The sequence below is a fragment of the Puma concolor genome, chromosome A1, assembly GCF_028749965.1.
Source record: "Puma concolor isolate L17-30 chromosome A1, mPumCon1.1.hap2, whole genome shotgun sequence".
Classification (NCBI taxonomy): domain Eukaryota; kingdom Metazoa; phylum Chordata; class Mammalia; order Carnivora; family Felidae; genus Puma; species Puma concolor.
In genome coordinates this window covers 152,884,178-153,028,356 of record NC_141667.1, presented here as the reverse complement: position 1 = coordinate 153,028,356, position 144,179 = coordinate 152,884,178, and the positions used below count along the sequence as shown (strand labels likewise).

At 49.1% G+C, this 144,179-nt stretch overlaps 2 protein-coding genes and 1 long non-coding RNA gene across 5 annotated transcripts; 1 reads left to right on the top strand and 2 right to left on the bottom strand.

The window, feature by feature from the left end:
- Positions 1-36,400: 36,400 nt before the first annotated feature.
- LOC147584565 (uncharacterized) lies at positions 36,401-40,367 on the bottom strand. The gene is made up of 2 exons (XR_015251248.1): positions 37,848-40,367; positions 36,401-37,740 (listed from the first exon to the last, which is right to left on the bottom strand). It is a non-coding gene; the product is annotated as an uncharacterized LOC147584565 (long non-coding RNA).
- Positions 40,368-40,718: 351 nt separating this feature from the next.
- On the bottom strand, positions 40,719-90,827 carry SNAP47 (synaptosome associated protein 47). Of its 2 annotated transcripts, XR_015251247.1 has the most exons (6): positions 90,734-90,827; positions 82,865-83,391; positions 62,482-62,972; positions 51,793-51,917; positions 47,909-48,548; positions 40,719-40,889 (listed from the first exon to the last, which is right to left on the bottom strand). XR_015251247.1 is itself a non-coding variant. In XM_025920223.2 (5 exons), the coding sequence occupies exons 2-5, from the start codon at positions 83,347-83,349 to the stop codon at positions 40,743-40,745; spliced, it is 1,248 nt and encodes a 415-aa protein (XP_025776008.1). In that variant the 5' UTR covers positions 83,350-83,391; positions 90,734-90,827; the 3' UTR covers positions 40,719-40,742. The 2 variants fall into 2 exon arrangements, 1 of the variants encoding a protein (XP_025776008.1); XM_025920223.2 differs by lacking the exon at positions 47,909-48,548.
- A 269-nt stretch (positions 90,828-91,096) lies between these two features.
- Positions 91,097-99,801, top strand: JMJD4 (jumonji domain containing 4). 2 transcript variants are annotated; one of them, XM_086706925.1, is made up of 7 exons: positions 91,097-91,493; positions 91,594-91,759; positions 93,755-93,880; positions 94,089-94,356; positions 94,746-94,892; positions 95,348-95,675; positions 98,239-99,801. In XM_086706925.1, exons 1-6 carry the CDS (start codon positions 91,229-91,231, stop codon positions 95,654-95,656), a joined length of 1,281 nt encoding a protein of 426 aa, XP_086563051.1. In that variant the 5' UTR covers positions 91,097-91,228; the 3' UTR covers positions 95,657-95,675; positions 98,239-99,801. The 2 variants fall into 2 exon arrangements, with proteins under 2 accessions (XP_086563051.1, XP_025776011.1); XM_025920226.2 differs by having other exon boundaries at positions 91,098-91,493; positions 95,348-99,801.
- The last annotated feature ends 44,378 nt before the right edge of the window (positions 99,802-144,179 follow it).

Sequence of the window (144,179 nt, the reverse complement as noted above, 5' to 3'; positions counted from 1 at the left end):
AGGATGCGGAAGTGGCCTGGGAGGGAGATCTTGAGGAAGGGGATGAGCCTTTCACCTCATGGTGAAAGGAAGAGCATGGTCGTCAGCTGTGGGATGTGCCCACAGAGCCGAGGCCTGAATTCCTGTTGGGTTGGCTGCAAGAAGTGGGTGGGCGATGGCTCCCGAGAGGCATACTGACCCATTCTGTGTGGCTGGCAACACCAGTGAAACATTCTGACACAGCACGTTTTCATTTATCCTGGAGCAAATCAGGCCAGATCATCATTCCAACTTCTAGCAATTTTCTGTAAGTACAGCACTCTGGCAAGAAATAAGGAGTTTGCTCTGAGCTGGGAAAGAGTTGGGCTTGCCTGTCTCCTGCAGACACAACTTGCCCCCCACGTGTGTGTGGGGTGGCTACGCTAGACCAACCAAGGTCTGGGTCCGGCCAACCCTGCAGGTGTGGCAAGAAGCTCTGCTTGCCGTTCTCAGGCCCTCTGCCCCAGGGTACACAGAATGCTCACAGTCCAGAGGCCCCTCTGCTGCAGAGGTCACCAACACTGCCCTGCAGAGGCAGAAGCTCCAAATGACAAAGGACAGCTGATAAGAGAGGACACATAGGATCCCACTTGCCCACAGCCTAGCAGGCCAGGGGTGCCCATGGCCACATTCCCTCTTCTTTACACCTTTCTTCTCTAACAAACTTGTGGCCATGGGATGGTCTCAGTAGCTGGGGGGTGGGGCCACCTTTTCTGCCTGCCCTTCTCTGCTCCAGGTGAGTCTCTGCAGGTGTGTCCTCATCATCCAGGGCAGAGTGTGGAATGTTCCATACCTGCAATTTCCTGTTGGAGAAAGCAGCCCCTTAGAAACTCAAGGATTTCAGAGCCATTAACTTCCACCTCTCATTTCTGCCACAACACCCACACTCAGGGTGGCACTGGTTCACAAGAAGGCTTTGTTCTGCCATCTTGGCACATGGCATGTCATCTTTCACTCTTCCAGGGGAGGACTATAAAATGTGCTTTAGTGAGCACCACGACACATGCACTTCAGTCTCCTATAGAAACTCTGACTTTAAGCCTGGTGGAAGAAGGGCTTAGGGCTATTGGCTACAAGAATAGCTCTCTTCTTTCATCAAGACCCAAGGAAACTATGGGGTTTGAACAATGAGCCAGGAAAATGCATTATGGACAAGATGTAAAGCATGCTTTGGGAGCATGTAGTCTAGACCAGGGCTTCATCATGTACACCCTATTCATGGAGACACCCAAGAAGCTGAACTTCTCACTTCTGCATATGAGGGACCAGCATGCATGGAACTGGTCAAGGTTGAGATAGACAGGAAACAGTGCTCACCCAGAGAGCTAGAAACACATATTAATAGAACAGTGTTAATAAAAACGATGAAGCCACCTTTTCTAGTTCTGATTGTACAGTGATGTTCCTAGGCTCTTCCCAGTGTCATTGAGAATGGTGATAGCACCTATCCTAGTCCTGATTGTATAGTGAGGGTCCCTAGGTTGTCTTCATTTATGGTGATGTTTTCTGTAGCTTTGTTGTCAGGTTTTTTTTGTTTTGTTTTTTTTAGCATATATTCGTCAAGTCAGGGATTTTTTGTCTTCTTTTAACCTTGGTAAGGTTTTTAGCCCTGTATTTTTTGTTATTTTTTAAATGTTTCTTTATTTTTGAGAGAGAGACACAGACAGAACATGAGTGGGGGAGGGGCAGAGAGAGAGGGAGACACAGAATCTGAAGCAAGCTCCATGCTCTGAGCTGTCAGCACAGAGCCCGATGTAGGGCTCAAATCCATGAACCACAAGATTGTGACCTAAGCCAAGGTTGGACTGAGCCACCTAGGTGCCCCTTAATCATGTATTTTTTTTTTTTTAATTTTTTTTTCAACGTTTATTTATTTTTGGGACAGAGAGAGACAGAGCATGAACGGGGAAGGGGCAGAGAGAGAGGGAGACACAGAATCGGAAACAGGCTCCAGGCTCCGAGCCATCAGCCCAGAGCCTGACGCGGGGCTCGAACTCACGGACCGTGAGATCGTGACCTGGCTGAAGTCGGACGCTTAACCGACTGCGCCACCCAGGCGCCCCAATCATGTATTTTTAATGGTCATTATTAAATTCCTTCATGCTCTATTGAAATGAGCTTGTATTTTTATTATATTAATGTAAATTATATATAAACTATATATTCATTAATATTTCCTTATTACATCCCTACAATTATGAAACTGAGAAAATCAAATACAAAAGAGTGGAAGAGTGGAAATGAGTATGTAATAAAAATGACCTGTCTGTCTATGTGAATAATTTAGAAGAATTTACAAATTATTCTAGTAGTAGAATTCAGCAAGTTTCCTAGAATGAAGATAAAATATAAACAATCATATGTGTATACATAAGCAACAAAATCTGAGATACACATTTAAAGATACATGACATTTACTATACAACAAAATGTTTAAGTATTTAGGATTACCTAAGGATCAGAAAAATTATAAAAGTTTATTGAGATGTTAGAGACAAATGAATGGTGAGATATCCAATGTTCATGGATATAAAGGCTTAATGTCGTAAATGTACCTGTCTCTAAATCAATCTATAGGCCAATGAGAATCCGGTAAAAATATGATATAGCAATTACTTGAGTGGTATGGCAGACAGACTAATGGTTCCCCAAAGCTGTCCACATCCTAATCCCCATGTCCTGTGAAAATGTACCCCTCCTGGTAAAAGGGACTTTGCAGGTGTGATTAAGGTAAGCATTTGAGATGGGAAGATTTTCCTATATTATCCAGATTGGCCCAGTGTGAAAACCCATGGGTCCTTATACAAGATAGGCAGGAGGGTTCATGTTAAGAGAAAGCAAAGTAACCACAGAAGTAGAGATTGAGTGATGTTGTCACAAGCCGGGGTATCTGGCAGCGTCTAGAAGTTGGAGTCAGCAAGGAATTGGTTCTTTTCCACAAGGAACCAGCCCTGCAGATGCAATTGTTGATTGTAGCCCCATCAGACTCAGTTCAGACCCTTGACCTTCAGAACTATGAAAGAATATGTGTTGTTTTAAGCCCCCCCCCCAAACACACACATCTGAGATAGTTTTTAAATGTACAGAAAAGACTGGTTTTAAAAGTTATAATTCATGTGGAAGGGTGATAGATAAATTTTCCTTTTAAATACCAAATCTTATTATGACACCCTAGTAGTTAAAACACACTGGTGCCTATGCAGGCACAGAAGCTGGTTGGAATTGGACAACCGATAGTGGAATCAAGTGCAAGATTAGATCCTTCCATGTGTGGAAGTTTGACACATAACTCAGGTGGTGTTGGAGACCAATGGGAGAGGAGGAGATATTCGGCAAATGTTCTTGGTAAAGTGGCTACTACATGGGAGAAATTAACTAAGAACGTAACCTCACACTATACAAAAATAAACAAAGAGAACACTTTCAAATGTTGAGTTTAATATATGGACAAGTTTCCAATAATGGCAAACAGTTTAATAGGGGCTTTCCCATGAAGACAACACATAGGCGTCATCTTCACAGAGGCAGGAAACATCTAAATCATCTAAATCGTGGTAATGAATCACCAAACCCGGGGGAGCAAGGAGGTGGAGAGGTGAGTCAAGCAGTCAAGGCTGCTCCTGCTTTTTCAGAAATGGCAGCCTTGTGGCTGTATTACTTTTGGCAGTCTTTGGGGTTAGGGAAACAACAGTAGGAGGCCATGGTTCGCCAGGGGTGTGGACCATGGTAAACCACACCTGCCCTGGACTGCAGACAAGATGGGATGCCCCCTAGGAGGGAGCGGGCAGTGAGCCAGCTCTCCCATGGACTGCAGTCCAGCCTTGAATCTCACGGAAGCTCAGAAAATCCCAAACCCAAGCTTGGTGTAAGGGAGCTCCAGATTGCCCCTGGAGAAGCAAGCAGAAATCCTCTTAGGATAGTGGTCACATCACCCTGGGCCTGAGATTATTCTGAAAAATGACATTTAAATATCTGTTCAGCACACAAAGATGACCAGAAACATGAGATAATTTGCCATGACAGAACTGGTGGAAAAACAGACATGAAGAAACCCAGATACTTGAGTTATAAGCCAGAAACTGTAAAACAAATGTGCTTACTATGTTCAAGGAGATAAAACCAGGCCTGTAAACTTCTGAAACAACTGGAAACTATAAATTTGACACAGGAGATTTGAAAAGGAACCAAACAGGACTTCCAGAAATGAAAAATACAAAAATCAAGTTCAGAACTCATTGAATGACATTTATAATTACCTTGACTCAGGTGAAGAGAGACTCTGTGGACCAGAATATGAGTCAGAAGAAATTACCCAGAATGGGAAGGTAAAAGGGAAATTCAAAAAAGAAGCATGAATATGCTTTCATGCTATTGATGTGTATATTTTTTAAAAGAAAAAGTGCTGTTTTGTTTTCATGTGGGTTTGAATAAAATAATGAGAAACATTTCTGCTTTTGGCCAATATAGAGTAACAGAGACCAAATTTACCTTTCATCTGAAACCACCATGAAGTACTAAAAGGATAGATATAGGAAACCTGTTTTCAGTAGTTGGATATCAACTAGTACATAATTGTAATCCCTGAGAGGCAGGAAATAAGTGGAAGTAGCTTTAGCATTGTCTCAGCTTCTGGGACACAGCACAGGAGGAAGGATCCTGGATGGGGCCTGGAAAAGCACTTGCCTGAGTCATGGGACACCAAGGTGGCTCAGCCTGTCCACACAGAGAACCAGAGCTGTGAGGGCTGCACAGAGGTGAACCCTGGGGGATTGAAGAAGACCCCCTCTTGGTGTTCTGCTGAGCACAGATCAGCACAAACACATGTAAAAACTGTCCGAAGCTGAGCAAAGGATCTCCCAGAAGAATGAGAGGGAACAGTACCCAGTGCTTATACAGGACTGGGAATAGTGGTCCCACCAGCCAGCCATGAAGAAGTCATAATTCATGGAGCACTGGATAGAGTGCTCATCAAGTTCTCACTGCAGAAGTGTGGAATAATTAGCCCCAGACTGAGCCCTGCACAGACCCACCTAACAATCCCAAAAGCAAGACCTAAAAGGCCTGTCTATTCAAGTAACTTCAATGCATCCCGGGTCAGAGCTCAGCAAGATGTGTAGAAATACAAAAACATCCTGCACCAACAGGGTAAAACTCAATGTCTGGCATCCACTCATAGGTCACTGGGCATGCAAAGAAGTGAGAAAACACAACTACAATGAGGAGAATTAAAAAAACAAAACATGGGCGCGTGGGTGGCTCAGTAAGTTGGGCTTCTGACTTCAGCTCAGGTCATGATCTCATGGTTTATGGGTTTGAGCCCCACGCCAGGCTCTGTGCTGACAGCTCAGAGCCTGGAGCCTGCTTCAGATTCTGTGTCTCCCTCTCTATCTGCCTCTCCCTGGCTTACACTCTCTCCCTCCCTCTCAAAAATAAATAAACATTAAAAAAAACCCCAGAAACTAACAATAATTGGCAAGGATGTGGAGATTGGAACCCTCATGCACTGTCAGTTGGGGTGTAAAATGGTGCACCCATTGTGGAAGACAGTACAGCCATTCTCAAAAAAAAAAAATTACACATAGGATTACCACATGGCCCAGCAATTCCACTGGCACATACCCCAAAGAATTGAAAGCAGGATTTTGAAGAGATATTTGTGCATCCATATTCATAGCAGCATTATTCACAGTAGATAAAACATGGAAACAAGCCATGTGTCCATCAGTGGATGCATGGACTACCAAAGCATGTTCTATACATACAATGGAATATTGTTCTTCCTTTAAAATAGAATGGAATATTAGTTTGCTTTAAAAAGGAAGGAAAGATATAAATGGCGCCGAAACAGGACCCGAAGCCCAAATTCCAGGAGGGTGAGCGAGTGCTGTGCTTTCATGGGCCTCTTCTCTATGAAGCAAAGCGTGTAAAGTTTGCCATAAAGGACAAACAAGTGAAATACTTTATATATTACAGTGGTTGGAATAAAAATTGGGGGGCGCCTGGGTGGCGCAGTCGGTTAAGCGTCCGACTTCAGCCAGGTCACGATCTCGCGGTCCGTGAGTTCGAGCCCCGCGTCGGGCTCTGGGCTGATGGTTCAGAGCCTGGAGCCTGTTTCCGATTCTGTGTCTCCCTCTCTCTCTGCCCCTCCCCCGTTCATGCTCTGTCTCTCTCTGTCCCAAAAATAAATAAACGTTGAAAAAAAATTAAAAAAAAATAAAATAAAATGGTTAGGATGGTATATGTGTATTTTACCACAGTAAAATAATTAGGATCAGCCCACGAAGTCTGTCCTTGGACCCACCACTACAGCAGTGAAGCAGACAGGTAAACAAAGCCTCACACTAAAGGCCCTTAGTCATACATCATGTCAGCTTTGACAACAGTTACAAGGCATACTTAAGGACCAAACACAGTTTGAAGACACAGAGCAGCACCAGAACCAGACCCGGGTGTGGCAAAGATGTTGGAATTACCGGACAGGTAACATAAACTATGACTCATATGCTAAGGGCTCTGATGGATACAGTAGACAGCATGAGGAGCAGATGGGCCATGTGAGCAGAGAGATAGAAGTGCTAAGGGAGGTGGGGTTAAAGGGAAATGTTAGAAATCAAAACACTGTCACAGAAATGAAGACCCCCTTTGCTGGACTCATCAGCAAAGTGGACATGGCCAAGGGGACAGTCATGAATCCTGAAGATATGTCCAAACCCTGACAGACAAAGAGAAAAAAAGTGAAAAAATAACACAACGCCCCAGAATGGTGGGACAATCACAAGAAGTGTCACATACACATAGTGGGAATATCAGAAGGAGAGGAAAAAGAGAAAGGGATAGAAGAAATATTTGAAGCCATAAGGAGTAATGACTAATGACTAATGGTAGACACCAAACCACAGATCCAGGAACCTTAGATAACATCATCAAATAAGATATATGGAGAGACATATCATATTCAGTGCAGCAAAAAATTAGACAGAGGAAATCTTGAAAGACATCAGAGGAAAAATCCTTGCCTATAGAGGAGCAATGTCATCAGACTTCTCCTCATAAAGCATGAGTTCAAGAAGAGACTGCAATGAGGTTTTTTAAATGTTTTAAGTGGGGTGCCTGGGTGGTTCAGTTGGTTAAGCGTGCAACTTCAGTTCAGGTCATTATCTGTTTCATAAGTTTGAGCCCCAAGTCAGGCTCTGTGCACTGACTGGTGAGGCCTGCTTGGGATTCTCTCTCTCTCCTTCTCTCTCTGCCCCCCCCCCCCGTGATCTCTCTCTCTCTCTCTCTCTCTCTCTGTCAAAATAAATAAATATTTTACAAAATGAAATAAAATCTTTAAAAAAAAAAGAATTAAAGACTGCTTCAGTCAAAAACAATATATTTTAAACAGTATTCACAATAGCCAACAATGATAGCCAGAAAGCAGTGAATAACATACTCAAAGTGCTGGGGGTGGGGGAAGGAAATACCAACCAAGAATTTTATATCCAGCAAAATTATCTCTAAAAAAATGAAGGCATAATAAAAACATTACCATATAAACTAGAGCTGAGAGAATCTGGTGCTAGCAAATCTGCTTCCTAAGTTTTATTTGGGAAAATTCTTTGGGTTGAAAGCAAGGACAATGGATGGTAATTAGGATGCACATGAACAAATGAAGTTCTCTGGGACTGGTACTTATGCAGATCATTGTAAGAGACTGCATAATGTATATACCCTCTCTTTCATCCCCCTAACTTGTTTAAAAAGCTGTTGCATAAGGCTATATATATATATATATATATATATATATATATATACTACAAGTATACAAATGTATACAATCATACACACACACACACACACACATATTTGGGTATGTGTATACAAATAAACATAATATTTCTGATGATAATAGCACAGAAGCCATGGGTGGGTAAAGAAATCACATAGGAAGATGTGCACACTGAGGTAACTAAATGCTATTGTACGGTTGTACAGTGGCTACTGCTGAGGAAACAGCAGCATGGAGGGGAATTTCCAAAATCATCACTCCCTAGTGTCTTTTTGTTCAACAGTTCTTTCCTCTGCTTATGTTTCCTCTTTCATTTTCCCCATAAGGGCAAGAAGAAACCCAGCGTCCCCTTGAAACAAACTTTGCCAAGCCTTATTCCACTACACGAGGAGACTCCTCCCCCCAGATCCCAATAGCACTGCACTTATAGCATCCCCAGCATCCATATTCCCACTGTCACCCCCATCAACCCTGTCTAGGCTTTTCCTATCATGTCCCTAGAGTCCTTCCAGCCACCACCCTCTCTGCCTGATTCCAAAGCCACCGCACACTTAAGTATATGGTAAGGCAACAGCTCACACTTAATACCAAAATCCATATTCGTTTCCTATTGGTGCATAACAAATGATCAGAAACCTATCATTTTACCTAAAAATACTATTTATCATCTCACAGATCTGTAGGTCAGAATTCTAGAATGATATGGCTAGATTGTCTGCTCAGGGCATCACAAGGACTTTAAAACAAAATACATTACTAGAGGTAAAAAAAAAAAAAGACATTTAAAAAGTGTAAAAGGATCAATTCATCATGAATTGTGTCGTGTATCATGAAGATGCAATAATTATAAAGACAGAAACATCTAACAACAGTCCCCAAATTCATGCTGCCAGAACTGACAGGATTGAATGGAGAAACAGACATTAAACAATAACAAGCTGAATATGTTAACAACTCACTTTCAGTAGTGGATAAAAAGCTAAGCTGAAGATCACCAATGATGAGCAAGCCTGGAACAACACCAGACCTCAAGAACCGTAGAACGCCTAACCAGGCAACAGCACACACATTCTCCAGAACTCATGGAATAGTCTCCAGAATAGACCATTTGCTAGATCAAAAAATAAACCTCAAATAAATTTAAGGGACTGAAATTTAAGGGACATACAAATTATGTCCTCTCACCAAAATGGAATGAAATCTGAAAAGAATAATAATAAAATCTGGGAAATTCACAAATATGAGTAAATTAAACAACATACTCCTCAGTAACCAGTGGGTCAAAGACAGTATCACAGGATAAGTTAGAAAATACTTGGAAATAGATTAAAATGAAAGCACAAGAGCGAGCGAGAGAGGCGAGAGAGGGGAGAGAGATCCCCCCATCACATATAAAAACATAAGACATGTACGGGGCACCTGGGGGCTCAGTTGGTTAGGCGTCTGACATCAGCTCAGGTCATGATCACATAGTCTGTGATTTCGAGCCCCTCATTGGGTTCTGTGCTGACAGCTCAGAGATTGGAGCCTGCTTCAGAATCTGTGTCTCCCTTTCTCTCTCCCCTCCCCTGGTTGTGCTCTGTCTGTCTGTCTCTCTCTCTCAAAAATAAACATTAAAAAAACATAAGAGATCTAGCTCAAGCAGGTCTTAAAAGTATGTATAGCTTTAAATTCCTGCATGAAAAACAAGAGAGTTCTCAAATGAATACCTAACCTTCCACCTTAAGTAACAGAAAGAAGCAAAAACTAAACCCAAAGCAAACAAAAGGAAGGGGGTAATAGAGATGAGAGTGGATCAATGGCATACAAAATAAAATAGAGAAAACCGAAGTTCTTTGACAAGATCAACAGAACTGATAAACCTTTAGCTAGACAATGAAAAAAAGAAAGGCTCACATTAATAAAGTTAGTGATAATTACCAAAAAAAAAAGTTAGTGAAGGAATATTTTTAACAACTGTTTGCCAACTACTGAGAAATTTATATGAAATGGGCAGGTTCTTAGAAAGGCACGAGCTATCTAAACTGACCTCAGTAGAAATAAAATGTCTGAATAGACCTATTCCAAGAGACTGAGTTAGAACTTTTAAGATGTGCCAGAAAGAAAAACCCCAGAGCAGAGGCTTTCAAGGGTAAATTCTACCAAACACTTAAAGAAGAAGTAATACTCATTCACAAGCTCATCCAAAGAGAAATAAGCAATGGAAGGGAGAAATAGAAGGGAAGGGAGCCCTTCTCAGTTCAGTCCTGAAGGCTAGTATTTCCCAGACCCAACAAAGACACCACAAGAACAGAAAACTGCAAACCACTATCTATTATGATGCAGAAACAAAAGTCCTCAATAAAATACTATCCAACTGAATCCAGTAACAAATTAAAAGCATTATACACCATGACCAAGTGGTATTTGTGCTAGGGATGTAAGGTTGGATTAACATGCAAAAACAATGTGATAAACTCTATTAATAAACTAAGGACAAAATCCACATGCTCATCTCAATAGATGCAAAAAAAAAAAAAAACCAAAAAAACAAAAAAAACCACCTGACAAAAATCAATACCATTTCATGATAAAATGATCAACAGACTTGGAGTACCAGGGACTTCATGGACTTGATAAAGAGCATCTACAAAACTCCCACAGCTAACATCATACTTAACGGTGAAAGACTGGGTGTGTTTTCCATAAGATGAGGAACAAGACAAGGATGTCTGACCTCACCACTTCCATTCTAGTCAACATTGTTCTGGAGGCTCCAGCCAGAGAAATTAGATAAGAAATGAAAAGAAGGCATCCAGATTGGAAAGTAAGAATTCAAATTATCTCTATCTGCAGATGACATGATCTTGTGCATAGGAACTCCACTAAAAATGGTTAGAATTTATAATAGTTGCAGGATACAACATCAATATGCAGAAATGAATCAATTTCTGTACACTAGCAATGAACAATTTGAAAATGAAATTAACAAAACAGTTCCATTTCAATAATATCAAAAAGAATAAGATACTTAGGAATACATTAAACAAAAGACGTGGAAACTTTTTTAAACTTATTTTTAAATCTAAATTGCAGTTATTTAACTTAAGTGCAATATTGGTTTCAGGGGTAGAACTCAGTGATCCATCACTTACATACAATACCCAATGCCTATCACAGCGTCCTCCTTAATGCCCATCACCCATCTAGCCCATCTCCCACCCACCTCACTCCATCAACCGTCAGTTTGTTCTCTATAGTTAAGAGTCTCTTGTGGTTTGTTTCCCTCTTCTCTCTCCTTCCCTTCCCCTATGTTCATATGTTTTGTTTCTTAAATTCCACATATGAGTGAAATCATATGGTATTTGTCTTTGTCTAATCAACTTATTTCGTTTAGCATAATACATTCGGCTCCATTCACATCATTACAAATGGCAAGATTTTATTCTTTTCCATCACCAAGTAGTATTATACCAAATCTTTTTTTCAAGTTTATTTATTTATTTTGAGAAAGAGATTATAAGCAGGGGAGGGGCAGGAAGAGAGGGAGAGAGAGAATCCCAAACATGCTCCTTGCTGTCAGCACAGAGCCCAACATGGGGCTTGACCCCATGAACCATAAGATCATGACCTGAGCTGAAACCAAGACTCAGACACTTAACTGATTGGACCACCCAGGCACCCCCACATCTTCTTTATCCATTCATTAATCATTGGACAGTGACTAATTGAGACCTAGGGACAAGGACATCTAGGACTAACTTGGGGGACAGGGATGTGTGGGACAGACCTGGAGCACAGGGACATCCAGGACAGACCTAGGGGACAAGTAAATCTAGGAGATACCTGGGGACAGGGACATCTAGGACAGAACTGGGGCCCAGGGACATCCAGGATGGACCTACGGGACAGGGACATCCAGGACAGACCTGGAGACATGACAGGAGGACAGACCTGGGGATAGGGACACCTAGGACACATGTGAAGGACAGGGACATCCAGGACAGACCTGGGGGATAGGGATATCTAGGACAGTCCTGAGGGACATGGAAAGATCTAAGACAGACCTGGGGGACAGGGACATCCAGGACAGATGTGGGGGACCTGACATGTAGGAGAGACCTGGGGACAGGGACATCTGGGTGAGACCTGGGGAACAGGGACATCCAGGACAGACCTGGGGGACAGGGACATCTAGGACAGACCTAGGGACCTGACATATAGGACAGACCTGGGGACAGGGACATCCAGGACAGACCTGAGGAACATGGAGATCTAGGACAGACCTGGAGACAGGAACATACAGGACAGACCTGGGGGACAGGGACATCTGGGTGAGACCTGGGGGACGGGGCATCCAGGACAGGTCTGATTTCCTCCAGGCAGCAGGAGGTCCAGCTGACATGCAGGAGACCCAGAGCCCCGGTCAGCCAGAAGCCTTGTCTGCACAGACTTGCATGTCCTGGCATCCAGCTGAGCCAGATCCACTCTGAGCATCCTGGCCCCTACATCAGGTCTGGTGCTGAGGCCCCATGACAGCAGGAGCTGGACAAGAGTCCCTGGGTGGAGGGCTTGTGTGGCACCCCGTTTCCGGGTCAGGACCAGGAGCCAGAAGCAGCTGGGGACACACAAGCCCTTTGAACTGGGTAATCAGGAGGCAGATTCCTGTGGTGCCAAGTGTCCGCTGGTGGGGGCTGGCCAGGCCCCCTGCTGGCAAAGTCACCTCCATCACACCTGAGGGGTCGGACCTGGGCACCGCAGAACACACTCCACAGCACGGTGTGATTGCAAAGGGACCTCTGCTTCGGGGGGCTGGCAGAGGGACCGAGAAGCTGTCCCACATGCCTGTAATCCTGCCCACTGTGCTCCACCTCACCCAAGGCACCTTCCAGCTGCTTGGGGAGCAGTCCGCCACCACTGTCCCCTGGGGGCCACACAGCCACGCTGTCCTGCCACCTAGGCTGGGGGCTCTGCTGGGCAGGGTCTTGCTTTCCTCCCTGGAGCCCTGAAGGCAGTGGACTCCCCAAGTAAGGAGGGCAGCAGCATCCAAGGAATGTCCTCCTAATCCAGCCCCCACCCCAGCCAGGGTGCCCACGGTCAGCCCTGACCCCAACCCCAGCCATGGTGCCCGACTGTGGGGGGGTCTGCCACTGGCCAGGCCCCCTCCCCTCTGCCATTCCAGCAACACTGCCTGGTATGTAAGACTGTCCCTGCTCCTCCTCAGGCATGGTCCCACCTCTTGCCCAGAGCTCTGCAGTTATGTGCAGACACCAGTGGAAATGGCTGAGGCCCGCTGAGCATGCACAGGTGTGCTCAGCATCCTCTTCACAGATGCTGATGAACTCAGTAACCTCAATACAATCATCAACATCCTCGTTTAAAGATAATGCCCCTTTCTGCAGAAACAACTCCTATTCCTGTGGCTTAACTGTCCCTGCCCACCTGCTCCTCACTCCCACATCCCCTCCTGTGCCCCCTGGACTGTCCCCGCCCACCTGCTTCTCACCCCCACATCCCCTCCCGACCACACCCCAGTCTGTGTCCCTGCCCTGGAGACCCAGTCCACCCACATCTTGGGACTTGCTCTGGTGCCCCCTACCCGAGTTTTGCCAGGGCCAGGCCACATCAGCAGAACAGGAATAGGGGTCCTGGCCCTGACAGGATCCTAGGGTGTCAGCAGTAGGCCGTGGGGTCCTGAGTGCAGGGTCAGCCCAGGTATGGTCATCACTGTGCCTCATGCCTGAGCTGGGTCTGACCCGTGCCCATCCCCTGCCTCCTGTTCAAAGCCCTCTCCCAGGCCCACGCCATCCCTCCAGCCCCGGGCAGCCTCCCTGTGATTTGTACCCCCTGAGCCACCAGTTCCCAGCCCTCTCCAGGAAGGCTCAGCCACAGTCAAAGCCCCAACCCCACCTTCAACTGCAGCTCCATGCTGACCTGGCACCAAGGTCACCAGACCTAGGCCCTGCAGGCAGACGGATGAGACCTCCTTGTGGTTCACCCATGAGTCGAGGGTGGTCTGTCATGCAGCAAACGCTGACCGATACGCAGCTAGCCGGCAGTAGCAGGAGCTGGGGGGCTGGGGCGGACCACGGTGTGCCCTGGTTCTCTGCCCACACCACAACTGCTGTTTCTCCCAGATCAGCCCTCTGCTGATGGCCTGAGAATCACCCCCCAGCCACAGAGCCTGTGTCCCTGTGAGCCCAGCATGGGGAGCAGAGCATGTGCCCGGGGAGGCAGAGGTGCCCCATAGGGGCTGGCCCAGCCTGCTGGAGGGTCTGCCTGGTCTGAGCACAGGGAACAGCCGGCTGGACGCTGAGGGTGCCCAGCTGCAGTCTGGAGGGGTCCTGGACATGGGCCTTCTCTGGGCCTCAGTTTCCCCAGCTGTAAAAGGCGGGGCTCATCAGATCTTCCCTGGGAGCACGGAGTACGTGGCCTGTTCTTCCAGACACGGCCTCCCCCTCCCACAGCTGGTTCCCATTAGAGCAGGGCTGGCTCCCCCAACTTAGGGAGCTCCTCAGGCAAATGAGGAAATCTGATCTGACCATGGCTCATCCCACATTCCAGCCCTGGGAGCCCCAGAGCAACTCCTCCTGCCTCCTCAGCCCCTATGGGACCTCACCCTCAAGCGGCTCCAGAAGGCAGACAGGGGCTCCTGGGAAGAGGACCTGGGAGGAGGCTCGTTCTGCTGGGGGAACCATTTGCAGAGCCCCCCTTGTGCGGCCTAGCTCCCAGGCTGCTGGGGCCCTGACAAGGGCCAGCCGCTGCACGCCTTTGCAGGGCCAAACACCAGCCCTGGTGTGCGGAGGGGGAGAGTTCCAAGAATGGCACCAGGTCCCCACCAACCCATCCCTGATCCCTGCATGATGGGGGTGGGGGGGGTGGTTCTGGGGATGCGACAAGGTCCCCACCAGCCCGTCCCTGATCCATGCATGACAAGAGGGTGGTTCTGGGGATGGGACAAGGTCGCCACCATTCTGTCCTGGATCCCAGCATGGCAAGCAGGAGGGGATTTCTGAGGATGCCACAAGGTCCCCAATCCTCACCCATCAAGGACCCGCCCAGTGAGAAGGAAGGGCAGAAGCTGCCCCAGGACCCCCAGCAGCCCACCCTGCTTGTGAGCATGGGGCCAGCTGGGAGTGCTGGGACTCCACATGTCCACCTGCCCCAGCCTGTCTCCTCCCCCAACCTGGCCACCTGGCCTGTGTCTGTCCAGTCTCTTGACCAGGAGGGTTACTTGGCATCACACAGACAAAGGTTATAGGGACAGAGGACTGAGCAGGCAGGCGGTCCTGGGGGGCATGTGTGCGCATGTGCATGTTTGTGGGCTGTGTGTGTGCGTGAACTGCGTGTGTGCACGTGTGTGCATGTGTGTGAGCTGCATGTGTGTGTGCATGTGTGTGAACTGCATTGCGCACGTGTGAGCTGCATGTACGCATGTGTGTGAGCTGCATGTGTCCATCTGTGTGCTGCATGTGTGCGTGTGTGTGAGCTGCATGTGTGTGTGCATGTGTGTGTGAACTGCATTGCGCATGTGTGAGCTGCATGTACACATGTGTGTGAGCTGCATGTGTGCATCTGTGTGCTGCACATGTGCATGTGTATGTGAGCTGCATGTGCGCGTGTGTGCTGTGTGTGCACATGTGTGTGAGCTGCATGTGTGTGCATGTGTGTGAGCTGCATGTGTGTGCGCGTGTGTGTGCTGTGTGTGCGCATGTGTGTGAGCTGCAGGTATGCATGTGTGTGAGCTGCATGTGTGTACATGTGTGTGAGCTGCATGTGTGTGTGCATGTGTGTGAGCTACCTGTGCACATGTGTGTGAGCTGTCTGTGCACATGTGTGTGAGCTGCACGTGTGTGCATGTGTGTGAGCTGCACATGCGTGTATGTGTGTGAGCTGCATTTGTGCATGTGTGTGTGAGCTGCATGTGTGTGAGCTGCCTGTGCGCATGTGTGTGTGAGCTGCATGTGTGCATGTGTGAGTGAGCTGCATGTGGGTGCTCTGCGTGGGTGAAGCAGCCATGTGTCTTCACTCTCTAGGACAGGAAATGAAGCCCATGCACCCAGCCGGACGTGCTGCCTGCCCCAGTGGACCCAGCCTGGCTCCTGACTCTGGATCCCCTTGGTGGGGTCTGCTGGGCAAAGGGCTGGGGAGGGGATGTACACTCAGGGGCTTCTGGCCCTGGCGGGGGGGCCTGTTGGGGTGGCAATGCCGGGCTGGTGAGGAAGCTGGTGGCCAGAACAGGTGCTGGAGACCCTCCTTATCTGGGTCCTTTGGCTCTCCCAAGACACCAGAGGCAGGCACTGGTGGGCCTGGGACCAGTGCCAGCCAGGCGGGGCTGGAAGAGCCACCCAGCACCAGCCAAGACCAACAGGGATCCTGGAGGCTGCTTGGGCTTTGGCACCCCCCCCCCCCCCGCCACCCCAGTCCAGCCTCTGGGAGCAGCCAGGACCTGTTGAGCGGGACTGTCCTGCCCAGGTCTAGCCCAGCCCTGGAGTTCTGTGATTCCAGAATACCTGGAACCTGGCAGGCTTACCTCTCGACCCCCACCATCCTGGGATTCTGCCCAAACACTCATCTCTCCCCAGGTGCCCACCCCTCTGTCCATTCCCTCTGTACTCTGGGCTTGTCCCCACCACTGCCAGGACCACAGCCCTCCACCCAGCAGCAGGGTCTGCAGGCCCTGGGAAGCCTCACTGCCTATAGGACACCCAGCTCCAGGGCGTTGCTGGAGCCGTTGCCCTTTGTCAATCACCCAGAGTGTGGTCCACGCTGGACATGCAGGCAGGTTCTGGGGAACACACATGCACACACATACATGTGCAAATATGCAATCTCACACCAACAGTTGTGCACATGCAGACATATGCACACAAGATGCTCACACACACAGCTGCACACACAGGGCCATCACTTTCTCTCTCTGGACTTTGAGCCACAGCTGCCTCCACACCCATCCCCCTCTTGGTCTGCTGATGCTAGGCCCTGAGTCCAGTCACACAGGCTTCCTCTGTGCAATGTCCAGCCCTCAGGTGAATTCCTATCCCCATAGAGAGAGCAAGACTGTCCCGCACGCATCACCCCACCCAACAAATGCCAGCCAAGCTTAATTGGCACCTACGCACTCTCGCTCCAGTCTTTGGGGGCTCTGGGGGCCTGGGCCTGGGGTCAAGAAGCAGGAAAGGTAGGGCTCATCCCTGTGAGGGCAACCAGCCCAGGTCACACCACAGAAGCATTTGAGACGGGATCTGAGCCCAGGGGAGTGGGTGTCAAAGCTGGGCCTTCACACTTGTGTGCACACAAGTTCACCATCAAGTGCTGCATCTCTGGAGTTAGGACTGCCTCATGGCCCCAGATACTCCTGATTGGGTGGCCCACGGATGAGGGTGTGGAGCAGGAGCCCAGGTCCAGCCTCTCAGGAAAGGACTGGCTGCAAGGAGCTGGGTGGAGGTCAGGAGGAGGAGGGTCCAGCACTCTGTGTTAGTGGGGACACCACCCAGGACGCACACATCCTGCACGTGGGGGACTGAGGCCTGAGCAGGGATGGTAAATGAGAAGCAGGGACCCTTGGCGGGGAATAGGAGTGGAGGTGAGGCCAAGCCACCAGGGGTGGTTGAAATGCATGGGCAGGACCAGCCGGGTAGAGCTGGAGCCCAGGGACACACCCAGGCAGGTGGACCTTTGGGGGGAGGGTACAGTCTCACCAACAAACAATGCAGGGATGACTGCATAGACCCCTTCCTCAATTTAACTCCCTAAACACACCAGAACGAATCAGACACAAAACCATGAAGCTCTTAGAGTAAAACGCAGGGGCAAATCTTTATGACCTGGAATTTGTCATGGATTCTTGGATATGACACCAAAATCACAAGCCATACAAGAAAAATACCCCAGTTGGACTTCATGCTGACCCCAAAGTCAGTCTAGGAGCTGGAGAAGAGACAGACAGGGCCAAGGCAGACGGCCATTGGAGTCACCCTGGGCTGTTGGCTTCCCCTGATGCATGCCAGGCTGCTGCCTGATGGTGGGGCCCAGGACTTGGCAGGACCTGTGTGCAGGTCAGTGTCCTAGGCCACCCCTGGCCTGCCCAGCCCCATCCCCCACCCCAGGTGTGCCCCATCCATCAGCCTGGGTGTGCCCCACCCCCACCCCAGGTGTGCCCCACCCCCACCCCAGGTGTGCCCTATCCCCACCCTAGGTATGCCCTACCCCCCACCCCAGGTGTGCCCCATCCATCAGCCTGGGTGTGCCCACCCCCACCCCAGAGGTGCCCCATCCATCAGCCTAGGTGTGCCCCAACCCCCACCCCAGGGGTGCCCCATTCCCCACCCAGGTGTGCCCCACCCCCACTCCAGGCCCATGTAAGCTCAATGATGCCATCTCAGTGCCTCTGGCCACCCCTCAAGCCTCAGCACATGAGGTCCCCTCCAGTTCCAGGCCTGTACACAATGCGGTATTCTCTTTTATCTTCCTTGACCCCTCCCCCACACCCCTGTCCCTCACTGTGCCCTCCAGACCCATAGGAGAGTCCTAGGCACAGAGCTGTGACAGGAAGCCACTTCCTGGCTGTGGGTCACATGGAGCAAGGAGAACTCTGGTTTCAGAATGGGGGGGTTGGGTCTCAGTAGCCACGTGCTCTTCTGGAGAAGGACTCACATGTGCACAGGTTTCAGGGTCAGCAGCCTAAAATGTGGAGCCCTGGGGTGGCTGGGGTTCTGGTCGCAGACTGCTCTGGGGCCCAGGAATCTGTGTCTGTACCTCACAGCCCAGGTGAGGCAGGAGCCCTCAGAGTTGGGGGTGTTACTTTGGTCTGGGGGGACCCCCTCCCTCTGCACCCCCACACCCCCTGCTGACCTGCTGGCGCAGATGAGGCTCTTGAATGGAGGGTGCCCAGAGGACCATCCCTTATCCGGAGACACACACGGGAGCCCTCCTGGACCAGGCAGACCCTCTGTGGGGAGTCCTCGGGGCACAGGTGTTTGCTGGGAAAATCTTTTGCAAAAGGAGTTGTCTCTGTTTGCTTTTAAATCAGTACTTTCCACTTACTTTCTGTGTTCAGAGGCCATTATATACCTTTGAGGGTCTCAAGCATCCTGGCACGTCCTGGGAAAAGTTGTAGGTCCCCTCACTGTGGGGCAGGGTCTAACCTGTCAAGTCCTGCTGGGAAATGATGTACCTCTGACATCCAAGGAGCTTTGCAAGTGGGCTGGGAAACACATTCAGATGCAGACACAGGCTTGTACACGTGGATCCGAAAGCACTGCATATGTGGGTCCGTGCACACAGAGAGATGCATGTAGATGCATGTACAGAGAGGTACATATGCCCATGCACACATAGGTAGACAGGCATGCACATGTAAGTCTACACACACACATCCATGCACACACAGAGACACACACCTGTACACACAGATATCCACACGCTTCTGGGGGGTCTCTTTCCTCCTTCCTGAGCTGGACTGGGCTGGGCTGGGAGAAGAGCACTAGGAACCTGTCCTCAGGAAGCCCACACTCTGGATGCTAAAACGGGATTACCCCTGAGAAGGGCTTAAGGAGACCACCTCCCCAGATGCTCGACCTCCTGAGGCTGCTCCAACTCCCTCCCCAGGTGCTCCACCTGCCTCCCTAGGTGCTCCACCTCACTCCCAAAGTGCTCCACCTCCCTCCTCAAGTCCTCCACCTGCCAACCTAGGTGCTCCACCTCCCGTCCCAGGTGCTCCACCTCCCTCCCCTGATGCTCCATCTCCCTCCCCAGGTGCTTCACCTCCCTCCCCAGATCCTCCACCTGCCACCTCAGGTGCTCCACCTCCATTCCCAGGTGCTCCACTTCCCTCCCCTGATGCTCCACCTCCTTCCCCAGGTGCTGTACCTGCCTCCCCAGGTGATCCACCTCCTGAGGCTGCTCCACCTCCCTCCCCGGATGCCCAACCTCCCTCCCCGGGTGCCCCACCTCCCTCCCCAGGTGCTCCACCTCCCTCCCCGGGTGCTCCACCTGAGGCTGCTCCACCTCCCTCCCCGGGTGCTCCACCTCCCTCTCCGGGTGCCCCACCTCCCTCCCTGGGTGCTCTACCTCCCTCCCCAGGTGCTTTACCTCCCTCCCCAGGTGCTCCACCTCCCCAGGTACCCCACCTCCCCAGGCAGCCAGCGTGGACCTACGTGAACCTGAGGCAGACTGTCCAGCTTCACTCATTAAATACTTTTGCATAAAGTCCTGGAGCATATGGGTTTGCATTCCATTTGTTGGGTGGGGAAGACAGGATGTAGACAAACAGATGATGTGAGTTCCGTAAAGACTCTGGGAGGATCCGGATCGCATGATGACAGGAACCTGCCCCAGGAGCATCCTGGTCACCGGGTGGGGTTCTCACCCCAGTCAGTGCCTCTCTTCCTCTTCAGCTTCTCCTGGCTGCCGGTGGCATCTGTGGGTCAGGCACTTGTACTTGCCCTGGTCTGAGGCCCCAGCTGTAGTTGCCCTCCTGCAGTGTGAGTGCAGGGGCCGGCCTGACCAGAACAACACACCCACTCACAAGAGCTTCCCCTCACTGAACAGATGGCCAAGCTGGAAAGCACCCGGAGAGGCCAGGAAATGCCTGCGATCACATGTCCACACAGCTGTGACCGTGTCTGGGCTGCCAACCCTTCTTCCATCCCAGCAAAGGGATGAGATGGAGACACAAGGGGGTGTCCAAACATGAGCCCCCCACCCCTTCTCAACATACGCTCTTTGATCTCCCAGCCATATTTGGCCCCCCAAACAACAGCCCCCACTGGCCCAGCGATGGCCCTTGTAAATGCCAAAGTCACCGCATCCACCTGGGGCATGAGACACACCAGGCACAGGCTGTGTGAGCCATAGAGGCCTCAGGAGGGAAGCCCGTTCTGTCACCCAGAGCACCGCTGTGGGACAGGGCTTGTCCTGTGCCACTCATAAATGTGGCTCAGAGGGGGGTCCTACTGGTGGCTTCTGTCCTTCACATGGTGATGCTGTGAAAAGATGCCAGATGGGAGCCTGGCACCTGCCCACCTCGGAAATGAGGGGTGACCACACATCCTTCGGTCCAGGCACATAGTGAGCGACTTAGGAGCACTGCTGTTGTTTATATTATCGTCATTGGTTTTCTCTCAGCCTTTCTTCCTGCTGTCTGATGTTGCTCTCCTTTTCTCCGATTTTCTGTCTTGTAGTTAATTTTCAGAGATATCTCACGCATTCTTTACAGGCTGTTTTAAAAACTTGGGACAAGGTGCACTGAGTGCTGTGTGTTCATGCCTGTCTGCATGTTTCTGTGCCTATGCGTGCTTCTGCACCGTCTGCAGGCCGCGTCATGTCTGTGTGTTTCCAGGTGTCCGCACCTTTCCGTGGAATCCACAGGCCTCTGTGTGCATGCGCACACACATGAATAAATAACTTCATAAGTACATCTGGGTCGGTGGGAGATGGAGAAGCCCCAGGCAACTCTCTCACATTGTTTTTAATGGGTTGGCCTGTGTCCCAGGAGCCCATGTGACGGAAGGCCATGCTTGCATGGAGTGGCCACCAGAGGACATTGGGACACGACACCTTCTCCTGCCCAGCTCCATGGGCAGGGGTCTGTGTGGCAAAATGCTGAATACACAGACACATCGCACGTTACAAATGCACCTAACATCATAGTAAGACAAAACAGTGGCCTGCAACCCATGGCAGGCATTGGTAGCCCAGGGCATACATGGCTCCTGGCATGTGGATATCTAGATTCACACTTGCCATGTCTGCAAGCCACAGTTTTGCCTGAAAACAACCTCCCTTTCCTGATGTAGGTGAAAAAGCAACTAGAGAAGAAAACTACTTTCCAACATGAATTCCCCCTTCCTCCTTCTCACAAGGAATGTCGACTGTCGTAGTCTTGGGAATGTCACCCCACCCTCAGGGCCCCCAGGCAGAATGTGTCTGCACAGGAACTGCTAAAGTGGCTCTTCAGTTATCCCTTGAAGAAATCACTGCAATTGAATTGTCCACACATCAATACAATAAAAATGAACAACCCCAGAGAGATCTGGGTTTCAAGTCAGTCTGTGTACTGAGACACTTACTATTGTGTTTAAACTTTAACCTTTACCCAGATGTGGAGAAAGAGGCTGATTCACCAGCAAGTCCCCGCTACAATGTTCCTCATTGGTCACAGCGAATTAAGTATTTCGGCTCTTAAACTCCCCTTGCGATATCAAGACACATTTTAATTAAACTCATCCAGAAGCTCCAGAGGACAGGAAGCTTGTGTTGCAAAGCTCTGCACAGCTGCTCTCATTGTTAATTACAGATGCTACAAGCCAGCTGGGAGAATCCAGCACAGGCAGGCACCCCGGAGCCATCTCTAATCTACCCAGACACTGGGCTCCAACACGTGTGGGTCACAGAAGTACCAGGCCGGTGCCAGGACAGCAGCCCGCAGTGCCACCTGCCCTGTCCCCACCTCAAAGAGGGACCCAAACAGCCCCATGTGTAAAAGTCTGTTTCTCCCACCAACTCTTCAGCTTACTCACGTCCATCCAGAGATGGGACAGGTGCACATTTCCACGCCTGTTTGGAGTCACGCCTCAGCCTCCCAAGGTTCTTTTGCCCCAGTTCCTGGCCTGCTCTGCCTCCAAAACACCATTTAGGTTCCCTGACCTTTATTCCAGTTTTCAGTGTTTGGTACACATGCTTTTATTTTAAGACAGATACACTGTTAATTAGCTGGTTGGCACATTCATTTATTACCTGGGATCCTCATTATTTGCAGATTCTGTATTTGTTAATTTTTCTGCTTTTTTATTCAGATTTCCTTCAATGTCTGGCAACTTGCTTGGCCCCTTTCAGTGAAGACCTGGAAACAGGAGTGGAGTTGGGGAGAAGTACCCACCCCCTGGGCAGACGGCTCTGTGCACAGGGCCTGCCCCTCCGTGTCACTCCGTGTTTTGGCTCTCAGCCTGCAGTCCTGGGTGGCCTCAGCAGGTGACTCTCCTTCTGGCCTCAGCTTCCCTCCCTTCTGTCAGGGGATGGGGATTGAACCAGGGGTCTCTCCTCTTTCTAAAACTTCTGTAGCCCTTCTCTCCTTCAGCTCTGTGCAGACATCAGCCCCCCTGTCCTCAGAGGGAAGCTGGTCCTGATCCTGCCTGTGGCTGTGACAGAGCACCGTGTTTCCTGCTTTGGGGAAGAACCAGCAGCACTAGGGGAGGATGGGGCTGAGACCGGAGGCCATGCGGGTCCTGCACCCCCCCAGAGCAGGGCTGAGGAGAGGGCCCCATCGGGAGGACTGCTGTGGCTGCCACATTCTCCATCTTCCTCCCATCCTCAGCAGGATGTCCAGGCCTGGCCACCGGAGTGACATGCTGCCCTCGTGGGTTCACAGAGAAATCCTGGGAGGCAATGTGGCCATGATGGACTCCCGCCGGCCACAGAGAGTGAGGGGCTGCAACTCCTGTCCTTCCAGAAGAGATTCTCTGGGGGGTTCCTTGGGGCCGTGGGTACCTAGACAGGTCAGAGGGACGTGTCACATGTCTGGCCTGGTGTCCCCAGCCCTCTCCACCTTTCCAGAGCTTACCTGGGAAGCTTACCTGGGAAGGGTCACGTGCGGGCCCTGGGCTGAACCTGGGAGTGGCCTAGTGAGTACAAAGTCCCTGTACTGTGGAGGGAGAACACAGGAAGCTAGTGCGGGTCTTGCTACCAAGGACATGTGCACCCTTGTTTGACAATCCGGGTGAAGGATCCAGCCACTGGGAAGGCACTTTGGCTGATGCATTGGGACCCTGCTTCCACTAGATGTCCTTGGGTCCAAGAGTTGGGCATTGGGTGGGGCACAGATTGCTGGCCTGCCACCGGCACTGGCCACCTGGCCTGTGGCTCACACTGGTGAGTGGTCTGGAAGGTGCAATGCCACCCGCAGATTCAGGCATAAGGCTGCTCAGAGGATGGCCAGGGTGCCACCAGGGGCCAGACCAGCTGCTCGCCCACAGGAGGAACCAGAGCCAATGAGCATCTACACCACATGCCAGTCCTGGCTCCAGGGAAGCATGGGGGGTGACAAAACTGAAGTTCTGCCAACTTCTATCTCCCGAACTGACACCAGTGTACTCCATGGGTAGGGCACACCACCCAGACACGCCCACACAGGTATATACTCTGATGCACACCCCCGAGCCTGCTGGGGCACACCACCCAGACACGCCCACACACGTATATACTCTGATGCACACCCCCGAGCCTGCTGGGGCACACCACCCAGACACGCCCACACACGTACATACTCTGATGCACACCTCCAAGCCTTCACACACCCATGCACACACTCACATACACCCCCACACCCTAAACCTTCACATACCTGTGTACACACTCATCCACATATATACCCCACACCCTCAACCCCTCCCACACCCGTGCATACCCACACACACGCCCCACACCCCAAACCTTCACACACACATGCACAAACTCACACTCACATACCCCCACACGCCCAAAGTCACACACATCCAAACCTACAGACACCCAAATCTACACATGGAGTCATAAATCCATGCACATGTATACACACACACCCAAGCTCTCATATACAACTGTGCACACACACATACACACCCAAACCCACACACGCACACATGAAAACACATACTCTCACAGACCCAAACCCATGCATACACACCCATACTCTCTTATTCATGTGCCCAAATTCATGCACACACACATACACACACACACACACACACACACACACACACACACACACACATGCGATGCACACACACCACGTGCCCTGTGAGGTGTCTCCACCCAGGACCAGGAACACTGCCAGCAATGCACTGAGAGAGCCTGGTGAGCTACAGGGCAGTACCCTCTCCCACAGTCCCTGAGTCAGGTTCGCCCTCCCCTTCCCACCCATGCTGCTGTCCCACTGCACCCACACAGTACCAAGCATGTGTCCCCTGACCAAACCCAGCTCTGGAGTCAGGAGGGAAAGAGGCCAGTCCTGGGCAGGGCTCCTGGTATGTCTCCTGTGCAAACACTGGTGACCACGGCCCAAGGAGCAGAGGTTAGGGACAGAGGAGGCCATAGGTCTGGTTAGAAGGTGGGACTCTCTGTGAGGAGCCGGAAGCCTGCAGCGGTGAGCTGGTGCCCACCTGGGCACAGCCTGTGTGCAGATGTGCTTGTGTGGAGGGCTCAACAGTGTTGGCGCACCTCTGTCACCTCCGTTTCTGTGTCCAGATCACCCCTTGGGACTTGACCCTGTCTTCCTGCTGAGGCTTGCAGCCTGGAGGGTGTAGGGAAGATCTCCCTCCTGAAGACAGTTCAGCACCCACCCATTTCCCACCTTCCACACGTGCAGTGTTCCAGCTGCCAGGAGACTCCCCCACTCCATCCCCTGTCTGTCCTCCTGGATGCCCTCTGTCCACCCAGGTCCAAATCCCTGCTGTCTGCCCACTTCTCGGGCCTCGCCACAATGCCCCTTCTGCTATTGGCTCAGTCCTGCACCTTCCCAGGGCTCTGGAGGGCAGGGTCCAGGTGTGCCACTCACAGAGGTCTGTGCTCCACAAATGAACGAGTGAATCACTTCCTCCAGCACAGAACTTATCCTGACCCTTTCAGCCCCATGCAGACAGCAAGCAGGGCTGTGTCAGCATGGGCCTCATTCTGCCTCTCACTTTTATCAGACTCAGAACATAAGGAAAGAATCAAGCTTTGAAGGAGGTATCATTTCCAAAGCTAAGCAAAGATTTTTGTTTTGGAAACTTCTCCTTTGAAAATCACGGAAAGCCGGTGCTGACAGGCATGCTCTCCTCTGAATCCAGAGTGATTTGTTTATTCAGGCCGCACGCTCTCTGGGATGGCATCTGGAGATAGACGTCTGCTTTTGGTGAGAGTGTGTGACTTCAGTGGTGCCTGGCATGCAGCAACGTCAGCCTCGCGAGCGCCAGCCGCCTTTCTAAAACAGGAGGCTGGTCGGGGGTGGGCGCCCAGGGTGGAGCCCTTCCACGGAGACTGGGGACTGTGCTTGTCTCCTCACAGTCCTCTTCTCTACAGGAGGGGGACGCAGGCACGCCCACCCCTCCTCCCCCCAGATCCCCCTCAAGGCTTCTGACTTTCTGCCTCCTGCCCCCACCCCGGGAGACACTCCTGGGCTTGGAGGTACACACGAACTGGGGCTTCAAGGGTTAGGACAGTAAAGGTGCACCTGGGGGGCTCAGTCAGTTAAGTGTCAGACTCGGGCTCAGGTCGTGATCTCAGAGTTCGTGGGTTTGAACCCCACGTCTGGCTCTGTGCTGACAGCTCAGAGCCTGGAACCTGCTTTGGATTCTGTGTCTCCCTCTCTCTGCCCCTTCCCCACCCCTGCTCACTCTCTGTCTCCCTCTCTCTCAAAAACAAACAAACAAACAAACAAACATTAAAAAAAAAAAAAAAAAAAGATTTAGGGCAGTAAAAAGCAGCTTCTCCAGAGGCACAGCCCTCAGGAGCCAGGCCTCATGCAGCCACAGCCCTAAGCAGGGTTTGGCACCAACTGTGTGCCGCCCACTTTAACCTGGGCAGTTCCCTGTAGGGTGGCAGAGGAATCCAGCTGCAGTGGGTTTTCCTGATGTACTCACACACTAATCGGGACTTCCAGTGTCCCCTGTGGGCCTGCCTGGGCCTCGCCCCGGACACTGATGTGCCATAGCCACCTGTCCTGCTTCGCTGTCTCCCGCCTGCTCTTTTTAAAAATTTTTTTAAGGGGCGCCTGGGTGGCGCAGTCGGTTAAGCGTCCGACTTCAGCCAGGTCACGATCTCGCGGTCCGTGAGTTCGAGCCCCGCGTCGGGCTCTGGGCTGATGGCTCAGAGCCTGGAGCCTGTTTCCGATTCTGTGTCTCCCTCTCTCTCTGCCCCTCCCCCGTTCATGCTGTGTCTCTCTCTGTCCTAAAAAAAAATAAATAAATAAATAAATAAATAAATAAATAAAAATAATAATAAAAATTTTTTTAAAACATTTATTCATTTTTGAGAGACAGAGAGAGACAGAGCATGAGCAGGGGAGGGGCAGAGAGAGAGAGGGGGACACAGAATCTGAAGCAGGTTCCAGGCTCAGAGCTGTCAGCACAGAGCCAACGCAGGGCTCGAACTCACGAACTGCTAGATCATGACCTGAGCTGAAGTCAGATGCTCAACTGACTGAGCCACCCAGGCGCCCCTATCTCCCGCCTGTTCTTGCCCACAGAGAACCCAGGCAGTGGGCAAGCCCAGAGGCTGGGGTGCTCAGGACTTGGTCTCCATCAGACACTGCAGCCTGCAGTAGCGGGTGCCTGCCTCTCTCGCCCATGCATCTGCAGGGCTGAGGGACCCTGTGGAGCAGAGTAAGCTCCAGAGAGGCCTGGCCCCTCAGGCCTCTGTCTCTTCCCAGCCCCACCCCTCACTGCACTGCTGTGCCCACAAACAGTGATGTCCCCTCTTGGACCCCACTCACTCCTGGGCCCACCATGACTTCCCATCTGTCCGGGCTTCATTGCTATAAACACCATGCACCACAACAGAAACCACCCCATTGAAAACATGCCAGACACGTGGAACACATCGGCAGGTTTCCATGGATGGGACCGGTGTCCACCGGCCCATCGCTGTGAGCCCCCAGCTGCACCTCCCTGGCCTGCTGCAGGTCCTGGTCTGCCTGTCAGCCTGTGGTCAGCCTGCCCGGAGTGACAGGAGGGAGTTCCTGCTGAGCTGATGGAGGCACCGGGACCCCTCACCCGCCAGGCCGCTGCCCCCACAGTGGGCTCCATTGTGCTCTTGCTGTCTCTTCGGCCATGTGGGGGAAAGAAGGGGGCTTCTTCAGGGTTGTAGCTCTAAGGGTCCTGGAACAGGACAAGGAGCAGAGAGGCAGTGGTGACCTGGGCCAGGGGCTCTGCTGGTTGAGACATGGGTTCTGTAGGGCCTGCACATTGTAGATGCAGAGGCGGGAAGTGACTTTCCCCAACAGTGAGAAGGGTCACTGAAGGTGGAGGTGTCCACTCCCTGTGGGTACATGAGGAGTGAGGGCTGGACCACAGCTCTCCTGGAAACAGAACGGCAGATCCCAAGATTCCCCCGGTATCCCAGCTCTGGTGCACACACAGCTGTTCCCAGTAACTCGGTCCAACAATAATGAGACGATGCTGTGACGAGATTCTGCAGATGGAATCAAGGTCCCAGATCAGGGCACTGTCCAGGTGGGCCTGCCCTCATCACATGAGGTCCTTTATAAGCAGACTTTTCAACTGCTGGTCACAGAAGGGGAGTCTGAGATTCCCAGCATGAAAAGGATGCTGGCATGACAATGGAGGGGGTCATGGGGCGAGGAATGCAGGTGACCTCTAGGAGCTCAGAGCGGCCCAGCCAACAACCAGAGAGGAAAGGGGGGCCTCAGTGCCACTGCTGCAAGGAGCTTGATTCTGCTCGAAGGAGCCCAGATGATGCAGCTCGGCCAACAGCCTGCTTGCAGACTTCTGGCCTCCAGACCCAGGAGACAGCACATTCCTCTTGTGTCCACCCACCCAGTTTAAGTGCTTTGCTATGGCAGCCACAGGAAACTGACACAGATCCTCTTACCAGGACGTGGGGCACCACTGTCATAACACCTAAAAACGTGGAAGTGGCTTGGGAATTGGGCAGCGGCTTGAGATTCTTGAGACACATAAGAGAAAATCCCAGGCTGCTGTGAACAGACTGTTGGTGGAAATGTGCTGTCAGAGCACCAGTGGGCACTCTGAGATGGGGGGAGGGGCACTTGTCACAGCAGCAGAGTGAACTGTGTCCTCCTGAACTGTGTCCGGCTGAACTGTGTCCTCCTGTTGGACGCAGGGCAGAACTTGAGAGCCGTGACCCTGGGAGATTCCTGGGCCAGGGGAGAAAGGTGCATCTGGTTTGTAGTGAGGTGGAGAGAGATGGGGGAAGACAGCAGCTCCTGAAACATTGGGACGTCCTCAGCCGGTCCAGGTGGCACCCACTCGGGGGTGGGAATGCATGTCCCTGAGAGACCCTCCATGTGGCTCACAGGTGTCCAGGCCTCTCCGCACAGGCCAGGAGCAGAGGCAGTCCAGCCAGGACCGCGTTCTGATGGTGTGGCCCACCGGGTCTCAGAGAACGTAGTATCAGTAGAAATACTGCGTGCTTAGACTGGAAGGGACCAAGGGAAATGAGCTGTTGCATTTCCAGAGTTGCACAGGAGGAAAACAGGCTGTGGACCCGCGCTGCCCTTCAGGAAAAGGCTGAATGACTCCAAGAGCACAGAGCACAGCCTTGATTCACAGAGGATTGCTCTCATGCCTTGAAACCCACTGGAGCTCACCCTGCTGGATTCTGATATTTCTTGGGACTCTTTTCCAACCCCCACCCCCGACTCACTGCCTTTCTAAGTAGACTTTCTTTTTTAGAGCAGTTGTAGGTTCATAGCAAAATTGAGTGGAAGGTACAGAGATTTCCCAGACATGCCCTGACCCCACACCAGAGATGTGCCTTTATTCAGAAAGGAACCCATGCTGACACATCATTGTCACCCAAAGTGCACCGTTTCCAGTAGGGTTCAGTCTTGCTGCTGCGCATTCTGTGTGACAAGTGTATCCACCACTGCAGCCGTATCTCACACAGTGTGTGACGTCACCGCCTTGACAGCCCAGCCCTCCTGCACCCTGAGTCATCGCTGGCCCCCCTTAATCCCCTGGATTGGCTCCTTTCACTTAGTGATACGTGGTTAAGGTTCCCCATGTCCTTTAACGGCTGGGTGGTGCGTTTCTTTTTAGCACTGAGTGCTGTAGGGTTGTCTGGATGGACCACTGTTCACATATCCATTCAGTCCTTTGGATAATAGTCCTTTATCAGGTGTGCCTTTTACATTTTCTCCCAGGCGGTGGCTTGTTTTCTCACTCTCTTGACAGTGTTTTCCACAGAACAGAAAATTTTAATGGTAATGAACTCCAGCTTATACATTCTCTTTCATGGACTGTGCCTTCATTGTTGGGTTTTAAAGGCCTCACCACACCCAAAGCCTTTTGGGTTTTCCCCCATGTTATCCTCTAGGAGTTTCATGGTTGCATGTTTTATATTTGGGCCCATGATCCATTTTTGAGTTAATTTTTGTGTAGGATATAAGGACTCTGCCTAGATTTTTTTTTTTTCTTGGCATGTAGATGCCCAGCACCACTTCTTGAAAAGATTATCTCTGTTCCATTGTATTGCCTTTGCTTTTTCGTTCAGAATCTTTTGGCTGCATGTTTCTGGGTCTATGTCTGGGCGCTCTGTTCTGTTCCAGTGACCCACTTGTCTATTCTTCCACCAACAGCACACTGTCTTGATTGCAGTCGCTTTGTAGTGAGTCATGAAGTCAGGTAGTGTCAGTCCTCAGTTCTCATTCAATACTGAGTTGCCTTTTCTGAGTCTTTCACCTCTGAAAAGACACTTCAGAATCAGTTTGTTGACATCTGGGATTTTAATTGGGATTGCACTGAATCTATAAATCAAGTTTGGAAATACTGACATCTTGACAGTATTGAATTTTACATGCAGACAAAGACAGTTTTCCCTCCTTTCCAATCAGTATACTTTTCTTATCTTATTGCATTAGCTAGGACTTCCAGTGCGACATTGAAAAGGAATGGCGAGAGGGAACACCTTGCCTCGTTCATGACCTGAGCAGGAAATTTTCTAGTTTCTCACCATTAACTATGATGTTAGCCATAGATCATAGATTTTTTGGTAGCTGTTCTGTATGAAGTTGATGAAATTTCCCTCTGTACCTAGTTTACTGGAAGTGTTTTTTTTTTTTTTAATCATGAATGGGTGTTCGATTTTGTCAAATGCTTTCTCTACATCTATTGATATGATCATGTGGTTTTTCTGTAGTATGTTGATGTGATGAATTCTATTAATTGATTTTTGAATGGTGAACCAGCCTTGCATACCACTTGGTCATGGTGTATAATTATTTTATGCATTGTTGGATTTGGTTTGCTAACATTTTGTCAAGGATTTTTGCATCGATGGTCATGAGAGATATTTGTCTGTAGTTTCCTTGTAATGTTTTTGCCAGATTTGTGTTAGGGTAATGCTGCTTCATAGAATGAGTTAGGAAGTATTCTCTCTGCTTCTATCCTCTGCAAAGAGACTGTAGATAATAAGGTAAATTTCTCCTTATATATTTAGTAGAATTCACCAGTGAACCCATTGGGGCCTGGAGCTTTCTGTTTGGGGAGGCTATGAAATCACTGATTCATTTTCTCTAATAGAAACGGGTCCATTCAAGTTGTTTATCTTTTTTAATGGGCATTTGGCAGATTTTTCCTTCAAGGAATTGGTCCATTTCATCTAGCTTATTAAATTTGTGGCCACAGTTGTTCATAATATTTCTTTAGTATCATTTTAATGTTCATGGGATCTGCTTCTCTACAGGTAAGGTGATTTTCTCCCTTTGGCTTTTTTCAAGATTTTTTCTTTATCTTTGATTTTCTAAAGTTTGATTATGATATGCCTAGGTTTAGGGTTTTTTGTTGTTATTTTGTTTTTGCGTTAATCCTGTTTGGTATACTCTGAACTTCCTGAATCTGTGGTTTGGTGCCTAGCATGAATTTGGAGGGAAATTCTCACTCAGTGTTGCTTCAAATGTTTCTTCTGTCCCTCTTCCTCTTGGTTCTCTGTCTGGTCTTTCCCTTCCATATGTACACTTTGCCTTTTGTTGTCCCACAGTCCTTGGATAATCTGGGTTCTCTGTTTTGCAGCCTTGTTTATCTTCGCTTTCATCTTGGAAATTTTTATTGACACATCCCCAGGCTCACAGATTCTTCGGCTGTGTCCCCTCTACGGATAAGCCTGCCAAAAGCATTCCTCATTTCCACTATAGTGTTTTTGACCTCTAGCATTTCTTTTTTATTCTTTCTTAGCATTTCTATCCCTCAGTATACATTACCTACCTGTTCTTGCGTGCTCTCTACTTTATCCAGTAGAGTCCTTAGCATATTAATCACAGCTGTTTTAAATTCCTGCTCTGATAATTCCAACACAACTGCCTTGTCTGGTTCTGATGCTGCTCTGTGTCCTCAAATTGTGTTTCTTATCTTTCAGTGTGCCTTGTGTTTTTTTCTTGATGGTGACAGACATGATGTACCAGGTGAAAGAAACCACTGTAAACAGGACTTTAGTGATGTGGTGAGCAGGTCAGGCTCTGGTAGACTCATTTCTCCGGAAGATGGGCCAGTGCTCTGGTGTTTCGTGGTGACTACTTTCCCCTCCCTGTCAGGAGCATGAGGGGACGTCTCCTCCAGTCTTTGCTGTGATAGCCTGCTGGAGTCCTCACTCTCAGACTTGTCCATGCTGAGCCTCCAGCAACCTGTCCCGTACAGTGTAGTTTTTCACGCCTGGGCACTGGTTCCCAAGGGGGTTTCTGGTTTAGTAGGTTGTGATTCCCTGGGCTCACCTGTCTCCAGATTTGGGGGCAGTGGTTTGCCCTGTGACCTCATTTCTCTGAGGGACTAAAGGAGAGTTGTGTTTTCAGCTTGTTCAGCTTTTGTCTGGATGTGAGGATGGGGTAGCAACTTCCCAGCTCCATGAGTATGAGATCAGAACAGGAACTCTGGCAACCTTTCTAACTTCTGTGTTTTTCTCTTGGGCTAGGGACAGTCTGCTACTCTTGCCCTATGCCTGTCCCACCAAGTAGTTTGGAGATGATGGAGAGGAATTTTGCCCCAGGGGGGACCATACTGAGTCTCTCCCCCACCAGATTGAGGAGATTCACATAACGAGCCAATGATATTTAGATGACACTGAACAAAGATGATGGGTAAAAAGATGAGACTTTTGAGGATGTTGGGATGGAGTGAATATATTTTGTAGGTGGGCCGAGTGTGAGTTCAGGAGGAACCGAGGGCAGCCTATAATGGTCTGACTTATTGCTCTCAAAAAGATATGTCCCAGTCCTGATTCCAGGAACCTGCAAATGTGACCTTACTTGGAAAAAAATGTCTCTGCAGATGCAGTTAAGGATGTTGAGATCACGTGGGGTCATTTGCTGGGCACTAAATCCACTGACAAGTGTTGATAGACACACAGTGGATGAGGCAGCGATGCCACAATGTTGGGGGGATGGGCACATGCAGCTTCAGGCCACCATGAGGTGCACAGGCCAGAAGCAGTCTCCTCTGGGACCTTTGGGGGGAGCAGTACCCTGACCACACCTTGGCTTCAGATTCAGGCCTCCACACCTACATGAGCATAAGCTCTATGGTTTCCCCCGACCTATTTGTAGTAGTTCCTTACGGAAGCCCCAGGAAAATCACACACCTCTATTTGCTTTTTGTTCAGTTTGCAGTCAGGCCACATGACAGGAGGAGACCCCACCCCAGGCTGTGAGGTCTGTGCACAGTGAGGGGTGGGTGGGTGGGGACTCTCCTCAGTCTGTGAGGTTTGCGCACAGTGAGGCGTGGGCGTTGGGGAGACCCTGCCCCAGGCTGTGAGGTCTGTGCACAGTGAGGGGTGGGTGAGGGGGAGATCCTGCTCAGGCTGTGAGGTCTGTGCACAGTGAGGGGTGGGTTTTGGGGAGACCCCACCCCAGGCTGTGAGGTCTGTGCACAGTGAGGCGTGGGTGAGGGGGAGATCCTTCCCAGGCTGTGAGGTCTGTGCACAGTGAGGGGTGGGTGGGTGAGGGGGAGACCCTCCCCAGGCTGTGAGGTCTGTGCACAGTGAGGGATGGGTGTTGGGTAGACCCTCCCCAGGCTATGAGGTCTGTGCACAGTGAAGGGTGGGTGTTGGGGAGACCCCGCCCCAGGCTGTGAGGTCTGTGCGCAGTAAGGGGTGGGTGGGTGAGGGGGAGGCCCTGCCCCAGGCTGTGAGGTCTGTGCACAGTAAGGGGTGGGTGGGTGAGGGGGAGGCCCTGCCCCAGGCTGTGAGGTCTGTGCACAGTGAGGGGTGGGTTTTGGGAGACCCTCCCCAGGCTATGAGGTCTGTGCACAGTGAGGGGTGGGTGAGGGGGGGATCCTGGATCCTGTCCAGGCTGTTATGTCTGCCCGCCCCCCCCCCACCCCCGCCCCACTAGGCAGTGTAAGAAGGGAGGCCTGACAGTGTTACCGGCAGCAGGGCTTGGACTGTGGGGCCTCCTGGGGTCAAGGTTTGAATATAGGACGGCAGGGTACCTACTTCCCCAGACCCAGAGCTCAGAGTGAGCTTGGACAAGATGCCATGATCTTCTTCCTCAGGACCTGAACACCCCTGCAAGCCCAGAAAGCCAGTGAGGCTGCAGGTTCAGGCACCTCCTGATTTGGGTTAGTCTCGAGGGATCACTGTTGCTACCCAGGGCATCTTGCTCTTCTTCCCCAGCTAATGCTCCAGCCCCTCTCTGTGACACCCTCTGTCAGGGCCAGGTCCTGTGTGGTCAAGCCAACTGGGAAGAAAGGTGGTCTGTGAGTTTAGCAGGAAGCCACCGACTACAGAAGGAAGCTCATTTTCTGAGATGGGGCATAAATGGTGGGTTTGGAGCTGCACGCTGAGCAGCCTGCTGGTCTGGATCCTGCCCTGAGGGCTGAGACCCCTTCCCTTCTCTCCACACTGTCCTCCCAGAGTCTTCGGTCCCACTGGTCAGCTGGGAGGGATCTCATGCTCCAGAGGCCTCAGCGCTGTTCTGGGGTGCCTCTGTGAGCCCTCGGGGCAAGACCGCACGCGGGGCAGACCTGAGTGTCCGAATCATAGAAGTGCTTCCTCAGCACTTGGGGGTGGCTCCTGGGCTTGTCCTCTGACCCGTCTGCATCATCTTCCCCAGCTGTGATCTTAGCGCCTTGGCCACATTCAGAACCAGAGCCTCAGTTCACTGGACATTGTGGCCTGAGGTCCCACAGCAACAGCCAAGGGATGGCAGGAGGCTGTGCATTGCCTGACTGTCCTTGTTCACCTCAAAAATAAATAGATATTTTATCAGCAAAAATGGGTTTATTCAGGGATAACAGAGAGTTGCAGTTTAGGACATTCTAACGGTTTCTCATTGGCTGGGTTACAGAGGTGGTCTTCTTGTAGGAGATGCAACCCACACCTCTTCCTTTGGGGGGCCTGTAGCTGGTGATTCTTTCCAGTTGTGGATGCTTTGGTTGGGGTCCCCAAGGGGCAGGCTCCCCTTTCCGGCATCCCTGGCTAGTGTCGGAGTCCACGTTAGTGGGGCTTCTCTTTAATTTCACACGCTCACCTTACACAGTGTGGGATTAGTGCCATTGCTGCCCCCACACCTCCCAGAACATCTGCCCCCGAGTCTCCCAACAAGGGTCAGCCCTCCGGGCACCTGCTGCACAGCCAGGCATGGGAAGAAAAGGCCACTGTGGGTGGGCACAGCCTTCTCCACGTCCAGCTGGGTTTCTGCACCCAGCAACTAGCTGATAGACACAAGCCCTTTGCTCATTCCGGGAAAGATGCTCCAAGCAGAAGGGTCAGCTGGGGAAAGTGAGTCACCAGTCCCCCATCCTGAGGGTGAGAGGAAATGGCAGAGGTGGGGACAGGAGATGTCGAGCAGAGTCTGAAGGACCCTGGGGCACCTGGTGGGGGAAAATGTGCCAGAGAGACAGGGTGGTGCCAGTGCCCAAGCTGCCCACTGGGAGAGCAGCTGCCCATGATGGCACACCAGCCACACTGAGGACATGCTTGTCCACGCCTGTGGGAGTCTGGTCCACGGGGCACAGTCTCTGGTCCTGCTCATAGCTCTCCACCTCAGCAGCCCGGGGGTCCCTACCTGGCAGCACAGCCTGGCTGTGCGTGGCTCTCTTGGGCTGGCAGGAGCTCCTGGGGCTGCAAAGCGATACCTTCCCACTGCTCCTGCCTGCTTGTGCTGAGGAAGCCTAGGAGCGAGACTGACCAGCCGTTTTGGGAAGCAGGACCACCCTTGCCTCCCGCCCTGCGGCTTTTCACTTTCAAAATGAATCAGGGAAAATTACCTCCTCAACAGGCCCACTGCTGTTCCAAGTTTCCAGATGGGTGCCAGAAGTTTGAAATATTATGTGGATGTGGAAATGAGTTGCAAATGTGAAAACTGACTACAATTTGTGTGTCTTTCAAGTTTTGCTCAAACCTATGGCTAATAATTAAACTGGCAGCAATAAGGAGGGAGAGGGCTCCTCACAGGTGAGGCTGGTGGTCTCATGCCAGGGCTGACGCCCTGCCTCTGAGAAGGCATTTCATCAAAGTCCAAACCAAACCAAAGCCCCCACCCTAACTGACTGCATACAGTCGCGTTCCTTGTGTGTGCGTGTGTCTGTGTGTTTGAAAATGTCTCCAGGATGTTCGTCTTTTCCTCGGCTAAAATCTCTGTGTGTGCTCATTTGGGGCCTGCAGAGAAAATCACTTGTGGAATCCACATCAGTTGCTCCTCACTTTACTCCTCCCGTTCCAAGCTCCGCCTTCTAAAGGACCAGGACCACGGACTCCCATCCGTGCAGCCTCTGAAGCTGTGGACCACTGGGCACGGCCTGGGAATGGAGTGGGGGGGGGGTCCCCCGGCTGCGGCCACACTGAAGTCCAGGGCTGAGGAGGCCAGCGAGTTACTTCCTGAGGGACCCACACACCTTGGCGGGTGACGCACCTGTAGCCTGCATGCCCAGGGCGTGTTTAAAATTCAGAGAGTTGAAAGAATGAAATCAAAGCAAGAATAACAAATCCTGACACGTGAAATAAATGACACTGTAATGTCATAGTTTTATCTGAACACATCAAGCCCATTTGCTCACAAGTCCTGGATGCTCTCTTGTAAGTAGCACAGCCTGGACATTGTGATATGCGTCACATGGCTCAAGATGAAGTAGTTACTTCTGGGCCTTTTATACAAAACCCACCTGTGCCTGAAACAGACCAATTAACCCAGGGTTGTTTTGTTTCAGAGTCAATTGTTTTTGATGGATGTGAAAGCAGTTTCATGTCAGCGTGAAGTTGGTGCCATAGCTGCAAGGGTCTTGCGTTTTGCCCACCTTTATATGGAGTAAAACTGGACTCAGAGCATTTTGTGTTTTAGGAAGTGCAAACACCTCCCAGGGTGAAAACAAACCAACATAGTCCAGCCCCAATCGTCAGTTAAAGGGCAAACACTAATATTTTGGTGCAGAAATAAAGCACATGGGTGACCTCAACCCCACAAATGGACTGAACATCAGTGTCAGGGGTCAAGGCCCACATCAGGAAAGCAGAAAACAGGGTGGACACCACAGGCCCCATTGCCAACAGCCCGCTGCCACTGCTAAGCGTCAGTGGGGTCCTCATGACACCCTCCAGAGCATCTCCTCACCTGATGCAAAGAACTGGGCTCCAACCATCACACCAACACCCGAGCTGCCTGAAGATGGCCAGAGAGATCACCACCTGACTATTCACCTGCTTCCCCTGGTCCAGCTTCCAGAAGCAACTCAGTGTCCAGTCCCAGTTATGTCCTGAGTCCAAAAAGTGGGGCATGGCCAGTCCACCCAGACTAGGGAGCAGTAGGGGCTGGAGTTAGGGCACCAGGGGATGGGAGCAGTGGGGGTGGAGTCAGAGCACCTGGGGAGGGGAGCGATGGGGGTGGAGTTGGGGCACCTGGGGAGGGGAGAGGTGGGGAGTAGAGTCAGGGCACCTGGGGAGGGGAGCGGTAGGGGTGGAGTTAGGGCACCAGGGGAGGGGAGAGGTGGGAAGTAGAATCAGGGCACCTGGGGAGGGGAGCTGTGGGGGTGGAGTCAGGGCACCAGGGGAGGGGAGAGGTGGGGAGTAGAGTCAGGGCACCTGGGGAGGGGAGCTGTGGGGGTGGAGTCAGGGCACCAGGGGAGGGGAGAGGTGGGGAGTAGAGTCAGGGCATCTGGGGAGGGGAGCTGTGGGGGTGGAGTCAGGGCACCTGGGGAGGGGAGCGGTGGGGGTGGAGTTAGGGCACCAGGGGAGGGGAGAGGTGGGAAGTAGAATCAGGGCATCTGGGGTGGGAGCAGTGGGGGTGGAGTTAGGGCACCAGGGGAGGGGAGAGGTGGGGAGTAGAGTCAGGGCACCTGGGGAGGGGCGCGGTAGGGGTGGAGTTAGGGCACCTGGGGAGGGGAGCTGTGGGGGTGGTCAGGGCACCAGGGGAGGGGAGAGGTGGAGAGAAGAGTCAGGGCACCTGGGGTGGGAGCAGTGGGGGTGGAGTTAGAGCACCTGGGATTAGGAGTAACTGGTGTTGGAATTACTGCCTGGTTTCATAGGGATTTTTGAAAAGGGCTGGCCTTTTAGGTTACCCTCCATAGTTAGGGTTGGCCTGTGCCTTGGAGTCCAGTGGTTAAACAGGTAGGTGTCTGTGCTTAGGTTCCAGCCTGATTTGGCAATGGAGTTTTGCTAGTGGATGTGTGTAAGATGAAAAAGTTAACTCTGGAGTCAAGGTTAATAAGTAGCATAAAATGATCCTGATGTACCTTTTTTTTTTAACAGTCTAATTCTGCAGAGAACTGTTGTCTCCATCAATTTATGTATTCACGGGAGACAATGGCCCAGAGATAATGCCCTAACGCTCCAGTGTCTTCAGTGCCACATACCTTGCTGGTGCTTGGGGTCTCAAGCATCCCTAGGTGCTGGAAAAGGAGAGGCTAGTTCTGGAGAACTCACCGGGAGTCCTGGCCCTGCTTTGAGTACTGTCAGTTGCAGAAGTCTGTGCAGCCCAGCCGCCAGGAGATGAAGGGCAGTGGCTATCTCCAGCATGAGCGGATGCTGGCAGGACTGCCCTAGCAGGCCAAGGGTGGCACAGGTTTGCTTTCCTTCCGACTTCAGGGCTCTTGATGGCAGAAGTCACCTGGCCTGTGGCTCTTCCTCTGACTGCTGATGTGAGATGCACAGATACCCACGGAGTTTTGAGGAGCCTGGGGTCAGCATGTGTGTGTGTGTGCACATGCAAGTCCATGTGTGTATGCACACGTGTGTGCACTCTGAGTCCCTGGTGTGAGTCTAGAGTTCAGCTGTCACAGAGAACCACATGCTCCACCTCTAGGAACCTCGTTCCTCATGGGCTGTTGCAGGAACTGCAGCTTCTGGAGTTAGGGCAGCCTGCCTACCTGCACGTGCCCAGGGCCCAGGGCACGAACTGCGTCCTCCCGCCTCACTCCAAGCTCCACAGGACACGATCCGGCCACTGCATCTGGGCACAGCAGAAGCTCTCAATAACTGTCCTGTTGACGTACACATCTGCTGTGCCCTCCCTGTCCTCCCCAGCACTGAGCCTGAGAAGAAGGAGCTTCTGGGGCTGAGAGCTCCAATCTCACGGTGCCAGAAAAGTGCTGGGGCACTCGCTCACACGCCAGCATCAGACTGGGGGCCCTGAAAGCCCAGGCCCACTTGTCATTCTGGAGGTTGGTAGGGACAGGCCAAATAAAGTAGACAGAGATGAGGACTATATCTCACCAAAGTAACAAGAACCAGAAGATACCTATGAAGGTTATTTTCTAGACGTGCTACTTCCTGTGTCTTCTTGAACAAGCCAGCTTCCAGAAATTTGCACACTCCTAGGTGACCCCAAATTCACATCCACACTGAACTGGAATGCGACATTAGCAGAAATGGCCATTATGCAAAAGCTAGCCCTGGATCAGGGCGGGCCCTGAGTCAGTGACAGGTGTCCTTATAAGACAAGGGAGGGGGAATTTCAGTCAGCCATTTGGTGATGGAGGCAGAGACTGGGGAGACACGGCCATGAGCCCAGAACTCCTGAGGCTCTGGCAGTCAGGAGAGGCAGGAGAGATCCTCCTGGAGCCTTCAGAGGAAGCATGGCCCTGTGACACCTTGACCTCAGTCTCCTGGCCTCCAGACCTGGGAGAGAACAAAGCCTGCTGTCCTAGGCCCCCCACTTGTACTTCATTAGCAGCCCCAGAAAATTAGCACTATACCTGCACAGCCAGAGGACAGCCACAGGAGAGCCTATTCCAAAGCAGTCTGCAGGTGGCCCGGCCTGTGAGAGAAGGGCTCACACACTTCCGCACTCTGCCCCCATCCTTTCCTGAGGGGCCCTCCCACTGGGATCCCAAGCAGAAAGCAGCATCAACATGTATCTTCAAAATACATTCTAAAACTACGGTATCTCTTCTATTTCTGGGCAGAAATGGGGCATCTAAAGAAAAAATCGACACTTTTTAAAATAGGTGCAATATGTATTATTTTCACACTTGGCTAAAAACTGGGCAGGGGAAGAACATTTCAGGTGTTTATAGGATGACCTCCAGATGTACTAGACTTCGGGTAGAAAATCACAGCACAACCAGGAAGGAACTGGCCTGTCCCTAGAGAAGGACAGAGTGAGGGCACTGGGGCCCACGCACAGTGGCCCAGAGAAGGGGGGGTCTCGGGCCTGAATGTGGTCCTGCAGAAGGGGCTCTGCTCACATAGCACACAGAGTTAGGGGGGCAGAGTCAAAAAATCAGCAGACTTCTTTACCAGAGACTTAAATTGCCCTTTTGCACCAAGCAAGGACAGAGAAACAATGAAGACTCCGCTAGCTGTGCTGCTGGCCATGCAAAGCAGCCTTGAGCACTGGGGTCAGCTTCCAGCTGCTGTCCAGGCTCCAAGGGGCTCAAGTATGAAAGGGGAGTGGCCTGCAAGGAGGGGGGAGTGGGTAGGGGGGAGCCCTGCAGGGAGGAGGAATGGGGAGGGAGGGCAGGGAGTGGGGTGGGGGGGGAGCAGGGGGCAGTGGGGGGAGGAGAGGGGGGAGAAGGGGGAGAGTAGGGGGGAGGAGTAAGGGGAGTAAGGGTAGGGAGCAGGGAATCAGGGCCCAGGACAGGTGGGAGCAAGAGGAGCTGGGGCCACAATGGGGGTGCAGGCCTCCTGGAGCTTCTCCTCCCCCCTGGGGGCCATGGTCAGCATTACAGTACACAGGGAGCCAGGCCCCTACAGCCCAGGCAGGCCTGCACCTCCCAGGGCAAGGCCTCCAGGTACCGCCTAGCCCTGGACCCAACTTCCCGGGCTTTCTGGTCAAGGAAGCGTGCAGATGTTGAGAACAAAGCACTCAGGGAAGTGACTGTCATGCTTTCTTGTCCCTCTAAGTCAGTTTCTTTGCCCTCCGATTGTGCTTGTCGATGGTTAGGGTGGTCCGGTCCACGGCGGCGGTGATGTCATCCAGAGCCTCGTCCTGCCTCTCCAGCTCTGCCTCGGTGTCCAGGGCAAGACCCTTGAGTTTCCTCAGGATCTGCAAGAGAGGCACATGTGGCGGGGGGGGGGATGCCTTTCTTCAAACTCTCAAAAACAGTGTATCTTCCCGTCACGTTTATAGTGCTTAGGAAATGTTGTGAGTCAGTAGGGGTGATGAACACTTTGCCCTCCAGTCCTGGGTCTGGGTCTCAGCTGGGCCACTCAGCAGCATTGACCCCCAGGGCGGGCAGCAGGCTGGAGTTGACAATGCAGCCTGGGGTCTGTACAGTCACTGTCTTCAGTACCTGTCTGCACCCAAGGACCGAACCCAGACTAGCTGGAAACACAGGATTTACAAAGAAAAGCCAAACCACTTTCTCCTTTGTGTTTGAAACATTTCACATACAAAGCACCCAAGGGAGGTGAGATCGTGGAGCACAATCCTGTGGGCTGAGAGGGGAGGAGGGACGCTGACAGGCTGGATGGTGGCCCCTCGCCCCATTTCTGTGGCTCAGTCACACGTCCAAAGTCTCACACGCTGTAAGAGCAGGCGTTTTACTGCAATTCTACTGAGACTACTTGCATTGTGAAAGGTACTTTAACTACGTGCGTGCTGAGCCTGGCTTTAAAACTTTAATATCCTCAAGCTGACAACAAAAAGGAATGATTTTAAGAGGAATCTTAATGACCAACTACCTGCAATAAATGTTAATGCCAGTTTCAGGGAAAGTCGGGTCAGGACAAAGGGCCTGCAGAATGTGAATCGTCGAGGAGCACGGGGTGCCTGTCTGCCCTCTCCCAGCGGGTCCATGGCCCGCAGATGACTTCTAAGTCCTTGGTCATGCAGGGACGAATGTCAGCAGTGACTGGCCCAGGGGACACAGCGGGGACCCCACAGGGCGCCATACCGTGCACTGATATCACCCCCACTGGCACCACCAGGTGACACCACAGCCTAGGACTGGCCACACCTCAGGGACAGCACACCAGTCCCCAGGTGACGTCTCGGGAGGCATCACAAGAAGCCACCCTCTGCTGGCTGCCACACGAGGAAGAGAATGGAGGCAGGGAGGTGGCCGGGAGGATGAGCAGATCAGCTCCTTCCTCAGGAGCGGTGAGGCCGGAATGAGCTCACAAATGGGAGCAAGCTGTCAAAACTATAAAGCGCCATGTGAGGCGCGCCCGCCAAGTCCTGGAGGCTCAGCTGCAGGAGCACCACGACAGCCTGCTTCGTGGAGGGGCCGGCGGTGAGGAGCACAGAGGTCGCTGTGACAGAGGCAGGCTGGGCCCCTCACCTCTCTGCGAGCCCAGCATCACCCCCGGGAGCCCCGTCCAGGCATGGAACAACAAATCCTGACCCGAGGTAGCAGGCTCAGACACCAGCCTTGCGCGCCCTCTGGGAGCCGCTGAGTCACTGGAAAAACTGGACGGAGCTCTGGAAAGTATACTGTGGGGTCAGTCGGCTCTGAGGGACGGGCTGGATGACCTAATACAGGAGGTCTTTTCCATCGCGTTCCTATGACCTCACATGGCTGAGGCCCAAACAGCACAATAAACAGTCACCGCTCAGCACCGTGTGAGGCAGGTCCCTCTCCCACCAACCACCCCTCCCAGCAGGCCTCCACCTTGAGTGCACCAACGCGGCGCTCCAGGAGGTATGCACACACCATGTCCCCGGCGGGCCGGCCTGTACTACCCATGTGTACCCTATTCCACACCCACGAGGAGACCCCCTGTGCTGGGCCATCTATGTCCCTGTCAACCCCACCAAGCATCTTCCAGGACCAGCAGGATCTGCACTGTGAGCAGGCACAGGTGCACCTGTGCTGATGGCATGGGCTTTTAGTAAGGCAGCTACTGGCCAGATCTCACTGGGCAAGCACACAGGACACAGAACTAGAAAAGGAAGTATGTTGTCCTGAACCCAAACCCAGCTGGTGCTGTCAGACAAGCACTGCTAGTAACACTGTGGCGCTTGAGCATCTGGCCTCCTTCCACCCCGTGCCCACACGCTCGCACAGACGTGTGACTCTGGGGGCTGAAGCACACACCCACGACCTCATCCCAGTCAGCCCAGATCTGGGTAAGGACTGTGGGTCCCCTGCCATGCACCCCAACTGGTCTCTAAGAGCCTTCAAACTAGCTGTGTCTCAAACCAGGCCCAGGAGCTTGCCCAAGACCCTAAGCTCAGGGCCAGTCAGTGCAGCCCTGATGTGATGAGCCCACAGGGATCATGGTGTGATGACCCAGGTCATAGCACTCACACAGCCATGCGAGGGGGTTAGGACTCTTGTAGCCCTGAGCAGCTATGGCAGATGTCCTGCCTATGGAGAGCCACAGCTGGGACTTGAAATTTCCTAACGTGCACATTTTCAACAGTAAAAACGGTAAGTATTATGACTGTCAACAATGCACCCTATTTTACCCCATCAAACCAAGATATTCTCACTTCAGCGTGAGGTCAACGCGAACAACGCTAACGAGACACATGCTTTCATCAATTGCCGAATGGTGTACTCCCAGCACACCTCAAGCTGGATAAGCCACACTTCCAGTGCTCGGTGGCCACATGTGGCCCATGGCCATCGTGCCAGGGAGCACAAGACCACCCCACCATGTGACAGCTCTCCCAACAGAGCCGCGCCCCTTCGTGGCCCAGCGCATGCCTCTTGCCAGGATCCAGGACTGGCTGACTCGCCCGCAAACGTGGAGCATTTTGTTGAGTGTACAGTCCAAACACGGCACGTTCCTGTTGACTTGCTGGACTCTGAAAATGTCTCTCTGAGACGCCTTCTGTGCAGCCCGTGAGGAGACCCTGGCCGGCCCGCCAAAACTGTGCTTGAAATGAACTGATACTGCAGAAATACGAGTGCCCTTTACAGCCACCATGTCTGCCAATAAAATTACTGAGGACACTGTCAGGCTAAGAGTGCGCCTCGCATGCTGGTGTGGTGTTCTTTCCCTTTAAGAAAGGGGCTGGAGACACTAAGCGGCACCATGTGCATTCCACAGAACACAGGGTGGAAAGAATGGGGAGTAGCAAGTCTGGCCAAACCTGAACAGTTGTTACTGCTGTGGCCCAGGATGACAAGCTGTCTCGTCAGCAATGTCTCATGCTGCCAGTCTCTGAAGGATCAGCAGGCCGCTCAGAGGAGCCATCCCTGGGCACTGTTTCAACCCGGCTCCACGGCTCGTCCTCAGGTCCCTGCCCCAGTGACAAGCCATCTTCCTGGACACATGTGAACCTACACAGAAATGACCTGAGTAAAAGCGCACTGAGTTTTGGGAGGAAGCAACTTTCGTAAACTACAGAGAAACACACGGTGCACACAGCACAGGCGAGGCACAGACAGACACGAACAGGCACTGCCGGGAAAGCTCGGTCCCCTCCAGCAGGGCACTGGGCCCGCTCGGCAGCTTCAACAACCAGGAGAGATGCCTGGATGGCTCGGGCCAGCAGCGGGTGGCGCCACGTGGTCCCCAGGGCAGAGAAGTTACTGTGCTCTCTCTGTACTGGCCATATGCCAGGATGGCTTGTACCTCCCGACACCACGGACCATGAGATAGTGGTGCAGATGACACTCTCATTCTGTTTATAATAAATGATGGAAAAACAGCTCATCCAGCAAGGAAGGTCCACTTACAAACACGTGTGTTTCAATGTAAGCCCCTTACCACAAGCTGTCAAGGTGTGAGAATCAGAGGGAGGAGGCAGAGGCCCAGCTCCGCTGTGAGCCTCCAGGGCCCTGGTTGTCCAGCCTCCGGCTCCGACCACGTCACTGTGGCAGGGGAGGGACACAGAGCACAGAAGGATGGACTTTCATGTGTGCACATCTGCAATGTGCTAACTCACCGTCTGAAGAAGAAAATGCCTTGTTCTGCCTCATGATAAAACCCCAGGATTCAGAGTACCACTACATCAATATTGAGCACCTAAAGTGAGTTTAGTATTAGTGAGACTGTCTGCCCTGATCTTGTTATTAAGCTGACTCACTGAAAAACTGTGAATTTTCTTGCAGTGAGAAATTAGTAACCATTTAAGAACAGAGCTGGGATAAATCAAGCTGTCTGCAAGTCCAAATAGTTCTTCCAGTTGGGGCCATTAATATGCTATAGAGAAGGTAAAGAGGGAAACACTGGCCTCCAGCACAGCCAAAGCTCTGGAGGCTGTAAAGAACATTCTAGGCTACGATCTGTCACATTCAGCACTCATAGACCACCCCCATGTCCCACCTCGTCCGTTCTGCTGCATTCCTCGAGGCCCTGAGGGCTGTCTGTGGACAGCAGCACAGGGTTCTCTTCTAGGGAGGCCCCTCCTCAAGACCGCCTCCCTGTGCAGTGGGTGGAGAAGTGGACTCACCTGGATCCTATCCCGACAGTGAGACATGGGCAGCTGCGTTCAGGGATCCCTCAGCCCTCAAAGTGGGCCGACCGGCCTGTCCAACTCAGGGTCCAGGCAGGGCAGGCACACGGAACGCCGCCCAGGACTAGGGGGGGCCCCGGGCACCAGCTCACCATCAGGTCACCATGGGATCCAAGTAGGACTCACCCCAGAATGCAAGAAAATAGAGGTAAAGGCCTAAGACCTGCATCCCACACGGAGACATGTTCAAGACCTAACTAGGGAAGGGTGTCCGTGTTCTTGGGCTGCAAGATGGCGGTACATCCCAAAGTGACCTACACATTCACCACAATCCGTGTCAAATTTCCAGAAGCCTTTCTTCCTCCCCAGAAGGAGGAGGAATCTCCAATCCCTCCTCCAATCTGTCTGGAATTGCAACGAGCCCTTCAGGGCCAAAGCAACCCTGGAGAAGGAGACTGAGGCAGGAGGACTCACGGCTCCCCACACCAGCGTGGGAAGGAGTGTGTGGAAAATACTACAGGGGGAGTGACCCTGGGACCTGGGAGTGGCAGTGGGGCCCAGACATACAGACACAGTGAATGCACACACGTGGGCCATCCACACACCGTGTACTTGGCTGCAGAAAGGAAAGTGCAGGTGCTTCAAGACCATCGGCCGGAAAGCTCGGTGTGCAGCGAGGAAAGCCTAGCGTGGATGGACACACAGGTGACTGCACCTGAAGGAGGTTCCCAGAGCAGGTGACCTCAAGGAGCAGCACAGGAGGGCCACGGCCAGGAGCTGACACTGTACGGGACGTGCACACAACCGCACACTTACATGATGAGTGTTCACTACAACAGCACACACAGGGTAAAGTGCTGAGGCGCGCCATCCTGAAATGTCTGCACTTTAAGGTGTGGGGTTCCCTTGGAGCTGAGGCAAGAGGAAAGCATACACTCCTGCCTGGCTCCCCCTGCTCCTGCCCTGCCCACCCCACCCCAGCCTCCGCTCCACCCTGCCCCCCCAGCTCCTACCCTCCCTCGTAATCGCTCCTGCCCTCCCAACCCCACCCCACGCTCCACCCTGCTCCCCCCACCTCCTGTCCTCCCCACCCCACCCCACTCCACACTCCACCCTGCTCCCTGCCAGCTCCTGCCCCCCTCACTCCTGCTCCTGCCCTCAACCCAGGCTTTATAGCCCCTGCTCCTGTTCCCCAATACCTGCTCCTGACCCTACCCACTCCTGCAGTCCCCTGTCCTGCGCTCCGCCCCCTCACCTCTGCTCCTGCCCCTGAGCTCCTTCCTCAAGCTCCTCTCTCCCATGCTACTCCCCTTTCCCCCCACCCCCACAACCATGCTCCTCCCTCCCTGAGCTCCTGGCTCTAGCACTCCTCCCTCCACACAGCCCAGCAGCTGCTCTAGTTGGGGCTGGCACATTCTAGAATCTGTCTGCGGCACTGCCTCCCCATCCACGTCTCCGGGGCAGTGGAAGGGGCACAACGCGTTCCCAACCACCCAGACTGCAAGGGAGCTGCCCCTCCTCAAAGCCCAGCTGCGTCCTGGCGATGCCCTGGGGCCGATCACCATGGCCAGCGATTTCAGGGGGCAGCATAGGAGGGAGGGCATGAAGCCGCAGCAGGCGGGCCAGAGCCAGGACCCTAGTTCCTAGTGCAGGGCCCATCCCAGGACACCTGTCTTCTCACTGAGATGTCAACGGTCAAGGATGTCAGAGGTTTCCAAGGCTCTTCTTATGGTTTCACACAAGTGACACAGGACATGATGTCAGGGCATTTTTAATAACTTACAAAGTAACAGATACTGAAAAGAGGGGCCTAACTCACCAGTAGTATCTGGACTGGCATCAAAACCATAAATACGAGTGGCATCGTAACCTCCCATACCCCACAAAGCAGCACTGCTTTTCCCATAAGTGATGAAAATGACTTGGAAGGGTTCAGGGGAAGATACAGGACAGTAAGAGAATGGGCAGGGGGAAGGGTAGAAACCTGAAATGAGTTCAGCACCCACTGCTCAAACATCAGCAGTCACTCCAAACAGCTCAGGGCACTGAATCCAGCCTCTTGGCCAGCAAGGACACCAGCAGTTCCCGTCCCCAAGCAGAGCCCAGTCCAGCAAGGTGCCTGCCTGCCTGCCTACGCCAATGCCCCTCCATGATCTCACCGGGATCTCACATCCCGAGTCCTCACCCTGCACCCCCAGAAAGGGGACCGTGAGCTCACAGCCCAGGTCCTCACCCCTCACCCCCAGTATGGGGACTGTGACCTCACAGCCCGGGTTCTCATAACCCCACACTCCCAGTACAGGGACCATGACCTCATAGTGCGGGTCCTCACCCCACACCCTCAGAATGGGGACTGTGAGCTCACAGCCCAGGTCCTCACCCTGCACCTCGAGAACGGGAACCGTGACCTCACAGCCCGGGTCCTCACCCCACACCCCTAGAACAGGGGCCGTGACCTCACAGCCCGGGTCCTCACCCCACACCCCTAGAACAGGGGCCGTGACCTCACAGCCCGGGTTCTCACCCCTCACACCCAGTATGAGGACCGTGACCTCACAGCCCGGGTCCTCACCCTGCACCCCCAGAATGGGGACCGTGACCTCAGCCCAGGTCCTCACCCCGCACCCCCAGAATGGGGACCGAGACCTTACAGCCTGGGTCCTCACCCCACACCCTCAGAATGGGGACTGTGACCTCATAGCCCGGGTCCTCACCCTGCACCCCTAGAATGGGGACCATGAGCTCACAGCCCGGGTCCTCACCCTGTACCCCCAGAAAGGGGACCGTGTGCTCACAGCCCGGGTCCTCATCACCCCACACTCCCAGTACAGGGACTGTGACCTCACAGCCTGGGTCCTCACCCCCACCCCCAGAATGGGGACCGTGAGCTCACAGCCCAGGTCCTCACCCTGCACCCCCTGTTATAGGAAGGGCAGGAGCATCTGGTGAACCCTCCTTTGCCACGTCTGTGGCTACACGTCAGGCTGCGGTCCCTGTACCACAGTCAACAGGGAAAGCTAGATCAGGAGCAGACAGGGCAGTGGGGGTTAAGACATGATGGAGAAAACTCCCAGCGAGGGGAGAACTGCATCCAGCAGGCAGCGGACACAGCTGTCCTGACAAACAGGCCGCAGTCCCAAGGCAGGAAAGGCCAGCGCATCAGACGCGAGACATGGTTCACGGCGCTCTGCCAAACCCGTCCAGGGAATCCGGTGCCTCTTCCAGTCCCCGTGGACAGTGGCCGCCGCGGTGAGAGCTGGCCTGCTGCGCTGAGCACGCTGGCCCCGGGGAAACCACAGCCAGTCGTCTCTGTCAGCATCCGAACTGCTTTCCACGTAACAACTGTAACGGCATCTGCCACAGAAACCACAGCTGAACGGGAGGGGGGTTGGGGGGGTGGGTCTTGCATTTCTGTTTTCCCCAGAAATTTACCTCATTCCTACTTTCGCTTGAGCTTCAACTACAGCTAAGAATTCTTGTCTAAATATGAAACATGTGTTTCACCTCTAGAGGACGAGGTCCTGTGGAGCTGGGCCCTCCCTGCAGGGGGGGAGGCAGCTGGCTGGTGCAGAGCCCTGCTCTCCTGCAGTGCTCCCCAGCCCCACTACCCAGGGGTCATTGCTTCCCCGCCCTGCAACTGGCGTCCTGACTCACGGCTTGGTCACCTGTGGACAACGGTCAGGACTAACCCCAGGGACGCAGTGTCTCATGGGGAAGGAGGGCACAGGAGCCCATCCTACTCACATCCTGACCTCTACCACCTAGGGAACAGACTGCTGGTTTGAAATTGGAAGGGGCCTTTCAAACCACATGGACGCCACCAGAACCAACAGATGAAATCCCTACACTTCCTATCAAAAAGTCACGCTCCTGCCTCGGCCTCAACACAACACGGTGGGATGCCTTCATAGGAGGGTGGGAGAGGGTCCCCGATCCCCCCAGCCCGAGGCCTGTGTGCTCTCATCCTCTCTCAGGAGAACGGGGACTTGTCTGTTATAGGATAAGGGTTTCTCAAGGCCTGAAGCTGTGTTCTGCAGTCAATACGCAGGTCACAAGGAGTAGTCAGTAACCTGCAGAATTTGTGGTTGCAGCTAGAAAGCAGCGTTCCTATGTGTCATTACTGAAAGTGACTAAGTTAGACCAGGGGAAAGAGTGACAGCTCATGCATATTTAAAATATCCCACAGCAAAGATGAATGCCTTTTTTCCAAGGAGGAAATGGCCCAGCTTAAAGGAGACCGTGCCTCTGCAGATGCATCAATAGGACTTCTTTAAAAACAGGTTTAAAAGACGAATGGTCTTCCTGTGTGCCCTGGTGGAAGAGTGAGGTGCCACTGACGGAATAGCCTCTCCAAAGCAGAGCCTGAGTCTGACAAAGTGTCTAGCTATGAACCAGGGAATCCAAGTTTTCTCTACAAATATACCATGAAGCGAACGGGAAGGGCAGAGAGAAGCTGTACACACGCAGGCGCTTTGCTGAGTGTCTTGCGTGGGGCCGCGTGCGGGTCCTGAGCGGCACAAACACACACACACCTCCCTGAACACGAGGACTGATGTCTGGTGAACCCAGGTGAGCGTGGCAGGGTGTGGGGTTTCTACCAGTTCTTACGTTCTACAGACGTGCACTGACACGTCTACGACGTGCACATGTACGATGTCTAGGCATTTGCTTCAAAATTACTTAAAAAGGAAAAAGTTAAATCACTATTGTCCAGCAATAACACAGGAAGACAAATTAAAATATTTCCATCTAATATTGTTTAAAGTTCTACTTCTGGACAAAAAGAGGCAAGAATCCAGTGTCAAGCCCTTGAGAGAAATGTGGGTGAGTGTGCTCAGTTGTACACACCCCTGTGGGGCACCTGCACACACACATACACACACACACGGACATACAGACATGCACACAGCACATGCACACACAGCACACACACACATACATCCACAGCAGATGTACACATACACAGCACATGAACACACAACACACACACAGACATATACACGTGCACAGGACATGCACACACATGCAGACATACACAGACACATACACAGCAAATGTACACACACCACACGCAAAGCACATGCACCCAGACATACACAGATACACAGAGTACATGCACACATACACAGACATACACACACACAGCACATGCACACACAGCACACACACGGACATATACACACGGCACAGCACATGCACACATATGCAGACATACATAGCACATGCACACACACCACGCGCACAGCACATGCACACAGACATACACACATGCAGAGTACATGCACACATACATGGACACACAGACATACACACACACAGCAAACACATGGACACACACAGCACATGTACACATAGCACACACACAGACGCATGCACAGTACATGCACATACAGAACACACACGGACATACACAGACACACAGCACATGAACACACAGACACACGCAGAGTACATGCACACACATGCAGACATACACATACACATGCACAGCACATGCACACACAGCACACATACAGATATACACATAGGCACGGCACATGCACACACACCACACGCACAGCACATGCACACAGACATACACAGACACACGCAGAGTACATGCACACACACAGCCCACACACATACAGACACATGCACACATAACCACACACACAGACGCATGCACAGCACATGCACACACAGAACACACGCAGACATACACAGACACCCACACAGCATACACACAGACACATGCACAGCACATGCACACACAGACATACACATACACACGCGTAGCACACACACACATGTAGACATACACATACACACACAAAGCACATGCACACACAGACACACATGGACATAGACACATACACAGCACTCTCACACAGAGCACACACACGGACATACAGACACATGCACAGCACATGCACACACACACATACACAGACATATACACAGCACATGCACACACAGCCTATACACAGACACATGCACACACACCATACACACAGATGCATGGATAGCACATGCACACACACGTGGACATACATAGATACACACAGCACACGCACACAGACGTATGCACAGCACATGCACACATACAGCCCACACATGGACATAGACACATGCACACACATGTGGACATACACATACACACACAGCACATGCACACACAGACACACATGGGCCTACAGACACACAGCACAATCACACAGAGTACACACATGGACAGACACACACACAGCATATGCACACACAGCCCACACACGGACATACACAGACACATGCATACACACCACACACGCAGTACAGGCACACACAGACACACGCAAAGCACATGCACATATACAGACACACGCAGAGCACACACACACAGTGCACACACAGTACACATGTATGCACATATCTGCACATGTACAACAGGCAGGAGCGGCCACAGGCAGACCGTGTGTGTACAGGCCCACTGGCGTGTCTGCACGTCACCAAGTGCAAGGACCCAGAACAAGCACCGCTCTTTCTCTGCTCTCTGCATCTGCAGAGAGCAAGATGCACGGTGGCCCATGTACACCAGGAGGGAGATGTCTGCAGGCGCCATGGCACCGGGAGCGCACATTACCTGTCTCAGTTCCTGGGCGTCCCCCTCGGAAATGAACGGCTGGGTCGTCTGCAGCTGGAGTGGCTGGCCGTCCTGGCTGCCTGGGCAGGGCTCGTGGTGCACGGCCCGGTCCATCAGCCCAGACGCTGGAAAGGAAAGTCAAACAGCCGTGACATCTTCCTGGAGGTGCGAATGACCCAAGAACATTCAGAACTTTACACGGACTGATGTTGAGGGCTCGAGGGCCGTCAGGGCTCTCTCACACATGCACTGGTCCACAGCCTCTGTGCCTGCTGGGGAGGTGGGTGTGGCAGGGCCCTGTCCCTGAGCTCTGCTACGCTGGGCTGGGTGGGGGCTGCCCGAGCCTCACTCCCACCCCAGGTCCACGCTGCTCCCTTAGCCTTGCTCTGACTGGAGAGTCAAGGTCTGGTTCTGTGGCTAACATCTGAAGAAAGGCCCACGAGTGGTCGTTATCCTTCTCTGGGGGAAACGACCATACATTTGGAGTATCAGATGTACCATGTGCTGACCCCTGGTGAAACGCCCAGGAAATCCCCTGCTGGAAACTGCAGCACCGAGTCTTACCCCACACAACGCTGTGGTTCTCCAGAGCACAGGAAATGGCCAGCAGCTTGGGCCAAGCAAAGCTGAGTGTGCAGCCGCGCCGAGCTGGGGGTGAGTCAGAGCGCTACATGTGGCCCGGCACTGCTCAGGGGTGTCTCCCGTCCCCCAACACCTGCGCCCGGTGAACTCCTGAGGAGCGGAAGGGCAGACAGGCCCTCCTATGGGGTGCAACCAACCTCCATCTGCAGCTCTGGGGCATCGGTCAGGGTCTGTGGTCTGCCCTTCTCCATCATGCAAAGCATCCAGGTACGTGGCATAGCCACGTTTATATTAGGGAGCTGCAGAGCAGAAAGTGCACAGGACAAGAGTCAGCTGTTTGGATGCCAGCATCTCTGGCTTCTGTGGGACAGGAGGCGCAGAAGGGCCACCCCAGAGGTGGTGAGCAGTCATCATAGCAGCCGGATGAACGCACAGTCAGGAAAGGAAGAAGGATGCTGGTCTGGGGCGAGCTCCACACATACACAGACTCCCCTGCTACTTGAGTTTCTCCACATAACTCTTACACAGTCATCCTCCCTGAGGAGCAAAGGAAGCACGGCCTCGTCCAGGACAAGTGCAGGCTGGGTGAGGACAAGACACAGGTTTCTCAGGGTCCTACAGAGGAAAGGGGCCCAGGCCACACAGAGAGCACTCAGGAATGCATGGGCAGAGCGGGGGCTGCGTGGAGGCAAGACCCTGGGTCTTGGCTGGCCTCTGCTGGAGGAGGCCCTGTGCAGGTGTGTGCATACTGTGTGTGTGTCCCATGAGTAGTGGGTCCATGGAGAACACCACACCCTCATCCAGGAGGTCCAAATGTCCTCCCAGACAAAACCATGCACACACATCAGGTTTTCTACTCCATTCTTTAAAAAAAAAAAAAAAAAAGCCGGGGCACCTGGGTGGCTCAGTCAGTTGAACATCCAACTCTTGATTTCAGTTCAGGTCATGATCTTGTGGTTTGTGAGTTTGAGCCCCATGTCAGGCTCTGCGCTGACAGTGTAGAGCCTACCTGGGATTCTCTCTCTCTCTCTCTCTCTCTCTCTGTCTCAAAAGAAACAAACATTTTTAATAAAATAAATGCTGACTGCAACCAATGAAATTGCTTTCACAACCTGTGTTCTAAAATCTCCAAAGCCCCATCCTCCTCCAACTTCCTCAGGGCTTTTAATTAGCAAGGAACTTTCCATAGGCCGCAATTCAGTGCTGTTTGGCCTTAACGTGATCAAAGATGTCACCACCTACAATGTTACATAACGAAAAGCACTTTTCTGAAGTGGGCCACAAAAAAGCAGCATCAGAGCCCGGCTGGAAGAATGGAGGCCAAAACAGAAAACCTGGTCTACAGCTGTTATTGGACTAAAAGAAAGCCAGCTGACACACGTGACGTCACAGAGTTATCAGTGAGAACACAGTGAGTGCAGTTCTATGGCAAATTTCTTCCTCGGTGTCCACTCCCCGGTCCCCCGGGGCTCCCGTCCCACATCACACCGACGTGACCCCCCCTTGGCCACACCAGCAGCAACCACCTTTCCTCGTCACCTGTCCCAGCATCACTCCACCTGCACACCGGCAGTCCCGTGCCGCCCCTGCACTCTCCAGCTGGGCCTCTCCAGCCGGCGTGTCCAAGACTGCAGCCCATGGGGCCCAACACTGTGTGCCTCCACCGCTGCTCACACACCTGCAGCTGTATTCTAGAGGGCTTGCCGACCTCTTCTGAATGTGTAACAAAAGGGGTTTTTACTTAACCAGAAAGCCGAAACAGAGAATTTTTCTTCCTGGAATATACTAAGTCAGGGCTACTTTTCATGAAGAGCTATGGGGTCAGCAGATCCACACAGAGCTTAGCACCCCCGTGCTCTGTACTGAGACCTGAGTCACTGACTCAGTGACTTCAATGCTCTGAAATAGCTCCGAAGAAAAATCAATTTCAGTACAAAATAGTTTCTGTCTCTGAAGTCATTAATTATCTCAGTTAAACAGAATCAGCACAAATCGTTCAAAGTACAAGGGAATGTACGGATGATTTCACTTTCTAGGAACGACGACTGGGCTGGGAGGGGCAGCTGTGGACGCACACCTGGCCTCACTGTGTGCCCAGAGCAAGGCCCAGCAGCTGCACCTGGGAGCAGAGCGGAGCCTCCAGAGGTCATTCTCCTTGTCCCTGGGACCCCCACACCTCAACGATGGCTGAGGGATGGGCCCAGAGAACATCAGAGGATGCTCCCACCCCTGCTTACGCAGGAAGCACAGGACAGAGTGGAAATGAGGGAAAGAGCAGTCTCCACTAACTACAACCACAACACCGTACTCTGCAAACATGAAAAACTATAGAGCACACAGCTCGGACCCATGGGTCCTTGGAGGGGATCAAGTGGGTCAGAGCCACACAGCTTCCAGGGGGTCCACTGGGATCAGGGAGTACCTGTGTCCTAGTGACCACACAGGGAGGGTATATGTGGTAGCATGGTTCCCGTGGCCTAGAGACCACACGGGTGAGGGTCTGTCTGTGGTCACTGTGGTCCCTGCGCCCTGGGATCAAGACTCTACCACCTGGATCCGATTCTGTGTCTCCCTCTCTCTCTGCCCCTCCCCCGTTCATGCTCTGTCTCTCTCTGTCCCAAAAATAAATAAATGTTGAAAAAAAAAAATTAAAAAAAAAAAAAAAAGACTCTACCACCTGGAGCCAGAGTCTTAAATGAGCGATCCTGCACAGGGACATTACTGTCACACAAATGTGTGTACTGTTAGACACCCGGGCCCGTCCTGGGTGCTGGAGATGCGGTCATTAAGGTCTGGTCCGGAGCACATGTCCCAGTGTGGAAGCAGGACAGCCAAGGGGGCACTGAGGGCAGGCGCTGGGTAAGATCTCCATTTGGTGAGTGAGCAGGTGACCAGGGCCTCTTAAATAGGCAGTCAGAGAAGGTGACCAGTTGGCAAAGATGAAAGTAAGTACCCAAAACTCTGTAAAACACTATGCATGGGCCTTGCTCTTAAGTCCTCCTGAAACCTGTCAACCCAAGATCATGAGACAACATAAGACAACGTGCCAACCTCCACACAGACACATCCCATGGGACACCACACGCAGTTGGGGACAGCAGGCGTGAGGGAATGTGGACATAACGTGGACTTGGGAGAGCGACAGTGTGTGAGCATCGCTTCGTCAGGGGAATCGGTGTCTGAGACACGGGGACTCTGTACCCTCCTCGCAGCTTGTCCCCAAGCTGGAAGCTAGGCAAACACAGCAGTTTTTCCACTGCTTTCCCCCAAGGTGGACGCTGCCCACCTGTGTCATCCGGGCTCCCGAAGCGCCTGGAGACACCTTGGGCCGGCCGGGCTGCTGGCTGGGCCGCCTACACTGCACAGGATTGCAGAGATCTCCGGGAAGTTCCTCTGGGTCCCGTGACTACACTGCCACCTTCTGGCCACAGGCTCTATCACAACAGCAGCTGGAGATGTCCAGCCATGGTCTCCACCTCAGGTGCTGCAGCCAACAGCAGAGACACACAGCAAGTCAGACACCACTCTGCTCACAACCGGGGCCTGTAGCTCCTTCCCCAGCTCCCTCCTCACCACCTGCAGAAGCTCACAGGCAGGCAGGGTGGCCTCCCCAAGGGAGGACTCCATGTCTTGATCTGCACAGGCTGATGTTAGCCCTAAGGTGAAAACTCATGTGTCATCCTGATATGGCTCCACTCACTCCACAAACACAGGCCCCATCACTCAATCCAACCCGAATCTGGACCTTGCTCGGGAGGTGTGTGCGGACATGGCTGACGGTAGGTGACTGTGGCTTCCCTGAGGAGGAAGACGTCTGGCCCGTGGTCAGCAGCCCTGGCTGGTGCCCTTCCTGATCCAAACCCTGGCCGCAGGGCTCTGGCCCCTGAGCCATGTCCTGTCTCTGAAGACGCCAGCTCTAACAGAAAGCCCACGAACCACGAATGTGGTGGAGCCCCACGAGGACAAGGGCTGTGGGTGCCCAGCACCATGTTCTTGGTCTCCCCTCACTGCCCAGGCCCCTTGGGTCAGGGTCTTATGCTGGCTCGTACTGCTCACCCTCCTTGGCCCTGTCATGGGCTTCTAAGTCTGGCCTTGAGAGAGGGGCCAAAGAAAAATCTGGGAGCGCCAAGAAAATACATTTTTTAAAAATGTTTTATTGTTATTTGAGAGAGAGAGAGTGCACACATGCGAGCAAGGGAGGAGCAGAGAGAGAGGGAGACACAGAATCTGAAATAGGTTCCAGGCTCTGTTAGCAGCAAGCCTGACATGGGACTCGAACCCATGAGCCACAAGATCACGACTTGAGCTGAAGTTGGATACTCAACCAACCGAGCCACCTAGGTGCACCAAAAAAATATGTTTTTTAAATTAAGTTTTTACGTTAACATTCCCAATGTCTTGGTATTTATGGGACCAGGTCTATTTTTAAGCACATTTCTTCTTGAAACTTCCATTTAGAATAACATCACAATATTCATGTGTTAGGGAAATTGGTTATACATTAGCACTGAAATCAATCACTTCAGAGAAAAAAGAAACCAGGACAGTAAAAACATGTCTCTTACTTTAACAGACACCTGGCAATCAAAGTTAATAAGGAAGGACTACTGGCCTGTCAGAAAAATTGCTATATTATAGAAGTAAGATCACATATAACACTGGTATTAGAAAATACGATACTTTATGACTCTGGGATTTCTTAAGCTGGACTCAAAAACAAACTGAAGGGGAAACATGGTGGATGTGACCACAGCAACATTAAACATTTCTGTGGTGGAAAATGACCATTTGGGAGAGGTACTGGTAGCCCCTGAAGTCAACAAGGGATACATATCTACAACAAATAAGGTGCTACTACAGATCAAATGAAGAAACAGCACGGTAGAAAAACAAACGGGATAGGCAGTCCACAGAGACAAACCTGTGAGGCCACAAAACAAATAAAAGGTGTGAGACACGTCTTCTCACAATCATTCACAGAGACAAAAATACAGACTAAAGACATGGGGCTCCTGGGTGGCTTAGTCGGTTAAGCATCCAACTTCAGCTAGGGTCATGATCTCACGATTTGTGAGTTCAAGCCCTGCGTCTGGCTCTGTGCTGACAGCTCAGAGTCTGGAGCCTGCTTCTGATTCTGTGTCTCCCTCTCTCTGCCCCGCCCCTGCTCACGCTCTGTCTCTCAAAAATAAATAAATGTATCCCACTCGATAATGGTGAATAATTCTTTTTATATGCTGTTGAATTCAATTTGCTAGTATCTTGTTGAGAATTTTTGCATCCATATTCATCAGGGATATTGGCCTGTAGTTCTTTTTTTGCTGGGTCTCTGGTTTGGAAATCAAAGTAATGCTGGCTTCATAGAATGAGTCTGGAAGTTTTCCTTCCTTTTCTATTTTTTTGAACAGCTTGAGAAGGATAGGTATTATCTCTGCTTTAAAAGTCTGGTAGAATTCCCCAGGGAAACCATCTGGTCCTGGATTCTTATTTGTTGGAAGATTTTTGATAACTGATTCAATTTCTTCACTGGTTATGGGTCTGTTCAAGTTTTCTATTCCTGTTTGAGTTTTGGAAGTGTGTGGGTGCTTAGGAATTTGTCTATTTCTTCCAGGTTGTCCAGTATGTTGGCATATAATTTTCATAGTATTCCCCGATAATTGCTTGTATTTCTGAGGGATTGGTTAATAATTCCATTTTCATTCATGATTTTATCCAATTTTTTTTAACGTTTATTTATTTTTGAGACAGAGAGAGACAGAGCATGAACTGGGGAGGGGCAGAGAGAGAGGGAGACACAAAATCTGAAACAGGCTCCAGGCTCTGAGCTGTCAGCACAGGTCCCGACACAGGGCTCGAACTCACGGACTGTGAGATCATGACCTGAGCCAAAGTCAGCCGCTTAACCGACTGAGCCACCCAGGCTCCCCCATGATTTTATCTGTTTGGGTCCTCTCCCTTTTCTTTTTGAGAAGCCTGGCTAGAGGTTTATCAATTTTGTTTATTTTTTCAAAAAAACCAACTCTTGGTTTCATTGATCTGCTCTACAGTTTTTTTTAGATTCTATGTTGTTTATTTCTGCTCTGATCTTTATTATTTCTCTTCTTCTTCTGGGTTTGGGGTGTATTTGCTGCTCTGCTTCTATTTCCTTTAGGTGTGCTGTTAGATTTTGTATTTGGGATTTTTCTTGTTTCTTGAGATAGGCCTGGATTGCAATGTATTTTCCTCTCAAGACTGCCTTCACTGTTTCCCAAAGCGTTTGGATTGTTGTATGTTCATTTTCATTTGTTTCCATATATTTTTAAATTTCTTCTCTAATTGCCTGGTTGACCCATTCATTCATGGAGGCGTTTTTAACCTCCATGCTTTTGGAGGTTTTCCAGACTTTTTCCTGTGGTTGATTCCAAGTTTCATAGCATTGTGGTCTGAAAGTGTGCATGGTGTGATCTCAATTCTTTTATACTTATGAAGGGCTGTTTTGTGACCCAGTATGTGATCTATCTTGCAGAATGTTCAATGTGCACTTGAGAAGAAAGTATATTCTGTTGCTTTGGGATGCACAGTTCTAAATATATCTGTGAAGTTCATCTGATCCAATGTATCAATCAGGGCCCTTATTTCTTTATTGATCCTGTGTCTAGATGATTTATCCATTGCTGTAAGTGGGGTATTAAAGTCCCCTGCAATTACCACATTCTCAATAAGGTTGCTTATGTTTGTGATTAATGGGCTGCAGGGCTGGTTCAACATTTGCAAATCAATCAATGTGATACATCACATTAATAAAAGAAAAGAACCATATGATCCTGTCAATTGATGCAGAAAAAGCATTTGACAAAATTCAGCATCCTTTCTTAATAAAAACGCTCGAGAAAGTCAGGATAGAAGGAACATATTTAAACATCATAAAAGCCATTTATGAAAAGCCCACAGCTAATATCATCCTCAATGGGAAAAACTGAGAGCTTTCCCCCTGAGATCAGGAACACGACAGGGATGTCCACTGTCACCGCTGTTGTTTAACATAGTGTTGGAAGTTCTAGCATCAGCAATCAGACAACAAAATGAAATCAAAGGCATCAAAATTGGCAAAGATGAAGTTAAGCTTTCACTTTTTGCAGATGACATGATATTGTACATGGAAAACCCAACAGACTCCACCAAAAGGCTCTAGAACTGATAACATGAATTCAGCAAAGTCGCAGGATACAAAAGTAACGTACAGAAATCAGGTGCATTCTTATCCACTAATAATGAAGCAACAGAAAGACAAATAAAGAAACTAATCCCATTCACAATTGCACCAAGAATCACAAAATACCTAGGAATAAACCCTAACCAAAGATGTTAAAAGATCTGTATGCTGAAAACTATAGAAAGCTTATGAAGGAAATTGAAGAAGATACAAAGAAATGGAAAAACCTTCCATGCTCATGGATTTGAAGAATAAATATTGTTAAAATGGCAACACTACCAAAGCAATCTACACATTCAATGCAATCCCAATCAAAATTGCACCAGCATTCTTCTAGAAGCTAGAACAAGCAATCCTAAAATTTGTATGGGACCACAAAAGATCCCAAATAGCTAAAGTAATACTGAAGAAGAAGACCAAAGCGGGAGGCATCACAATCCCAGACATTAGCCTCTACTACAAAGCTGTCATCATCAAGACAGCATGGTATTGGTACAAAAACAGACACATTGACCAATGGAATAGAATAGAGACTCCAGAATTGGACCCACAAAAGGATGGCCAACTAATCTTTGGCAAAGCAGGAAAGAATATCCAATGGAAAAAAGACAGTCTCTTTAAGAAACGGTGCTAGGAGAACTGGACAGCAACGTGCAGAAGGATGAAACTAGACCACTTTCTTACACCATTCACAAAAATAAACTCGAAAGGGATACAGGACCTGAATGTGAGACAGGAAACCATCAAAACCCTAGAGGAGAAAGCAGGAAAAAACCTGACTTCAGCCGCAGCAATTTCTTACTTGACACATCTCCAAAAGCAACGGAATTAAAAGCAAAAATGAACTATTGGGACCACATCCAGATAGATAGCTTCTGCACTGCAAAGGAAACAATCAACAAAATTAAAAGGCAACCTACGGAATGGGAAAAGATAGTTGCAAATCACATATCAGACAAAGGGCTAGTATCCAAAATCTATAAAGATCTCACCAAACTCCACACCTGTAAAACAAATAATCCAGTGAAGAAATGGGCAGAAGACATGAATAGACACTTTTCCAAAAAAGACATCAAGATGACCAACAGACACATGAAAAAATGCTCAATGTCACTTCTCATCAGGGAAATACAAATCAAAACCACACTGAGATACCACCTCACGCCAGTCAGAGTGGCTAAAATGAACAAATCAGGAGACTATAGATGCTGGAGGGGATGTGGGGAAATGGGAACCCTCTTGCACTGTTGGTGGGAATGCAAACTGGTGCAGCCACTCTGGAAAACAGTATGGAGGTTCCTCAAAAAATTAAAAATACTGATGAATAATGGATAAAGAAATTGTGGTTTATATACATAATGGAGTACTACGTGAAAGAATGAAATATGGCCCTTTGTAGCAACATGGATGGAACTGGAGAGTGTTATGCTAAGTGAAATAAGCCATACAGAGAAAGACAGATACCATATGGTTTCACTCTTAGGTGGATCCTGAGAAACTTAACAGAAACCCATGGGGGAGGGGAAGGAAAAAAAAAAAAGAGGTTAGAGTGGAAGAGAGCCAAAGCATAAGAGACTCTTAAAAACTGAGAACAAACTGAGGGTTGATGGGGGGTGGGAGGGAGGGGAGGGTGGGTGATGAGTATTGAGGAGGGCACCTTTTGGGATGGGCACTGGGTGTTGTATGGAAACCAATTTGACAATAAACTTCATATATTGAAAAAAAAATTAAAAATAGATCTACCCAATGATCCAGCAATAGCACTGCTAGGAATTTACCCAAGGCATACAGGAGTGCTGAGGCAGAGGGGCACTGGTACCCCAATGTTTATAGCAGCATTTTCAACAGCCAAATTATGGAAAGAGCCTAAATGCCCATCAACTGATGAATGCATAAAGAAATTGTGGTATATACACAATGGAATACTACTTGGCAATGAGAAAGAATGAAATACGGCCTTTTGTAGCAATGTGAATGGAACTGGAGAGTGTTATGCTAAGTGAAATAAGTCATAGAGAAAAAGACTGATACCATATGTTTTCACTCTTATGTGGATCCTGAGAAACTTAACAGAAGACCATGGGGAAGGGGAAGGAAAAAAAAAAGTTAGAGAGGGAGGGAGCCAAACCATAAGAGACTCTTAAAAACTGAGAATAAACTGAGGGTTGATGGGAGTGGGAGGGTGGGGAAAGTGGGTGATGGGCATTGAGGAGCGCACCTGTTGGGATGAGCACTGGGTGTTGTATAGAAACCAATTTGACAATAAATTTCATATTGAAAAAAAAAAAGAGAAAGAAAATAAATAAGTGTAAAAAAAATTTTTAAAAAGAAAAAAAAGACTAAAGACGTGACCAAGATGTTACCTGACACCCATCAGGAAGGCGAGCCTGAGGAGTCAGGTGGTCCCAGGCTGTCCAAAGGCATACGTCCAGCCCCACGCTCTCCATGGAGACACACGGGAGGACTCCATGGCCCTTGCCAAGGCCTACAAACCCACAAAACGTATCTGCACGGTTGTCCAGGATTCTGATTCCCAGATACATTCCTGGAATGGGCCCAGGTCGGGGGTGCAGAGCCGGCATGTTAGTGTCAATTAAGTCCCACAGAGGAAAGAGGTGAAAACACCTACCCTGGAGCCCTCCTCTGTTCTGGATAGAAAGCAGACTCCGGAGAAACCTGCCTGGCTCCCATTTGAGTGTGTGGTACACCTGAGTCTGGGACTTGCCCACTTCGAGGTGGTAGGAACTAAGGAAAGAGGCCCGAAGTTGTTCTCACCTGCTAACAAATGCACAGTTGCTGGTGCCTGGAAACCAGCAGCTGCTCCAAGCAATGCCTCAAATGACGGACGTGCCACAGGCATGCTGCATTTGACCATGATTCTGGAGACTTGTGCAGGGCCTGTACCAGCGGTCACTCACCTGTGTGCCACATGGAGCAGCCCTTCTCTGCTGGGGAGGAGGTTTTGGTGCTGCTGGGTGTCAGGGCGTCTCCTAACACTTCCATCTTTTTGCTGAACTGCACCTCCAAAACGGGGATGGCCTCTGGCATCCTGGCAGATATCAAGTGATAGGCTATGTCAGGTTTCCCAATGAACCGCTGGCGGATGCTGATCTCATAGGGCGTGTGAACCTTAATGTCATCCACGTCTTCTCTTTCGAACCTGTGCATGAGCACAGAACTCGAATCATGGATTTCCAGTCCAGACACTAGGACAGTGAGACTCCCTGGTTTGACATGGGATGCTGTTCTCTGGGAGAAAACAGCAGGAATTCTGACCACTACCCCTTCCTTCCCAAGAGCTCTGGGACTAGCCGTTGAAGCGTCTCCCTTAAGCTTTGTTTCTGATGGCATCTTCCAAAGCTTGGAGCTAAAGGGCCACCAGGAAGGGGACTCCAGCTCTGTCAGCAACCTAAAAGACCAAACAAAACACAGAACAGTCAACGGGGTTTCAGTGCGTTTTCTTGAAGACTGCTTTAGCCTTCATACAGCACTTAGCCATTTTACAGGGCTACATTTTACCCAAGCACTCCATGAAGCAGAAGAGCAGGAATTACTACCCCGTGTTTTAGAAAAGAAAACCGAGGCCAAGAGCATATCTCTTCTGTCTACAGACACAAAGCTATCAGTAATAAGCCCACAATAGAAACACATGTCTTCTGGGGTGCCTGGGTGGCTCAGTCAGCTAAGTGTCTGACTCCTGATTTTGGTTCAGATCATGATCTCGCAGTTTGTGAGTTTGAGCCCCAGTCAAGCTCAGTGCTGACGGTGCAGAGCCTGCTTGGGATTCTCTCTCTCCCTCTCTCTGATTCACCCCTGCTGGCACTCTCTGTCTCTCTCTACAAATAAATAAATAAACTTAAAAACAATTTTTTAAAATAAAAATAAAAAGGAAAAGAAACACATGTCTTCTGAAAAATGTTGCTCTTTTCAGGTTTGACCCTGGGTGATTCTGACTCCAAATAAATCCTGATCTGAATCTGTAGAGAGCCATCGGATGGAAATTTCTGCAGTAATCTGTCTGTCCAATATGGTAATAGGCACATGTGGTTACTGGGCATCTACAGTGTGGCTCCTAATGCAGGACTGAATTTTAAACTTAATTACATGTGGCTAGTGCCTACCATATCAGACGGTACAGCTGTAAAATAACCACTAATAACACCACGAGATCTATCTTGTGATGAAAAAAAAATAGAAGCAGGAAAGGAAAAGCAAAGGAACAAAGATCAAATGGAAAAAATAGAAAATAATCAAGGTGGTAGACTTAAATATAGCCATATTAGTAATTATATTAAATGTAAATAGACCAAATCCTCTAATTTAAAGGCAGATTGTCAGCCTGGATTCAAAAACGAAAACAAGACACAGCTATATCTTGTTTACAAGAGACTGTGAAATATAAGGGCACAGACATGTCAAAAGCAAAGGTATTGGTAAAAAGATGCATCGTGCCAGTAGTAAACCTTAAGACAAGGATGTTACCAAGGATAAAGACAGACAATGCATAATAATCCATCAACAATCCACCAATCCAACAAAAAGACTGAATACTAAACAAGTATATCTGACAAAATTTCAAAATTCATTAAGCAAAAACTGATAAAACTAAAAGAAGAAATAGACAACCACAGTTGTAGGTTTTAACAAATTTCTCTCCATAATATAGCAAGAAGACAAAAACAATTAGTAAGAATATAAACACTATTTAAACAACTCAACTTGATTGATATTTATGGAACCAACATCCATCTGCTGAATACACTCTTTAAAGTGTATTCAGAACATTAAAAAAATGTAACACATCTCAATAAATTTCAAGTATTGAAATCATACAGAGCATATCCTCTGTCCTCAAACAAATGACATTTGAAATTAATGACAAAAGGCTAATAGAAAATCCTCAAATATCTGGAAATTAAATACGATTCTAAGTAAAGGGAATCAAAAAAAATCTGAAGTGAGTGAAACAAACCAATATGCAAAAAATGGCAGGGTGCAAGTGGAGCAGTCATGAGGAAAATTTATAGCTTTCAGTGGATGTTGGAAAACTTCTTAGAAGGATTTAAAATCAGCGATTTAAGCTTCTGTCTCAAAAAGTTATAAATTGAACCCAAAGTAAGTAGAATAAAGGAAAAGCAGAAATCAATGAAATATAAAACAGAAAAAAAGAAAATATTAAAAAAGCCAAAAGTTGGTTCTTTGAAATAATTAAAAAAAAAAAAACCCTTACAAAAAATGATCCAAAATAAAACAAAGAAAATGCATATCACCAACATCAGGAGTGATGGAGGCATCACCATAGAGCCTTTAGCCCTGGAAAGGCTCCTAGGGGATACCATACCCAATTTCACACCAATAGATTGGACTTTTATGAAACAGACAAAACACTCAAAACCCACAACCTTCCAAAACTGAAGCAAGAAGTAGTTCAAGAGTATGAATAGCCATAACGAAGTAGCAGAAAGAGAAATTGAGAAAAAAAGAATCTCACTTACAGATGTACCAAAAATAATAAAATACCTTAGGAATAAATTTAACCAAGGAGGTGGAAGACTTGTACTCTGAAAACTATTAAGACATTGATGAAAGAAATTAAAGATGACACAAAGAAATGGAAATATATACCATTCTCACGGACTGGAAGAATTAATATTGTTAAAACATCCATACTACCCAAAGCAATTTACAAATTTAATACAATCTCTATCAAAACACCAAGAGCATTTTTCACAGAATTAGAACAAATAATACTAAAATTTGTATGGAACAACAAAAGACCTCAAATAGCCAAAGTGATCTAGAGAAATAAGACCCAAGCTGGAGTTATCACAATCCCAGATTTCAGGATATACTACAAAGTGACAGTGATCACAACAGTATGGTATTGGCACTAAAACAGACACACAAATCAGAGGAACAGAATAGAGAGCCCAGAAATATACCCACACTTATAGGTCAATTAATCTATGATGAAGGACACAAGAATATGCAATGGGGAAAAGACAGTATCTTCAACAAACGGTGTTGGGAAAATTGGACAGCCTCATGCAAAAGAATAAAATCAGACCCTTTCTTACACTTTACACAAAAATAAGTTCAAAATGGATTAATGGATTAGATGTGAGACATGAATGCATAAAACTCCTAAAAGAAAACACACACAGTAATCACCTAGACATCGGCTTTAGTAACATATTTGTGGACATGTCTCTTTAAGCAACAGAAACAAAAGTGAAAAACAAACTGTTTCATTTTTTATTTTCATAAAATAAAAAGCTTCTGCACACCAAAGGAAATCACTGATAATACAAACAGATAACCTGCTGAATGGAAAAAAGATATTTGCAAATAATACATCTGATAAGCAGTTAATATCTAAAATACATAAAGAACTTATACAACTCATCACCAAAACAAACTAACAAACAACCCAATTAAAAACTGGGCAGAGGATCTGATTAGGCACTTCTCCAAAGAAGACATCCAGATGGCTAACAGACACATAAGCATAAGAAGATGTTTAACATCACTCATCATAAGGGAAATACAAATCAAAACTACAATGAGATACCACCTCACACCTGTCAGAATGGCTAAAATTAACAACTCAGGAAACAACAGATGTTGGTGAGGATGCAGAGAAAGGGGAACCCTTTTGTACTGTTGGCTGGGAGTGCAAACTGGTGCAGCCACTCTAGAAAACAGTATGGAGGTGTGTCAAAAATTAAAAATAGAATTACCATATGACCCAATAATTTCACTACTGGGTATTTACCCAAAGCAAATGAAAACACAAGTGGTAAAGATATATGCACCCCTATGCTTACTGAGGCATTATTTACAATGGCCAAACTATGAAAGTAACCCAAGGGTCTACCCATAGAGGAATGGATAACGAAAACGTGATACACACACACACACACACACACACACACACACACACACACACACACAGAGGAATATCACTCAGCCACAAAAGAGAATGAAATCTTGCCATTTGCAATAACATGGATGGACCGCGAGAGTATTATGCTAAATAAAATAAGACAGAGAAAGATAAACACTACATGATTTCACTTATATGCAGAATCTAAAAAACTCAACAAATAAACAGAAAAAGAAAAGGCAGAAACAGATCCATAAATACATAGAACTGATGGTTGCCAGAGGGTAGGGGGGTTGGGTGAGGAGCAGAATGGGTGAAGGGGAGTGGGGGATAGAGGCTTCCAGTTAAGGAACGAATAAATCATAGGGGTAAATTAAGATACAGCACAAGGAGTATGATCAACGATACTATAATAGTGTTGGATGGTGACAGACAGTAGCTACACTGGTAGTGAGCACAGCATCAAGTATCAACTTATCCGATATGCTATCCACTGAAAATTAATGTAACCTTGTGTACCAACTATACTTCAATTTAAAAAGGGGGGGGCGTGGACATCCACCCTTACCTGCTGCACTAGGGTCCTTCCCCAAGCATGGGATTACGGTACAGGAGGCCACATGAAGAGCCAGCGGTAACAACGGAAACCTTACGGGTGCAGGGGGGCGCACCTCTAGGGGGGGTGGTAACAAGACCTCCCTAATTCTCCCAGTTAGGGCACTGTTAAGCCCTTAGTTTATCCCAATATTCACATGGAAACACAAAAGACCCAGAATAGACAAAAACAATCCTGAAAAAGAAACAAGTTGGTGGACTCTTGCTGAGTGCAAACTTACTACACGGTCATGACAATGATGATGGTGTACTGGCGAAAGGTTACAGCGTGGATTAATGAGATGGAACTCAGAGTCCAGAAACAAACCTTTATCCTTATGGTCAACTGGTTTTTGACAAGGATGACAAGACAATTCAGTGGGGAAACATCCATCTTTCAACAAATATTGCTGAGATCACTGAATAGCGTCATACTAAATAAATAAATAAATAAATAAATAAATAAATAAATAAATAAAAGAAAAAAGAAAAGAAAAGAAAAAAGAAATTTGATTCATTTCTCACATCATTCACAAAAATGAACCCCAAGTGGTTCAGGGACCTAAACAGGAGAGCTAAAACTATGACTCTTGGAACAAAGCAAAAGAATAAACCTCTGTGACTCTGGATTAGGCAATGAACTGGATATGACACCAAAGGCAAGTGACAAAAACAAAAAAAAAACAAAAAAAAAACAGGTACATTGGTCTTCATCAAACTTAAAATCTTTTGGCCTTGTGTCCAGCCAGGTCTGGGCCCCATCTGTGCGCAAGGCACAAGCAATCGGGCCTGCGTATCATGGTGCCCTGAGGGTGAGGGGAGGGAGCAGCGGAGAAGGAGAATGAGGACCTGGGAGGGTCTTCTGTCTTCCGAGGTGTGCTCCCCTTGAGTTGGCTGGGCAGTAACTGAAGGCGCAAAACTGCAAAGCTCTGAAATGTTCATGTTTTGAATGTGAAAGACCAGTGTTGGCTTCGGAGGAAGAAAAGGCTATAGATGCTATTATGTTGAAACCAAAATAAAAACAGCTAATGATTTTCTCTGGTCACTTAAACCAGAGAAGCCAAAATAGGAAAAAGACTTTTTGCTCATCTGTTGGGTTGGACTAGTTTTTCCCTCCATGAACACTGGAGAGAAAACGGACAAGTTCTGTTTTTGAAAATGTACAAAGTAAATGATTCTCTTGCTCTAAGTTATTTCAAGAAGAAAGAATGAATTGAACAGTTATGAGCTGGGAGCATAATAGTATGTTTTGAGAGTTGTTCTAAAGCACAAAAAGTGGGGCATCTGGCTGGCTCAGTAGGTAGAGCATGCAACTCTTGATCTTGGGGTTGTGAGTTCAAACCCCAGGTTGGGCACAGAGATTACTTACAAATAATTCTAAAGCACAAAAAGTAGAAATATTATTTTCAAACTTGACTCTTTAAGGAAACGACACAACCTGTACATCCTCTATGAATAGTATGAAGACCACTGATGGGACTTAAAATTGGTAACATGCAGTCTGGGGAGAAAATGTCTATTGGGAAAGTTTAGGATAAAACTTTCTTTTGCTCAGTCTGTCCTTTTAGTTCTAAAATAAATTGTGCTTGATTCATTGGAGAAAAAAATTAAAATCCTCTGTGATTCAAAAACCACCTTCAAGAAAGACAATCCACAGAAAGGGAGAAAATATTTTCAAATCATGTATCTGATAAAGGGATTTCTACCCAGAATATATAAAACTCCTACAAAGTCCATAATAAAAAGACAACCACATAAAAAATGGTCAAAGAATTTAAAAATAAAATAGACCTATGGGGAAAAAGCATATGAAAAGATGCTTATTATCATTAGGAAAATGATTGTGTAATGAGACGCCACTTCACACCCACTATGACAGTTATAATAATAAAGCAGACAATAACAAGTGTTAGTGATGTTGTGGAGAAACTGGAGCCCCCATAACATTATTGGTGGGGAGGTGAAACATGGCACAGCCACTTTGGAAAACAATTGGTCAAGTTCTCAAAATGTTAAAGAGAGACCCAGCAATTTCCTACCCAAGGGAAATGAAAACAAATGTTCATGCAAACACTTGTACACAAGTGTCTATAGCAGCACTATTCATAATGGACACAAAACAGAAACAACAAAATGTCCATCAAAATTGGTCAATGGACAAACAAGATGTGATAGATCATATAACAGAGTATTGGTCAGAAATACAAACTAATGGGACGCCTGGCCGGCTTAGTCAGTAGACTCTTGATCTCAGGGTTGTAAGTCCAAGCCCATTTAAAGTAGGCATGGAGCCAGAAGGAAGGAAGGAAGGAAGGAAGGAAGGAAGGAAGGAAGGAAGAAAGAAAGAAAGAAAGAAAGGAAAGAAAGAAAAGGAAAGAGAAAAGAAGAACAGAAATATAAGGTAACAAAGTACTGATCTATCCTACAATGGAGATGAATCTCAAAAACATGACACAGTGCAAGAAGCCAGACATATGTTAACTCTCTAAAAAGACAAGTCTACACAGAAAGACTAGATCAGTGGTGACCTGGGCAGGGCAAGAACAGAGTGACTGCCAAAGGGCTTGAGGTGACTTTTGGGAGGGATAGAAATGTCCTAAAAGTTGGACTACAGTCTTGTCTGTACAACTCTGTAAGTTTGCTAAAGATCATTGAATTGTTTACATACAGTGAGTAAATTTTACGGTATGTAATTTAAAAGCCTGTTCTAAAAAATCTACATATCAGAGACACATCAGAATAAAACAATCAGAATATCTAGGATAGGGAGGAAAAAATAGTAGGCACAATCCTACCCAACTTAGCAATCATGTACACTAGGAACACAATGGGAAATGTCCTCAAAGTGCTGAGCTATACTTGGCTCAACTGTGAAGAGCCAAACTGTCATTCCAGAGTGCCATTTTCCAACCTCTGAACAGAGGCAATACCAGTTACTCACAGATGCCAATGAAAACACAACCAGACCAATTACCTCAGCAAGTAGCTTCTACCAAACTCCTGAAATCAAAACTGGGTTACCAACTTGTCTTCATTTCATTTAAAGAGAGACATGGAATGCCAAAAAGTAGGAAGTGTATAACACAGAATTTTAACATTTTGTTTTCTAGAAGTTCTATGCTGCTTTTGACTGCAGAGAGGCTGGCATAGAGGTTTCAGCCACGATAAGCCCAAGTGGCTTCCCAGCCAGAGGGAATTCAAAGAGACAAGACCCAATTCCTAAGAACATCTTTGTCGGTTCACTAGCTGAACAGAGACGCAATGAAAGAGAAACTTCAATGACCACATATAACAAGAGAGACACACTTTGCAAAAATAGTTGGGAAAAGATTCCAATTCCAGTCATAACCCTCAACAAGCAAAGACCACTAATCCCCAAGGAGTAGAATTAGGTTTCCAGAGTGTATCAGTCAGTTCGGGCTACTGTAACAAATACCACAAATTGCATGGCTTGAACAACAGACGTTTATTTCTCAGTTATAGAGGCTAGGAAGTTCAAGATTAGGGTGCCAACAGATTTGGTTTGGGGGAAGAGCTCTCTCCCTGGCTTGGAGACAGCTACCTTCTTGTTGTGTCCTCGTACAGCAGAGAGAGAGGAGAGAGAGGGAGAGGGAGAGGGGGAGAGACAGAGAGAGAGAGGAAGGGGGGGAGAGAAGAAGAAGAAGAAGAAGAAGAAGAAGAAGAAGAAGAAGAAGAAGAAGAGGAGGAGGAGGAGGAGAGGAGGAGGAGGAGGAGAGGAGGAAGAGGAGGAAGAGGAGGAAGAAGAAAGAGAGAGACAGAGAGAGAGAGATTTAGCCTCTTCTTCTTATCCCATCATGGGGGCTCTACTCTCATGACCTCATCTAAACCTAATCACCTCCCAAAGGCCCTGCCTCCTAACACTATCACACTGGGGTGGGGGCTGGGGGTGGTGGTGACCTCAGGGACTTCAGGTGAATTTCAGGGACACAAACATTTAGTCCATAACAGATTTACCACAACAGAATGTGCACTTCTCAAGAAAAAATGATAAAACATACAAAGAAAGAAGAAAGTATGGCTGATTCATAAGGCCCATACTCATCTCTGAGGAAGTCCTAATATTTTATCAAAGATGTTACACCAAAATCTTAAATATGTTCAATGAGCTAAAGGAAACTATGGACAAATAACTGAAAGAAATAAGAAAAAAATGTCTGAACAAAACAAGAATATTAGTAAAAAGAAATTATGAGAAAGAAACAAATTCTAGAGCTGAAAAGTGCAATCACTGAAATGAAAAACTTGCTGGAGGGATTCAACAGCAGATTTGACAGGGGAGAACAGAGAATGGGTGAATTTGAAAGTAATACCTTTGAAATTACCCAGTCTGAGGAGCAGAAAGGAAGGAAAATAAAGGAAGAAAAATGATCAGAGCCCAAAGGACACCATCAAACATATCCACAAACGTATTATGGGAATCCCAGATGGACAAGAGAGAGAAAGGGACAGAAAATGAATTTGAGGAAACATTGGTTGAAAACTTCCCAAATCTGATGAAAGACATGAATGTACACATTCAAGAAGCTCAACAAACTCCAAGGGGGATAAACTTAAAAAGAGCCACATCAAGATACATTATAGTCAAACTGTTGAAACCCAAAGAGAAAAACAGAATTTGGAAATGAGGAGCCACGTTCAAAGGATTCACAGTAAGAGATGGTCCAACATAATCAGCCAGCCACCAAGTAGCAGGCTGAACACCCTGGAGACTAGAGGCATATTGGAGACTTGGTGTTGGTGGCTGTGGTCAGGCTGGCCTTGGTGAGCTGAAGTCTGTGCTGCTGGACCCAATCATGGCTTCCATCCCTGTCACCATGGCCACTTTGTTCATGGGCTCAGTGGGCAACTTCAGGAGGTGCTGGGAAAACAGACCGACGGTTATCTAGGGCACAGGTCATCCTATCCACTGGATAATTACAATCCTCCTCTGCTGAAGACACCCTTCAGTGAGCATTCAGGTGAGACACATCTTTGCCTTTTTTCCCAACCAGAGAAGTCTATCCAACACTTCTGCCCTGGATCTCCTGGTCATGAAGTTTCCAGTCCTGTTTCTTCCAGTCCTGAACATCAGCCAAACCACTGGCTGCAGCCAATCAGCATGCAACTGAGCATCTGACCATTCCTCCTTCCAAGAACCCTGTTGAGCAGAGTGCCACACACTGGTCACCAATCTCAGGGGAGGACTCAAACACTTTTGCCCACAGCATCCTGGTATCGGAGTTACCATGGAGCACAACACAGTCCAGCACTGGACAGAGCAATACCATACTCAGCTTTCCTAGTGCAGAGAAGAGCAGAACAGAACCAGCTCTGGTAGTGGCCGCTGGTCCCCTGGCAGCCAATGCAGGACAACAGGCTTATGCACATCCTTTGAATGCTGTAGTTCAAGGACTGCCCCCTCTCCGTGGACTCTGATATATGAACTCTGACAGCTGGCAGAGTGCTTCAGTAGAACAAATGAGTACCAGTTGAGCTTGTAACAGGGAAAGCTATTTCCCTACTAGGTGATAAGCCTGGCATAGGCTGTGTGCTCCAGCCCTCAGATCCATTCTAACAGGGCTGACAGTGGGTCAGAAGACTGCACAAGACTGCCTTCCCAACATGGTGAACCTCCAGGCGCATGGCTTGAAGTTCTGCCACTGGAAGGATCTCCCTTCACCTCTGTCCATTTCTGGGTGATGCCTGCACATGGTATAGAACCATCTGTAAGTGTAAACCAGGCCCTGCTGCCTTCGTTCTCAGTCAACTGATAGCAGGTATGGGTTGTGCCGTAGGTGCAGGCTGGGGGCAGAAGGCAGGGGTGTAGGAGCAGGCAGCGTAGCACGGGAGCTAATTCCTCATACAGCCTAAGCCGTGCTGTCAGGGCCTGCTTGCCCCTGATCTCCTGCATCCCACCATCATTGGATGCGGGGGCTGGGGGGAGGGTCACCATGCGTGCCCCATGTCATGGCTTGCTGGGTCAAATAACACCCATTTCATGAAGAACAGCTCAGATTGTGTGATAACATGGTGGTCCACGGTCCAGCGTTCAGTCTCTACAAAGGCCCAGTAGCAGGCCAAGAGCTGTTTCTCAAAAAGAAAGAAGTTATCTGCACAGGATGGCAGGGCTTTGCTCCAAAATCCTAACAGCATGCACTGTGACTCCCTACAGAGGTCTCCCACAGGCTCTGGAAAGCACCCCTGTCTACCACGGACACTTTAAGTGCCACTGGATCTGCTCAATCATGTGGCTCACATGGCAGCCTGGACTTGCTGCAGAGCTTTCTTGCTTTGGGTTCCACTCAAGACCAACAGTTTTTCATGTCACTTGGTAAAAGGGCCAGAGTAGCATCACAAATGAGGACGTTGCTTCCAAAATGCTCACCACCAGGCAGTGTCTTCTTTTTGGTTGTAGAAAGAGCCAGAAGAAAAACCTGTCCTTCACAGTAGAAGACACTTTGGTGAGCCCCACACCACTGGATCCCTAGAAATTTCACTGAGGTGGAAAACCCCTGATTCTCTGGGAGATTTACTTTCCCACCCTCTGACATGCCTTCGCAGTGTGTCCTGAGTAGTTGCTAATTTTACGCCCTCGATGCAGTCGGCACGGTATCACCCAGGTAACAGACCAGGGTGCTACCCTGTGGAGGGAAACACAGTCCAGGTCCCTGTGACGGGAATGGGCATGGGGCTGGAGAGCTGGTGTTGCCATGAGGCGGGACAGCGTTGCAGTTTGCTGGGGAGCAAACTGCTCTGGTGGCCCCTCCTAACAGCATGGACAGAGAGTGTCTGCCAGAGTAAGCGCTGCGCCCCCGGTCTCACATGATGTGCTAACTTGCTCAAGTGTCTGGTACAGCGAGTGCCATAAGAGAACGACCTGGTCACGGTTGGGACAATCCACTGTTCTTCTCCAACTTTTCCCTGCACAGCCCAGTGAGTGCGCTGAGCGGAAATGGTGCAGGGCTCACTGCCTGTGCACCCTGCAGGTCCTTGATGGGGACATGCACCTCTGCAATCCCTGCAAGAATGGTTCACTCTTCTAGGTAGCTCCAGTGGCTTCCCCAGGATAGCTCTCACTACACAGGTCAGGGAACTGGTGTGGGGTTCTCTAGCTAGTGAGAGCGTGTATTCCGATTATATGCTCCAGGCCTGGGAAAAATAGCCATGGGCTGGGTTCAGAGGCCTACTGTGTGACTGTGTGAGGCGGACCTGATCTGAGACTCCACGGATCCCCTGGGCCCAATAAGCCCCTCCTCTGACTGGTGGGCCACAGGGCCGTTTTGGGTCTGCTAGCATCAGCACCAGATCCAGTATCCCCTAGTCCCTAAAAGTCTGATGACTTCCTGCCTCCAGTGCTCAGTCGCCCTGGTTAGACACCACAGGGCCCTGGGGGGAAGGCTGGCACAAGAAATGATAGTCTCAACAGATAGTGGCATCCCAGGGTTTCTCCTCAAGGGGGCCGTATCCCCATCCTTCAAAGGGTTTCGGATCTGGAAACTGGTTCAAGTCTGGAAGATGATTCAGGGGCCATGACTGCTTTCTAATTCAAGTTAGAGGCTCGCTCACTTGACCCAGGGCCCTTCTGTGTACACAGCCCTGGTAAGGACCAAAGGCCCTGCCTGCCCATCTGTTACTTCCCTGGGGGCACGTGACCAACCAGCCAACACCACAGGTCTCTAGGACTCACACCACTCTGACTGCTGCTTCTGCTCTGCTGTCCCTTGTGGTGACCATCCCACGTATCTTCAGTGACTGCAGGCCACCAACTGGCCCTGGAACCCTGGAGTCCATCACCCCCACCATGGGGAGGGTCCCAGCCCAGCACCCCGGAGTCCACCACCCCTGCCACAGGGAGGGTCCTGGCCCGACACTCTGGAGTCTATCACCCCTGCCACGGGGAGGGTCCCAGCTCAGGGGCAGCAGTGCCCACCATCCTTTCTGGCCTACGCAGAAGAGTGGCTACACAGCTCCTCAAGGATATGGGGCCTCCTCATAAACAGGGTTCTCATGGTCCTGGGCCAAGTGTGTCCCTCTGGGCCAGGCTGGGTGGGGAGCGGGTCTCACATGGTAAGTCCATACGACCGTTCCAAACCTCACCCAGCGTAGGTCACCTTCCATAATGCCTCACTCACCAGTGGACCGGTGGAGCCCTCTCCAACCCGGGGAGCAACAGTACTGAATCCAGTCCCTTGTTTTGTAGGCCCTCTGCTGTAAATGATGTCCTTTCCACCACTGTCCCCCACCCTTGATACCCATTCCCATGCATGTCCTGTGGACTTCCTTCTGTCTGTGGACACTGGAACCTTCACGCAACTCTGCCACAGGGTCACATCCTCCTCAGGGTCACGCTTTGTGCCTCACCTTTTGGGATCTGCTGTGACCCGAGCCTACAATTCATCTAGGAGCAAAGGAGGGTGGTAGGGTGGGTCTCTTCAGGAGATCTGCAAGGCAGTTACCTCAGGGGGGCCGTTACAGACTCTTCCGACAAAGCAGGATGACGGTGAAAGGGACGTGTCTGCCAACAAAGACTCACTCGAATGGAGGGGTTCAATGCCCCCAGTTTCATCAGGACTTTCCCATATGTCCACTTTCCACTTTTCAGGACCAGTTTCTTCTTCATCAGTATCCTAGGCTTAACAGAAGACAGCACACAAAGCTGGGGTTTCAATTTGTGCTGTGATTAATGTGCTCGCAGACGACACTCGGATCTGGTCTTTAGAAATCCCAGACCTGCTGGTTCAATATTTGCAAGTCAATCAATGTGACACACATCAATACAAGAAAGGATAAGAACCATATGATCCTCTCAATAGATGCAGAAAAAGAATCTGACAGAATACAGCATCCATTCTTGACAAAAACCCTCAACAAAGTAGGGATAGAGGGAACACACCTCAATCTCATAAAGACTATATACAAAAGACCACTGCTAATAAATATCATCCTCAATGGGGAAAACTGAGAGCTTTTACCCTATGATCAGGAACAAGACAGAAATATCCACTTTGACCATTAGTACTTAACATAGTGCTGGAAGTCTTAGCCTCAACAATAAGACAACAAAAAGAAATAAAGTGCATCCAAATCTGTAAGGATGAAGTCAAACTTTCACTATTTGCAGATGACATGATATTCTATGTAGAAAACCCAAAAGACTCCACCAAAAAATTTCTAGAACTACTATATTAATTCAGCAAAGTCACAGGATATAAAATCAACATACAGAAATTGGTTGCATTTCTACACACCAATAATGAAGAAGTAGAAAAAGAAAACCAAAAGTCAATCCCATTTACACCTGCACCAAAACAATAAGTAGTAATAAACCTAACTAAAGAGGTAAAAGATCCGTATGTTGAAAACTATAGAAAACTTGTGAAAGAAATTGAAGAGACACAAAGAAATGGAAAGACATTCCATGCTCATGGATTGGAAGAACAAATATTGTTAAAATGTCCATACTACACAAAGCAATCTACGCGTTCAATTCAATCCCAATCAAAATAACACCAGCATTCTTCACAGAGCTACAACAAACAATCCTAAAATTTGTATGGATCCACAAGAGACCCCGAGTAGCCAAAGCAATCTGAACAAGAAAAACAAAACTGGAGGCATCAAGATTCTGGACTTCAAGCTATATTACAAAGCTGTAATCATCAAGGCAGTGTGGTACTGGCACAAAATAGACACATAGATCAATGGAACAGAATAGAAAACCTAGAAATGAACTCACAACTATATGATCTTCGACATCTTTGTCATCTTCGACAAAGCAGGGAAGAATATTCAATGGAAAAAGGCAGTCTCTTCAGCAAATGGTGCCAGGAAAATTGTACAGCAACACTCAGAAGAATGAAACTGGACCACGTACTTACACCATACACAAAAATAAATTCAACATATATATGAAAGACCCAAATGTGAGACAGAATATCATCAAAATCCTAGAGGAGAACATAGGCAGCAACCTCTTTGACCTCGGCCATGGCAACTTCGGCCATGGCAACTTCTTAATAGACATGTCTCCAGAGGCAAGGGAAACAAAAGCAAAAATGAACTATTGGGACCTCATCAAGATAAAACGCTTCTGGACGTGAAGGAAACAATCAGCAAAACTAAAAGGCAACTGATGGAATGGGAGAAGGTGTTTGCAAATGAAATATTAGATAAAGGGTTAGTATCCAAAATATATAAAGAACTTATCAAACACAACATCCAAAAAACAAATAATCCAGTTAAGAAATGGGCAGAAGACATGACCAGACACTTTCCAAAGAAGACATCCAGATGGCCAACAGATACATGAAAAAAGGCCCAACATCACTCACTCATCATCAAGGAAACATAAATCAAAACCAGGATGAGATACCACCTCATACCTATCAGAATGGCCCAAACCAACAACTCAGGAAATAACAGATGTTGATGAGGATGTGGAGAAAGGAGAACCCTCTTGCACTGTTGGTGGGAATGCAAACTGGTGCAGCCACTCTGGAAAGTGTGGAGGTTCCTCAAAAAACTAAAAATAGAACAACCCTGTGACGCAGTAATTGCACTAGTAGATATTTATCCAAAGGATACAAAAGTGCTGATTCGAAGGGGTACATGCACCCCAATGTTTATAGCAGCATTATCAACAACAGCCAAACTGTGGTGGAAATAGCACAAATATCCATCAGCTGATGAATGGATAAAAAAGTTCTATATACATGTATTCATACGTGTATACATAGTGGAATATTACTCAGCCATCAAAAAGAATGAAATCTTGGGGCGCCTGGGTGGCTCAGTTGATTGAGTGTCTAACTTCGGCTCAGGTCACGATCTCACAGTCCGTGGGTTCAAACCCTGCATCAGGCTCTGTGCTGACCTCTTGCTCAGAGCCTGGAGCCTGCTTCAGATTCTATGTCTCCTTCTCTCTCTGCCCCTCCCCTGCTCACGCTTTGTCTCACTCTGTTTCTCAAAAGTAAATAAATGTAAAAAAAAAAAAAAATTAAAAAAAAAAAGAGTGAAATCTTGCCATTTGCAATGACATGGGTAGAGCTAGAATGTACTATGCTAAGCGAAATGAGTCCATCAGAGAAAGACAAATACCATATGATTTCACTCATATGTGAATTAATAAATAAAACATGAACATATGGGAAGGAGGGAAGAGAAGAGAGGGAAACAGACCACAGAGACTCCTAACAGTAGAGAACAAACTGAGGGTTGCTGGAGGGGAGGTGGGGCAGATGGGCATTAAGGAGGGCATTTGTTGGGATGAGCACTGAGTATTGCATGTGAGTGATGAATGACTGAATTCTACTCCTGAAACCGTTATTACACTTCAGTTACCTAACTAGGATTTATATAATAATAAGGTAAGAAACCCCGGCCCTGCAACCACAGGCACTCAGGGCATCTTTCAGGGCAGAGACAGGGCATTCAGGCCACTCTGTGGCACCCTGAGCTCATTCTTTCCTTTCTGCACTTTGTCCAGTGGAGCTGGGAGCAGCCAGCAAATCTCAGTTTGACAAAAATGCTATTAGCATCAAATATGTGGTCACTCGGATCCTTGCCTCTTAAAGTATTTGACTAGGAGTGTCCTGCAGAGATATTTTGTGTATCTCTAATGCTACATGCCATGCATTAGTGTGTGGAAATGAGAGTTATCAGATTTAAATCTAATCAGATTATTAATCCCCCAAACTGTAGAACACATTCAGAAATGACCCTTCAGTCTTAGTACCAGATTCCCTATCTGTCAGGTTCTCCAGAGAGACAGAACCTGTAGGACGGACGGACACACACACACACACACACACACACACACACAAATATAGAGAGAAGCAGAGAAGGAGACAGAGAAGAAGGGTGGGCAGAGGCGGGCACAGGCCAGGACAAAGAGGCACCACCATCCCTGAGGACCCCTGGAGGCACCACAGCTATTTCCACCTGGGACCGTGGTGGGACAGAGACCAAGCACCGTGACAGGGCACCTCCAGCAGAATCAAGGACTCCACAGTGTACCCGGCCTGGCCCACCCGCGGGAAAGACCTCTGAGGGGACAATGAATCACAAAGCACAAAAATAAGAACGCAAGCAGTCAGGCCCACAGGGGTGCTCACACCAATGTCTGAAGGTGCCAACTCTTGATGGTGTGTTGGGGGCCAGCAGTCCGCCAGCCTCGGCGATGCGCTGCTGGAGAGACAGTGGGACACAGGGAGATGTGAAGGATGGGTGCAGGGGCAGTCCTTCTGGGGACTCAGGATGCCTGGTGCCCCATGGAAGCAGCACAGTGGTTGGGAGTGGAAGGGTCTGTTTCTGTGACAGTCCTTCTCTGGTTCATCCACTGAGTCTTCAGGAAGAGGAACACAAAATGTAAAACAGAGCAATAGCTCAGATATTTTGAGTTAGTCCATCGTTACCCTCATTTCCTAGCAGGAATCAAAAGCAAATAACAGGAGCTCATGGGTTGACACAGAAGAGAAGAAAGCACACTTTAGATAGCTCTTCCCAATTTCCTGTTGAAATATCGACCCAGACACAGAAAAAGGCAGAAACTGGCAACAAAATGGCAAATCAAAGGAGAAGACCACACAGATGGAGAAGTAAGCACTTGCACTATGTCTGTTTTACCCTATGACTGTAAATGGGACAATGTCCAAAGATGGCAGGAAAACCTGAACTTTGCACAGACAGCACCTGCTCCAGGATGGAGCAAGCAGCTGTGAGCAGAAAACTCAGGCATCCTCATGAGGGCTGGAGCAAACGGACTATGTACCGGCCCCCTGCCACAGCTCCTTGCATCCCTTTCTCTGCACTGGCCCCTGCATCTCTTCCTCCTTCCTCCGCACCAGATACTTACAGAATTGTAAGTAATTGTAGGTTGGTGCACTAAAAAAGGATGCTCAAGGATATGTCTGTTTGAAAAATTGTCAGAGGATGATCAGATTCTGACAATTACAAGGTGTGTGTGGTTTTATCCCCACACCAAGCCATTCACTCAGCTCTGGTCCCGTCCACATGGACTCCACTCTGGCCCTGTCCACATGGAGTCAGCATCAGACCTCACAGGCTCAGCCCCACAAGACCACCGCCACTTCAGGCACCAACCCCAAGTCCAGACATCACCTGTGCTCTGACCCACAGGTGACAGATCACAAGTTCCCATGGCCCCTCCTCAGGTCTGATGAATGTGCTGGAGGGGCTCAGAGAACTCAGGGAAATGTTTCACTTGCTAGGTTAGTGGTTTATTACAAAAGGATATGACTCAGGGATAGCCTGATGGAAGAGATGCCCAGGGTGAGGCACTGGGGAAGGGGCGGGAAGCTTCCATGCCTCTCTAGGCACGTCACTCTACCCACGTCTCCACGTGCTCCCCAGCCTGGAAGCCCCCCCCCCCCCAACCCCAAGACCGTCCCTCTGAGTTTTCACTGGGGCTTCATTGTATAGACATGATCGATTAATCCATTGCCCATTGGTAATTGATTCTGTCTCCCCTCCCCAGAGGTCAGGGGCAGGACTGAAGCCTCCAACTCTCTGGTCCCACGGTGGGGTCCACAGGCCACCAGCCGCCATCCCTAGGGGCTTTCCAAAGTCACCGCAACAACATGAACTCGGACTTGTTATGAACACCGTGACACCTTCATTGCCGTCTTCAGTTGGGAAACCCAAGGGCTTTAGGAGCTCTGAGCCAGGAACAGTTACAAAGGCTGAGTCCATATTTATTATAAATCACACTATCAGAGATGACAAATCGAATACACATATTTTCCCCAAGGACAACGAGAAGACACAGCAGCAACAACATTTTGGAACCTAGAAACCAGACAGACTTTGTGAATCCAGGAAAGTAAGGGAAAAGGCAGTGGTGGCAAAGCTGGGACACGACCCAGTCTGTGGTGAAGAACCTACACGTGGAGACAGAGGGTACCAGGGACCTCGACAACAGGCGTGTTTGTGAAGCTGGGCCTTACCTCACCCCACAAGCAGAAGGTCCAAGCCGTGTGTCAGGAGGGAGCTGGCGACAGGGAGCCTGGCCAGCTCGCATGTGGTTCAGCTGAAGGGCGGGAGGTGAGCTGGGAGCAGGGGAGGGAGCAAACTCCTCTCCTGAGCTGGGACACACACCCAAGTCCTTTCCGCACATGGCTCTCCAGAAAACCCCAAGACACAGAGGTCAGCGTGCCCATGAAGCAACAGGCTGCTATTCAGAAGGAACGTTTGGAGATTAATAAATAACTAGGAGAAATTAAAAACATCACAGAGATGGAAGGGTAGGAGGAAGACACACTTCAAGAAACAGAAAGTAAAACAAAAAGATAAGACACAGAATGAGATCAGAGGCCAGACAACCAGACAACAGGAATCTGAAAGGAACACACTTTAGAACTGAGGGGGAACCAGACCTCATGGACCAACCAGAGAGCTCCCTGGGGACTCCCCACAAAAGCACTGATGGATGTGCGTCAAGGACTGTGGCCAGGAGCGCCAGGCAGTTGCTTTGCCCTTCCCAGGGGCCCAGTGTGCCCTCCCCCCGCCCTGCTCGGGTGCTCTCTGTACTTTGTCCTCCACTACTGATAAACGGTATTCTGCTGTACACATCTACTTGCAACTTGTTTTTTTTTTTTTTTTTTCCAGTTTACTTATTTTGAGAAATAGAGACAGAGCATGAGCTGGGGATGGGCAGAGAGAGAGGGAGGGAGAGAATCCTAAGCAGGCTCCGTGCTGTCAGCACAGAGCCCGACATGGGGGCTAGAACTCACAAACCACGAGATCATGACCTGAGCCAAAACCAAGAGCTGGTCGCTTAACACACTGAGCCCCCTAGGTGCCCCCACAAGCACTCCTCTGAAGGTAAGATTTGGGGCTCTGTTCCCTGCAGCTCAAGCACACGCCTCCCACACCATGCAGGCAGTCAGGAGTATCCCAGGACAGCAACAGGTGGTGCCTGCAGAGTGGGGTCACTCAAGTCAAGGGTCCCCACCAGCAGCAGCCACGCAGGCCTGGACTCAGGGCCCAGCACTAGGCCATCTGGTCATGAGTTCCCCGACAGCCATCAGGGACACAAGGAGAGGCTGTTCCAAGGAGAAGCTGTTCCCAGCAGACGCTAAAATCTCCTTCGTCCTGCAGTCATCTTAGAGTCAGCACAGTGTAGAGCATCGTCTCTGAGACCTTCTGGAGCCAGTGTGTTCACAGCAGCACCTGGCAGCACTCAGCTCTGTGCTCACGGACGTGTGAGGGGCACCCAGAGGCCCCAGGACACAGTATGACCTGTAGGCGACTGCAGAAGCAGGCGGGCGGCAGGACTGTGCAGGAAAGAGAGGAGCAAAACCCCAAACAAGGCTACCCTCTCACTAAGCATGTCTGCTTTACAAAAACTATTTTTCATTCACAGAGCTGTTTGTTACCAGGTCGTGGGTTTATTACTGCACTTTTTGAACAAACAAGTGATTTTTTGAATCTTAGTTCATAAAAAACAGATTAATATTGGCACATATGACCCACGTGGGGTCCTTGATGTGAAACAGAGGGGGGTCCTGCGATGGAAGGCTTGGGAGCAGCTGGAGCGCCTCAGTGCGGCCCCAGGCTTGCTGCTACGTGGCTGTGCACAACAGATGTGCCGGTGGACCGCATGTGACCTCCACGAGTCACCCGGCCGCATGGCCTGTTCCCTCACAGGCACCTGAATGAGGTGGTCTTCCTGAGACACTGGAAACACAGAGCCCTCCCCCCACAAATGTGCCACTGTAGCCCACCTGGCGGGGTGACCCATATGTACGACACAGGGAATGGCGGGGAAGACACACAGGGCAGGGCTACGTGGCTCTGTCTACCTGTCAGCCACGTCCAGGTCGGATTCCATCTTGTCCAGGCCCCTGGTGATGCTGTCCAGCTGCTCGCCCTGATGGTGGAGGACTCTGGCCGTGTCCTCCAGGCGCTTCTGGGAACAGGCCATGAGGCCAGTCAGCTCCTTCCCCTTGGTCGCAGGAAGCGGTGCTTCCGGCTGGGAGAGCAGCAGCTCTCTCCAGAAATGCTCGATGACACTGAATGCGGCATTGCGACTGGGCTGCAGGGAGCTGAACCAGTGCTTGCGGTTGTCCTTCTCCAGGACGGTGATGGAGCTGAAGACGAAGTGAGAAGCCTCCTTCTTGATCGCAGTGATGCCAGACAGCGGGAAACTCACCAGCGTCTCCTGGGCCTCATCAGCCGCAAACTTCAGGGAGCAGGAGGTTAAGGAAAGCTTTCCAGGGACCCATCGCTTGTCCAGCTCTAAGTAGTAGGAGCACGGCCAGGTGTGCACGCAGACCTCTCTGCTCATCTGGCTCCCGGTGGGTCTGCTCCACGGCCTCGGCCACTCTGCCTGTGCAGAAGAGGGATAAATCGGTGGGTGGGGCAGGCTACAGCACATCATTACACCTGGACCAGAGACACCACCGGCAGGGGTGGAGAGGGGGCGGCCAGGCTCTGAGCACAGCCGTCTCCCTCCACCCGGAGTGAGCAAGATGCAGGCCCGCCCCACCAGAAGCAGGGTCCATGGCTGGACCTCACTGAAGGGCAGAAACCCCTGGAAACGGCCACCCCAGGATCCCTCATGCATACACTGTTTTGGCTGTGATGACCCCCACCTCCCCCACACATTCCTGACAAGTTCCTGTACTAACATTCTCCACTGGAAATGTGCAGAAACTGACTTAATACCATAAAAGAAAAAATCCCACAGAAAAACTTTTCCCTTCTTGTAAGGCCCGCTAACTTCACAAAGCTCCACGTAATCGACAGGCTATGCATACAAACGTACACGTACAGTTTCATACAGTTACAAGCAGCAGGGGCACACTGTTCACACCTACAGTTTGCATTTGCTAACGAAGGGCAGAAAGTCACAAACAGCAGATGTGAACAACCCCTGAAGGACACACAGTCCGCCCCTCACTGAACAGATAAGGCACCGAAGCCGGGACAGGAAGAGGACCTTATGCAAGCTCAGGCCACAAGCACGTGATGCTGACTTGGCCAGAGTTGGGTTTGGGAATGCCTTGTCCAGCTCACTTCTGGGCAAGGGTCCCCCGTACCATGGGCTTCTACTGCTACCCTCTGTCTTCACCCCTAGCAGTCACAACATGGCCTTCCCTGTGAAATAGGGAGAACAAATAACTAATGTCATCTCAACAACACACAGGGAGTCCCTGCATCCCGGCCACGGGCCACAGGCCCTGAGGAAACAACACTGGCTTCGGCCTGGGCCCGTGGAGCTCAGTCCACTGGACCCCTGTGAACATCTTCACTGAGTTGTACCTTAAAGACCCGGACTAGAGCAGAACGGCTGGACAAGACAACAAAGCCACGTGTACTGCACGGAGCTGCCCACTTACAGAGAAACACAGTAAGCGGAGAGTTGGCAATGCTCCACCAAATACAAACTGAGCTAACGCAGACTAAACTCCACAGCTCACAGGTGAAGGTGTGGTGACATATGGGAAGGAAGTCTTATCGGAGGATGGCATGGCAGGACAGCCACCGGTTCCTGTGACGGCCAGCTCTTGGGGCAAGGACAGCATTGTACTCCTAACCCAACTTAGGGAACACTCTGGGGCTGAATGTGTCTGTCCAGCTCACCCTGCTGCTCACAGTTCTGTGGGTAGCAGCCTTCATTGAACACCGTCAGACACAGATGGCAGATGTGGTCCTGGCCTAGTTAACCAGTGTGTCGGATAGGGGATTCAGGAAAGTCCATCGAAGCTGAGATGGTACAGAAACCAGGGGCAGGCACTTCCAGGATGTAATTCTCTGCATCTCATGCCAGCTTTTGTCCCAGGCGCTTCTTCTCATAGTGGTGCAGGGTTGTCCCTCCTGATTGAGACACCATCTGCTGCCTCCTGGCCAGGATTACAGAACACTGTCCCCTTGGAGGCCTGCTCACAGCCCCCTGGGAGGCCCATCTCCTTGGCCACATGGTGAGTGCCAGACCAGGGGAGCCTCAGCACTACAGGTGCACCTGACAAACGCCAACCTCATAGTGCGAGGGACCCAGGTATCCACGGTCCCAACCTTCTGCACAGACAACTGAGTCATGCTCCCGAGGGGCATGACCTGTGAACGTTCCCAGCAGCCCTGCAGCCATGCTGGGATGGTGTGCAAGGTCACCATCTGCAGCAGACACAGCCGGACAGTGGGAACTGGAAAACAAGCATCTCTTCACCAGACTTCTGTCCCCACCAAGAGGGCACTCCCCTGACACTGACCCAAACACAAAACAGACTACAGAGCGCTGGTGGTGGCCTGGAGCTCTGGCAGGACAGGAAAGTCAGGTGCACACACCTGTGATGTCCTCTGCAGGTGACCTGCTAGTGCCCTTCCTCCACGAGGCCCCTGCTGTCATCCGGAACATGGATGGCAGGCAAGCCTCTACTCTCAGAACCAGGGATGACTAACATGATTTTGGGATTTTGAGACCAAGACTAAGGTTGGAGGCCAGGCACCTCAGCCCTGCCATGGAGCCTGTCACTGTACTGGTCAGCACCTGGGGCCAGCCTGACCCTAGTCCTCCAGCAGCCAGGAGCCCCCCCAAATCGGCCCCTAGTCTCCACAGTGTGCAACCCACAGGGAGTCCCTGTCCATACATAGACACCGTGTGAGCCCCGCTGGAAATCCCTGACCACAGCTGCCGGTCCAGGAGACACCCCACGAGCACCGCATGAGCCCCACTGTAAATCCCCGACCACAGCTGCTGGCCCAGGAGTCACTCCACAAGCACCGCGTGAGCCCACGCACGCCTTCTGTAAACAGTGACTGAGGCCGGTACTGCATCGTCAGGAGCTCGCTCTACCAGCTTCATGGCTCCTGCTGGGCCTGTTCATCTGCCAGTAAAATAACTGAAGACCCCAGGACAATTCCACCTCTCAGATATGCTAGAATTCACTCAGGGAAGAGCAAGGGAAGAGGAAAGAACAGTCCAGAGGAGGAGAAACCTCACTGCCTACTGGGAGCAGCACTCAGGGTGGATGATTCTGAGGATGATTCCAAGGACGCAGCAAAAGGAGAAACCCGCAGCCGGCACCCCTCCTTCCTCATCTTCCCATGGTTCTTCCCCGGCAGACAGAGTGGACAGGGAAGATGTGGAGGACCCAAGTGAGAACAGCACTCCCACACTGGTCCTCACTAGTCTGTGCGAAGCAGTGCCCTTGAGAGGCCAGGCCTCCCTCTCCTCCCCTTGATCCCAACCCTATGCAGCAACACCAGCCTCCTTGCCTTCTGACCAAAGGCCAGACAGTAAATACCCTGGACTCCGTGGGCACTGGTCACTGTCACAAGCACCCCGCTCTGCCGATGGAAGCAGCCAAGACACCACAGCAACAGAGGGGCATGGCTGTCCTTGTGGACAAAATAGGTGGCTGCCAAGCTTGGCCAGTGGGCCATAGTGGGCCCACCCTGACCACAGCACTGACCATAGCACTGCCCATAGCTCCGACCAGAGCACTGCCCACAGCTCTGAGGAGCTTGTGAATGATCCTACATGCTGACAGGCTCAGTCTACCCACCACAGAAGGCAAACATCACAAGGAGGGTGCCTTGGGCACAATGCTGGCACACCTCGGCCTTTGGTAAATGCCTGCTGAGCGAACTACAAATCACCTCATGTGGCAACATTGACCGCATCCACCATGGATGACTTTCTTCCTTCCAGGTCCTGACCTGGGTCTCTGATCTGTGCTAAGCTCCTGGAGTCCTTATTGCGTCTGGAACCCACGGGGACCTGTGCTGACCTGGGAAAGCAGCAGAACTGGGGATGCTCGTGGGGAGAGATGAGTGGGCACGTGGGTGCAGCGTGCGACGCTCAGCACTTTATGAGATGCACTATTGTGCATGGATAACTCCCAGGGCTTACATCAGACCTGTGCCCTGGACTGACACTCAGTATCAAGTAAACACCCTATTTTTAGTTAGTTTCCAAAGTAACAGGACCAGCGACATTTTACACAAGTTCCAAGGACTCTTGGGCACAAGCAGGTCTGGAGTCAGAACAGTGGGAGCAGTGTCTCTGGGCGCCGGCAGCCGCCTTTTCCATTACCTTTACCTCCTGCTCCTTAGAGGCTCGTGCTTTCAACCCAGAGGTTCACATGTGCTGTTTGGGGGTGTCCCGCTGCAACAATGTGGTCTATTCACAGGGCGTGTACCATCCCTCTAACGCTGCAGACAGAGAATGAGGATTTGTCCTCATTCCCACGACATTTCCCACCAAGTGCTAACTTTTAAACTCCCCCTGCAGCCCTCCTCTCTGGCTGTGCACAGTACATCACTGGGCTGCGTTCAGGCTGGGAGCAGTGCCCTGCCCCAGGCCCAGGAATGTGCTCTTCCCACAGTTCCCCAGTGATGCCAGGCCTGCCATCTGGGGACCTTTGAGGGGCACAGCCCATGTTCTGGCCCCAGCCCTGCTCTCACGCCTGCTGCCACAGCCCCATTGGTGCAGCGGTGGCAACACTGACCACACCAGAGGGCCACCACATGGACTACAGGTAATAGCACAAAACTCCTACCCTGACTTACAGGCTCAGTTGTGCAATCAGACCTGGGGAGCGTGTGGACCTGCTAGGTCAAAGCCTCCTCTTTCTTAGGAACTTAGTTGCAACCTCAGAGCTTCAGCCGCAAACTTAAAGCCGTATTTCCTAAATCTTCAAACAATCACAAACACTCTGTTTCCCACACTATCCCCAACTGCCTCCCAAGGTCTGCAGCCACAAGTGAAATCCAATAATTAAGGACCATGGAGCCAACAGATGGCAAGATTTTGACAGTACACAGTCAAATTTTTGCAAAAGGGTAATGACAGCATAAGCTTACACATGTAACTTTTCATACGTATGAAACAGACTGTGGGTGTGTGTGTGTGTGTGTGTGCGTGTGTGTGTGTGCGCACGCGCGCGTGTGCATACAAGGAGAGGAAGAAAGAATTAAAGAACAAATGCATACCTGCAAGGATAGCTCTATATCAAAAAGTTTTTTAAGCCTTATCTGGATAGGATCATAAGTGATTTTTTTTTCTTATTTTGAGAGAGAGAATGCACACAAGCAGGGCAGGGGGGCAGAGAGAGAGGGAGAGAATTCCAAGCAGGCTCCACACTGTCAGCACAGAGCCCAACACCAGGCTCAAGCCTACAAACCCTGAGATCATGATGTGAGCTGAAAGCAATACTCAGATGCTCAACCGACTGAGCTGCCCAGGCACCCCATGGGTGATTCTTTTCCCCCACATCAATGGCCCCAGGTGTCCTTGCTGATGGCCACATGCTGACCTCAGGGCACAATGAAGCCGAGTGGGAAGCCAGCACCACACACACAGAAGCACACGGCTCTTCACACTGCTCTACTCGCCACAAACACTGTCTACCACCTGCCCCACCTCCTCGGTGTTCTCAGCTCCCACCGTGGATCCCACTTCTACCCGGAACTCAGACTCACCCCAGCTCATTCTCCTCCTGCCCCCCCCCCCCTCTTCCTTTCCCCACTTCTGGTCCTCCCTGTTCTCCTTCTGGGTAAGCTTCATGCCACTTGGGAAGAATCCCCCTCAAGCCCTCCTCCAAAGCTCAGAGTCCCAACATCCCCAGAAGCTCCGTATCCCACCTGTAAAGGTAAGCAGGGTGGCATCTTCCTCATTTAATAAAAGAGAGACACCTGTCCCTCCTCTTTACACAGAGAGTCTCCTTCCTGCAGGAATGAGACAAACCCAGCGTCCAGATTTTACAAGGCAGTCACCAGCTGCCAACTCAGAGCTGTAAACATACACCTGCAGAACAGAATCAGAAACTTCTCACCAGGTTCAAAAGACCAAGGAGGTGCATCTGCTTTTCCCTCAAGGAGATGAGAGCTCTAATTGTCCTTTCTTCTGCTTTTACCGTGTGTGACACGCGTTCTGCCCAACTCTATACTCTCTTGCAGACTCTCTATGTACATGTAATCTGCCAACTTCACATAGTAACAAACCTACAATCTTTCTTTCCATGTTGATGTGGGTAGGTTTGTGTTCACAGAACATTTCTTTCTCCAATATGCTAAGGCCCTGACTTGTCACTCCTTCCCACGTCCCCACTCAGAGGATCCTCCATCTCAGACCTACTGGTGTGTGCAGCCTCAAATCCTCACTCTTGATCCCCCACACTTCCATTTCAGGCACCTTATTCCCCCATCATGCCCTCCCGGCCCTCACCATCCCAATGGGTCCCAGGATTCCCTCCTGGCCCCCAGCATCCTGTCCAGGCCCCCATCACCCCCCGGGCCTCCGGTATCCCCTCCAGGTCATTACTCCCTGGGCTCCCAGCATCCCATCCAGGACTCCATCACCCCCTGGGCTCCCAGCATCCCCTCCAGGCCATTACCCCCTGGGCCCCCAGCATCCCATCCAGGATTCCATCACCCCCTGGACCCCCAGCATCCCGTCCAGGCCTCCATCACCCCCTGGGCCCCCATCACCCCCTGGGCTCCTAGCATCCCATCCAGGCCTCCATCACCCCCTGGGCCCCCAGCATCCCATCTAGGCCTCCATCATCCCCTGGGCCTGATCAACCCCTGGGCTCCCAGTATCCCATCCAGGCCTCCATCACCCCCTGGGCCCGATCAACCCCTGGGCTCTCAGTATCCCATCCAGGCCTCCATTACCCCCTGGGCCCCCAGCATCCCATCCAGGCCTCCATCACCCCTTGGGCCTCCAGCATCCCGTCTAGGTCCTCACTCTCTGGGCCCCCAGCATCCCATCCAGGCCTCCATCACCCCTTGGGCCTCCAGCATCCTGTCCAGGTCCCCATCACCCCCTGGGCCCCTGCATCCTGTCCAGGCCCCCATCACCCCCTGGGCCCCCAGCATCCCATCCAGGCCTCCATCACCCCTTGGGCCTCCAGCATCCCGTCCAGGTCCTCACCGTCTGGGCCCCCAGCATCTCACCCAGGTCCCCATCACACCCTGGGCCTCACATCCCCTCCAGGCCATTAGCCTCCTGGGCCCCAGCATTCTATCCAGGTCCCCATCACCCCCTGAGCCCCCAGCATCCCCTCCAGGCCATTACCCCCTGGGCCCCCAGCATCCCCTACAGGTCCCCATCACTCCCTAGGCCCTGCATCTCCTCCAGGTCATTACACCCTGGGCCCCGAGAATCCTGTCCAGGTCCCCATCATCCCCTCCAGGTTCCCAGCATCCCCTTCAGGTCCCTATTATCCCCCCGGGGCCCCCAACGTCCCCTCCTGGTCTCCATCACTCCCTGGGCTACTGTATCCCTTCTAGGTACCCAGCATCCCATCCAGGGCCCATCAACCCCCTGGGCTCCCAGCATCCCCTCCAGGTCCTCACCCTCTGGGCCCCCAGCATCCCTTCCAGGTCCTCCAGAATCCCTTCCAGGTCCCCCAACATCCCCTCCAGGTTCCCAGCATCCCCTCCAGGTCCCTATCACCCTCGGAACCCCAGCATCCCCTCCAGGTGCCCAGCGTCCCCTCCTGGTCCCCATCACTCCCTGGGCCCCCAGCGTTCCCCAGGGCCCCACCTCTGACCCCCATGCCCCTTCGTCAGCCCAGTGCACGCCCCACCATCTCCCCTGGTCAGTGGCGCGCTGGGAAGAGGAGGGGTTCTCACCGCGACAGCAGTGGAAGGCGGGACTGTGCCGCGGGAGGTGTGGGCGGGCTCCGGCAGAGGCCCAGCCGCACAGTGCGGGCGCCGCTTACCTGTGTCACCCGGGAGGCCCTCAGACCGCGAGACTCGGGTCTCGCGCGGCTTGACAATCTCAGACGCGGGAGGGACCAGATGCTTCAGAGGTGCCGCGGGAGGGACCAGATGCTTCAGAGGTGCTAAGGGACGCCCCCGCGCCTGCGCAGAATGAGGCCCGCAGGCTGCTACGCGCATGCGTCCAGTGCCCGGCGCTCCCTGTTTCGTACTCGGGCAGGAACTCTACCCGCATGCTTTTAATTCCGCTCCGCGGCGCCGGGCCGACCGTGGGCTCTGAGAGCCTGTGCGTCGCGGTTTTCGCTCCGGCCGGCACGGAGGCCGTGAGCAGCCGGTGCCCCTAACGTCTGCTCCGGAAGTAGTTTCAGCAAGTACTTCCGATCACTCCCAGTCTTCGGGCCGGACAAGGGGAGGCGAGAGTCCGGGCGTACGCCCCTCACCGGGCAGCGGCGGCCTTTGCGCCGCCCGCCCGGCGCGGACGCCCAGCCTGTGCCGGAATGGACAGAGAGACGCGCGTCTACGCCGAAAATCATTTCCGAGGCCTGCAGGGGCGGCCCCCAGGCGGCGCCTGCCCGCCCCCAGGCTGCGTGGACTTCATCGAGAATCCGGACTCGTTTTCCTACGCCGACTTCTTCAAGGGCTACCTGCTTCCCAACATGCCGTGCGTCTTCTCCAGCTCCTTCACCGCCGGCTGGGGCAGCCGCAGGCACTGGGTGACGTCCAGCGGGAAGCCCAACTTCGAGCACCTGCTTCGGAAGTACGGTGAGGATCGGGGGCCGGCAGCCGGTGGTGGGAGCGCGTACCGAGGGTGGTCGTCTTCGGAGAGCCTCGGAGGAGTCAGTGCCGGACCCTGTTGTTTCAGGAGACGTCGTTGTGCCCGTTGCCAACTGCGGGGTGCAGGAGTACAATTCGAACCCCAAAGAACACATGCCGCTCAGAGACTACATCAGCTACTGGCAAGAGTACATCCAGGGTGGCTATTTCTCTCCTCGGGGCTGCCTCTATCTCAAAGACTGGCACCTGTGCAGGTAAAGGGGCGCTGCGCGCGCAGGGGCGCTGTTTCACCTGTACCTAAACGAGCCCTGGTTGCACACGGGGGGCAGCTCATCTTCTCCCCAGTTAGGGATTTTGTTTCAGGGGGGGAAGAGGGATAGGGAGAGAAAGGATCCCAAGCAGGCTGCACGCTCAGCGCAGACCACAACACCGGGGCTGGATCTCGCGGTTCTGGAATCACCCACCACCTGAGCACAAATCAAGACTCCCGACGCTCAGTGGATTGAGCCAGCCAGGCGCCCCGCCCCCAGCCAGGGTGTTTCGGCACGCACAGACCTGGCTCTCATCCGCGGTTGGAGGCGTCCTCTTCAATCACAGGGTGGGTGACTGTGAGGAATGTGGGCTCCCGCGGCCACCTCTTCTGCTTCACGTTTGCCCAGAACCCTCTTTGAGGACTCCACCCTCTCTAGCTGGCAGGTAGTACTCAGCCTTCGCCTTTCCTCTCAGGTGCCACTAGGACTGGCCTTCCCTTTCCAGCCCTGCTTTTCCAAGTTAGGCCAGTGCCTGTACACCTTGGACTGGGAGTTTCCAGTCTCCAGCAAGTCTCCATCACTGACCAGCAACTCTCTGTCTGTAAGGAGGCGTGTTGTGGTCTCCCCACCTAGCACTCGTTTCTTTCCCTGGGAGCTCTGACATGCATGGGCAGCCTCGTCCCATCTGCTGTGTTCCCACTCTCTGAGGTCGTCCTGGGGTTTTTTTGTCCCTTTCCCCTGCTCAGGGGTGTGTTTTTCACAAGCATCGACCATTGTACTCAGACCCCAGCGAGCAGCACAGGGCACAGAGTGGGTGTTAAGTTAGTGTCGGATGGATGAGTGAATGACTGAATTCTCGTTTTGCTGGTGTGGAAAGTAAGGTTCAGAAAGGTAAACTGAGACTAGATTCGCTCCCTTGAGGTTCCTGAGACTAATTCAAAAGTGCACTTGGCAGCAGCATGCCCTGGGTGCTTTCTGCCCCAGTGCTGCTTGTTCCTCACAGACCAGACACAGGTCCTGGCCCTCAGGGACTCCTGTTCCAGCAGCACGTATGGACTTGTAGACCCAGATGCTCCTGCACTGTGGATTCAGGCTTCCAGTAAACAATAAGTGAGTTTTCTGGTGTGCGTTCTAGGTATTGCACGAGAACTTGTTCAAGAAACTTGTTCAGTGATTATATGGTGGCTGATTTTGGCTGAGTGTCACATATGGAAACCCTGGAAACCATAGAAGAAAGAACCAAGCAACACTTGGGTCAGGCAGGCAGAGGTGGCCATCAGAGACATGACATTGGAGCAGGGTTTTGAAGGATAAGCAGGAGTCTGATGGCACATAAAGGCATGGCCGCAGAGGGAGTGGCCGGTGTTCTGGGTAACTACAGGTGGTTTGGGGCTCCTGGGGTTCCCCCCCTTGTGGCCTGTGACCATGAGAGATGTGTGAGTGGCTCCAGAAGCTTGTTCCAGCATGTTGTTGGGGGGGCTACCCACTCCCTTGGGCTGCTTTGGTGTGCTCTTGTGCCTGGGGCCCCATCAGCTTGGTTGTGGGATCAGGTTTTTGGACCAGAGGGATTTGGAGTGTTGAGAGGTAGGAGAGAAGGATATCAGCATATATGGGCCTGTGGTCTCGCATCCACTCAGACTGGAGGTCACTGGTGGGGTGAAAGCACAGAGGTCCCCAGACTCTGGAAAGACAGGATGATGCAGATGAGGCATCTGGAGCCGTAGTCCAGCCAGAGGGTGAAATCCTAGAAGTGGTGCTGGAAAGTTCTGGAGCAGTCAGGTCCCTGCCTGTGTGGTCGATGCGCCCCCAAAGCCATTTTACCTGCTGTGACTGTGGTTGGGCCATGGAGGCTGTGGTCATCTGGTGGCTGGACTGGCGCTGGGTGGTCAGTTGGCACTGGCTCTGGAAGGCAGCTCAGGGTTACTCATCATTCCAGAATGCTTAGGATCTGGCATCTTGTTAGCCACTCCTGCCACAGCCCCCTGCCACCCCCTCCAGGGACTCATCGGCGGAGGACGTCTTCACCTTGCCTGTGTACTTCTCATCCGACTGGCTGAACGAGTACTGGGACTCTCTGGATGTGGACGACTACCGCTTCGTCTACATGGGGCCCACTGGCACCTGGTACAGTCTGTCCGCTTCCTCCCTCCTGCTGGCACCTCGTCCCCTCTGCTTCCCTGCATGCAGTCCTGAAGCCCATCCACTCCATGAGAGCCCCTGTTTCTGGCCAGTTTAACCCACTTCTCCCCCCTGGGGCTCTGCCTGTGGCCGTCCCACTGGAAAGAACCAGACGGCACCCAGCCAAGAGGCACTAAGGGGATGTTTTGCACAGGTCACCGTTTCACGCCGACATCTTCCGCTCCTTCAGCTGGTCTGTCAACATTTGTGGGAGGAAAAAGTGGTTCTTCTTTCCTCCAGGGCAGGAAGAAGCCCTGCGGGATTGCCATGGTGGCCTGCCCTACGATGTGACCTCCCCTGCACTCCTTGACCGCCGTCTGTACCCCACTCGTGAGCACTGCAGCCCCCCGCTGGAGGTCACGCAGGAGGCGGGCGAGATGGTGTTTGTGCCCAGTGGCTGGCACCACCAAGTCCACAACCTGGTAGGGTGGGCACACCGCATCCCACATGCCTGCAGCATGGCCCAGATGGGCCAGGGAGACACGTCCTGGGGTCCTCCTGGTGTGGCTCCCGCCCCAGAGAGTCTGTCTCCCCCTGTGACTGCCCCTTGGCCGGCCCACCAGTCCTCACCCCTGGCATGTTCTCAGATGCCTCTCCACAGAGAGGGTTTAGGCCCACCTCTGCTGACCCCACCCTGTCTAGGAGAGCCTGCGTGCAGGCCAGGTTCCACCAGCCCGCTCTCCCTGCTGGCACCTCTGGGACACAAGAGCAGCCCTTTCAGGGCTGGGGAGGGCTGGAAGGACCTCCAGGCCGGGGGAGGGGCGGTACCTGCCCTGGGCTCATGGGGACACCTCTGCCTCACCCCTCCCAGGAGGACACCATCTCCATCAACCACAACTGGGTTAATGGCTGTAACCTGGCCAACATGTGGCACTTCCTGCAGCAAGAGCTCTGTGCCGTGCAGCAGGAGGTCAGTGAGTGGAGGGACACCATGCCTGACTGGCACCATCATTGCCAGGTAGGCCAGCCTGGACAGGACGGGGGTGTGGGAAGTACTGGGAGGGGCTCCGCAGGGCTGCAGTGGGGACTGGGGAGGGGGCTCCACAGGGCTACAGTGGGGACTGGGGAGGGGCTCTGCAGAGCCATGGCTGCAGTGTGGGGAGGGTGTGGGGCAGCCCCCAGGGCAGCCTACATTCTCAGAGGGGGCTAGAGCTGTGGTCTTGGGGGCGTGGTAGCCTCTAGGTCTGCCTGTGTGAAGGTCCCTCTGGGCCTGGGGCAGGTCACTGGGGTTTCCAGCTTGCAGGACTCAGACCCATCCCATCACTGGCTGACCCCCAGTCATCTCTGTCCCCATCCTCGAGAACTGGGCCAAGTCTCTGGATCCTTTGTGGTCTGGGCCCTGCCCACAGTCAGCAGATACTTGCCTGGAGCCGCGAGCAAGCTGTGGCTCACTGGCTGCTCCTCTCTGGCCAGGTCATCATGAGGGCTTGCTCTGGGATCAATTTTGAAGAATTTTACCGCTTCCTCAAGATCATCGCTGAGAGGAGGCTTCTCCTGCTGGCGAAGGGGATGGGCCCTGATGAAGTGGAGGGTGAGGGTGGCGAGGGCACCGTGCTGGGCCCCCAGCAGGCTGCTTTCGACATCGGCCGGATTGCCGAGGTGCTGGCGTCTGTGGTGGCCCACCCAGACTTCCAGAAAGTGGACACTAGCATGTTCTCGCCGCAGCCTGAGGAGCTTCTGAAGCAGCTAGAGGAGGTCGTGGTCACCACCACGACTCTTTAATGCATGCTGCGTGGATCAGGTACCCCATGACGTGACAGGATTGTGGGGCACCAGCATGGAGGGTAGGTGGTCTCCTCTGGTGCGCCTTCCGGAAATAAAGCTCCACGCTTCTGTGTAGCCTGGGACACATCACCTCCCACTGAGCCTTGTGGCCTCCAGTGTCCCAGGCATGGCTCCTGCTCTTAAGGGCGTGATAACGTCCTGGCTGTCCGCTGGCCTCCCTGGGGCCCTAATGCCTGTGCAGAGGGTCCAGGCTCCTGGTCCTGAGGTTCGGCCAGGGCTGAGTATTCTGGATCCAGTGAGGTGCTGGGTGGGAGGTGTTGATAAGTGAGATCTGCAGCAATAAGGCTGGAGTGTGCTGGGGACTCAGGTGGGGGCAGAAGGTGGCTGGGATTCTCAGTGCCCCCGGCCTTTTAGCAAAGACCAGCCTGCAAGCCCACAGGCCTCCCGTCCACGGCAGCGTGAGGCAGCCGGTGTGTCTGGCAGGGTACCCTCTGCAGCAGGACCACTGTGTGAATGTGCATCTTCCCCTGGAGCAAGCCCCTTCTTGTTGGCGGGGACTGGGGCCCAGGGCAGCCCCCAGGCCAGGGCTTCTGTCTCTGTCCCACACTAGAGCCATTGTTTACACAGAACCTGCCTTCCCTCTGCGGCCCTGTGCCCTGTCCTTGGCCTCACGCATGCCCCCAGGAATCACTGTGGTGCAGCACTCGGGCACCACTCAGGGTCTGTGGGTCTGCTGGGTTTTATTTCTCTCCTGCTTGAGACAGCCCTGCCTTTTCCCATCAGGGGTAGACCTGGAGCCCAGCGAGGGCTACGTGTTTTCATCTACTCAGACTCTACCTCTTTTGTAGCTTCCATCAGATGCCACCTCCTGAGTGAACCTCTCTCCTTCCCAATCAGAAGTGTCCCTTCAGTATTTCCCTGGCACTTTGCTAACTCCACATTGCATGTATCTATATTTATTACTGATCTCCTCTAGCTGATTATAAGCTCCTAAGAGTCAGGAGCTTGTGTTAACCATCTTGAACCCCCACAGTAACTTTGTAGAATCTTGTACCTACCAGATGCTGAAAGGTGTGTAAAGAATTGAATGGAGCTGAGAACCAGCAAAACTAGATGTTTCTACTGGCCATTTTGGCAGCTCTCTGATGGTACTTAGCAGTGCCCCTTAGTAAGCACACTCTCTCTGCACATAAAACAATAGACCATGAACCTAAAGATGTTTTTTTCTACCTTTCTTGTATTATGAGTCCCACTTTGATTCTGGAGCAACTCTACGTGTATGTGTGTACCATCAAAAATATCTATGCCCCACCAGCCAGGTGTATAGGCAGAGATGGCACTGGTAAAGTTAATGTGAAATCAGTGGAAATTTTCTGTATTAGCATTTTGCAGGTTTGGGACTCTCCTACTTAGGTAACTATGGATAAGTACTTCCCATGGTCTCCAGGGCCCCTGTGACCCTCTTCCACCCTTCACTCATGTTTGTCATCCTAAGCCACCAAACAAGCAGTATGTGGTTCAGAGCACATCTGCCCCGTCGAGCCTCCAAACCTTGCACGGCACCTCTGCCAGGCAAAAAAAGTTCATCGTTGCACCCTGTGGTCTATTTGAACTGCATGCTCACCTGTGCCATTCAGTTTTCACACCTGTGTGCCACTTAACAGGGTGGTAGGGTTCTCCAGAGAAATGGAACCCACAGGATCTACCTAGAGCGAGAGATGGTGAGTGAGATGTGTTGACACTGTACCCTTTGGTCCAAAGCCTGGAAACTCAGGAGGGTGTGTGTGGCAGCCTGGAAGCAGAATTGCTTCTTTGGGAAACCTCAGTCCTTGCTCATAAGGCCTTGAGCTGATTGGGTGAGGCCCACCCACACTGTGGAGCGTCATCTGCTTTGTTGAGGTGTGCAGCATTAAAAGTTAATCATATCTGAGAGATGCCTTAACAGTGATATCCAGCCTGGCGTTGGACCAAATGGGTGGGCGCTGTGGCCTGGCCAAGAGGATGTGGACCTGACCACCAATCACTCCCCAGTGTTCCCTTGCTTCTGACCACCCACCCTGACATTGAGCACCTTGCCCAGCTGCTGTGGGCAGTCGTACGGCCACCCTCTGTGTACTCCTTTGCACCGGGCCCCCCTGTACTCTGCCGTTGGACAGTCATGTTTGCACGCTTCCCTAAGTGTTTTCCAGCCATGTTTTGGCACGCTGACTAAACCAGTGTGCATTCACTGGGTTATTGAACAGTTGCCCCTTGCACCTTTGTTCCATACCATCAGCTTCCACCATGGGAATGCCCACTCTGCCATTTTTTTGCTCTTTGCACAGCCATTATTTGCCATTTCGGTCACCTTTTACACACTTGTGCACAATCCACAGTCTATGCTTGTGTGTTTTCTTCTCCAGCTTTCACCCCAGCACATCCTTCTGCAGTGCTTACCACTTGCTCCTCCTGTGCTGTCAAACATTTGATCCTAGCACACCCACTTGGTGCTATCAGACCCTGTCTTGTTGCACACTTCCCATTCGGGACCCCTGGACTGTCCCAGGCCAGGTCATCACTTACCGTCATTCTCTTTACAGCTCCCTCCATAGCCACGGTGTGCCATCAGATACTCGCTCTGCAAACCCATGTGTGATCGTTCATCTGGCGTCCCTTGCGTGGTAATTCTGGATCTTCCAAACCAAGAAGTGCCACATGTGACAATTCTGGACCATCCAAACCAAGAGATGCCACATGTGAGCAGCTTCTTGCTCCATGTTGTTCTTTTTTTAAAGTTTATTTATTTTGAGAGTGTGAAAGAGAGGGAGAGAGAATCCCAAGCAGCCTCCACACTGTCAGCACAGAGCCCGACATGGGGTTCAGTCTAATGAACCTTGAGATTATGACCTGAGCCAAAAACAATCAGATGCTTAACCAACTGAGCCACCCGGGTGGCTTATGTTGGACGATCTGCACACTCCTTGGGCCTGGCAGACGTGAGCCCTGCTGTGTGTGTAGGTGATACTAGCAGCCACTGGGGAGGAGGGGATAACTCAGAATTGCCCCCTAATTCACCTAGCTCTTGCTTCTGTAGGCTGTCTGTTGGGATGCTACTGGAAGTCTGTGACGGGACACACAGGAAGTTATGTAGGGCCTTGGAGGCTTTCTGGCATGTCTGGTGTAGCCCTTCAGCCTCTGGTCTTGGGGAAGGATATGGGAGGGCACTCCAGTAAGCTCAGGGCAGTGTGTGTTTCCCACGGATTGGAGGCATTCTGGTATTGGTAAGGGAGCGACTGTGGTGCCCATGGATGGTCATTTCTGGTGACACCCCTCACCTGTCAGGCTACATCTTTCAGCCTCCTCATGGGAAATGTTGGCACTCCTGTCACATAACCAAGGCACAGGCCTTGACCAGAGTGACCATAGTGTCCCCGTCTAGGGCATTTCTGGAGTAAGCTATTGTGCAAGGCATTGTGGGGATGCTTATGGGATGAGGCCCAGCTGTAGCTCTAAATTCTGCATCACAAACCTTTCCCCTGGACAAGAAGCCAGCAGGAAAAGGAATTCTGAGGTCAGAGACCACCTCCCAGGAGGTGTTAAGTGTAGGTAAAGAGTGGACCATGGGAAGTCCTTGGGGAGGCTTGCAGAGGCTAAGTCCTGCCTGCTCTCAGTACATTTACTAATAACCTTTCTCTGGCCTCATCCTTTCCATATGTGTTCTCCCTTGCTTCTGGCTTTTGTTTTGTTTTTACGATTTTTCCCACTATGGTCTGATGGAGTTCCAGAGTATGACCTTGAAAACTGTTAATTTCTCAATTCTTGTCAGAAGAAATCTCAGCAAGAGAAGCAGAAGTTTCCCTCTTCCTCCAAATTGTAATAATGCAGCTACTGTCCTGGGAGAGGCAACAGTCCTGGCAAGGGCTGTATAAAGACTCCCAAATTTGAGTGGTTGTTCCCATACCTGAGAACGTACCTCTGACCGCTAAATGCCGGGAATTCTGAGGGGCTGCCTCTGCTCCTGTCCAGGGTCACAATACTGATGTGACCATGTCCTCCGAGGGAAGAGTGTCTGGGCCTGTCTCGCAGTGGCTGGAGAGTTGTGGCTGGCCCTTCTCACATCCCACACCTAAAATAAACTGATAACCCTGCAAGACTTCTTATTGAATGAGGAGTGAGTCTGTTTCATTTAAATGCAGGAAATGAAAGGACGAAATCACAACTCCCAGCTGTCGTAGAAAGAGGATTTTAATATGGTATTCACCTGTAGCTTCTACATTTATGTTCAATATTGTCCAAATCAGTAAGCCCTTTTTTGTTGTTTTTTTACCTGTTGTGCAAAAATTCAGTTTCCCTCTCACCTCCTCTGAAATGGTCCCCTCCCACTGACCCCATCTCCTGTGGTCTCAGAGCCCTTCAGTGGCACTCATCTGCCTTTCCTCACCTGGTGAAGAGCGAAGTATGTGAAGGGGCCTTTCCTCCTGGGGGAGGATGGGGTGGAGATGGGGCTTGGCAGGACTCTCACTCTCCGTCGGCCTTGATGGTGGAATCTGAGAGTCCATCTATCCGACAAAGGCTGGAGCACTGGCAAGCAGAGCCATGCCTCTTGGCAGGGTCCTGGGGAGATGTAGACAAGAAGAGATAACTGCTGTCATCAGACCCAGTAGGTGCTTCACTCACCACGAGTGAATGCTTCATGGTGCCTGTGGGCACAGGTGACCTGTACTGTGCTCATTGGCAGTGCTCCTTAAGGTCAGCTGGTCCTCAGGTTCCTGGAAAGCACAAGGTACTGAAGGCAGCAGGTGGTCCACAGAAGGCCAGGTCGACCTATCAACTGTCAGGCATCATGCCCAGCCATGGGAGAGATTCAGGGATGAGACCAGAGTCTGGTGGTGGCCTGGGCTGACATGTTGGGAGGGAAGTGGTGCTGGCTGCCCGGGTCAGCCACAACCTAGAGAAGTTGGTCAGTTAGAAGATGCCCTTCATGAACTAGAAACAAAGAAAACTAAACTGAAAGAATAAATGTTAGAGGAGAGATTAATGTAATTAAGAACAGAGCAGTAGAGAAAATCAGCAAAACTTTTTTTCTGGGGAAAAAATGCAAAAATTGTCAAGCCTTACCTAGGTTGACTAAGAGAAATCTAGACAGGGATTAGAAACAGAGTTTGAAAAACACTGCCCACCCTACAGAAATAAAAGGGTTTATTAAAAGAGACTGCGAACAATTGAACAGCAACAAATTGGATAATCTTGATGAAATGTAAAAATTCCTAGAAGCACAGGAACTACAAAACATTCTACTGGTGAATCCTACCAAACATTTAAAGAAGAATTAATACCAGTTCTTCCCATCTGACAAATCCAAGAGGAGGGAACATTTCTGATTTCTACAAGGCTAAATTACCCTAATACCAAACAAAGCTAAAGACCCCACAGGAAAACTATAGATCAATATCCTCTATGATACAGGTGCAAAAATGCCCCAATAAATCATAGCAAACAGAATCCAGCAGTAAATTAAAAGATTATACATTATGGCCAACGGATTTACCCCAGGGATTGAAAGGTTGTTCCATATATGAAAATATATTAGAATGGAGGAGAAAAAATTTACACAATCATCTCCACTGCTGCAGAAGGAGTATTTGACAAAATCCAACATGCTTTCACACTAGGAGAACTCAGTAAAGGAGAAAATGGGAAATGTCCTCAACGTGATAAGGGCATGTATGAAAAATCCACAAGTACCATCATGCACAGCTTACTGACAGCTTTCTCCCTAAGGTCGGGAACAGAGACACCCACTCCCACCACCCCTACTCAACATTTCACCGAAGGTCTGGATGGAGCAATTAGGCAAAAAAACTAAAACATCCAAATTGGAAAATAGGAGGTAAGACTGTCCATTAACAGATGACAAGATCTTGTATGTAGAAAATCCTAAAGAACACACACACACACACACACACACACACACACACACACACACACACACACCTGTTAGAGCTAATAAATTCAGTCAGGCTGCAAGATACAAGGTAAATGGAATAGAATTGAGACCCAAGAATTAAACCCATACATGTGTGGTCAGTGGATTTTTCAACAAAGGCACCAAGACCATCCAATGAAGGAAAACAAACTTCAAACAGTAGTATTGGGGAAAGTGAATATCCATATGCAAAAGAGTAAAGCTGAAGCCTTACCTCACACCATATATAAAGATTAACTCAGAATAGATCCAACACCTAAATTTAAGAGCTAAAATTCTAAAACTGTTAGACAAAAAACACGGGCCAACCTTCATGTCATTTGATTTACACTGGTTTCTTGAATATGACACCAAAAGCACAGGCAATAAAATGTAAAACAAATTGGACAGCATCAAAACTTAAAACTTGTGTGTGTCAGTGCTGCCTGGGTGGCTCAGTCGGTTAAGCGTCCAACATCAGCCCAGGTCACGATCTCATGGTTTGTGAGTTTGAGCTCCACATCAAGCTCTGTGGTGACTGCTCAGAGTCTGGAGCCTGCTTCAGATTCTATGTCTCCCTCTCTCTTTGCCCCTCCCTAGCTCACGCTCGCACTCTCTCTGTCAAAAATAAAAAAAATTTTGTGTGTCAAAGGACACAAGAGGTAAGGAAGCAACCCACATGATGGTAGAAAATACTTGCAAATAATAAATAGGATAAGAGTCTTTTATCGATAAAACACAGACATTGCAGTGATACCATTTCACACCTGCAAAGGTGACTATAATTTAAAAAACAAGGAACAACAAGTGTTGGTGAGGTTGGAGGCCTCATACATCCCTGGAGTCGGGGTGGGAGATGTACAATGGTGCAGCCTTTGTGCAAAACACTGGCAGTTTCTGAAGAAGTTAGACACAGACTTGCCATTTGACTCAGCAATTCTTCCCACACAGTTGAAGACAGACCCTCAAACACATGTCTGTACACGAACATTCATAGTAACGTTATTTGCAATAGCCAAAAAGTGGAAACAACCCAAATGTTCATCAGCAACAGATAAGTAAATTTGTGGATATGGATTTGGGATGAATAAAGGCCATTTCTTTACATGTACACTGAAATATTTGGCCACAATACGGATCATATACTGGGACATGACACAGCATGGATGGGACTTCAAAAATACTATGCTTGGTGACAGAAGCCACACACAAAACCACAGATTGGTTCCACTTAAATGTGCAAAATAGGTAAAACTATAGAAACAGAAAAAAGATGATTGGTTTCCAGGGTCCAGGGGTAATGAAGAGGGACCACTTCATGAGGGGGGATAGGGTTTCTGTTTGAGGTGATGAAATGTTCTGAAACTAGACAGTGGTGGTGGTTTCAGAGCATTGCAAATGTACTTAATGCTGGTGAATTGTACAATTTAAAATACTTTAAAAGAAAATTTTTATTTTATACAAATGTTATAACAAAACACTTAATTGTAAAGTATAAAAAAAAAGCGACAAAAGAAAAAATAGGAAGGAAGAGAGCAAGCCAGGCTCTGGTTATGGAGTTGGCACTGGAGGTGAGCTGACTCTTGCTCTGGAGCCGGTGCAGGTGTGGATCTGCTCTCAGAGATGGAGCTAGAGCCTGTACTTCAGCTGGACTGGAAGTGGGTGTTTGAGCTGCCTCTAGCTCTGGAGTTGGTGGTAGTGATGGTACTTGAGCTCTTTCTAACTCTGATGGAGCTAGAGCTGTTGCTGTACTGGTTCTAGCTGTGGAGCTGGTGCTATAGCTGCTCTTCCTCTAAACCTGGCACCGGCTCTGATGCCATAGCTCATGCCAGAGCTGGCTCTCGCCCTTATGCTGGTGCAGAATCTGGCACTGGTGTGGGCTCTGGCTCTGGAACTAGTTCTAGACTTGGTGGTGGAGCTAGCTCTTGCTCAGAACTTGGTGCTGTTTCTAACTCTGAGATTAGTTTTGGATCCAGAGCTCATGCTAGAGCTATTGCTGGAACTGGCATAGGAGTGGGTGACATAGTCTCTATCTCTGGGGTTGGTGCCAGACCTGATGATGGAGCTGACTGTAGCTCAGAGGTTGGTGAATACCCTCACTCTGGAACTAGCACTGGAGCCAGTGCCAGAGCTGGCTCAAACTTGGGAGCTGATGTAAGAGCTCGTGCTGTAGTTGACCCCATCTCTCTATCTGGTGCCAGAGATGGTGCTAGAGTTGGTTCTGAACCTGGCTTTGAATCTTTTCTTTTTCTTTCTCCCTTCCTTCCTTCCCTCCCTCCTTCCTTCCTTCCTTCCCTTCCTTTCCCTCCTTCCCTCCCCTCCCTTCCTCCTCCTCCTCCTCCTCCTCCTCCTCCTCCTCCTCCTCCCTCCCTCCCTTCCTTCCTTCTTTCCTTACTTCCTTCATTCCTTCCTTCCAGAGCTGGCAACAGAGCTGACTTTACCACTGGAGCTGGTGCTAGAAATGGCTCTCACTGTAATAATTTTGCAGATGCTGGGGCTAGCTCTGGAGCTGTGGTGGAGTTGGAAATGGACCTTGTGCCAGAACTCGTGCTCAAGCTATCTCTGGAGTTGACTTCAACTCTGGAGATGGTAGACTGATGCTCACAGAGCAGTTGCTAAAGCTGGCAACACAGCTGTCATTAGCTCTGGATCTGGCTTCAGAGCTGACATGAACTGCAGGCAGAGGAATGTTCAACCAACATGATTACCTTTCCATGTGACTTTCCAAAAACAGAAAACACCCTATTGCCTTTAAGAGAAACCCAAGCCAACCCAAGAGCCATGTCCCAGGAAGGGTTCCCAGACTAGAGTTCACCAAAGGAGTGGGCTGAGGCCACTCTCTGCTCCTGTGTTTGTGGCCCAGCCCCCTCTTCCATCATCACAGCAGCCACCCTAATTCTTCTGACCCTCTGGCTCTGCCTCAGTTGGCTTCCACTGGGTGAGGAACATCTGGGCAGAGCAGCAGGTCCAGACCAGGCACGTTAAGTTGTGCTGGTCCACTAGCATTTTGGGGAGAAAGGTATGGAAACTGACAGAGATCCTCTGGGGACTGGTCCAGCCAGGCACCCAGGATTGGAGAGAAGGTGCTGGGGGAAGGCAGGCAGACAGCAGAGTCAGAGGACACCCAGGAAGACACTCCCATAACAGTACCCATACGCTTCAAACCCCAAAGGCCCACACTTGGAGGTGTAGCCCCTCCATCAAGGAGGGGACAGTCCCCCTGAAGCAGGGAACTGAAACAGATGTCTACTGTCCCTCTTCTGCCTAGAAATTCACCTTTAGGGAGCAGCCAAGGTAGGGCCTAGAGGGTTGTTATCTACCAGTTGGATGAGGGCTAACCCCCAGTATCTGCCAGGGAGTGGAGCTTCCCTTGGCCAAGGCCATCAGCTCAGCTGGAAGGGTCTTCCCTCTCTGGAAGCCTACTCCTTTCCCCTTGTTCCATTTAGGGGTTAGGGTCCCCGAGGACCTCCTCGGACACTGCCAGCTTCTGGCAGTGGCAACAGGAAGGCTGACCTTTGAGAGGAGAATCTCTCAAACACCCCTCACTGGAAAGTTAGGCAAGAGCATGGACCAGGCCCCAACATCTGCCATCCCAGCTCCCAGGGCCCGATTGTGGTGAGAACAGTCGTGAGGGTGGGGCCTGGGTGAGCCCTCAGTAGGTACAGCTGGCCATCAGCTGGCCATCTTGGACCTGCACTCCTAATGTCAGGTCATATAACCCCTCATCTCTCTCTCCCCAGACAAACAGGGCCTCATCCTGACAACCTCCTGCTTTCTCTGCTCCACCCTAATTTTCTCCTTGTCACCAACAATGGGACAACATGGAGGCAAGAAGTGATGTGGCCAGGGGGTTAGGGTAACTGAAGTCACAGTGGTGGCTTGGGCTCTCCTGTGTTATTCTTGGGTCCCTCTTGCCAAATGGCCACAGGCACTGGGGTGAGGGCTGAGCCAATGTCTATAGCAACAGAAAAGGCTGTCATTTGGGTTTTCTGAGCCCAGAGCCTCAGGAAGTCAGTACACATCAGGAGGACACTTTGCTCGGGGCAGTATCTCTGTCCAAGTGAGCTGGTAAGGGCTGTCTCTAGAATGTGTGTGCCCAAGGTATCTTGGGGACCTATCACCAAGGAACTGAGGTCTTTTCCTAGGGTCCCCTTCCCTGGGCCCCTCCTCAGATAGGATCACCCCCCAAAAGGCCCCTCAGGGCTTCTGACTGCTCACCCTGCTGCCCCAACCCATGTCCATACACAGTTACACCAACATGGCCCCCAAGATGGCCTGGGTGCAGCCAGGACCCCAGCTCTAAGGACACAGAGGACACAGACCTGACTGTTCTGTAACCCTGGATGAATCACTGCCTGTCAGGCATCTCCACTGCACAGTGGGAATTATCCAGCATTTACTTCCCAGTGATGTGATCAGGTACATGTGAGATGCCCCTTCCAGGCAGAGAAGTGGTGTCTGTCCCATGTAGCTCAGACACTGAGATGTAGCCTGGGGCCTGGGTGCCAGTGCCCTGACCTCCCCCTCCTGCCCTCATGCCCCAGTCTGCACCATGAGGGGCCTGAAATAGCAGAAAGGCAGATAGCTTTCCATTCTGGCATCACAAGTTCAATGGCCTGTTGCCATGTTTAGGATCAGACCAGAGTGCCTTGTCTTGGCCATGTGGTGGCATCCTGGCAACCCCCACTTCCTGGAGCCCACATCCTTCTGTAATGTGCCCGCCGCCCCTGCCCTGAGCAGGGAGGCCTGGTCACTCCTGTCTAACTGTGAAGGATGCAAAGTGCGAGGCTGTCACCTGCCGGATGCCACTGCGAGAAGCCCAAGGCTCTGTCTTGTTCATTGTCTCCTGTATTCCCTCCTGTGTTTTTCTCTATCTGCATCTGCCCCTCTCTGTGCCTCTCTCCCTCTCTGTGTGTCTGTCCCTCTATCTAAATGACTCCCCCTGACCCCTGGCTATGGGAGAACAAGCTGCCTTTTTATGTGCTGCCTTGTGGAGAACCCCACGTGGCAACGAACTGAAGGAGGGCCCTGGCACCCTCTGTCAAGGACTCAGGAGTGAGGGGCTTGGTAGAGGGGCATCCCCAGTTGAGACTCAGTGGAGAGCACAGCCCAGCCTCCTGGGAGACCCTGAAGCCAAGGCTCCTGCTAAGCCTGTGAGGCACTGCAGGCTGTGAGCCAGGAAGCTTTGGGCAGGGTGACCGAAGGCCATAGATGGATAGATTGATAGGTAGCTGATGCCCTCTGCCAGGCTCTGCTTGCCTCCCATGACTGCCTTGCTCCTTCTCCTCCACTCTCTTCCCTCCCCTTCTCCTTCCTCCTTCCTCTCTGCTCTCTCCTCCCCCTCCCCTTCTTCTCCTTCCTCCCTCCTCTCTTCTCCCTCCCCCTCCCCCTACCACCTCCCCTCTCTCCACCTTCCTCCCACCTCTCTTCTCCCTCTGTCTTCCTCCTCCCTCCTCCTCTACATTCCTCCCCCTCCCCTTCTCCTTCCTCCCTCCTCCTCTCTCTCCTCCTCCCTTCCCTCCTCCCCCTCCCCCTTCTTCTTCCTCCCTCTTCTCTTCTCCTTCCCCCCTCCTCCACCTCCTCCTCCTCCTTCCTGGTCCTCCTCCCCATCCTCCCCTCCCCTTCTTCTCTCTCCTCATCTCATCTCTTTCACTCCCTCTTCTTTCCTCCTCTCCCCTCCGTCCTGTACTGGCTTTTCTCCTTGCACATGCGTTTGCTTTTGCCCCTGTACCCTCCAGACCGTGAGCTCCTGGAGGGCAGGGGCCATCCAGAACTGTGGCATCGGGGCCGAGTGCTTGGTGTCAGTAGGTGAAGGAGGAGGTGAGGGGATGCGGAGTCCCTCGCACCCGTGAGCAGCTAGCATTTGGGACCCGGAATTATCGTCTGGCCCGCTCTGGCGGTGGGCGAGGCCCTCCCCCTGGTGGACGGCGCTGGAACTGCATCCCAGGCGGGACACCTGGAGCCAAACCCTCCTGTGCCTGTGAGCAGGTGGGGGCTCCCCAGTGTCCAGTGGGCGGAGGAGCCGGCGGCAGGCTCCCCTGTTCCCTCACAAGGTCGCCTCAATAGGCGGCCACATCCCCACTGCCAAACTAAGATCCGAGGCTCTAGTGAGGATGGTCACCTCTCTAAATCATGCTGGAGTCAGAATCCAGTGCTCGGCACGTGCCGAACCACACCAGCTCCTGGCCCCCGAGTCCCCACGCGACCCTACTAAAAGGACCACCAGGGTTCCCAAACACAGTGGGCCATCCCTAGAGGACCAAGTCCAACCCACGCTTCTCTGATTATGTGGAACCCTTTGGGTCACCCACTTCACACACCGGACTTGTAAGGGAAGAAACTGAGGCCTTCTCTCCTGTAGTCCTCTCACCAGGGAAGGCTGCTCATCCTAGTTCCAGGTGTCTGCCATGGTGGACACAGGACCCCAAGCCCTATCCTCTCCAGAGTGTTTCACCGGTGGCCCCAACCCAGGCGGGCCCCACAAACCATCAGCCCAGCACCTGTACCCTCCTCTTTCTCTGGGCCTGGGCATGCTGCTAGGGGACTGGATGCATGGCAGTCCTGGCCCATGGCAGAGCTGTCTTCAACCTCTTCAAGTCTTCTTTCCCCTTGCCACCTCCAGTGCCTGCTTCTCCTCTGGGTCCCCATCCATGCTCCCTACCTGGACATCCCTGTGGGGGGTGGGACTTGGAGGGTGTGCAGAGGAACAGACCCTACATGGGTAGTGGTAGACAGAGTCTCTCATGTCCCTGGAAGATCTTATTCCCAAAACATGCCCCATGGGAGGGGCTGAGTGAGGGGAGCAGGTCGAGTGTCTGAGACAGGGGTCCAGTGCCAACAACACCGGCCATCAGGGAGTTAGCTTCTGGGTCGGCGTAAGGCTGGGGTTTCTGATTGGGTTTGAGGTCAGGTTTGAATTTGGGTTTATTGTTTAGAGTTCAGATTCCGAATGGAATTGCAAGATCACATCTTAAATGTACGTTCTGCTTTTTTGAAGAACTGCCAGACCCTTTTCCACAGTGGCTGAGACATTTTACATTCTCATTCATAACATGCTAGGATGCCAATTTCTCCATGTCTGCACCAACTCGTGTTCATGTCCACTGTTTCTGTAATAGCCGTTCTAATGGATGTGAAGTGCACCTCTCTGTGGTCTTGATTTGCATTTCCCTGACGGGCTTCATGGGAGTCCACTCCAACCTGGCCCCTCAGTGCCTTCCATCACGCTATTCTCTTAATCTCCCCTGTCTCTTTACCCTCTGTAATGTTTCCTTTCCCCTCACGTCATAGAAACTGGAGCGCACAGTGTGTAGTCTACTTGGGTCAGTTTTTTGTGTGTGTGTCGTCATATCCATTAAGATCCATCCATTTCTTTGCGTGGCTTGAGACCATTCTTTCATATTGTTGAACAGTATTCCATTCATGGATGCTTACATGTCCCACACGCGGCTATTGATACACCTTTTGAAGGATACCCTGATTTTTACAAGTATTTGGCCATCACAAAGAGATGATGTGCATAATTGCACACAGGGTTTTGCGTGACATGAATTTCAAAGCAGTTGTCCAAATACCAAGAATGCAATCATTTACCTTTGGGAAAAGCTGCCCAACTGTCTTCCAAAGTGGCTGTGCCATTGTGCATCTTACCTACAGTGAATGAAACTTCCTGTTGCTATTTTTTCCCTTTAAGATCCTAGCTATTGTGGTAGGCATACAGTGCTATGTTGCTGTTTTCATTTGCTTTTCCTTACTGACAAATTGTTGACCATTATTTTGTATGCTTGTCATTGGTATATCTCATCTGGTTCACTGTGTTTGCACATATTTACCAATTTTATTTGGATTGTTTGTCTCGATTTCTTTTGGGGTTTCTTTGTATGTATTTTTTTCTTTGTACATTTTCCATAGAAGTCCTCTTTCAGATGTGTTTTCCAAATATTTTCTCCCAATCTGGCTTATCTTTTTGTTCTCTTAACAAAACATTCACAGAGAGGCATTTTAAATTTTAATAAGGTAAACGCCAGCAAAATTTTTTAATGGACTGGCTTTTGGTGTTTTATTTAAAAAATGAATCAACCATCCCAAGGTCATGTAGATTTTGCCTGTGTAATCTTTATAGTTTTGCATTTGAAAATTTATGTCTATTTTGTTTACTTATGTTTATTTTTTTTTTAATTTTTTTTCAACGTTTATTTATTTTTGGGACAGAGAGAGACAGAGCATGAACGGGGGAGGGGCAGAGAGAGAGGGAGACACAGAATCGGAAACAGGCTCCAGGCTCTGAGCCATCAGCCCAGAGCCTGACGCGGGGCTCGAACTCACGGACCGCGAGATCGTGACCTGGCTGAAGTCGGACGCTTAACCGACTGCGCCACCCAGGCGCCCCATACTTATGTTTATTTTGAGTGAATGCTTACATGTGCATTCATATTTCCCCCATCTCCCAATTGTTCTATCACCGTTTGTGGGACAGACTTTCCTCAGCATTGATTTACCTTTGTTCCTTTGACAAATCAATGACTACATTCACATGGCTCTATGTTGTGCTTTGCTGTTTTCTTTATTCCTTCACCAATATCACACTCTCCTCACTGCTGTAGCTTTATGACAAGAACCCACATGTGTGGGTTCTTCAACTGTGTTCCTCAGTCTTACATCATCTAGTCTCAGTGTGGACCATTTGTCAGTATCTGTGATGGTAATTTGATGAGGGCCATGGAATCTGTAGATCAAGGTAGAAGGAATCGCCATGGCAACAATTTTGAGTGTATTGCTCCTGAACAAGTAATATTTCTGCATTTATTTATATTTCAATTTATCTCCCAACCCATGTCTCAGTTTTCTCTGAATGCATATTATATATATACTTGGTTAGATTTATATTATGAACTTTAATTTTTTGCCCTGGTACTGTAGCTTGTTTTCATTTCAAATTTCAATTTGTTTTATGCATCATTGCTGATTGTCTTAGTCTATCTGGGCCTCTATAACAGAACACCACAGACAGGGGCTTACAAACAGTAGACATTTGGGGGTGCCCGAGTGGCTCAGTCAGTTAAGCATCTGAATTGGACTGTGGTGCAGGTCATGATCTCAGGGTTCATGGGATTGAGCCCCTGAGTCAGACTCTGTGCTGACAGCATGGAGCCTGCTTGGGATTCTCTCTCTCTCCCTCTACCTGCCCTCTCTCTCTCTCTCTATCTCAAAATAAACAAAAAAACTTAAAAAGAACAGTAGACATTTATTTATCATACTTTTGGATGCTGAAAGTCTGAGACCAGGGTGGCAGGATGATAGGGCGAGGGCTCACTCTCTGGTGACAAACTTCTTGTTGTGTCCTCACATGGAGAGAAGGGGCTAGGGGCTCTTTTATAAGGGGAACAATGTGGGGGTTAGGACTACCAACCCCCCATGCAGTGAAACATTCATGTATAACTTTAGATTCCACAAACTTCTCTACTAACAGCCTACTGTTGAGCAGAAGCATTACTGATAATGTAAACAGTTCACTAACATATATTTTTATATGTGTTTCATATACAGTAGCCTTACAATAAAGTAACCTAGCAAAGATAAGACTTTATTAAGAATATCATAAGGAAGAGAAAATACATTTACAGTGCTGTTCTGGATTTATTTTTAAAAATTCACATATGAGTGGACCCATGCATTTTAAGGACCCTTGTTCAAGGGTCCACTGTAATCCCAGTCACCAGAATGCCACCCCAATGATCTAATCACCTAGAGGTCCCTCATTCTAGCACCATCACACTGGGGGTTTGGATTGAATATGTGAACTTTGGGGAAGCTCAAACATTCATACCATAGCACTGATATGTCAATTATTTCATTTTAGACATCTGCATTAATAAAGAAATAATATCACTGCTTATTCGTGTTAACTTTCTTTGCAACATTTTATTTTTTATTTTTTTAAGCTTATGTATTTATTTTTGAGAGAGTGAGAGCACAGGTGGCAGGGGGCAGAGAGAGAGAGAGGGAGAGAAAGAGAATCCCAAGCAGGCTCTGCACTGTCAGCGCAGAGCCCGATACAGGGCTCCATCCCACGCACTGCCAAAACCAGAGCCAAAGTCAGACGCTTAACCCACTGAGCCACCCAGGCGCCCCTCTCTGCAACATTTTAATCCTTTCTAACTTCAAGCCACATAGCTTACCATACTGCCATTCCACTGTATTTTCTTCTGGTTGACATAGAGATGAGTCTCCTCTCAATTCCAACATGGAAATATTTATGCATTCAGTGAATCACACTTGACTCTGGATGAATATTCTCTTAGGAATGTTCTAACATCAGGACATTTATAATCCATCTAGGGCTCTGATTCATTATTGGTGATATTTGCCTATAAATAACAATTGGACACAAATGAAAAGTGACACCATCACAATCCGAAAGGAGAATGCACACATTATTTGGAAATTGACCAAATGTGGAAACACGTACACACGTGTGCAGTACATTGAGGCAGCGTGTTGACCGAGCACATTAATAACTTGTGCCATAGTGGCAGAAAGCACCCCAGCCTGTCTGTCGACCACACGGTGTGCTCTGCAGGACAACACAGACCTAGGGCTGTTGCAATATTACTGACCAAGACAGGTCACATACCCATGGAGCAGTCATCCCCATAGCGAGTAGGTGGGGCTATGGATGAGGGCATAGGGTTCAGGTTCAGCTCCAGTTAGATTCCAGTTCAGGTTTAAGGGCTCAGGTTTGGTTTGGGGTTCAAGATTCAGGTCTGGAGATAGGTTTGGGTTTAAGGGTCGGGTTCAGGTTGTGTCTGGTATAGAGTTAGAGCTCAGGTTAGGGTCAGTGTTTGGGTTCAAGGTTAGGGTTTGGGTTTGAGTTTGGTAATGGGTTAAGGTTTAGGGTTAGTGTTAGGGTTCAGGTTAGGGTTCGGGTTCACGTATGGGTTTGTGTTAAGGTTGGGGGTTCTGGTGCGGGTTAAGGATCAGGTTAGGGTTCAGGTTTGGATTCTGGTTAGGGATCAGATTCGGGTTGGGCACAGGTTCAGGATCAGTTTTGGGGTTGGGTTGGAGTATGGGTTCACATTCAGGTTAGCTTTAGTGTTTGGACTGAGGTTCAAATTGAGCCAGGTTCAGTTTGGTGTTTGGATTAAGGTTTGGAATTTAAGGTTCAGATCTGGCTTAAGGAGTGGCTTTAAAATTACGGTTCAGGTTCACCTTGAGGATTGGGTTCAAATTTGTGATTGGATTTGAGTTTGGTTTTGGGTTAGTGTTAGGTTTTGAGTTAGGATTACAATATGGGTTCTGGTTCAGGATCAGGAATGGTTTCGGGTTAGGATTCGGGCTTAGGTTCGGGCTCTGGTTCTGGTTTGGGTTAGGACCAGTGTGAAAGTATGTGCCCATTATCCTGTAGTTCAGTAACCTCTCTAGAGAGAGAAGTTTAGGGCTAAGGTTATGGTTAGGGTCATGGTTAGGTTTATGGCTCTGAGGCTAGGGGTTTGGTACCAGGCTTAGGGTTTGGTTTAGAATGAAGTTTGCACTCAGAATATTACTCTCTAGCTCCTTCCATGTAGTTGCAAAGTGTATGATTTCAATGAAATCATTTAATGAAAGTAAGTCAGATCATGGAGGCTGAGTTTCAGCAGCAATTGGAGAAGGGAGATTCACTCAGAGAGCTGTGCAGTAAGCAATTCCATAAATGTTCCAAAGGCAAAAGCACATGAGGTGGGGACAGCAGTTAGGAATCGCTGGGCAAGGTCTGTCCTCTGTTCCTCAATTTCCTCCCCTCATCGGCTGTGGGATTTTTTCGTTGAAACAAAGCTGCTGTTCCTGGCTGGCCAGCTATGTGTTGTGGAAACCCCAGTCTGCTGCTGGGGTGCCACCATCAGAGATCAAGCTGGCACCAGGGCTGTGAATCCTTCCTTCCCCCACCATCCAGGCACCAAGTACACACACCTGCTGAAGTGGGACCAACCTTGAGCATCTTATCAGGTATCTGAGGTATCACCACTAGGTTGCCTGTCACCATAGCAACTGGAAAGTTCTAGGGGAACACGAAGGGGAGAGTTTCCCTTGGGATCTTTCTTGATTCAGATCCTACATTGCTGGTGGTTTATCTCAGGGGAAAACCCATGAGTGGAACTTCTGCCTTGTGGTCCCACAATGTCCTTCCTGGAGGAAAAGTCTGCCTGTGTGACAAGATGATTCTTCTACCCGTGTGTGGGCGACTATGGGGCCCCAGGTGGGCGCTGCCCTGGGGTGGTGTCCCTGCTTCGCTTCCATCCTCCCTTCTCCTGGTGTCCGTGAAACAAGCAGAGAAATGGAAGAGCCAGTGTAACTTGGAAGAGGCCTCATCCCTTGACATGCTCGGGACCATCACACCTGATGCTACTGTAAGTATGGTCAGAGGAAATGCCCATGGACACTACAAGGCTGTTGTGTCATGAATCATTACTAACAATCACAGTGTCTGCAGTTTCAGGGACTATATCAGTTGCTCCCAAGATACACCAACATGTCTAGGGGCCCCACTGCCCATAAAGGTTCACAGTGGCTGGGAAGTCACTGTTTCCACTTGACAGATGGTGACAGCACCTCTCGGACCTGCCTGCTCTAAGCAGCGTGGGCAGCAGGGACCCGTTTGCAGCTTGGCCTTCCTGCTCCACACAGCACCTGCTCTCCAGCATCTTCCCTGTGTCTTGTGTCTCTCATCTCTTTCCCTCTGCCTTTCTGTTCCCTGTCCCTAACTTCCTGCCAAGTATTCCTACAAGCCAGCCGTTCAGCCCTAGGGAAAGTGGATTTCCAGGAGAGGCTCACCATACTCAATGAATTTCAGGACATTCTTGCTATTACTTCCAAGGCCAAAAGACTTCCCAGCTCCCTGGGCGCATCCTGGCTCTTTGCTGGCAATGAAGGCACTGTTTAAACCTTCATTATTTTAAAATAACAAGTATTGGTGAGGATGCGGAGAAAAAGGAACCCTCCTGGTGGGAATGCAAACTGGTGCTACCACTGTGGAGAACAGAATGGAGGTTCCTCAAAAAGTTAAAAATAGAACCACCTGATGATCCAGGAATTCCACTCCTGGGGATTTACACAAAGGAAAGGAAATCACTGTCTGGAAGAGATCTCTGCACATCTACATTCGTGGCAGCATTGTTCACAATGGCCAGTCATGGAAACAGGTCAAGTGTCCATCCAATGAGTGATGAATATACAAAGGAATATTGCTCAGCTGTAAAAAACAATGGACAGATCTGGAGGATGTTATGCTGAGTGAAATAAACCAGACACACAAGAAAAGGCTGCGCGGTCTCACTTACATGTGGAATCTGAAGAACAGGCAGAAGCTGAGCACAGAATGGTGTGGGGTGGGGGCATGTTGATCCCAGGGCACATGGTGGCAGTGATGCAGGAGGAAGTTGGAGACCTGGTGCCCGGCACAGTGACCAGCTGACAGCCCTGTACTGAGTGTGCATGACCTCAGGTGCTGTGATCACACACAGAGGGTAACTGAGTGGGGAGAAAGCAGGTCCAGAACTTGGCTCCAGCCATCATGTCACTGGTATGCATGCCTCACATCACTGTGCTGAACACCCTAAATAGATGCCGTTCTTACTAAAATGTTTAAAGTAAAATAAAACAACCAGCCTGTGTGGAGATTTTGGGGGTACAGGTGCAAAGTCCAAACATCAGGCCCACAAGAATCTGTCTCCAGTGCTCACTTTGATACCTAAAATGTCCCAAACCAATGGTGACATTGCCTACCCTCCAGGGACTCCAGGTAGATGGATACAGGTGGGTCAACAGAAAGGGCAGGGCCCTCACCTGCTAGGACTGAAGCCACCTGTGAGCCTCTGTCTGTTGAGCAGGGGTGACAGGAGGGAGCGGGCACCCCCATCCCATCCATCCTGGACATCCGCCTGCAGTGGACTAGATATGGACCAGATGTACCTCAGATTCTGCCTCAGCAGGTGGTCTCTACACTGTGAGACTGTGCTGGTCTCTACACTGGCCTCCTCAGATGGGAGATGGCCCCGGGGAACCTGCCTGGACCCCTGTGTGGGAAAGCTTGGAATTAGAGACCCTTTATGGGGAGAGCCTGGGGACTTCCTGACATGTGTGGAGGCCCTGGCACCCCACTCAGGCCGCCGGGGCCCAGAAGAAATCAGTGGGGACCTACTTGCCACGCACACAGTCATGCAAAACAATACATGCCTGTTGCTTCCATAAGGGCATTTCTGTGGTTTGCATGCCATGGTGGGTGACCCCGGCAAAGTCCACTGGGTGGTTCGAGCTCAGCTGCCCTTGGCAGCATACATCCCTCTGGCTCTCTCACTAGCCCTGCCCTCCCCAGAGAAGCTTCTAGATGCTGGGAGGGCAGGCTGATGGTGGAGGGCCTGGTGATGGGTCTGCTCTCTTTGCTCTACCAGGGCCCCTGGACCTCCAACAGTCTGAAATGATTCTCTGTAGCAGCCTCAGCAGCCCCCTGAGATACAACACAATGTCCCTAGTCAGCAGGGGCAGCCACCCTACTCCACAGCGATCCAGCCTAGGGCCCCTTGGCATGGTGGCCAAGATGTGGGCTGCAAGAGGCTGGAAAATGGCCTCTGAATGACCTGCTGCACACAGGTCAGGCCCTGTCTGTGTATCTCTCTCTCAGTCTGTTTCTGTCTCTTTCTCTACATGTGGTCTCCCTGCTAGGTGCCCTCAGAATCCAGCTTGTTGCATGGACACTACCCACACAGATGTCCCAAGGGAAGCAGGCACAGCTGTATGGCCTGCTTGATGGGAGCCTCAGGAGTACTATGGGCCACAGAGCCCACCTGGGGAGCTGTGGGGGACCCAGGAAGAGGCTGACTGTCCCAAAGCCCCATACCCACTCCAGGAGACAGCTGCCTGGCCAGTTCCTCCCCCCCACCCTGCCTACAGGTGGCCTCCACAATCTGCAGGGCACAGGCAGTTTCCTACCTCTCTTTCATCTGAAGGTGACACCCTCCAGCTCCACTGCACTTGCCCTGTCTGCTGACCAACACTGTTTACAGGACAAAGGATGAAAAACACAGCAATTCAGTCTGGTTGTAAAAAAATGAATATGTTTGGGTAAAGTAACATCTACTCGGGCTGAAATTTGGTAAAGCTATTTCTGAACAAGAAGTTTGGGCTGCAACTATGAGAAAACCCATCTCAGAGGGGCTATTACAGTAATGGCATTTGGTGGGGTTACCAAAGAAATAGTCAGAGCTGGGGCCAGAGCTGAATGATGTCCCCTGAGCCAGGCATGTCCTGATCTTCTGTTTCCATTCCCAACATGAAGACTTTTAACCCTCATGCTGGCTGCCTCTTAGTTACAAAATAGCTACCAGAGCTCCAGGCTTGACACCTACATCCCACACTTGAAGGAAGGGCGGGGCGGGGGGGAAGCTGATGGAGTCTCCAGCTGATTGAAAAAAATTTTTAATGTTTATTTATCAGAGAGAGAGGGAGAGAGATAGAGAGAGAGAGCAGGGGAGGGGCAGAGAGAGAGGGAGACACAGAATGTGAAGTAGGCTCCAGGCTCTGAGCTGTCAACACAGAGCCTGATGTGGGGCTGGAACCCACGAGCCATGAAATCATGACCTGAGCTGAACTCAGATGCTTAACTCACTGAGTCACCCAGGCACCTCACTGATTTTTTTTTCTTTTTGCCTTGCAAGGTGCCAGTCACCCCCTGGAATAATTGGTGGCAAAGGAAAGGGACATTATTGCTGTGACTAGTTTAGACCAAAGGGATGTAGGAACCTCCTTTTCTCTGAGTCAAGGGCTCTCTGCCTGCTACATAAACGCAGAATTGGGTTCTTCTGGTGGGTAAAGAAGTGAGGAGCCAGTGAGTAAGAAGAGGGCAGTGTCTTCCATGAGAGTGTGGCTAGGTGGGGAAGGTGAACAACATGAGCAACGAAGCCAACAGTAGCCCATCATTTGTTTCCTGAATCCCACACTTTTCTTTGAAACAAAAGTGATCCAAGGAGTTCGTGCCCAGTCTCTCCCCACGAGAATCCTGCTGAGGTATCGATGGCCTCGCAGACCCTCTCCAGAGGGTAAGATGAGGCCAGGTGGATGCAGGCAGGGCCAGCTGCAAGGACAGCTTCTCTGGGAGCTCCCCAAAATGGGGATCAGCCCGCACTTGGGACTTCCAGCTAATCTGGATCAGAACCCTGTGTGCAGATGTGTCTGAGACTCAGCTGCACCTGTCAGCAGGGCTGATATGTTTCTCCACCAGAATTGTGGAATCTTCTGTCACCATATACATTTGGGAAATGCCAGGAGCATCTCGGGGTTCAGCCCTAGCATGATGGACCTGGAGCAGCCAACAGCACACGCACTGTCCAGGACCCAGCAGCAGGAGCCGAGTGCGGATGTGAGTGTAAGTGGTTTTAAAATCATACCGTACAGTCCTGTAAATATACTTTCTCTTAGGATTTCCTCAACGACATTTTCTTTTCTCTGGCTTACGTTATTGTAAGAATTCAGCATATGATACTTACAACATGCATAATGCGTACTAATCAACTGTTGATGTGATTGGTGAGGCTTCTGCTTAACAGTAGCTATTAGTGGTTAGGTTTTGGGGAAGTCAGAAGTTACTTATCGATTTTTGACTGCATGGGGGGTTGGTGCCCTAACCCTTGCATTGTTTAAGAACCTATCAACATTGGTACATAACAGATCATTTTTGGAAGGAATAAAATTAAATGAGAAACAATATTTAGCAGAAAAGCCTCCAAACCCACCGAACCAGTGAGTCTGCAGGACATCTAAACCTCACTGTGATGTGGGGGGACACACACCAGCAATTTGCTCGTGTCCATGTGGTTTCGTGTATGCACAGTCCTACTCCTGTTTATTCATTTACTAGTGGATGGGCACTGGGTGGTTTCCATGTTTGTGATGGTTGTAAATAAATGCCTTCAACAGTGGATAGTATGAGTTTAGAAAAAATGGATGTTTATTATTTTCTGAAAAAAATAAACTATGCTTGTACAACACATAGAAATTAGAATGAAGGATAGAGAAGCAGTATTTCTTCAGAGTCCCACCACTCAGTTTTAACCCTCAGGGTATTTTGCTGTGTTTCTTCCCAAACTGTGTCATGTGTGTGTATGTAGGTATTTATATACATAAAATTGTGAAAATTGGGAAAGCGATGCAAATGTAATTTTGGTTCTCGTCTTTTATAATGAACATGAGTGTCTTAGTGTGGGTTTTCCAGGGAAGCATAACATTATTACAAGGGATTGGCTCACAAAGTTATGGAGGCTGGGAGCCCCCTGACCTGCGGCTGGCCTGCTGAGAACCTGGGAGCTGGTGATATGTGTGGTGTGCATGTATGTATGTGTGTGCGTGGTGTGTGTATGTGTTTGTGTGTGTGTGTGGTATGATTCTGTATGTGTGTGTACCTGCATGTGTGTGGTGTGCATGTGTGTATGTGGTATGTATGTGTGTGTGTATACCTGTGTGTGTACTATAAGGAATTGGCTCACATAGTTATGGAGGCTGGGAACCCCCTGACCTACACCCAGACCCATTGCAGACCTGGGAGCTGGTGGTTGGGGTCAGAGCCTGAGCCGGGAGGTCTGAGAGCACAAGCACAGCAGGTGCACATTCTGGTCCGGGGGCAGAGAAGACCAGGTCCCGCTCAGCAGCCAGGCAGAGAGGGGGTTACTCCCCTTTCTGCTGTATTCAGGCCTCAGTGCACTAGACAAGGCCCACCCTCACTGACAAGGGCAGGTTCTGGTGTGAACCTCACCCAGAAGCACCTTACAGTCTCACCCAGAACGCTGTTTGGCACACAGAGAGATTGACTTCAGGACAAATCATTTACACAGATAGCGATGTGGAAGGTATTCCATTGCTAATCTTCCTTCTCAAAGACAGGGATTTTGTTTGCAAACTTCAGACCCAGAACATTGACTGTTCTGCCAACATGAGATAATTATCTGTCCTCCCTGAAGCAGAATGCTGTTTCTCTGGAGCCCTGCCTAGCCATGTGCCTGTGCTGGACGCCATGTGCGCAGTGAAGCTAGAGACCCCCAGAGGAGACCGCCAGGAGCCTCTCATGGATGCACAGGACCAGAGGCAGGGCAGTGTGGCACTGTGTCCAGAAGGGGCTGGTGGGGCCTGTCCAGAGAAACCTCCCGGCCTCCCTCCCCTCTGCTGTGGTGCAGGGGGCAGGGCTCTTGCAGAGCATGGGACGACGGCATGCAGCATGAGAGAGGGAAGCTAGTTCTGAAAGCCTCAGTCTCCTCCCTGTGCCTTCACAGTGGGAGAATGAACATTCACTCAGCGTTGTGCCCACTGGGAAGAAACATCACCATGGAAAGCCCCTTCCACTTCTGCACAGGGCACACACTGTCTGTTGTTCCTCTGTTTCTCAAGGGTATCCAGGCCTCTGGAGAATCCCTTAGGACTGCACTGTGGGATCACCTTGCTAAGCTCAGAGTCCTCAGGCAGTGGCACCTGCCCTTCCACGCATGCTGTGCTGCCCTTGATACTTGAGCCCTGCATGCTGTCCACATCCAGGAAGTTTGAGAATTATGCTAAGACCAGGTTGGGGAGGGGAGCAGCACCACCATGCCATTTGGCCTGGGCCCTGGAGACACCCCCCTCCCCTGCCTCATCATTGGCATGTTCTGTGGGATGTTGGTGTAGGGGGAATTCTGGCTCAGGGTGACACATCCCAGGACAGTAGAGAGCAGGGTCTGGTTTAGGCTGGGGCCTCACCATGATTCCAGGCAATGCAACCTTGCCCAAGGGGCTGCATGAACCCCTCAATCTTCTCCCCATGGGGACAGGAGGCATTTATTTGTGCACCCCCTCTGCCCTCAGTGAGTGGTGAGCCCAAGATCAAGATTCCCACAGATCAGGTGTTTGTGAGAGCATGTTTCCTGGTTCACAGACAGCACCTGTTTGCCATGTCCTCACTTGGTGGAGGGGTGAGCGAGCTTTGTGGGGTCTTTTGTAAGGGCCCCACTCCCATCCATGGAGGATCCATCCTCCTGAACTAACCACCTCCCACAGGCCCCACCTCCTAACACCATCATCTTGGGTGCTGGGGTTCTAACACGAGCTTGGGGGCACATGACCATTCAGACCATAGAGGTATTACATCTCCAGCCTCATTGCCAGCTGTCTCCTGAAGGGGTCTCCACCTTCCATAGACACTGCCTTTGGAAGTCCCAGATGACCCTGTCCTCTGTTCCCTGCAGTCATGTCTTTAAAGCCACAACCTTCCTCGTAGCCTCTCTGTTGGCGGTCAAGCTGCTGCACTGGTATATATTTCAGGTACAGTGTAGGCTAGGTGATCATCTGAACACTGAGGGCTGTGCAGGTATGCTACGATAAGGCATGCTTATCCCCATGCCTGTCTGATGGAGCCACTGTGTGTCATTTGCTCTGGGCCCTTCCAGGTGTGGGACTCCTGCTTTGACTTGAGCTCTGGACCCCACAATCAGGAAAGGCTAATGTGACAGAGTGAGACTGGGCATGTTAATGTTTGCACCCCTGGATTCAGGTAATGTGTTCCTCTGTCTCATCCCCTCTGCTTCTCACTGTGCCATTCAAATTTATTCAAAGAACTTTGTGATTCTGTTGGAGAAGTGAATAAAGTACACCAAAGATGGCCGACAGGGCTAAAACAGACTCTGGTCTCTAGCTGAGACCCCTCCTCCGGGTTCTTCTTCCTTTGTTTGCTGTGCATGCAAAAACCTCCACAGATATGGAAGCTGAAGGCTATAAATTACCCTTCCCTCTTGCATAAAGTGCTCAGATATTTGGAGAAACAGTCTCCTCTAAGCCCATCAGTGTTAAATAAATCTCCAATCCACCAAGATCTCCAAGTGCCGCTTGGTTTTTCCGCCAGCGTTCCAGCCTGGTTCCGTAACATATCCAGCATACTGATGTGGTCGATGAGCCTGTGTGGTCCATGACCTCTGGAGTAGGTTGCCCAGGAATGCACCTGGAGGGGATGAAGTGGTGTCTTCACCACCTCCTTCAGCTGCAGCTCCTCCCAGTGCTCCAGAGGTGGAAGGAGAATTCCTGCCTGACTTCGAGGGACTGTGCAATTATGGAGGCAACTGGCCCCAGCAAATAAACCCTGTGTTCTCCTTCTGTGAGTCAGACACAAGGTCTGGACTGGCCCAGAAACAACTGTTCCTCAGGGTCATCAACCTCAGGAGATTAAATGTCACCTGGGTTGTAGGGCTGTAGCCTCTGTAAGATCAAACATTTTGGGTAACAAGAGTTAGACACAGTCAATTGCTCACATATGTTCATGTGACCATGTGACATGTGCGTCACATGACAACCCAGACATCCAGGAGGCCCTAAGTAGTCACGTGATGTCCACGTGATGGCATGACTTTGCATGCAGGTGCAGCCCTCAGGCACCACCTCCTGACTGCTTGCTCTCTTCTCTGCTGTGTTCTAAAAAGTGAAGCTGCAGGATGCCTGGAACATAGACCATGAAAGATAGGAGGTGGTTGCTCTTGCAGGAGAGGCATGCTGGCAGCAGTGACATGAGCAAGAGATGTGGAAACTGTGAGCAGCAGATCCAAGAAATGAAAAAGCCAGTAGATGGGGCAGGCATGTCAGGGCTGCTTCCTTGGGAACATCATTGCTTTATGGTTCAATGAGCCATGGCCTGGTCTTGCAGACATGTGTGCCAAAGCCCCAGTGGGACCTGGGATCACCCAGGCATGTCTACCATGTGGTCGTCAGCCATAACTGAAGCTTGTATCCTTTTCACCTTCTGAGGATCAAGGGTATCAGTGGTCCTTACAAAGTACATCCTATGTCTTCACAAGTTTGCAAACATCACAGTTTGCAAAAGGATGACACTGGGGACCTGGATTCCTGATGCAGTACTTTCTGACTTCAAGGTGTCTATTCATTGGCAACCTGGTGAATTTTGTAAATAGGATCCATGTTTGTTAATTCAATTGCATCAAAGTTAAGAAGATCAAATAAGGTCCTTTCATAATACATTAATTGACATCAAATCCATGAGCTACTTCTGAAAATCTCAGTTGACGAAGAAGGTTTTTCCAGAAAACGAGCCCTGACTCATGGAGCAGCAACTCAAAGATTTGTCTTGTAAATGAGACCCTCCTGTAAGCTCCCCTCCCATGGCTTGTGTCAGGTCTCCTGCTGTTGCCAAGTGGGGATCAGGCCCAGGGTTGGCCTCCTGTCCATGATAATGTACTCAGCCTCAGCACAAGTGGATGGACAGCTGACATGGAGGCTGGAGCCAGGAACTAACAGAATCTGATCCCAGATGTAATTTATGAGGGGATCCAGTATGCAAAGCAGAGCCACCAGGTACACGGGGCTGGCGTAGAGAGACGTCCATAGTTTTGGAACAACCCCTGGACATCCTGATCCCACCTCCTCCTGCCACCAGCAGACACTGAGAAATTCCATTACCAGGTTAGTATTTTCAATCTTTGTTCATGTTGTGATATGTTTTAGTACTTTAGTCATGATTTTAATTGTGGTTCAATTTACAAAATATAATAGTGACCATTTAAAAGATTTTTTAAAAGTTTTTAAAAAATGTTTATATATTTTTGAGAGGGAGAAGGAGAGAGAGAGAGAGAGAGAGAGAGAGAGAGAGAGAGAGAGAATCTGAAGCAGGTTCCAGGCTTTGAGCTGTCGGCACAGAGCCCAACGCAGGGCTCGAATCTACAAACTGTGAGATCATGACCCAAGCTGAAGTTGGACCCTTAACTGACTGAGCTACTCAGGCAACCCTAAAAGATTTTAAGTCTACAGTTGTATGCCACTAAATATATTACCATTGTGCACAAATCACTGCCTTCCACCTTGAGAATGTTTAAATTTTGACCAAGTGAAAGTCTGTGTATATTAAACATTAACTCCACATTCCCCTTTCTCCTCTGCCTGTCAACCATATGTTACTTTTTGTAGGTGAATTTGATTATTATGGATACCCCAAACAAGTAGAATCTTATAATATTCTTTTCTGTGATTAGATTATTACCCTTAAGATTTTGAGGAACTCCCACTCAGTTTTCCTCAGTAGCTGCTCAAATTTATTTCATTTGTTGATATATTGGAAGAACATTTCTGTTTATGGATCTACCCCATGTTGTATATTCTTTTACCCTTTGTGGCATGTTTGCATATTTTGTACCATTTTCCAATTGTGAATAGTATTGCTATGAATATTTATGTTGGCTTTAGTTATGATTACGGTTCTGGTTCATGATGTGTGGATCATGGTGTATGGTTTATAGATTATGGTTTTAGGATTCTATTATTTAATGGTGTATGGTTTTGGGTTGATGGCATATGGCTTTTTGGTCACACGCCCTTATGATTTAGGTGTTTTGTGTGAGGAGGTGGGAAGAAGAGTGTTATTGGGTTTGAGATGAAATATTTCTTGTGGGTGAGTGGATGAGGGGGTAAGCTGGTGGATGTTTGTGGGGGGAGGGTTTAGGAGGTTTAGTGGGTGGTGTGTGGGGGAGCTAGTGGGTTCAGAATTTGGAAGCGATGGTTTAAGGGTGAGTGAGTGAAGGTCTGAGAGGGTAATTGTTTAAGTGGTAAGGGGGTGACAGTATTGGCTGTGGGTTTAGAAGGTTTTGGGAATGAATGCTTATTAGTTGAGAGATTAGAGAGATCAGGTGGTAATGGTTTAGGGCATGAGGGTTTAGGAAATGAGGATAGGAGTAGGGTGGGCCTTGAGTCATTGGAGATAATGGTTAATGTGTTTAGGCTGGAGAAGTGGAAGATGCAAGGAGAACCCGGTTGTCCAGAGGACTCATTAGGGACAGCACTAGACTGATTAACTGGAATTTGTGGGTTCCAACCTAGAGGTAGAAGACCCTGAGAGAGCTAGGGTTTAGGATCAGGGTACATTCTGAATTCAGATATGTGGTTTGCAAATATTTTCTCCCAGTTTGTGGCTTGTCTTTGGTTTTGTGAACAAGGTTTATCAAGGGTAGAAGTTTTATTTTATAAAGTCCATGTTATCAATTTTTCTCTTTTCTGGATTGGTCTTTGTGTCTGTGTTTTATTTTTTTAAATGTTTGTTTATTTTGAGAGATAGGCACTGTCTACACAGAGCCCATGTAGGGCCGATCTCACCAATCATGAGATTCTTGGAGAAGTAAATAAAGTATGCCAAAGATGGCTGACAGGGCTAAAATAGACTCTGGTCTCTATCTTAGAGACCTTTCCTCTGGTCTCTATCTTAGAGACCTTTCCTCTGGTTTCTTCTTCGTTTGCTGTGCCTATGAAAACCCCCACAGATATGGAGGCTGTAGGCTATAAATTACCCTCCCCACTTGCATTCCGGGCTCAGACCTTTGGAGAAACAGTCTCCTCTGAGCCCACCTGTGTTAAATAAATCTCCAATCCACCAAGATCTCTGAGTGCTGCCTGGTTTTTCTGCCAGCATTCCAGCCTAGTTCCGTAACATACTTGGTTCCATGACCGGGAAACCCAACCGCGCTGGTCTAGTGTTGCCACCAGTTTGGGAGAATAGCGAGGTGGTGACGTGGTGACGGAGGAGCGAGGGATCACAAGGGAGAAGGCACGCCCTGCCTGAATTTTGGGAGTCACCTTCTCAGTTGCCTCAGGCCGGCCCGCTCCTTTGTTCCCACCGGACTCAAAGAAACCTAGTAGGTGAAGACCTGGACCCAATGTTGGAATCAGTAAGGCCAGGGCCCCAAAGAAGTCAGGCCCACCCAAAAGGGTGGAAGGGGGACCTGATCAATCCCCAGAGGCCTTAACAGTTCTCACAGGTAGAGAATTTTGCAGGAGGGAATGTAATAGACTCTGGTGTGTGTGTGTGTGTGTGTGTGTGTGTGTGTGTGTGTGAATGTGAAGCTCGGCCAGGCTTGCCAGTCGAGTTCGTGTTTGTGGATCAACGGACGGGCACCCTTAAGGCCCCCAAAAGTCTATGGAGTCTGAATGGGCTTTCCTGTGTTGTGGTGAGTGTATAAGGTCTAGGGCAGCATTGGATCAGATTCCAATCACAGGTCACAAAGCTGAGTCCGCTATGGCCAAACCTCACCTAAAGTTTCCCTCAGGAACACGAGCAGACGAATATCTCATTGGTCCTCTCATCTGAGGGGATGCCCTCCCTTTGTCTCTTTGCAACACCGAACATGAGAAAGAAATTAATAATGGGATCAAAACAGAGTAAGCCTACGATTTTAGAGGTCATGCTCAAAATTTTTAAAAAGGGATTTTCAGGCGATTATGGGGTGAAAATGACACCCAGGAAGTTAAGGACCTTTTGTGAACTAGAATGGCCCATATTCTAGTTCTGTATGATGGCCCCCAGAATGGACATTAGATGCTCAAATAGTGCAGTGGGTCTAGCTAATAGTCACTGGGAACCCAGGCCACCCTGACCAATTTCCATACATTGACTCTTGGATTGAAATTGCCTGAAATCCCCCGCCTTGGGTGCAATTCATCATTAGCAAAGAGAGACAGGCAAAGGTTTTAGCCACTTTATCTGGAGGCTCACCCAGGGAGCCAAAGAAGCGACTCACTGCTCCTCTAATATTTAAAGGAGACATGGAGGAAGATATTGTCTTTCTACCTCCTTATCACTTGCCAAGCTCCCTCCCTGCTCTCCTGAGCTTGGAACTCCTCCCCCATCTGTCTCTCTGCCACCACTGCTGCCACCCCCGCCCATCTTCCCATCCCTCTCAGACCGAAGAACCCTCCCCAACAAGGGCCAGCAGACAGGCTGTGCCCCAGACCCAGACCTAATGCTCTCCAAATGCCTGTAAGGGAGATGAGAGAGCCTGAAAGACAGAATGAGGATGGAACAGTCCAGCCCAGCCGTTCCATGATGCATTATCAACCTTTCTCTACAACCGACCTCCTCAATTGGAGACACAACACTTCATCATACTCTGAAAAGCCAGAAGCAATGGTCAACTTGACGGAGTCCCTCTTCCAGACACACCAACCGACTTGGGAAGATTGTCAACAGTTACTCCCTACTCTGTTTAATACAGAAGAAAGAAGAAGAATAATGAGAGAAACACGACAGTACCTAGAAGATCACGCACCCCCGGGGATTAATGACCCTGCTGTCTGTGCTCAAGCTGCCACACCTGAAGAATGCCCAACATGGGATTTCAAAACAGAAGAAGGACAGGCCCACATCCAATGATAGCAAGAAACCCTCTTCTGGGGAGTCCTAGCTGGAGCCAGAAAGCCCGTGAACATGACTAAAATATCATCAGTCATGCAGCACCCTGGGGAGTCTCTCAGAGACTACTATGAAAGATTATGTGAAGCATACTGTGTATATACCCCATTTGACCCCGAGGCACCAGAAAGTCAACAGATGGTAAATACCTCTTTTGTGGCACAGGCTGCCCCAGATATCAGAAGAAAACTCCAGAAGTTGGAGGGCTTTGCTGGGGTGAATATCACTCAGCTGATAGAGGTTGCCAACAAAGTTATCATGAACCGAGAATTTGCAGCCGAAAGAGAAGTGGAAAGAAGACTAAAAAAGAAAGCCATCCTTCTCACAGCGGCACTAAAAGAAACAGATGCTGCGAAGATGGAAAGACCCTAACCACCAAATGGGGGGAAGCCCAGAGCCCCCTTAGCAAAGGACCAATGTGCATACTGCAAAGAGAAAGGACACTGGAAGAATGAATGTCCGAATTGGAAGGGGCCCTCAAAACCCAGCCAGGAGGGTTCAGGAGGAACCTTGAGGCGAGAACCTCATTGGTCTGGCTGGGGTAGAATCGGACTGAGGGGGACCGGGCTCTTTCTCTCTTGGCCTCCACAAGCCCATGGTCAAAATGAAGGTAGGGGGGCCGAACAATAACTTTCATAGTTGACACTGGGGCTGAATACTCCATTGTTACTTCCCCAGTGGCGCCCTTCAGCCAAAAGACTGAAACCATACTTGGGGCTACTGGGACACAGGTGATGCAGCAGCCCTTCTGTCAAGCTCGACAATGTTCTCAAAAGAGAACAAGGTCCAGCATGAGTTCCTCTACTTACCTGACTGCCCGATTCCTCTCCTGGGCTGGGATCTGATCTCTAAACTTGGGGCCCAGACAACTTTTGATCCCACTGGACACACTAGCCTCCAATTATACCCAAGGCAGAAATAAACCCTGGTCTTGGCGATTACCCTGCCAAGGGAAGAAGAATGGAGACTATTCTGTGCCCAAGCCCTACCCTGTAGCCCCTTAGAATTCAGGCTTACATTACCCTCTGTATGGGCTGAAGATAACCCACTTGGACTAGCTTGGAGTTGGGGCCCCACCATTGTTGACCTGATCCCTGGAGCCCAACCTCAGAGACAAAGGCAGTACCCCCTTCCACTCGAGGCTACAATGGGTATACAAGAGCACCTGACCAAGCTGAGAAGCAGGTATTCTAATTGAGTGCCAATTGGCTTGGAATACCCCGCTCTTGCCAGTCAAGAAGCCAGGAGGAGAATACCTACCAGTACAGGATTTGAGGGACATTAACAAAGTGACTGTTTCCTTACACCCAGTGGTTCTGAACCTGTATACTCTCCTCAGGCAAATTCCGGGGTCAGCCAGATGGTTTACATGCCTTGACCTAAAGAACGCTTTCTTCTGCCTCCACCTGGCTCCTCAAAGTCAACCATTGTGTGCCTTTGAATGGACTGAGCCCGTTACAGGGTGCCAGATGAAGCTGACCTGGACACGACCTCCCCAAGGTTTCAAGAACTTGCCCACTCTTTTTGGGGAAGCACTAGCTGCAGACCTCGCCGACTTTCCGAGGGAAACCACAGGGTGTGTCCTCCTCCAATATGTAAATGACCTCTTCCTTGCCAGCGACACCCAAGAAGACTGTATGAAAGGTACCAAGGTCCTCCTGCAGCTCCTGTCCTATTCAGGGTACCGGGCCTCTTGGAAGAAGGCACAGGTTTGTCAGCAGCAGGTCCGATATTTAGGCTTCCTCCTCACAAAAGGAAAAAGAGAACTAGGACTGGAAAAGAAGAAAGTTATCACCACACTGCCACAACCCCAAACAAAATGAGGCTTTCATGAATTTTTAGGGGTCACAAGGTTCTGTCGCATTTGGATTCCTGGATTCTCAACCATAGTGAGACCCCTCTATGACCTGTTGGGAGGATAAGACCAGGAGCCCCTTGCATGGACTGAGGAGGCAAGGGCTGCTTTCACAGAAATAAAGTCAGCTCTAGGATGAGCCCCAGTCCTGGGTTTGCCTGACATAGAAAGGCCCTTTAACCTCTTTGTACATGAAAAGGACAAAATAGCCCTTGGAGTGCTCACTCAGAGCATGGGGTCTTGGCAATGGACAGTGGCCTACCTGTCAAAAAAACTTGATCCTGTGGCTGCAGGATGGCCACCATGCCTCAGAGCACTGGCAGCCACAGTCCTGCTCATCAAGGAGGCAAACTCATACTGGTACAAACATTTAATGTTAAGGTCTCACAAGCGGTCATGTCCCTCATAAGCACCCCAGGATATCATTTCCTCTCCAATTCTCAGCTGACACAATACCAAGACCTTCTCTACGAAAACACAAGGGTCACTCTTGAAACAGTAAGAACACTAAACCCGGCCACCTTCCTTTCCAAGGAGGAGGGAGAACCTGACCATGACAGTTCCAAAGTAGTGGATGACGTCTACACCAGCCGCCCGGGCCTCCAAGACCAGCCTATAACAATCCCAGAGATCACCCCGTTCAGCAGTGGGAGCAACTATTTACAAGAGGGCAGCCAAAGGCAGGATATGCGGTAACCACCGAAATTCTGGAAGCCAAGGCCTTGCCGGAAGGATGGTTGGCACTACGGGCTGAACTGCACGCCTTAAACCGAGCCCGCATCCTTAGCAGAGGTAAACAAGTCAACATCTACACTGATTCCTGGTATGCCTTCGCTACTGTGCATGTACATGGGGCCATCTATAAAGAAAGAGGCCTCCTTACTGCTGCAGGGAAAACTATCAAAAACAAGGAAGAAATTGGGGCACCTGGGTGGCGCAGTCAGTTAAGCGTCCGACTTCAGCCAGGTCACGATCTCGCGGTCCGTGAGTTCGAGCCCCGCATCAGGCTCTGGGCTGATGGCTCAGAGCCTGGAGCCTGTTTCCGATTCTGTGTCTCCCTCTCTCTCTGCCCCTCCCCTGTTCATGCTCTGTCTCTCTCTGTCCCAAAAATAAATAAACGTTGAAAAAAAAAAAAACAAGGAAGAAATACTAAAGCTTCTTGAGGCCGTATGGCTGCCAGACAAAGTAGCTATCCTATACTTTAAGGGACATCAGAAAAAAGACAACCCCATAACTCAAGGAAATCGCCTGGCTGACAAAACAGCCAGAGTGGCCACCTGTGGTGACCCAGGTGAAGCTCCTACCTATGACTCTTGCACCCCAGAGGGAAGCCTCCTTGCCCCAATGAAGAAAGAAGTTGGGCCTCAACAGAAGGGGACACAGTAAGCAAAGAGGAATGGGGGGTCATGCCAAATGGGCACATCTTTGTCCCGACATCTATGGGAAAACACCTAGTGAAGGAATATCACCAACTCACGCACCTAGGGAAAACTGCACTGGAGGCCCTCCTCAAAAAGGACTACTATATCAGCAAGCTGCCGGCATTATGCCAAGCTGTCAGTGAGCAATGTGTAACGTGTGCCAAAAACAATGCTTGGTCTGCCCCATGGCCCCTGCCTGGCACGCAAAGGATGGGGGGGCCACCCCTTTTGAAGACTTAGAGGCGGACTTTACTGACATACAACCAAATAAAGGGTTCAGGTACCTTTTTGTAATAATCTGCACACATTGGGGATGGGGTGAAGCATTCCCAACCAGAACGGAATGAAGTTGCGAGGTGGCTAAAGCCCTTCTATGGGAGATTGTGCCTTGGTTTGGTCTACCCGTAACCATACACAGTGATAACGGAACTGCATTTGTGGCAGATGTTATACAAACCCTGACAACGTCCCTCAACACTACCTGGAAACTGCACACTGCTTACCGACCCCAGAGCTCAGGGAAAGTAGAGCGGATGAATCGCACCCTCAAGGAAACCCTGGCTAAGTTCCACCAAGAGACTAATCTCCCATGGCCAGATTTACTACTGCTGGCCCTCCTTCATGCCCAATGCATGCCTGGGGCACTGGGTTTCTCCCCTTTTTAGTTATTATATGGGCAACCCCCTCCCCCCATGTTTAGGAAAACTCCCAGGAGACCTACACTAGATTGGAGACAAGGGAATAAGAGAACAGCTCCAGACGTTGGGGGCAGTCCTATATAAGTTACAGAGATACACCATAGAGAGGGCCCCAATTTCCTTAGGGACCCCCATTCACCCCTTTCAGCCAGGAGACTCTGTGTGGGTCAAAGATAGGAAGAGGGAACCTTAGACCATGGTGGACTGGGCCACATACTGTTATTCTAACAACTCCTACAGCCCTTAAAGTTTCAGGTATCACCCCATGGGTCCATCAACCAGAGTTAAGAAGACCCACTCAGAAGAACCCACAACGTGGTGAAGTGATCCAGATCCAGTCAACCCACTTAAACTGACCCTCAGGGGCGCCTGGGTGGCGCAGTCGGTTAAGCATCCGACTTCAGCCAGGTCACGATCTCGCGGTCCGTGAGTTCGAGCCCCGCGTCGGGCTCTGGGCTGATGGCTCAGAGCCTGGAGCCTGTTTCCAATTCTGTGTCTCCCTCTCTCTCTGCCCCTCCCCCGTTCATGCTCTGTCTCTCTCTGTCCCAAAAAAATAAATTAAAAAAAAAATAATAAAAAATAAACTGACCCTCAAAAGGGAACCTGGCCCTTGAGAACTCCAGCTCTGCTCCAACCACACCCTGGAAGCTCGTATCTGAGTCACATGGCTTTTCTGGTAATACAAGGATTTAGATGTTAGGCCTCCATGGTGGAGGCAGGCAAGGGAGAAAGGGGTTTAGACCAGCTGAACGTCGGAGTTTTCTACACAGGCCTACCTGCACAGATCTCCCAGAGACAATGGTCAGAGATTTATAAAACTGATGGACATGTTACTGGGTAGAATAAGGAGTGGGAGGGATGGAAACAGGGTTCTTTCTTGAGCCTGATTGCACATAAAATATGAATAGATTTCCTTGCTCCCTTTGCCCTCATGCACACTTTGCAGATTAGTCTTGAGTCAAGCACCTTCTCAGGAGCCCATGAAATTTGTTCCTCATCCCTGGCGGAGCACCACCACCTCCTAGAGGAGCCTCACTTTTAATCCTTACAACATCATACAAGGTCTTTTCTCCTCTCCTTCTCACCCATCCTTACCTGAGTCTGTGGCCTTGCCACCTTCATATCCAGTCACTTGTCAGGTCCTGTGAGTCCTACCACTGAAGTCTCTCAACCCCTCCCCTCTCTCTACATAACCCTCAGGGAGGCCTGTGTAGACTCTTCTCTCAACCTGTTTGTAGATTCTACATGAATAGTGCACAGGACTCATTTGAATATTCATATATATGCCTTAGCAAGACTCAATGTAAGTAATTCCATAGTCTTTAATGTCTCTTTCCCATGTATTCCTCGTGTAAAACTGAGATGACATTCCGAATGCCTTGTGTTCTCCTACAATGTTTCTAGTGTCTTTTAAGACCCTTGTCCTATGTCTCCTGCTTCCAAATTCTCCCTGGTCCACAAAAGTCAAGAAATAGTGTTATAAATCCCAAAGCTGTTCAAGGCCCCATTTCTCTTCCCTAACATCTTTAATTAACAAATTCTCCACAATTAGGTCCCAACCTAACTCACACCACCCTTCCCCCAGGACTATGTTTCCTACTGTCTGTGATGCTGTGTCCCCCAACATGGATCCTTCCTTCAGTCCTCACACACATCCTACCCTCCATCTGCCATTGTTCATGCTATTCCTGCTGCCTGGGATGTCCTTTCTCACTCTTGACAGTGATAGACTCCTATATATCCTTCATTGCCCATAAATCTTCCCTCAACTCCCTTGGGCAGAGTTTATTGATGTAAATTCTCTGCAATAGTACATATCTCATAGCACCTGTTCTTAGGATTAAGGGAGTTAACACTGCAAAATACTCAGGTACATGCCTGGCATGACACTGAGCAAACACACCATTAATGGCAATGTTATCATTTTTGTTATCACCTTTGTCTGCTGACTGTTGCTGTGATTATAAACATGCATCTGCCTCCTTCCTAAGATGACAGCTCCTTGGGGCAGGGGCCATATTTTATTCCTTTACTGTCTTTCTCTCACTCTGTCCCTCCCACTTACCTCTTCAAGCCTATCATGGTACCTAGGGATTAACAGGTTTACTATAAATATCTGTTAGCCACATCCCAGTTTCCTTTATGTTAATGGTCTTGTTCCTCCCAAAGCCTAGAGCAGGAAGCCAGTATGTGTAGTTAGTAGTCTGTGATTATTTTGTTATTAATCATCATTACAACTAAGGCTTTACAATTATTAGCACCTTCTAGCCGCTCTTGTACCATTGTGTTGGCATAAATTTTAAATATTGTTCCTTTTCTATACCAACTACATTTTAAGTTTTTATTTAAGTTTCATTTATTTAACATACAGGGTAAATTATACTCAAGGGTACAACATAGTGATTCAATACTTACATATAGCCAATCTCTTTCCCCACCTCCCTTGGGGTAAGTATTAGTTTGTTCTCTATAGTTAACGAGACTGTTTTTTAGTTTGTCTCTCCTTTATTTTCTCCCTGTGATGCTTTGTTTTGTTTCTTAAATAACACATATGAGTGAAATCATATGGTATTTTACTTTCTCTGACTGACTTACTTCTCTTAGCATATGCTCTCTAGCTTCATCCACATCATTGCAGATAACAAGTTTTATTCTTTTTGATGCCTGAGTTATATTCCATTGTGCATAAAACAGCATCTTCTTTATCCATTCATCAGTTAAAGGATATTTGGGCTCGTTCCACAATTGGGCTATTGTTGATAATGGTGCTTTAAACATCTGGTAAATGTTTCCCATCAAATCAGTATTGTTGTATCCTTTGGATAAATGTCTAGTATAGCAATCACTGGATTAAAGGGTAACTCCTTTTTTGACTTTTTGAGGAAGCTTCATACTTTGTTCTTGAGTGCTTGTGCCCATTTGCATTCCTCCCAAAACTGTAAGCGGGTTGCACTTTTTCCACATCCTTGTCAATACCTGTTGTTTCCAGTGTTGTTAATTTTAGCTATTGTGATTGTTGTAAGGTACCATCTTATTGTTGTTTTGATTTGTATTTCCCTGATGATGAGTGAGTTCAGCATGTTTTCATGTGTCTTTTAGCCATTTGGATGACTTCTTTAGAAGAATGTCTATTCATGTGTTCTGCCCATTAAAATTTTTTTAAAATGTTTATTCATTTTTGAAAGAGAGAGACAGAGCACAAGCAGGGGTGGGGTGGAGAGAGACGGGGACACAGAATCCGAAGCAGGCTCCAGGTTCTGAGCTGTCAGCACAGAGCCAGCCGTGGGGCTTGAACTCATGAACTACGGGACAATAACCTGAGCCGAAGTTGGACTCTCAATCAACTGAGCCACCCAGGCGCCCCTTTTCTGCCCAGTTTTTAACTGGATTATTTGTTTTCTGGGGTGTTGAGTTTAATAAGTTCTTTATATGTTTAGGATAATAACCCTTTACTAAATATGTTATTTGCAAATATTTCTCCTGTTTCATAGGTTGCCTTTTAATTTCTTTGTTTCCTTCACTGTGCATAAGTTTTTCTTTTGATGAAGTCCCAGTAGTTTATTTTTGCTTTTATTTCCCATACCTCAGGAGTCATGTCTAGTAAAAGTTGCTATGGCTGTTGTCAAAAAGATTACTTCCTGTGTTCTCTTCTCTAATTTAAAAATTTTTAAATGTTTATTTTTGAAAGAGTGAGAGAGAAGTTGAGTGGGGGAAGTGCATTTTAACTTTGTAACATTTAGACATTTTAACAATATTTGGTCTTGCAGTCCATGAGCATGGTATGTTTTTCCATTTGTTTTTGTCATCTTAAATCTCTCTCATATGTATTGTATAATTTTCTGAATACAGATATTTTATCAGTGTGGTTAGTTTTATTCCTAGGTATCTTATGGTTTTGCATATTTAACAATGGGATTGATTCCTTGATTTCTCTTTCTGGTGCTTCATTATTGATGTACAGACATACAATAGATCTGTACATTGATTTTGTATCACACAAATTTACTGAATTTATATACCAGTTGTAGCAATTTTGGGGGAGGAGTCTTTCATGTTTTCTACATTATGGATCATATCAGCTGAAAATAGTGAAAGTTTCACTTCTTCCTTGTTGATTTGGAAGCCTTTTATTTTTTTGTGTTGTCTGCTATGGCTAAGACTTCCAGTACTATGTTAAATAACAGTGATGAGAATAAAAGGACATCCCTCTCTGGTACCTGACCATAGAGGAAATTTCTAAGTTCTTCCCCTTTGAAAATATTATTAGGTATGGGTTTTATATACATGGCTGTGTATGTCAAGGTATGTTTCCTCTATCCCTACTTTGTGGAGGCTTTTTAAATCATGAAGAGATGATGTACTTTGTCAAATCCTTTTTCTGCATCTATTGAAATGATCATATGGGTTTTATACTTTCTTTTACTATTTTGGTGTATCATGTATTGATTTGTGAATATTTGAACCACCTTTGAAGCCCAGGAATAAATCCCACTTGATCGTGGGGAATTATTCATTTAATGTAAGGTTGGATTCTGATTGCTGGTAAGTCTTCTTTGGAAAAGTGTCTATTTATGTCTTCTGCCCATTTCCTCACTGTATTACTTATTTTTTAGGTGTTGAGCTTGGTAAGTTTTTTATAGATTTTGGATACTAACCCTTTATCTGATATGTCATTTACAAATAGCTTCTCCCATTCAGTTGGTTGCGTTTTAGTTTTGATGATTGTTTCCTTTGGAGTGCAGAAGCTTTTATCTTGATTAGGTCCCAATAGTTCATTTTTGTTTTTGTTTCTCTTGCCTCCTAAGACATGTCAAGTAAGAAGTTCCGAAGACAAATAGAGTTGTTGCCTGTGTTCTCATTTTGGATTTTGATGGTTTTCTGTCTCATATTTAGGTCTTTCATCCATTTTGAGTTTATTTTTGATTATGGTGTAAGAAAAGGGTCCAGTTTCATTCTTCTGCATCTTGCTATCCAGGTCTCCCAGAACCATTTTCTAAAGGGACTTCTTTTTTCCATTGGATATTGGGTCCAATTCTGGGTTCTCTATTCTATTCTTTTGGTCTAGGTGTCTGTTTTTGTGCCAATAAGATACTGTCTTGATGATTACAGCTTTGGTAATAGAGGCTAAAGTACAGATTGTGATGCTTCCCGCTTTGGTTTTCTTTTTCAACATTACTTTGGCTATACGGGATCTTTTGTGGTTCCATATAAATTTTGGGATTGTTTGTCCTAGCTTTGAGAATTACACTGCAGTTTTGATTGGGATTGCATTGAATGTGTAGATTGCTTTGTGTAGTATTGACATTTTAACAATATTTATTCTTCCAATTCATGAGCATGGAATGTTTTTCCATTTCTTCATGTCTTCTTCAATTTCTTTCATAAGTTTTCTATATTTTTCAACATACAGACATTTTACATCTTTGTTCAGGTTTACTCAGGAATTTTATGGTTCTTGAAGTGTATGTATAATTTCAACACACTTAATTCTGAGCAATACCATTTGGAAGAAAATATCACTACATATGTGGTAGTCAGGAAAAACTAGAGGGGTTTATCTTATATATCCATTCTTTATGTTTTGGGAAAATCCCAAAATCCTGTTGGTAGTGAGTTTTCTATCATAAACAAGATACCAGGAAATTATATCAATATTCTTCCACAAGTATGACAGATCTTTTATAATCTTGTCTCAAGGCATCAGAGTAAAAAAAAAAAAATGGGAGTCACACCAAATGTGTAAACATTGAATTTGGAAGAATTCTTGGAAATTAAAATTTTGAAAAATATGTTCCTTCTTCTTTATGTATGTTGACTAGGATCAGTTGAGCTTTATCCTAACATTTTTCTCCCTAAAGGATGGAATGTAGAATTTTAATATGAGTTTTTAAGGCAAAAACGTACTACTGTTCCAAAATATAAAGGCTCACTGATGATAGGAATTTTGAGGGCTTGATGACCTCACATATCATAAATGGAAAAAACCTTTCTTCTCATTGTATATTTATTCCCTCTTGATTTAATTTCTCTCACATTATTAATTAAATAAATCTGGACATTAAACGTCACTGCCACTGCGTTGAGAACTAGTTAACAATGCAGGAATCAATGTATGTAAAGGGGAAACCACTTAAATTGTTAATTTGGTTCAAACTGGTACAGCCACTCTGGAAAACAGTATGGAAGTTCTTCAAAAAGTTAAAATTAGAACTAACCTACAAACTGGCACTACTAGGTATTTACCCAAAGGATACAAAATACCTATTGGAAGGGGAACATGAATGCTGATATTCATAGCATCATTGTCAACAATAGCCAAGTTATGGAAAGACCCCATGTGTCCATTGACTGATGAACAGATAAAAGAGATGTGGTATATACATGCAATGGAATATTGCTCAGTCATAAAAAGAATGAAATCTACCACTTGCAACAACGTGCATGGAGCTAGAGAATATTATGCTAAATGAAGCAAGTCAGAAAAAGACAAACACGATATGATTTCCCTCAGATGTGGTATTTAAGAGACAGAGCAAATGAACATAGAGGGAAGAATGAGAGGCAAGTGGAAAAAAAACCAGACTCTTAACTGTAGAGACAAACTGATTGTTAGTAAAAGGGAGGTGGGTGAGGGGTTGAGTTAAATAGGTGATAGGGATTAAGGAGTGCACTTGTGATGAATACTGGGTGTTGTATGTGAGTGCTGATTCAATAAATTCTACACCTAAAACAAATATTACACTGCATGTTAACTAATGGGAATTTACATAAAAAATGATTTTTAAAAAAGTCGCTCTTCCTAATGAATTCATACAGTAGAATTTGTAAAATTTAAATTTCAACATCTAAATTGAAATATACTTGTCACATATGTAAATAAACATTTTTGTATAAAAGTTACAAATGGAAACTATCAGAGAATGAAGAGATTGGAGATTAAGAGTATAGTTTTGATAATAAGGGATACTATCACTTTCAAATTTGAAAATTACTATTATCTCATAACTAAACAAATTTACTCTAATGAACATTTTTTATTCCATATAAAAACAAATTATTAAAATTAATTGATTTAACATAGTATTTGAAATCATGATGGATATTGCAAACTCCCATTAATGAAGGTAGTCATTAACTTTAGAAAAGATATGATGAATATTAAAAGTTGATAATTACAGACAGTATACTTTTTAAAAAAAATTATTTTAATTCAAGTTAGTTAACATACAGTGTAGTATTATTTTTTTTAATTTTTTTTCAACGTTTTTATTTATTTTTGGGACAGAGAGAGACAGAGCATGAACGGGGGAGGGGCAGAGAGAGAGGGAGACACAGAATCGGAAACAGGCTCCAGGCTCTGAGCCATCAGCCCAGAGCCTGACGTGGGGCTTGAACTCACGGACCGCAAGATCGTGACCTGGCTGAAGTTGGACACTAACCGACTGCGCCACCCAGGCGCCCCGAGTATTATTTTTTTCAGGAGTGGAAACCAGTGATTCATCACATACATAAAATACCCAGTACTCATCCCAAAAAGCTGCCCTCCTTAATGACCATCACCAATTTAGTCTGTCCTCTCCACCCACCTCCCCTCCAGCAACCCTGCTTCTTCTCCGTATTTAAGAATCTCTTATGATTTGCCTCTCTCTCTCTCTGTTTTTATCTTACTTTTCCATACCTCCCCTATGTTCATCTATTTTGGTTCTTAAATTCCACATGTGAGTGCGATAATATATTTCTCTTTCTCTTACTTATTTCGCTTAGCATAATACACTATAATTCCATCCACATCATTTCAAATGGCAAGATTTCATTTTTATCACTAATATTCCATTATACACACACACACACACATGCACACACTCATACACACACACACACACACACACACACACACACACACCACATCCTCTTTAATCATTTGTCAGTCGATGGACTTTTGGCTCTTTCCATAATTTGGCTATTGTTGACAACACTGCTATAAACATGGGGTGCATGTACCTTTTCAAATTGACACTTTTTATCCTTTGGATAAATGCCTAGCTAGTAGTACAATTGCTGGGTCATAAGATAACCCTTATTTTAATTTTTTGAGGAACCTCCATACTGTTTTCCAGAGTGGTTGCACCAGTTTGCCTTCTTACCAACAGTGCAAAAGGATTCCCCTTTCACCACATCCTTGCCAACATGTGTTGTTTCCTGAATTGTTCATTTTAGCCATTCTGACAGGTGTGAGGAGGTATATCATTGTGGTTCTGACTTATGTTACCCTGATGGTGAGTGGTGTTGAACATAATTTCATGTGTCTATTAGCCATCTGGATGTCTTCATTGAAAAAAGTGTCTATTCATGTCTTCTTCCCATTTCTTTACTGAATTATTTGTTTTTTGTGTGTTGAGAGAGGTGCATATATCTTTTTGAATTATTGATGTAATATTCTTTGGGTAAGTATCCAGTATTGGAATTACTTGATCATGTGGTAATTGTATTTTTAATTTTATAAAATTCTACATAATGTATAATTATGTTTATATATAATCATTTTGTATATAATTGGATAAAATTCATATTGTTTAATTATTGAGTCTATGAATAGAGAAATATACATTTTCCAATATGTGCAAAAATGGCTGAATGTGAGTAATCTCATATTGCATTCAGTATGTGGCTCCAGACAATAGCTTGAGTGTACAGAAACAAAAAAGAAAAATTATGGAGAAAAGCTAGGAAAATGGCAAAGTAGGAGAACCCTAAGTTTGTCTCATTCCATTGATACACCTAGATACTCACATCAGTGTAAATAACCCAGAAAAGGACCCAAAGACTGGCAGAACAAACTTAACAACTAAAGATAGAGAGGAAGTGATATCAAAGAGGGTAGGAAGGGCAGTTATGTGGTAGGGAGCAGACACTTGCCTCATTTCCTGCCCTACAGTGAACCTCCCCCAGAGAAAATAAGCAAATGTCACCAACTCATATCCCTACCCACATGATTTGCAAGGCCTCGGTACTTCTGGGGGCTGTGACTGTGCTGGCATAGAGGTGGCTGCTATGCAAGTTGAGGTGCATCTTGGCAAAATTGCATATACCCCATACCCACTTCCCAGAAACACTTAGGTCTTTCAGGTGCCAGAAGCAGTGGTTTCAGACCTCATTTAACAAGCAGACCAGCACGTCAATTGTTAAAATGCACTTCACCTAAGGCTGGGAATAAAACACCCCACCACAGGCAAGGAGAGCCACTGCAGACAACTGGACTTAAGGAAAAAAGTAACCCACAACAGGGCACAGAGTACACACACAAGAGACAATCCTTAAGTGCCAGGTCACAATGCACAGGGGGCACTGTACTGCAGGGACTACAGGAACTTTTCTCAATGAGAACATTACCTTCCAGAGCAAGAGATGTAGCTGACTTTCTTAACAGACAGAAACAGACACAGAGAGTTAAACAAAATGAGACAGAGGAATATGTCCTAAATAAAAAAAACAGGACTAATCAGCAGGAGACCTAACTGCAACAAATGTAAGTAATGTTCCTGATAGAGAAATTAAAATAATGATCATAAAGATACTGACAGGACTTGAGAAAAGAGTGTATGACCTCAGTGAGACACTAAAGGAAGAGACAAAAGAGAACCAATTGGAGATAAAGAACATGATAAATAAAAATGAAATTGGTATGATAAGTAGCATACTAGAGGAAGCAGAGAAATGAATTTATGATCTAGAAAACAGAATAATGGAAGCAGATGAGAGAAGAAAATTTCACAAAATTAGAATAGACTTTAATTCAACAAATCCATCAAGACTAATAACATTCACCTTATAGAAATCCCAGAAAGAAAAAAGAAATAAAGTGGGGGCAGAAAATATATTTGAAGAAACAATAATGGAAATCATTCATAATTTGGGGAAAGAAACAGATATCCAGATCTATGAGACACAGAGATACCCCCAACATATTTAACCCAAGGAAGTCCACACCAACACACAGAGTAATCAAAATAGAAAACAGTAGTGATAAAGAAAAAAAATAGCAGCAAGAGGAAAGACTAAAGTAATATCCAAGGGAAATCCATGGGCTATCAAAAGATTTTTCAGCAGAAACTTTGCAGGCAAGGAAGGACTGGCATGACATATTCAAAATGCTGAAACAGAAAACTCTGTCACTTAGAATGTTCTACTTGTCAAGGATATCATTCAGCATAGGAGAGATAAAGAGTTTCTCAGATAAACAAAAACTAAAGGAGTTCATGACCATTAACCAGTCTTGCAAGACTTGTTGAAGGGGACTTGGGGTGAAAAGACCATGAATAAGAATTTGAAAAATAGGAAACACAAAATCAGTAAAAATAAGTATTTCTGTAAAAAGAAGCCTGGCATTCACAAAATAAAGGATGTAAAATATGATGCCATATATGTAAATCATGGTAAGGAGAGGAGTATGAACTGGCTCAAACGTAAGCAGCCATCAACTTGATAGACAGTGCTATAATATATGTTATAAACAAACAAAATGTTAACCACAAATGAAAACCTGTAGCAGATACGCTAAGAAAAAGAAAAGATATACAAATATATTACTGAAAAAAAATAAAAAGAAAACCATGAAAGAGACAGAAACAAACAAACAAAAAGACCAAAATCCAAGAGTTAGAGAAAAACTATAAAACAACCACACAACAAGTAACAAAATAGCAATGACTACATATCTATGAATAATTACTTTGAATGTAAGTGGACAAAATAGTCCAATCAAAAGACATAGGTGATAGAGTGAATAAAACATAAGTAAAAACCTATATGGTCTCCATAACTAACTCACTTCAGACCTAGACACCTTCAGACTGAAAGTGATGGGATGGAGAAACATTTATCAAGCAAATGGATCTCTAAAGGAAAGCCAGGGTAGCAATATTAATATAAGAAAAAAAATACACTTTATTTTTAATATAAATTTCTCCTTTTGATGTTTATTTATTTTCGAAAGACAGAGAGAAACAGAGCATGAGTGGGGGAGGGGCAGAGAGGGAGCGAGACACAGAATCTAAAGCAGACTCCAGGCTCTGAGCTGTCAGCACAGAGCCCAACACGGGCTCAAACTCACCTGAGCCAAAGTTGGATGCTCAACCAACTGAGCCACCCAGATGCCCCAGAAAAAATACACTTTAAATCAAGGACTGTAACAAGAGACAAAGGAGGGCGCTATATAATAATAAAGGGGACAATTCACCAAGAAGATGTGACAACTGTAAATACTTATGTTCTTCACATGGTAGCAAATAATACATAAAACAGTCAATAAGAAACATAAAGTAACTAATCCATAGTAATAAAATTATAGTAAGGCACTTTAATACCCCACTTATTTGGAGGAACAGATAATCTGAATAGAAAACCAACAAAGAGACAGTGGCTTTGAAGGACACATTGGACCAGATGGATTTAACAGATATATACAGAACATTCCATCCTAAAACAGCATAATACACATTCTTTTCAAGTGCACATGGAACACTCTCCAGAATAGATCGCATAATAGGTCACAAAACAAGTCTCAACAAATTCACAAAGATCAACGTCATATGATACATATTTCCTTTCCACAACACTGTAAAACTAGAAATCAACCACGATAATAATTCTGGAAAGACCACATATACATGGAAGTTAAATAACATTCTATGAAATAATGGATGGGTCATTCAAGAAATCAAAGAAATAAAAAATTGTATGTAAAGTGAAAATAAAAACAAATGGTCCAAACCCTTTGGGATGCAGCAACAGCAGTTCTAAGAGGGAAGTTTATGGCAATATAGGCTAATTCAAGAAGCAAGAAGATCCTCAAGTAAATAACCTAACCTTACACGTAAAGGAGCTAGAAAAAGAAAAAACAAAACCCCAAACCAGCAGAAGAAAGGAAATAATAAAGATTAGAACAGAAATCAATGATATGGAAACTAAATGATATGGAAACTAAAGATCAATGAAACCAAAAGATTGTTTCTAGGAAGATTAATGAAATTTATAAACCTCTAGCCAGAGTCATAGAAAGAGAAATAGAGATAGATACGATTCAAATTAACAAAATCACAAAGGATAGAGGAGAAATAACAACGATAGATACTGATGTGAGTATCTAACAATGATAGAGGAGAAATAATAACATGTATGTATTGAAATGATAATTTTTTCTTCTATACTCCGAATATGGTGCATTACATTGATTAATTATTTGATATTTTTTTTTCAATATATGAAATTTATTGTCAAATTGGTTTCCATACAACACCCAGTGCTCATCCCAAAAGGTGCCCTCCTCAATACCCATCACCCACTCTCCCCTCCCTCCCACCCCCCATCAACCCTCAGTTTGTTCTCAGTTTTTAAGAGTCTCATGCTTTGGCTCTCTCCCACTCTAACCTCTTTTGTTTTTTTCCTTCCCCTCCTCCATGGGTTTCTGTTAAGTTTCTCAGGATCCACGTAAGAGTGAAAACATATGGTATCTGTCTTTTTCTGTATGGCTTATTTCACTTAGCATCACACTCTCCAGTTCCATCCACATTGCTACAAAGGGCCATATTTCGTTCTTTCTCATTGCCATGTAGTACTCCATTGTGTATATAAACCACAATTTCTTTATCCATTCATCAGTTGATGGACATTTAGGCTCTTTCCATAATTTGGCTATTGTTGAGAGTGCTGCTATAAACATTGAGGTACAAGTGCCCCTATGCATCAGTACTCCTGTATCCCTTGGGTAAATTCCTAGCAGTGCTATTGCTGGGTCATAGGGTAGGTCTATTTTTAATTTTCTGAGGAACCTCCACACTGTTGTCCAGAGTGGCTGCACCAATTTGCATTCCCAACAATGCAAGAGGGTTCCCGTTTCTCCACATCCTCTCCAGCATCTATAGTCTCTTGATTTGTTCAGGAGTGGTTTTGATTTGTATTTCCCTGATAAGGAGCGACGTTGAGCATCTTTTCATGTGCCTGTTGGCCATCCTGATGTCTTCTTTAGAGAAGTGTCTATTCATGTTTTCTGCCCATTTCTTCACTGCGTTATTTGTTTCTCGGGTGTGGAGTTTGGTGAGATCTTTACAGATTTTGGATACTAGCCCTTTGTCCGATATGTCATTTGCAAATATCTTTTCCCATTCCGTTGGTTGCCTTTTAGTTTTGTTGGTTGTTTCCTTTGCTGTGCAGAAGCTTTTTATCTTCATAAGGTCCCAGTAATTCATTTTTGCTTTTAATTCCCTTGCCTTTGGGGATGTGTCGAGTAAGAGATTGCTACGGCTGAGGTCAGAGAGGTCTTTTCCTGCTTTCTCCGCTAGGGTTTTGATGGTTTCCTGTCTCACATTCAGGTCCTTTATCCAT

What these genes read in the sequence shown, in the direction of transcription:
- SNAP47 (XM_025920223.2), bottom strand. Translation starts at nt 83,349, where the DNA reads ATGAGCAGAGAGGTCTGCGTGCACACCTGGCCGTGCTCCTACTACTTA. An exon ending in CTGCTCCATGTGGCACACAG is followed by an intron (nt 51,918 to 62,481) that starts GTGAGTGACCGC and finishes TTTCCTTTCCAG; the next exon opens with CGTCTGGGCTGATGGACCGG. An exon ending in ACGCCCAGGAACTGAGACAG is followed by an intron (nt 40,890 to 51,792) that starts GTAATGTGCGCT and finishes CCTCTCTTGCAG; the next exon opens with ATCCTGAGGAAACTCAAGGG.
- JMJD4 (XM_086706925.1), top strand. Translation starts at nt 91,229, where the DNA reads ATGGACAGAGAGACGCGCGTCTACGCCGAAAATCATTTCCGAGGCCTG. An exon ending in ATGGGGCCCACTGGCACCTG is followed by an intron (nt 93,881 to 94,088) that starts GTACAGTCTGTC and finishes TGTTTTGCACAG; the next exon opens with GTCACCGTTTCACGCCGACA. An exon ending in ACCACCAAGTCCACAACCTG is followed by an intron (nt 94,357 to 94,745) that starts GTAGGGTGGGCA and finishes CACCCCTCCCAG; the next exon opens with GAGGACACCATCTCCATCAA.